The following is a 143,640-nucleotide window of genomic DNA, read 5'->3' as shown; positions in this document are numbered from 1 at the left end:
ATAACTCTAACAATTTTGGAACTAGTATTTTTTCAAACATCTTTTAATATTCAGGTCCTAAACCATCCAATCCTAGAGTTTTCCCATTTTTTAATTTCTTAATTACTTCTATTATCTCTACCTTTTCAATGGGTTTTTCCAGTAATTCATTATCTTCTTCCTTTAATATTTGTCCCCAATTTTCTTCTACATATTTTTCTATTTGATCTAATGGGTTTTTTTCCTGCTTGATATAAATGTTTATAAAATTCTTCAAAAAATTATATTTTTTCTTTCATCAATCTACACATATTCCCAGCTTTATCCTTCACTATATTTATCATACTTTCCATTTTCTTTTTCTGTGTGGACCTGGCCAGCATTTTTGAGTTTCTATTACTATATTTGAAATATTCCCTTCTTAAATAAATCAAATTTTCTTGTACTTTATTTCTATCTTTGGCAATTCCTCCCTTTTTGCCTTTAATTCCATATAAATCTGCTTCTTTTTATTAACTATATATTACTTCTCCAATTCTTCTATATCTGTTTCTAATTTCTTTTTTCTTTCTTCTTGTCTTTTTCGAAGGTCATGTCATTCGTTTATACATATTCCTCTTGTTACTGCCTTCACCGTATCCCATAGCAAACCTTTTGTCACATCTTTATTATTTATATCCCATATTTCTTGCCATTCCTTTCCAATTTATCTACTACATCTTTATAATTCAATATCTTGGTATTTAACCTCCACCTCTTTATCTGTTCATAATCTTTCTTAATAATAATTTCTGCACTCACCAAAGCATGGTCATTTATTTTTATACTTGATATTTCACTCTCTAAAACTTTATATATCATATTTTTTGAAACAAAAATGTAATCTATTCTAGTATATGTTTTATGTACAGCAGAATAATATGTATATTTCATCCCCTTTTACTAATCTCCAGACATCTTTAAATTCCCTTTTTTTCATCATTTTATTTAAGTTTGTTATATTTCTATGTTTATCCTTTACTGAGGGGTTAGATTTGTATTTAATCTTGTCCATTTGCATGTTAAAGTCTCCTGCTATGATTACATATTGTTTTTGTATTTTTTCCACTTTCTTTAACACTCTCTCATAAAAACTCTTCCTGTTTTTCATTTGGTGCATATACATTCACAAATACATAATTATCCTCACCTAGTTCTCCCTGTATTATTATATATCTTCCTTCATAACCGTTTATTACCTTATTTATTACAAAATTACATTTTTTTGCAATTATTATTGCTACACCCTTTGATTTAGAACTTCCAAATGCTTTCTCATGATTCTTTGCCCAGTTCAGTTTCAGTTCATTTTCCCCCTCTTTCTGTTGGTACGTCTCTTGAATAAGGATAACTTCTGCTGCGACCCTTCGTAATAAAGCTTCAATCATTCTTCGTTTAATCACTGAGCCAAGACCTTTGGTGTTTAAAGTTGAAATTTTCAGTTTATCTAACATAGTACCATTTATTTATTTCTCCAGTGGCTCCAATTTGTGCAACCCATATCCCTTCCCTCCTGTTTCCCCTCCCCTCCCTCCCCATGTCACATTCACCTCTCCGCTTCTTCTTGCTAGAGCGCATTACTCTAGCCCCAGTCACCGAAGCTACCCCTCTGGAGAGGGGTGACGAAGACATCCCAAGGCCCAAAGAAACTTCCCACCCCCCAAGTGCTCATAAAAACAATAAACTTTACTTTAAACTTGATTGCTTAAATTCTCCTTTCCTCTATGGAAATCCGCTTCCTCCACATACTCCCAGTAGTTCTTCTCCTCCGAGCTTTCCAACCTGAACGCCTTCTCCATTTCCTTCAGATTTTTTTTGACTCTCCAATTGTTCTTTCTTCTTCTTTATATATCCCAAGATTTTTCAACAATTGTAGTCCTTGTTCCACTGATTCAATCGTCTATCTTTTCGTTGCTTTTTGAAATTTCAGAAGTACAGGATGTCCCCCATGTATAATAATTTCCCGCTCTCATCAACGCAATAGTACATGGTTTCATCAACATCCTCCACATTTTTGTTTGCAAGCAGTAGTCATTATATATTTCTACTCTGGCCTCATCAAATTTTTATTTTTCTGGATTCTTCCTCATCATATTCATCAATCCTTCCTTTTAGTTGTAATTTGTTACTCTTACTATTACATCTCATGGTGTTATCTTGTTCATCCCTGGTCCGATGCGGTGTACCTTTTCCAAATCTGATTCAGTCCAATTGAGAGATGAGGAGATTTTTTGTAACCATTTCAAAATTTCTGTTTTCAAATCATATTTTGTGTCTCTTTTCCCAGACTCTGGTATATTTTTGATAACAAAATTGGTTCTTCTTTGATAATCCTGTAGATATATGAGTCTTTTATCTATTTCCAAAAGCTTGTCTCTATTAGTTTGAATCACCCTTTGGTGTCTTCCTTGTGTGACTTTGCATTCTTTACTGTCTAATTTTAATGGTTGCACATCTTCTTGTATTTGTTTTATATTTCTTTGTATTTCCATAAATTTTTCATCTGAATTTTTCCTTTCAAGTTGAATTACAAATTGGAATTGCTTTGTCATAGCCTCTCTTTCATTCTGAATTTCTGTAAAAAAACAACTTGCTTTTCCACTTCTCTTGCTTGGACTATTTCATTTTTCTGTCTTTCCAGAAGATGGTTCATCTCCTTAAATCTCATATCATTTTCCTGTTTCATAATTTGTGTGAGTTTATTCATCATTTGTTCACAGTCCATCATTCTTGCTTTTACTCCTGTTCCTGAATCTGCACCTCCTTGTTCTTTTTTTTCCTCACCCTTTTCTTCTCCTTGATTCACTGGGAGTGTATTTGAAGGAGTAGCCATTTTTAGGGGAACTTCTTAACATTTCTGTTTGTTCAGTTTGTTCTAATCTAGACAGTCTTCCAAAAGCTCTGTCTGAATGGTTATCTTTCTCAGTCTGTCTTACACCTCTCTTCCAAAGTTTCCCCCCTAATATTTTTGACTTTTTTGACATTTATTTGGCATTTATTCGGTCTTCTCCACCTCCCAGTTTCCTCCTTCTCCCTCTCCATCTTAACTTTAAGGCAGCTAACAGCTAGCAGGGGGTCCCCTCCCCTTTTAAATAGTTAACAGTAAACAGTGCTTTTTTCTCTTCTCATTCAAGCTACTGTTCATTTATAATTTATGGGTTAATTGCACCTGATTTGAGGCAATTACAAGGCTGAACTTCTTATCTCAAAATTCTTTTTAATAACCTCTAGCTGCCTCTTTTGTCTTTTTAATGGCGGACAGGTTTCCTCCGTGATTTTCCGTCCCACACAAAAACGAAACTAAAATGTTCTGAATCTTCCTGAGATAATAATAGGGTTTTTTTAAAACCTTCTTGTGTTCTTTGTATCTTCTTATTATGGATCCACCTCAGAGAATCAACATTTCTTTCTTTGGGAGCTTTTTTTTAACTTCAGTCATCCATTTCCGAGCATTGGGAAGATTCAAGAAGACCTACCCAGCCATTGCTCAGGCCCTGCCCCAGCATATATGATATTCTCACCCCTCTCCAGAAGGAATTTCCTTAAGATATGTCTTGCATATACCATACATGTTTGTTGCTGTTGTTCTGTGCCTTTAGGTCGATTCTGACTTACGGCAACCCAAAGGTGAATCTTTCAGAGGGTTTTCATTGTAAGTTTCTTCAGAGGGGTTTGTCACTGCTATCCTCTGAGACTGAGAAAATATGACTTGCCCAAGGTCACCCAGTGGGTTTTTCTGGTCGAGGCAGGACTCGAACTCATTATCCCAGTGTCCTATTCCAGTGCTCAAACTACTACACCACTTTGGCCCTCTATAATACAATACAAGACAATATATTATATCATGGAAAGACAAGAACATTTATCAAATGTTCAAAACATCACAGAGGTCTATTTGCCCTGTGCTATTTGTTTTAATAGGAAGAGCAAAGATGTCTGCCACAGGCCATATTTGAATAGTGGATTCTGATTTGGCATATATATATATATATATATATATATATACATATATATATATATATATATATATATATAAACATGAAATGTCAGTCCAGTGGAAAGAGAGAAGAGAGAGAGAAAGAGTGAACCAAGTTTTACTGGGCAATCTTAAGTCTGAGGCCAGAGGCCAGAAAAATGGTCTTGCCATTGAGAGGAAGTGATCTGATTAGTGGTAATCCCTTGAGTATTTCTAGTACCTTTATTCACTAGGGACCAAAATCTAGGGGAGTTCTTCTCCACGAGGGCCTGACCTAAGTCCAACCAAGACTGTCATGTCAATTCTATTTTTTTTGCCCTGAGTAAGTTTTTATACTCCCTTCGATGATGAATATAACACATATAATTCTCCGAGGAATCTTCCTCTCTTAGCTTCTTATAGATCTTTCTAAGATGTGCTTCTGAAAGGCACATTGTCTGTCAAACCAAATATGATTATACTTGTTGGTAGAGCATGTGGGATTAGTGCTTCCCAAAAAAGGCCGGATTTCTTGGACTATTTTGTCCAAGATTTCCAAGGGGTCTTCGTTTGACATAAGGAGGTCTCTTAACATAAGCATCTCTGGAGACATTAGGAAGCTATTCACATTTTCATTAATTTTCCCATTCCACCTAAGCCTTTTGAACCCTAGGGGGATCATTTTTTCGGAGGATCCTGGCATTTTATTTCTAGGAGAGATGGGAGTAAACGGTGGCGTCAAAAGTAATTGAATTGGCATATGGTCACTCTCAGTCCTAACCAAAACTTTAAAGATAAGAAACCATAAGCGTGCTGCTTGAGAAAGAATAAAATAATCGATCACACTCTTCCCTCTTGGTTCTATATAAGTATATGAGCTGGCCTCAGGGTAACTATCATTCCCATTACAAAGGAAGGGATGAAACTTGAAAATGATAGAAAAAAGGGATTTCCCCGAATCATTGATCCACTTATCCTTAGAAATCCTAATGGTTATATGGGAAAAGTCCTCAGGACTTAAACCAAGTTTCTCGGCTATCTTGTTATTATTGGTACCCAGTCTTGCATTCATATCGCCAGCCACCAAGATTAATGGGTTAGCATATGCATCAAACAAAGCTGTGATAGTTAGTTCTAAATCCGACCATTTAAACTCATGTTCATACACTGAATTCTGCGGAGGGCAATATATATTAATCAGAAAGAGTTTCACTCCACTAGACCAGTCTATTCGAAGGGTGAGAATATTTTCACAGACCCCAAAGTCCATCTGAGAAATTGTTGGATTTGAGTCCACGGCAATCAAGGTTGCCAAGCCGCCGTGAGGACGACCTCTACACTTTGATTTAGAAGCAGGGAGGGAATAAGCAACAGAATTGTTGGGAGAATTGTCATCTTTATTGCTGTGATTCTACCAAGTAGAGAGAAGTTTAAATTGTTCCATCTAATCAAGTTCTCTTTTATTCCTTTCCAGCTCTTCATGTAGTTGTTATCGAATAATTTTAAGCTGTCTTTTGCTATCCAGATTCCTAAATATTTAATTTTGTTCTCTATGTTATATCTTGATTTCTCATTTAGAAGGGTCTCCTCTTTTTTGGTATATTTTTAGTTATCGTGACAGTTTCCCCTTTATTTACTTTTAGACCAGAGTAATAAACAAATTCTTCTAATTCATGGGTTAACTCATCAATGTGTTGGTTAGGATCCTCTATAATTGCTGCCAAATCATCGGCAAAAGCCCTTATTTTTATTTCTTGGCCCTTAATTTTAATAGTAATAATATACATATAATAATATTTATTCATTTGTAACCCGCTTTTCCAACAATATGATCAAAGCGGCATACAACCATGGCGTAAAACATAGCAATAAAATGCCTTTTATTTTGGGGTTCAATTTAATGGAAGTTATCAATACTTCTATCACAATTGTAAATAGGAACAGAGACATCGGGCACCTCTGTCTGGTCCCCTTTTTTATAAGAAACTCATTTGATCTCTCCCGATTGATAACTAATTGTGCCTTCTGATGAGTATCTTTGTTCAACCGCTCCTATAAAGTTTGTGCCTATGTCCATTTTTGTTAAGTACTTGTAGTAGGAAATCCCATTCCACTCGATCAAAGGCTTTCTCCATATCAATAGCCAATATTGCTCCTTTTCTCCCCATTATTTACAGTAAAAAATTCTAAACTGTTCAAGACTGTTTTTATGTTGTTTCTAATATAACGTCCGGAAAAGAATCCGTTCTGCTCTTTCCCAAATACTGATGGTAAAATGTCTTTTAATCTATTTGCCCAAATGGATGCATATATTTTGTAATCATTCTTTAACAGACTATAGTTTATAGTTTTCCATAAGAGTATCATCTTTACCCTCTTTGGGTATAACATTTGCCATTTCCCAAGTCTGAGGGATACCTTCTGACACTATTGAGTTATATAAATTGTATAAAGGATCCAACAATTCTTGTGGAAAGGTTATATAAAACTCCATTATGAATCCATCGACTCCTGGAGATTTCCCTTTTTTCAGTCTAGATATTGCTGTGCTAATTTCTTGCTTAATGATCTTTGAATTTAACAATTCTTTATTTGCCACAGATATTTTTTAAATTTCTCTCCTCTCAAGGTATTTCTTTATTTTCTCTCAAGCTGTAGCAGAATTTTCTTTAGAGTCATATAATTCGCTATAGTAATTTAAAAAAATTTCTAGAAGTTCCTCTTGTCTTGTAATTATCTTGTTTCCCAATTTAATTTTACTTATTACCTTATTTTTGTTTTCTTTCTTTAATTTTTTTACCAGCCATTTCCCTACCTTATTTGCATTTTCAAAATAGTTTTGTTTTGTTCGTTTCAGATCCCTTACGATTTCTTCATTTATCCTATCTTGATTTTGTTTTTGTAAGATTTTTACTTCGTTACATAGCTTTGAGTTTTTGGAAATATTTCTTAACAGTTCTTCTATATCTTTAATTTCTTCTAATAGTTTTTTCTCTTTTTCCATTTTGTCCCTTTTAATCTCACTAGCTTTTTTCATACAAAGGCCTCTGAACAGTGCCTTGCTCACATCCCAAATAATTTTTGTTTTCACATCTGAGGTATTATTTTCTTGAAAGTAAAATTTAATCTCTTTCCTCAATTTTTCTAGAAATTCCTTGTTTTATAAAAGATTGTTTTGTAGTCTCCAGGAGGCATTCCCTTTAGGCCCTGCCAAGATTGTCAAATCTATTAATTTGTGGTCTGAAAAAGTTTTGGAGTCAATTTCCATGCTAATAGTTTTAGTTTCTAACCCCTTAGAGACCAAAAAGAGGTCAATCCTTGACCAGGATTTGTGGGGTTCTGAAAAAAAAGTAAAGCCTGGTTTATTATCATATTTGTAAGACCACATGTCCACTAATTCGTCTTCCTGCATCTATTCTATACAGCTTTTGGGGAGTTTCACCTGGTCTTTCCTAATTTTCTTTGCTGCTTTCTTTGGGTTAATAACCCTATTAAAGTCTCCAACCACTAATAAATTCCCCTTGTCAATTAGCATCAATTCTTCATTCAACTTTTTGAAAAAAGGTTCTTTTCCTTCAACAGTCGGATTTTATCTCACACACTTGTGCCCAGGCATTAGGCATCCTGTACCCAATCTGGGCTTCTTCTGTATCCAATCTGGACTTCTCCTATACCTTGCAAAGAAAAGAAAAAACTGTTCCGTGCAAAGGATGGTGTGATAATCTCCACTGTTTGCTCAACTGCAGGAAGGGCCTGACTTGGCCAGCATTGGCATGGATTGGAGGCCAAGAAGGAGAAATGAATCATGGCAGAGTGACACCATGACATCAAAGTTGGGAGGCAGAGATAGAGGGCTTTTAATCATCAGCTAGTCCCGAGACTAACTTTCCTGAAGGCAGCACTAGGGCCTTTCACCATCTTTTAGTACAGTGTAGGCTTCTCTTGGTCACATTACGATGGGGAAGGAATTATGTTTCCATAGGTATTAAATTGAAGTTTTGTGTCTTCTTATTTCAAGAGTGGGGTGACAAGGGAGAGAGAGGACAGGAAAGGAAGGAAGGAAGGAAGGAAGGAAGGAAGGAAGGAAGGAAGGAAGGAAGGAATTGAGGCAGACAGCCAGGCAGGCTATAAGATTTATTTCTTCCACTCTGCTATTTTAATTTTTTATGTTATATCATCAAGGTTATCAGATAAAGAATGTCAAATGCTAAGAATATCATCAAAAAGCTTATTCAGTGAAATAAACCAAAGCACCAGTTCTATCAAAAAGGATCCAATATCACAGTGTCTCCTTCTATAGTTATTGGCTCTCTCAACCTCAATTACCTGGGGAATTTGGCAAAAAAAAATTTCTCAACTTTAGGATAAAAGGGAAAGAATATGGTATTAGTCTTAACACATGGGAGCCATGTTAATATATATTTCTATTTGTATTAAAAATGTCCTGATGTGACAATGGTTTGTTAAAGTAAAAAAAAAAGTGGTTCCTTTTGAAGGCCAGGAAGTCTAGGCTGGAAAAACAAGATGTTCAAGGACAACTGGCCGAGGCAAAATGTAAACATGATATGTTTGTTGTTTGTACTGTGATTGGTTCCTATGTAGGAAGAGCCTGAACTACATTGTGGGAATATGTTCCTGAAGAGAGAACAAAGGGCTGTTTGAGAAGTAGGCGTTGAGCATGGACTCTGAAAGAGAAGGATGTGATATACAGTACTTGTAGCTATTAGTTTTGTAAATAGTAAGTAAGACAAAATAAACCCTCATTTGAGTGACGTTGCTGAAGTCTGTTTCATTAATTAAGCAGCTGTTTCACTAGGCATTGTTCCTGAAAGATTTTCCTGTGCTGGAGTTGGCTTTGATCCTGAATTCCAGAGAAGACTGCATCTGATCCAGTTGGTACCAGTTTGGGACTATGAAGGCAAGATACATCACCCATCCCAAAGATTTTTCTAACAAGCCAGACATTATTCTTCAGCCAACGGACCCAATCCATCTGAGGAAGTAGACTCAAGTCTATGAAACCTCATGTTACGAGCTTCTTTTTTTCAGTTAGTCTCAAAGGTGCACAACTTACAAGATCTCTTTGCATCCCGATTTTCCATAAAACATGACTAGTCCTTTGATTTGTATATGGTTATAAATTTTGAAGTCAATAAACAATTTTATAGAATCATAGAATCAAAGAGTTGGAAGAGACCATTAGCATTCCCTAACAGAGAATCATTTCCTTTTACATGTGGATATATTAAATGAGATTATTATGCATAAGAAATAAGATGGAATGAATATCAATGCTTTTTCTTTACTAACTGTTCTTTTACATTTAGATCAGGCCTGAATAGAATCATGTAGCATTTGGGGAAGAAGATGCAAGCCAGTAAAGCAAAACTAGATAACAAGATGGAGAAGACTTCTACAGCCACCATATTTATCCCTTTGGTGCTCAGGTAACTTGGGACAAAGGAAACCCAAACACTGCAAAAGACCAACATGCTGAAGGTGATCAGCTTGGCTTCATTGAAACTGTCAGGCAGCTTCCTGGCTAAGAAAGCAACTGTGAAGCTGATGAAAGCCAAGAGCCACATGTAACTCAGGACAAGGTAGAACATAGTCTCAGAGCCTTCATTGCACTGCAAGATGGTCTCAGCCGGCTGGGAGTGCATGTCAGCCTCTGGAAATGGCGGTGCGGTTATTAACCAAACAGCACAGATCAGAGTTTGAATAACAGAACAGACGAAGATCACTGATGTTGCCAGCTTCTTCCCAATCCATTTCCTCATCTTGTTCCCTGGCTTTGTGGCAATGAAGGCCAGCACCACAGTGATAGTTTTGGCCAACATGCAAGAAATAGCTATAGAAAAGACAACCCCAAAGACTGTTTGCCGGAGAAGGCAAGAAACCTTCCCTGGAGTACCAAGGAAAAGAAAGGAGCAAAGAAAGCAGAGCAACAGAGAGACAAGCAGAATACAGGTAATGGTCCAGTTGTTGGCTTTGACAATGGGAGTTTCTTGGTAATGGATGAAAGTCCCCATTACCATAATCGTGATTAGTGAAAAGAAGACTGCAAAGGAAGCCAAAACTGCTCCCAGGGGTTCTGTATAGGATAAATAAATGTCTCTTTTAGGAAGGCATTGGACTTGCTTCTCATTTGGATAGTGATCTTCTGGACACTTTTCACATTCACTTGCATCTGAAATACATGAAAAAGCTCTCAGTGTTTCCCAATCCACTGCAAATATTCTTCAAATTTCATTTAGAAATCAATCTCCCTTAGATCTGAATTAACCAAATTTTGTTCTTTCTTCCATGAAAATATTTGATATGTTGGCTATAAATAATTCTTTTTTGTTTCTAAATAAGTTATCATTTCATTTGCATGTGTATTTCAAACAATCTTTTCCAAACATACATAATTTAATTACGTATTTGAACACAGAAAGGTACTGAAACTAGAATCAGCTACTTCCTTATGCTCTATACCAGTGATGCCCAATGTGGGCAGGGGTCTTGGGGTGGTGAAACGGTACATGGAGAACTGAGGGAAAGGGAAGTGACAGGGCAGCCTTCAACTGGGGACAATGGGTGAGGTCTCTAATGGCCATGAGGCCATGTGCACCATCATTTGTAACAAGGGAACATGAGCATCCGCGCATTTTGGTTTCTTCAGGGGGAGACCCAGAACTGATCCATCGTGGATACCGAGGGCCAACTATATCTCACTGGTTACAAATTCCCCTGACTCAGGTTGAGCCCTATTACTATCCTCATATTACAAATCTTTAGAACAGTGGGCAATGGCTGCAAACATAAAACTGAAAGGGGATGCATTCTCACTATTTTGGGAATTAATAAGTTTCTGTCAGCTCTCATTGAGACTCTTTGTAACACACTGTGCAAAATCCATGCTACATTGTGAATCTTAGCAGCTTACACATAGGAATACCATAAAGAGCCATGTCAGAGGAAGTTGAACTAGCTCTACTCAAAATGTGTATTTTCAGCAATCCAAAGTTGTAGAGAGATCTCCAAAACAAAATCTAGAGGTACAAGAAGAAAACCTGGGACCTTCAGTGATTTTTTTTTCTTGTCTGGAGTTCCTCTTAATCATAACTGGAGTTTCCCTTCTCCCCTTCCTCCAAAAGGCAGATAAGAAAGGTCACAATAACTCACAAGAGAACATCCCCTCAGTATGTACCAAACACATTATTTACTGATGTGTGCCTAGAAATCATTTCTTACTTATGAGAACCCCAAGGCAAGCTCATCATGGGGTTTTCTTGGCAACATTTGTTGAGAAGAGTTTCAGCCCAAAAGTCTTCCCTCATGCCCTGAATAATTTGAGAGCTTTCTTCCAGAGGCAGACCCTTCGGACCAATCACACAGCTACTTCTTGCTTTGCTTAATTCTGCAGAGGCTCTCCTAAACAATGATGCACTTGCAAAGTCTGGTTTCCTAAGCATAAACTGAACCCCTATTTTCCTTCTTCTATCATAAAATATACCAAGATTTGCTGCTGGAACCTGACGAAGACACACTGCAACCTCTTGAGCTGGGCTCAACTCCCCCAAGGGGAGGTGGGAGGCTGCCACTTTCATGGCCAGATCAGGTCCCCAACCTGGCCATTGGAGGATGCAAAAGGGAGCTGCAAAAGAAGGTTCCTTTTTGCACCCTCCAAGGGGCACCGTAACTGTGGTGGCATGGCTATACGGTCCCCCTCCGATGCTGTGTCATGTGCACGCAGCGTCTGAGCTGCGCCATGATATTGCACACTGTCTGCAGTGGCACGTGGCATCATGGCACCCTGGGGGTGGGGTCAGGGCATGCGTCATCAGAATGATGTGCCCTGACTCAAACCACACCGGTCTGTATAGGGCCTATCTGTTGGCTTTTTTCCTCTTAAGACTCATGCCCAAGAAACAGTCTTTTCTAGAATCTTTTTATGTCTGTGGCTTGTAAGAAAGGAAGTTGTTAGGGTTGAGAATACTCCTCTATGTGTAGCAGATTAAGTATTCCCCATATGACACAATATTCTTTTTCTTACCAATGTGGTCTGAAATCCTCTCATCAGCACATTGAACACAGTCATAGCAACAGACATAATTCCCCGGCTGAACAAGCCTGCTGTATCCTGGCTGGCAGTTCTCAACACATTTTGAAAAAGGAGGCATCTAATGTGAAGCACAAAGATGAGTATTCAGAATGGTGAAAAATTCACTCTTCCTATATGAGATGAGGTGGTTCACTATCCTTCCATTTCTTTAGAGATGGAGAAAAACCTTTAGATTTTTTATGTAATCATATGAGACTTTTAAACCATTATTTAATTGAGAAGGAAGTGGCATCGGCGACACTGATAGCACAGCGCCACTTTCCTCCTGTAGCTGCCCCATCCCCCAGATGTTCCTTATCATTCAAGGGGGAAAACCTGTGAATGAGCTTCCAATTGTGCAATGCCATGTGTGCGAAAAGCCATTCCCAGGGCATTTGTGCAATTCGCACTCACATGATGTTACTGTCCCCTCTTCCCCCCTTGCTATTTTATTAAAAATAATCCTTTGGTTTTCACACAAATCCAGATCTCTGAAGCCTCAAGGTGGTGGGTTTTTTTAAATTAAAAATTAAAACATTAAATCAGAGCTGCAGAACTGCAGAATTGCACAACAAAAGTTGAAAAGCTCAAAAATTCCAAAGGCATGATGGGAAGGGAGGGAGGGGGGAGGAAAGGGACAGGACAGGAAGAGAGTGCAATGGGGGCAGCAGCCCTAAGATAATCAATGTGAAGATGGCTGCCCTCAAAGCGCTAAGTTTCCATTTCAATTTTTTACTGTGAGAAAAAGGCTGGTGTGATAAAGCCCTTGGTTGGATAATCATTCTTTGGACCGGCGAATGCCAAAATGGCACCCTGGGGCTGCCCCAGGGGTTAGGGTATCCAGCATGAGGACGCTGCACCCTGACTCCGCCCACAGGACAGCACTTTCTGCGGGTCTGTAGAGGGTCACGGGTATCTTACAAAAATACCTTCTAAATCAAAGATGCTATGATTTTAGGACGCAAACACTTTGGAATGACTATTAATCCCCATGTGCCAAAGCTAACCTTTGAGTGTCAAAAGTGATCTCTTGTTTTTCTCTAGTTTTGGTTTGCAATTGAATCTCTTTTCCAGACATATAAAGGAAAATCTACCTTCTCAAACTTGTGATTCCACACAACAGCACTGCCATTCATTGTGAACCTTTTGCCTGCAGAAGCCTGGGGATCAATTCCTCCAACTTGGACTTTTTGGAAAGATTGATTAGAGAAAGTGACCAAGTTGATAACATCAAATCCAGAGGCCAGATCCCCATTCTCATCAAAAAAGACTTCTTCCCCAGCACTATTGTTAAAGTGGATGTATCTCAGAAATGAGCGTAGCTAAATTGGAGCAGGAAAAAAAAGATTATTATGTGGTTTAGCCAAAATAAAGCTGCTTTGGTTCACTTTGGAGGTATGCTGTTTAAATGATGCATGCGTCCTAAGAGGCTGAGAGCTAAGCCAAACCATGCTCCAGTCTGTTTAAAAGATGGTGGGTGGGTATGCATGCATACACAAGCACACATGATGAAAACTACAGCCAGTATATATAGTGTGACTATGAGACTGGGATGTGAATCCCAGTTCAGTCATGGAAAACAGTGGGGGACCTTGGGCAAGCCACAATCTCTCAGCATCATAGCAAAGCAAAGGCAAACCCATCCCACATAGAAATCATGTCAAGAAAACTCTGTAATACATTTGCCTTAGAGTTTCCATATGTTGAAAAGGACCTGAATAATAACATAACAGTAATTAAAGTGATAGAATTATTGGCCTGTTACAGACTTCCAAAATAAAGCTGCTTCGGGTCTCTTTGGAGGTATGTTATTTAAATGATGCCTGGGTCCTAAGAGTCTGGAGGTCGTGCCAAAGCCACACTGCATTCCTAAGCACTGGAGTGCAGCTTTGGTGCAGCTTCCGGATTCTTAGGACCCATGCATCATTTAAATAGCATACCTCCAAAGAGACCCGAGGCAGCTTTATTTTAGCAGTCTGTAACAGGTCATAAATAAAGTTATTGTGACGGGTGTTTTTTGTCTCTCTGCTTAAGTGACTCACCTTAGCTGACAGGTAATGAGAAATTTACCTAAGTAGTTATTTTACCCAGGACATACCTGCCAGGGCTGAATATTCAGAAGTCTCCAACTGTTCCCAGTATCCATTGCTTTCCATTTGGTGCTCAATGAATTGGCAGCATGAAGAGCATGGGCTACAGCGTAGACAGCATTGTAAACACTGTAGCTCTGACCAGTCATCCCCATTTCAAATAGAAATCCAGGAAGGTTTCCAACTTTCTCTTTCCCAGTGCAATTGTTTGCATTTGGGTAATTCAGGTTATACAGTGGGAGAGAACAAATAAAGGAACTGCACCAAAACTCCTTTAGGAGATAAATCTTGGACTGAATTGGATTTAGGTTCTGCAGAAACTCCTGAAATCCTGGCACCACATTGGTGTGGAGGGCAAAGGACAAGGTGCCATTGAAGGATCTTTCTGTGAACCTTCTCCCTGAGAAAATAGTTGTTACATCCCACTGAGCAGTTGTGATCCAAACTCTCTCCATCGGTTGCTTCTGAAGAAACTCATAGCTTTCTAGAACTATCCGTAAACCCTCCATAGATTGAGTATCCCCATAAACCAAAATCACATTAATGTTCTTTGAGAGAAGAGCAGCAGCAATGGCATTTAGCCTTTTCTGAAGGAATGCGTTTGATAAGTAATTTGTCACTGTGGGAACGGATTGCGTCAAAGCAATGCAAATATCCTTCTGGACAAGACTTGCACTGAGGATTCGATGAAATCTCTCTCCACTTTCTCCCTCTGGAATGAGGAGAACAATCCAATTCCATTCAAAATACTCAAACAGTTGAGTAATCCCAAAATACTGACAGATTTCATCTGGCACCATCCGGAAAAGAGAAGGAAACTGGATTTTCTCACTGAAGATGGGGTCAAAAGACCCATAACTCAGCTAGAAGTGGGGAGGAAAGCACATTTATTTAAAAAATAAAAGTAAGTGCAATTCTTCCTTTAGTTATGGAAACATGATCCTTTTAGTTTCAGGAACAGAGACATAAATAGAAGAGAGGGTTATTTAACAGCACGCCAGAATTAGAGCAGAGCAATCTGCAACTAAAGGCGCACTCACCTGGCAGTGTAGTAAAATACACACATTTTTAGTTAATGTGAAAAGTAAGTATTCCCTTGCAAACACATTGTTCCCCTTTTCACACAATGTTCAGCGCATTGACCATGGTGCCAGAATAATATGTTCTACACATTTTAACATTTGATTAATCTTGTTTGTCTTTTGCAGAATGCAGTCTGTCCTCCACATTTGCCATTCTCTCTTTTTCCTACAGGGAGGTTCTCTCTGGTTAAAAAAAAATGGGTTTTTGTTGTTAGTGGATTTCCCACTTTCCCAGGGACCTGTGCTCCTAACCCCAGTGAATGTGGAGGGCCCACTATGTTGCACAATTCACTTATAGTGATGTTGCTATTGTTTGGCTTTACATATGGTAATTTATACATTTGCTTCTGTATTCCTTCATATTAGCCATGTGTTATAATTCCTTTCTCACAGTCCTTTGGAGCCTTTTGGAGCTAGCCTTTACAAACAAAGGCCCAAAGTCTGTTGTTAGTCCTGACAAAAAAATGCCCATTGAATTTGTTGGCTTTCTCTACATGTCGATTGAACTTTCAATAACTGATTGAATGGTCTACTCTAGTGGAAACTAACTAATATGATGGCAGCCAAACAGTTTCTCTCTTTTCGGAAGCTGAAATTAGGTGGAAAATTTGAATAGAAATATAACTGTTGAAATGACACTGAAGCCTGAACCTAGGAGCAACTTTATTTACTCCAGAAAAGACCATGTTTTTGATCATGTATTCTGTCTAAGAATCTTTTTCCTTTTCATTTTTAAAAGCACTAAGCATGTTTTCTGTCTGCAAATCCTATTTTCTAAGCATGAAAGCCATGTGTAATTCTGAAGTCTATCCCTACAGTAAATTATGTGAAATATGCATAGTACTTGAAACATGAACAGAAAACCTTATATTCTCATAGAATGGGACTATATTTACAGACATAGAGGGAACAAGAAGGTTTACAAGCCCACCTTACTTTCCAGTTTTTCCCTACTTTGGTCTGGACTGGACTGCAAGATCGTTTCGGTCCTTCACAGAATTTATTGTTCATTTCTCTGCATAGTTTTCCAAATGCAAATATTTTTGGAGCATTTATAAAATCTAAGCCACTTTGGCCACACTCTAAAGCATATTTGTGCACATTGAAAAAATACATGCTTTTTTCCATAGTCATTCACCCAATGTACACAGTTTTGGAACAATGTTCTGCTGCCCCAAACTTGGAAATATCTAAAATTCTGCACATGGCTTCTTTTCAGGAATGTATAGAGTTCTGCCAATTACAAATGAATTAATAAGTCCATCTATCTTGGTCCAGGCCTCGGAGGTGGAGAAGAACTGCTGGACCTGATCCCATTCCCCACCACCACTCCCTTCTCCTTTTGTGTCGTGTCTTCTTAGATTGTAAGCCTGAGGGCAGGGAACTAAAAGATTGTATGTACAGTGCTGTGTAAATTTACAGCGCTATATAAATAATAATAATAATAATAATAATAATAATAATAATAATAATAATATGTACTTTTCTCCTATCCCTTGTGGTGGCAGAAGCATGCATCACATGAACATGTGGTTTTCCTTGAGGACTCTGTGGCTTATCCTCCCTGTCTCTTTGCTTACTTAAGGGAATTCTCTAGGATCCTGACTTTTATCCTCTTTTGACCCAGACATTCTCCCCCATCATCCATCCTACTACAGTTAGAAAAAATGTTTTCCAAATCTTCTCCAAAATCAGGAGGGAAGTGGGCAGAGTGGTGCAGGTCTATTTCAGCATGGAATCGTTGCACTGAGATTCACAGGGAGAGGTTTTTATGAAAGCATGTAGCGATATATCTTACATTTACTCTTCTAGAGCATGGAACTCAGATGCCAGGCCCAAACAGAAATCAAGACAGTGAAAAGCCAGTGTGGAGAAATTACTAAAACAAATTCACACCAGTGGCAAAGTCACACCTGAACTGTTAACTGAGTAGACACACAGTACTGACAAGACCATTTCAAATTTATAAATTAGGAGAAGGATATAGCAGTAGAAGCAATGGAAGAAAAAAATCTGTACTAAGGCATGAAGTATGACCATACTTACCTGTGGAAGTTTATAGATATTTAAGATATTGGCAATCTGGAGAGACGTTTGAGAGGTGTGACCACCGATGATGGCTATGAGATTCCTTTCCCAGATGCATTTGTAATTGGGAACAGTCTTTCGTCCCATTGAGAGGAAAGCCAATGTGGAAAAACTGGCTTTCAGTGAACTAAATGCATCATCCAAGATTTCTGTTTGCAGTGTGATGTTGGGCAGCAGCTTGTCATTCTTGTTGATCTCATGAATGGCAAAAACAAAGGCAAAGACAAGCTGGTAGTTCTTAGTCAAGATCCTGCATTCAGAATTAATTTTACAAGTTTATATCAAAGGTAGAAATGCAGTTTATTTACTTAACATACCAGGGGATACCTTGAGATTAAAACATAGGCAGAATATAAGAGTAGCAGATGGACATGTAGCTTGTGATATCCTCTTTCAAAAGTTTAATCCATCAATTGTATCCTGATGCAGAGATATACATTTAGAATACAACTAAATTTTTTAAAAATTGGAGAAAGAAATGTGGTTTGGTGCCAACATGATATCAATTCTTACTGTTTCTCTTAAAAGAAACATGGCTCCTAGTGTCTCTGCCACATCAGTCCTTCAAGAATATAATTGTCTATGGAGCAATCATTTCTGTTTAGTCATCTTTGAGCACCTGGGAGTAATTAATCTGCTGCAAATATACCAGTAAAAATCAGTCTATATTCTTTCAACTCCAACATGCAGTTTGTAACTATGTAGCATTTTCATTGATTTCCCCCTTCACTTGAAAATTTTGACTCAGTTCTTTTCTTTTGTTCCATTACACAGAATGAAGGTGTGCCCTTTTCTGCATCTAGTTATTTAACATGTTTCCATATGGTCTCTTTTTCTCTCTGAGGAGGTTTAAACTCCACTATTCTGCTGCGATTCTAGCTATCTACTGGCCTGAAATGGTTGGACTTGGTAACATGGCTTGATTTTATAGAATCAGGCAATTGGTTCACATTTGCACACATTCTTACACTTCTATTTATTTTGCCTGCACTTCACTAGACAGTAATGTACACTTCATGGCTGGCACCTAAATACAGGACATGAACCCCTTTAAAAGCACTGTGTTTGGCTTAAGGAAAAACTCTAACCACAGTTACACATCCGCAGTGTCCCACTTGATGTTCCATTTTATCAATTCCGGAACCTGGAGTCACCCTGTGAAATACTACCATATCTAAAATAGCTATCCATCTCAGTGGTGTCACTAGTGGGGTGCGGGGTGTGTGTGTGTACAATGCCAGGTGACACACTAAAAGGGGAGTGAAACCACTGCTTCTCAAACATCTGTATTTTGGCACAAATGGGCTGGGGCATTCATCTACTTCACTTTAAAATGCTTTAAGAGATGGTGGGAGTGGGGTGAAGCTCAGTGGGAGGGAAAAGGAGGGACCCCAGATTTTTTTTTAAAATTAACATGTTAATTTGCAAATTTTTAATTTTTTTAAAAAATTATTTTTTTCAAAATTTTGATTCTTTTACGTATTTCTTTAAATACATCATATTTTAACCAAATTTTCACTATGTCTATGTAAATACATTTAGATTGTGCATACGATACTGTAATTTGAAGGTATAATTTTAATTTTGCTAGTCATTTATGTCACAACCAACTGCATGACATTACAATTTATGAGTAAGGTTAATGTAAAAAAGCATGACTGAGGAATCTGTATAGTGTGGAAAGGGAGGAGGGGAATGTGGTGGTGACACCAACCCTATTGATGCCACTGATCCATCTGTGTCAATTCTAAAGGAATTTAAACCAGACCCTCTTAAATCATACTAAATTGACTCAAAGACACACTTCTGCCCTCTTCTTCTTGCTTACCAAGCTTTGTAGGATGTTCCCCGTGCTTCCCTAAAGTCATTTAATGGCATTTCTGCTAATGCAAAGGACACAAATTCCCCAATGAGAAGATGTCCTTTGGAATTAACAGTATTTTGTTGAATGTGGCATTGCCAGCTGCACATGGAGCCCAAACCTTTGTTCAAAATATCAGGCAGGAGAAAGATGAAGAGTAATGAAACCTCTGTCAAACCCATTATAGTTTGTGCACAGAACCAATGATGCACAAACATTCATACCTGCATCTCTTGCTCTGATTTCATGCAATACCCAATGATAAACAACCAACCCCACCCAAGCAGCAGCTTTTTCTGATCCAAAGACTCCACATTAAGCATTGGCAGTAAGTGATGAGCTGTCCAAGTTTCTTTCTTGGCCTCATGCAGATGTTCCCTTGAAAGGATCCTTTATATATGACAATTTAAATAAATCCAGATTATTTGGCTCTTAATTCTCCAAGCTCTTCTTGGTGCTGGAATTCCACAGGCAGACAGAATCACAAGTTTGGAAATTATAGGTTAGATAATTATCATTCTCAAAGCTTTTGAGTTCATGTAGCACCAGAGAAAACAAGTTTGATACCATCTGTGCTTGAAGGAGTAGTAAAGATCACACCATACATTCTGGAATCCTAGTGCATGATGGGTGATCTGACAATCTGAGCAGAAAGAAGGAAAAATGTGTGGGAAAGGATTACTAAGACAGCGTAGATTCACTATACCCTTTACACTCTCGGAAATCCCTAATGTTGGTATCAACCAGTGCAGGTGCCTGGTGACAGCTGGGTGGCCACCACACACCCAAGTGCCCCCACCTAGGGCTGGGTGGGGAGACGACTGGCCTCCATTCATATCCTTCATCAGGCCCTGAGGGGCTGCAGCCTCAGCCCATCCCACCAGGCTATCTGGCAATATCCTGGGGTCCCATTTTCCTTGGGTATGGTTACCCCATGACGTAAAGCTTGACAGCCTCATTTCCGGCTCTGGTGGTGGGTGGCACCAAGGCCAGCTGGGCGACTGACCACTTGGTGTCCTTGCCAGGAAAGGGGACCTCCTGCCATAAGGAATCTAGCAGGCCTGCCTCTGGACTTGCTGCATGTGGGGAAGCCACTGGGAATATGGGTTTGCCCTGACTGGGGTAAGAGAGTAAAGGCATACCCTACCCCAATGCTGCATGTCCCCTCCCTGCCCCAACACGGCTGCCTATTTGGGCTCCCAAGGCCACCAGATTCAGGATTCAGATTCAGGTTGGCCAAGGTAACGGGACGAATGTATGCATGCATAAGCACACTAACCCTTCCTTCCCCCTCACTGGGCCAAGAGCACCAGGGAAGGAGATATGGGTGTGCACTCCTCTCTCTTTTTCTGCTGCCTTGTCTCCATTGAGACCATGGCAACAGATAAATGGTAGTCACATTCAAAGCCAGACCCAGTCACCAGTCACCCTCAGCATATATGATATTCTCACCCCTCTCAAGAAGGAATCATTTCCTTAAGATATGTCTTGCATATACAGTACCATACATGTTTGTTGCTGTTGTTCTGGGCCTTCAGGTCAAATCTGACATATGGCAACCTGAAAGTGAACCTTTCAGATGGTTTTCATTTCAAGTTTTTTCCCAAGGGGTTTGCCACTGCTATCCTCTGATGCTGAGAAAATGTGACTTGCCCAAGGACACACAGTGGGTTTCTATGGTCGAGGCAAGATTCGAACTCTGTTACCCCAGTGTCCTATTCCAATGCTCAAACTGCTACACCACTCTGGCCCTCCATAATACAATACAAGACAGTATATTATATCATAGAAAGACAAGAGCATTTATCAAAAGTTCAAAACATCACAGAGATCTATTTGCCTTTTGATTTTGCATTAATGAGAAGACCTAAGATGTCTGCCACAGGACATATTGGAATAGTGGATTGTGATTTGGCATATATAAACATGAAATGTCAGTCCAGTGGAAAGAGAGAAGAGAAAGAGAAAGAGTAAATAGAGTTTTACTGCGGAGTCTTAATTCTGAGCATGGGCTTAAAATCAGTGGCAAAGTGGAAATGCCAACAAGGCATGATCAGCTGGGCAGGGAGATTTCAAAACCCATGTGTCCAGAAGCAATGGAGAGTGACCACACTTTCCTGTGCAGTAGTAGAATGGACTTTTGTGGTTAACTTATGCTTTATTAGAGTAAGTGGAGAGACAAGCAGGAAAGAGAGGAGTGGAGAGGGAGAGAGAAGAAGTGTGTGACAGAGAGAATGAAGCCTGACTACGCATAGTTACTTAATGATGGAGTGTTTGTATCTTCTCAGAGATGGCTGGAGTATAGGATCCTGCAGTTCAATGTCAAACTGGAACAAAAAGTATCTTTTCAAGAGCCATGACATCATAAAAACATTTTGTTGCAGGTAACTTTCATGAAGAGCCACTTTGATCTGAGCAACAGACTATGACTCCAGTGCTAAAGGTTCAATTCTTGCATGGCCATGGAAACCCATTGAGTAAACGTGAGCAGGTCACACACTCTCAGCCTCAGAAGATGGCAATGCCATACCACCTCCAAAGAAACCTGCTAAGAAAAACCCATGATATTGTACGACACCTTTCAACTTTCATTCCTTTCAACTTTTATTGGTTTACAACAAAATGCTAAAGTGAAATGATTAGTGGGATCCTATTTGTGGCTTATGAATTCATAACATGGACTTACATGTCTGCTTGTCTTTTCTATGAAAAACTGCCAGATACTATTGCAATTCAGAAGAGAGAAAGACAAGGAGCAGTGTAAGGAGGTCTTTATATTCCAATATCAAAAATACACAATATTGGCTGATATACCTAAATATTGCAGTGATTTGGTTGACTGACTTGGAATACTGAGTTGCAAGTCACCACTGATCTAGGAAAACTATTTAGACTAGTTATTCCTTTACTCATCCTGACATACTTCAATTATCTGATTTGAATTGTTTTCATCATGAAATGAGAAGGAGAGACATGTATATGTACTTAGTAAAGCTAGGATGTAATTCTACTTCATTAATTTGAAGAAAAAGAATGAAAGAACAAGAGAGACCCAGGCCTAGTCCCTATCAAAGGAGATTATCACACTGCCATATCTCCCGAGACGCGGGATGTAAACTTCAACAGTCGGATTTTATCACAAACACTTCTGTCCAGGCAGTAGGCATCCTGTTCCCAATCTGGGCTTCTCCTGTACCTTGCAAAGAAAAGAAAAAATGCTTCTGTGCAAAGGATGGTGTGATAATCTCCACTGTTTGCTCAACTGCAGGAAGGGCCTGACTTTGCCAGCCTTGGCATGGATTGGAGGCCAAGAAAGAGAAATACATCGTGGCAGAGTTTGGAGGCAGAGATAGAGGGCTTTTAATCATCAGCTAGTCCCAAGACTAAATTTCTTGAAGGCAGCACTAGGGCCTTCCACCATCAGTGTAGGCTTCTCTTGGTCACATTAAGATGGGAAAGGAATTATGTTTCCATAGGTATTAAACTGAAGCTTTGTGTCTTCTTATCTCAAGAGTGGGGTGACAAGGGAGACAGAGGAAAGGGAAGGAAGCAAGCAATTGAGGCAGGCAGGCAGGCAGGCTATAAAATTTATTTCCTCCACTCTATTGTTTTAAGTTTTAAAGTTATGATATCATTAAGATTATCAGGGTAAAGAATGTCAAATGCTAGGGATATCATCAAAAAGCTTATTCAGTGAAATAAACCAAAGCACCAGTTCTATCAAAAAGGATCCAATATCACAGTGTCTCCTTCTATAGTTATTGGCTCTCTCAACATAAATTACCTGGGGAATTTGGCAAAATATTTTTTCTCAACTTCAGAGTAAAAGGGAAAGAATATGGTAGTAGTCATAACACATGGGAGCCAGCCATTGTTCTTCAGCCAACGGACCCAATCCATCTGAGGAAGTAGACTCAAATCTATGAAAGCTCATGTTACCAGCTTCTTTTTTTTCAATTAGTCTCAAAGGCTACAACTTACATGATCTCTTTGCATCTTGATTTTCCATAAAACATGACTACTCCTTTGATTTGTATATGGTTATGAATTTTGAAGTCAATAAACAATTTTATAGAATCATAGAATCAAAGAGTTGGAAGAGACCATTAGCATTCCCTAACAGAGAATCATTTCCTTTTACATGTGGATATATTAAATGAGATTATTATGAATAAATAATAAGATGGAATAAATATCAATGTGTCTTTTTTACTAACTGTTCTTTTACATTTAGCTCAGGTCTCAACAGAATGATATAGCATTTGGGGAAGAAGATACAAGCCAGTAAAACAAAACTAGAGACCAAGATGGAGAAGACTTCCACAGCCACCATATTTGTACCTTTGGTGCTCAGGTAACTTGGGACAAAGGAAACCCAAACACTGCAAAAGACCAACATGCTGAAGGTGATCAGCTTGGCTTCATTGAAACTGTCAGGCAGCTTCCTGGCTAAGAAAGCAACTGTGAAGCTGATGAAAGCCAAGAGCCACATGTAACTCAGGACAAGGTAGAACATAGTCTCAGAGCCTTCATTGCACTGCAAGATGGTCTCAGCCGGCTGGGAGTGCATGTCAGCCTCTGGAAATGGCGGTGCGGTTATTAACCAAACAGCACAGATCAGAGTTTGAATAACAGAACAGACAAAGATCACTGATGTTGCCAGCTTCTTCCCAATCCATTTCCTCATCTTGTTCCCTGGCTTTGTGGCAATGAAGGCCAGAACCACAGTGATTGTTTTGGCCAACATGCAAGAAATAGCTATAGAAAAGACAACCCCAAAGACTGTTTGCCGGAGAAGGCAAGAAACCTTCCCTGGAGTACCAAGGAAAAGAAAGGAGCAAAGAAAGCAGAGCAACAGAGAGACAAGCAGAATACAGGTAATGGTCCAGTTGTTGGCTTTGACAATGGGAGTTTCTTGGTACTGAATGAAAGTTCGTATTACTATAATTGTGATTAGTGAAAAGAAGATTGCAAAGGAAGCCAAAACTGCTCCTAGAGGTTCTGTGTAGGACAAATAAATGTCTCTTTTAGGAAGGCATTGGTCTTGCTTCTCATTTGGATAGTGATAGTCTGGGCATTTTGCACATTCGCTTGCATCTGAAATACATGAAAAAGCTCTCAATGTTTCCCAAACCACTGCAAATATTCTTTAAATTTCATTTAAAAATCAATTTTGCTTAAATCTGAATTAACCAAATTTTGTTCTTTCTTCCATGAGAATATTTGATGTGTTTGCTACAAATAATTCCTTTTTGTTTCTAAATAAGGCCCAGTACATACCGGGCCCAAAGGATGCTCTTGTCATGTGCTAGAGGCGCCCCTCCCACATGTCCCTCGCCCCTCACACGTGACGAACTCATCCTCACTGTGTGGTGCTGAAAACATAACACGCCCATCGATGATGTCACTGCTTTGCAGCATCTAAATGGAGCAGCACAACAGCAACGTGATTGTGCCGCCACAAGCTATTTGCCACGGCACAAAAAGGAGCCGCTTTTTATCGGTACTTTTTTCACCATGCAATTTGGTTGCTGTGGCGCTGCTGCACAGAAACAAGAGGTGGCTCCAGGCCGCGTCTTCCTAGCGCTCTGTACTGCGCCTAAGTTATCATTTCATTTGCATGTGTATTTCAGGCATTTTCCCCCCAAACATACAGCGTTCAACTGCATATTTGAGCACAGAAAGGTCCTGACACTACAAGTGGCTTTCTTCCTCATGCTCTATACCAGTGATTCCCAAGGTGGGTAGGGGGTCTTGGGGTGGTGGAAAGATCCAGGGGGAAGGGAGGAAAAGGGAGGTGGCAGGGCAGCCTTCAATCAAAGTACAAGCATGAAAGAAAAACAAGGGGAACCAGGGGACTTTAGGGCCATAGTGGGGAAGAGGAGTTCCAGCACTTGGTGGAATGGGAGAAGCTGTGGCAAAAAAAAATTTTCACATTTGGGACTCTGCCTAAGCATTGGGAGTTGTGGTAGGACTAGGATGGCAAGGGAGAGTTGCACTGCTGCTCCTTCTCTCTCTCATCAAACCATCTGAAAGAGAAGAAGCAGTAGAAGAAACAATGTCTGTGTATGGAGCGGACCACTTCAAGTTGTGATTGATTCTTCAAAAGACTGCCTTTGCCTCTCTCAGAGTGGGAGGTTTTCTTTGCTGGGAAGAAAAGTGGGAATCTGGTTGTGCCCCTCTCCCTCCTGGTGAAGAAGGATTGAGAGTCCTTCCTAGCCAGAGGAGAAGCTTCCTTGTTTGCACTTGGGATCAGTGCACCTGGGATCAGTGGCTGAGCAGCTGGTCAAGCAGTGAACATGAACCCCTTTACCTACGCTGGCTTTTGCTGCAAGACCAGTATGAGCAAAAGGTTTCTCAGGGTCTGCTCAGGACAAAGGAACTTGAGCATCCACGGATTTTGGTTTCTGCAGGGAGGGTCCCAAAACTGATCCCTCACAGATTCTGAGGGACAACCATATCTCACTGATCACAAATTCCACTTACTTAGGTTGAGCCCTGTTAATATCCTCATATTACAAACCTTTTGTATAAAAGAACAGGCTGTAAAGGAAGAAAACCTGGGAACTTCACTGATTTTTTTTTCCTGTCTGGAGATCCTCTTAATCATAACTGGGGTTTTCCCTTCTCTCCTTCTTACGATTAACAGATAAGAAGGGTCACAATAATTCACAAGAGAACATCCTCTCAATGTATACCAAACCCATTATTTGCTGTTGTTTTGTGTGCCTAGAAATCATTTCTGACTTATGAGAACCCCAAGGCAAGCTGGTCATGGGGTATTCTTGGCAACATTTGTTGAGAAGAGATTCTGCCAAAAACTAATTTGAGAGCTTTCTTCTGGAGGCAGATCTTTCAGATCAATCTTTCTTAGAGGACCTTCATTTGAAGTTCACAGAAACGTTGAAGCCCCTTTCTAGTGGAACACACAGATACTTTTTTCTACAATTAATTCTGCAGAGGCTCTCCTAAACAATGATGTACTTGCAAAGTCTGGTTTCCTAAGCATAAATTGAACCCCTATTTTCATTCTTCCAACATAAAAAAATATATATCAACATTTGCTGATAGAACCTGAGGAAGACACACTGGAAGCTCCTGAGCTGGAAAACATAATAACTATCTGTTGTTGGTTTTTTCCCTTGAGACTCATGCCCAAGAATCAATCTTTTCTAGAATCTTTTTTCCCCCGTGGCATGTAAGAAAGGAAGCAGTTGGGGTTTAGAATACTCCTCTATGTAAAGCAGATTAGGTATTCCCCATATGACACAATATTCTTTTTCTTACCAATGTGGTCTGAAATCATCCCATCAGCACATTGAACACAGTCATAGCAACAGACATAATTCCCCGGCTGAACAAGCCTGCTGTATCCTGGTTGGCATTTCTCAACACATCTTGAAAAAGGAGGCATCTAATGTGAGCACAAAGATGAGAATTCAGAATGGTAAAAAATTCATTCTTCCTATCTGAGATCATGTGGTTCACTATCTTTCCATTTTTTTAGAGATGGAGAAGAACCTTTAGATTTTTTATGATATTACATGAGACTTTTAAACCATGATTTAATTGAGAAGGAAGTGGTATCGGCGACACTGATAGCACAATGCCATTTCCCTCCTGTAGCTGCCCCATTCCCCAGCTGTTCCTTCTCATTCAAGAGGAAAAACCCGTGAATCAGCTTCCAATTGCATGATGCCATGGGTGCGACAAGCCATTCCCGGGGCATTTGTGCAATTCGCACTCACATGATGCTACTGTCCCCTCTTCCTCCCTTTCCTCACTATTTTTTTTTAAACCTTTGGTTTTCATGCAATTCCAGAGCTCTGAAACGTCAAGATTAAAACACTAAATCAGAGCGGCAGAGGTCCGAAACTGTACAAAAAAAAAAATGGAAAAGCACCCAAAAAAAAGGCCTGCTGGAAAGAGGGAGGATGGAGGGAAGAGAGAGGGCAGGAAGGGAGTGCAATGGGGCTGCAGCCCTCAGTTGCCCAAAAGATCATCAATGTCATGATGGCTGCAAAGCTTTAGGTTGCCATTTCATTTTTGAAAATGTAATTGCAGTGAGAAACAGACTGATAAAGCCCTTGGTTGGATAATGATTGTGATTACATTGGATAGGGAAGAAATGAAGAGTCTGTTCTGAAAAATTCAATGGCTGTGAGGAAACTGCATGACTTATAGTGGAAATTTCTACTGCCATATGCAAACACTGATGGGATTTCTTCTCAAAATATGTTCACTCTCTCACTGAAAGTCATGGAGTAAAATTGTCCCGCTGCATTTTGAAAGTGAACAGTCTGACAATTGGATACCTTTTCTATATGTGAAAAAGGTACCTTACAAAATACCTTCCAACTCAAAGATTCTATGATTTTAGGACACAAACTATTTGGAATGACTGTTAATCTCTGTATGCCAAAGATAACCTTTGAGTGTCAAAAGTGATCTCTTGTTTTTCTCTAGTTTTGGTTTGCAAATAATCTCTTTTCCAGACAAATAAAGGAAAATCTACCTTCTTAAACTTGTGATTCCACACAACAGCACTGCCATTCATGGTGAACCTTTTGCCTGCAGAAGCCTGGGGATCAATTCCTCCGACTCTGACTTTTTGGAAAGATTGATTAGAGAAAGTGACCAAGTTGATGACATCAAATCCAGAGGCAAGATCCCCATTCTCATCGAAAAAGACTTCTTCCCCAGCACTATTGTTAAAGCGGATGTATCTCAAAAATGAGCATAGCTGAATTGAAGGGGGCAAATTACCTGGGTCAACTAGTGGGAAGGGGCATTTGGTATTAAATATGTATCTATCATCTATCTATCTATCCTACTACCTTTGTTCTTGTTCAGGATCCCTCATTTCTTGCCACCTGAAGGAAAATAAATTCAACTGAAACCATTTAGATCTATTTGTGCAGTAAAAGTAAAACTGGTTAAATATCATTTCCTATTAAAATCAAGGAGTAAATTAAGACAGCAGAAGAGTATTTAAACAGAATGAAAGGGGGGGGGGAGTACAACTTCTGCCATGAAAAGGCTTTGGACTTTTTCACATGAGGACACCTGGAAAGTTATACTAGTCACAATGCAGCAGCATCCAGGGCATTAGGGACAATTTTGCAATAGCTTTGCACATGACGCTGCGCACAATCCAGTCAGAATCCAGACAGAAAAAGACGTGAATCGGGGAATAAGCATTTTTGCAAAACTCCCATATTTGCATGTTCAGTTCATTTACGAATTCGCTCTCTTCATGTAATTACAGCAGACTGAAAACCAAGTCCCCGATTCTCCCTGTGCCCAGATTTCCCAGGGGTCCTTACTGTGCCCAGGCAGCCTTGTTCTTTAAGGGATACACACACATAGAGCTCTTTCCCTTGCGTGGCTGCTCTCCTCCTTCTGCAGAAGGGAACAGCTGGTGAGAGAAGGCAGAGGATTTTTGGAACTCCTTTTGTACAGGAGAGAAAAATGGGGGACATGTCCTGGAAAAGGAGTGCATCTGGGAGTTTCAGCCCTCACTGAAACCAGGCAGGTTTATGATGCAGCCACTTCCTCTTTCCTCTCTTGTTACTCCTGATTCCTATTCCTACTCCTGTAAAAATCTCTTATTCCTTTACACCTTACTCTTTACTGCTACTCCTACCCCCAGCCTTGGACATAGAGAAAGATAGGGATATTTAGGAAAAGATCCTGAAAAGAGCTGTTCTAAGAAATAAGAACTTGAATATATACAAAGTCTCTCCTTCCCTTCCATTGCCTTCCATTCTCATACACGGTTCCTGACCATGCTCTATGACATGTCTGGTTTAGAGTTTCAGGGCATACCTGCCAGGGTTGAATACTCATGTATTTCCAACTGTTTTCAGGCCCCGTTGCTTTCCGTTTGGTTCTCAGTGAATCTGCTTCATGGAGAGCATGGACTAAAGCATAGACAGCATTATAGATGCTATAGCTTTGGCTGGACATCTCAATTTCAAACACAGATCCAGAAAGGTTCCTCAGTTTCTCTTCCCCAGTGCAGTCCTTCAAATTTGGGTAATTCATGTTATACATTGGGAGAGAACACAGAAATATACTGCACCAAAACTCCTTTAGGAGATAAATCTGGTACTGAATTGGATTTAGGTTCTCCAGAAACTCCTGAAATCCTGGCACCACATTGGTGTGGAGGGCAAAAGACAAGGTGCCATTGAAGGATCTTTCTGTAAACTGACTATCAGTGAAAACAGTTGTGACATCCCACTGAGCAGTTGTGATCCAAACTCTTTCCATAGGTTGCTTCTGAAAAAACTCAAGGCTTTCTAGAATTATCCGTAAAATCTCCATAGATTGAGGGTCCCCATAAACCAAAATCACACTAATGTTCTTTGAGAGAAGAGCATTGCAAATGGCATCTAGGGTTTTCTGAAGGAATGGGTCTGATAGGTAACTTGTCAGTCTGGGAACAAACTGTGTGAAAGCAATGCAAATATCCTTCTGGAGAAGACTTGCACTGAGGGTTCGATGAAATCTCTCTCCACTTTCATCCTCTGGAATGAGGAGACCAATCCAATTCCAGCCAAAATACTCAAACATCTGAATAATCCCAAAATACTGAAAGATTTCATCTGGCACCATCCGGAAGAAAGAGGAAAACTGTGTTTTATCACTGAAGATAGGATCAAAAGAACCATAACTCAGCTAGAAGTGGGGAGGAAACACGTTTTTTAAAAAATAAGAAATGCAGTTCTTCTTTCATTAGGGAAACATGTCCCTTTTAATTTCAGGAATAGAGACATGAATGAAAAGAGAAGTTTATTCAACAGCATGAGGTCCAGATGTCAGAATCTGAACAGAGCAATCTGCAACTAAAGCATCATTCAGCTGACAGGAGAGGAAAGTACCCATATTTTTACTAACTCCAAAAGATAGGTCTTACCTTCCAAAGACATTATCCCCTTTTCCCCACAATGTTCAGCTTCTTGAGAATGATGTCAGAATGATATATTTTATACGCCCCTTTTTAATTTTATTTATTTATTTATATTTATATTGTCTTTTGCAAAATATGACTTTTACAACTCATAGACCATATTGTTGCTACAGTATAGCTTCACATATTTTACGCGTTTGCTCCCCTATTCCTCCAAAGTAGCAGTGTGTTGCATTTCCTCCACTGTCCTTTGGAGCCCTTTGGTCTAGCTTTTATAGACAAAGACCCAAAATCTGTTCTTAGTCCTAACAAGGAAAGGCCCATTGAATCAGTGGGATTTCCTGACATGTTGACTCACGGTTTAACAACTGATGGAATGGGTCTTCTCTAGTTGAGACTTACTAATAAGATGCCAGACAAAAGGCTTCTCTCTTTTCAGAAGCTAAAATTGAGGTGAAAATATGTCAATAGAAGTATAAAATGTTGAAATGAGACTAAAGCCTGCACCTGAGAACAAATTTCTTTACTCCACAAAAGACAATGTACTTGTGCAGGAGATCATGTATTCTGTCCAATATTTTTTTCCTTTTCCTTTTCTTTTCCTTCTCCTTTTCAGCAGCATTAAACACATTTTCTGCCGGCAAATCAGATTTTCTAAGCAGGAAATCATGTGTGATTTTGAAATGCATAAACTCTATATATGAATAGTACATGAAATACTAACAGAAACTCTCATATCCTCATATAATGGGAATATATTTACTGATATAGAGGTTTTAAAAAGAAGGCTTACAATCCTACTCTATTTTCCAGCTTTGGCCTGTATTAGAAAGCAAGATCCTTTTGGCCCTTCACAGAATTTATTGTACATTTCCCTGGATAGTTTTCCAAATGAAAATATTTTGGAGCATTTCAAATATACAGTATAAGCATGTTTCACCACTCTCTAAAGCAAACCTCTGCACAACCCAAAAATACATGCTTTTTCCCATAGTCATTTACCTAATGTACTCATTTTTGGAACACTGTTCTGCTGCCCTAAACTTGGAAATATCTAGAACACTGAATATGGCTTCTTTTCAGAAATGTATGGAGTTCTGCCAGGTTTGAAATTGATAAGACACACACACACACACACACACACACACACACACACACCCCATAATGAATTGAAATGTACCTTTATCTCATTCCTTGTGATGACAGCATTATAAATCAGATGAACATTTAGGTCTCCTTGTGGACTGTGTGGTTTATGAGATTATCACATGGAAAAATGTGCCCATGATAGACCTCAGCTACGCTTATCCAGCCAATTTTCAAAAACAGAAGTCTGCCATTTTTGAAGAGCCATGGGATAAGCATGACTGGGGTCCAGGATGCAGACAGTTGCACTCACCCAGCCACCGGTGAGTGCGATAAAACCCAGGTTCGTCTTTAAAGTCTTGAGCATATTGCAGAAGCATTTCTCTATGCAATAATCTCTTTAGTCTTTCTGTCTGTTTGCCCAGCTAAGGGAGATTTCTATGCTCCTGACTTTTATACATGAAGAAAAAAAATCCTGACAAATAAAAGAGGGGAGTTATGATGAACTGGGTAACCAAGGAGAACATCAAATGCAGTAGAGTTGTGGCTGTTCAGCAGTCATCGTTCCCTCTTTTGACCCAGACATTCTTCTCCATCATCCATCCTACTTCAGTTAGGACAATGTTTGCAAAATCCTCTCCCAAATCAGGGGTCCTTGGTAGAGTGGTGCGGATCTATATCTGTCAGACTCATTGTACTAAAGGATCCACAGAAAACAGCTACTATGCAGATATGAAGAGTTATTTCCAACATTTAGTCTACTAGGACATAGAACACAGATGCCAGGGCCAAACAGGGATAAAGACAATTGGGAGATAGTATGGTGCAGGTACTAAAACAGATTCACATCACTTGAAACTGAGAAGACACAAAGTACTGACAGGACCATTTCAAAGTTGCAAATTATGAGGAAGATATAGAAGTAGATGAGATGGAGGAACAACACATCTCTGGGCTTTTGAATTCTGTACCAAGGGATGAAGAATGAATACACGTACCTGTGGAATTTTGTAGATATTTAAAACATTGGCAATCTGGAGGGATGTTTGGGAGGTGAGACCACCAATGATGGCTATGAGCTTCTTCTTCCAGTTACATTTGTAATTGGGGACATACTTTTCTCCTACTGAGAGAAGATCCATGGTGGCCTCACTGGCTTTCAGGGAATTAAATGCATTGTCATAAATTTGTATTTGCAGTGTCTGGTTCGGCAGCAACTTGTCATTCATACTGATCTCATGAATGGCAAAATGAAAAGCTAGAATGTGCTGGTAGTTCTTAGGCAAGATCCTGCATTGAGAATGTCAATTAATTAAATGTATAGGTTTATATCAAAGATAGAAATGCACTTTATTTACTTAATATACTAGGGGAGACCTTGAGATTTAAATATAGGCATTGTATGAGAGTAGCAGATGGGCATAAAGCTTGTGCTATTCTCTTTCAAAATAGATTCAGAAGTTGAATTCATCAGTTGTATCCTAGTGCAAAGGCATACATTTATAGTACAACCTGAGGTGAGGAATTGGGAGATAGAAATTTTTTTTGATATCAAAATGGCAAGAATTCTTATTCTTTGTTTAAAGAAAATGGTCCCTGTCACACAAGTCTTTCAAGAATACAATTCTGTGGTTGGTCATTTTTGTTTTGCATCCTTGAGCATTTGGGAGTGATTAATCTACCAGAAATATTAAGAAATAAATCTTAATCTACATTTTTCCCCATTCTGGCATACAGTTCATAGCTACATAGCATTTTCATGGATTCCCCTTTCCCCCGGAAAACATAAAATTTTAGTCTTATTTTCTTTTCATTTCATTTCACAGAATGATTGTGTGCTCTATTACGCATATAATTATTAAACATGCTTCCATGCACTCTATTTTTTACTTCATACCAGGTTTAAACATCACTTGTCTGCTGTGCTCCTAGCTATCTACTGGTCTGAGATTGTTGGAGGTCTCAACTTGGCCATCTATCAGAATTTAAATTAGACTTCCTTGAATCAAACCTAACCAAACCAATTCAAAGTCATTCTTTTGCACTCTTCTTCTTGCTTACCGAGCTTGGGAGGCTGATCTCTGTGCTTTTCTAAAGTCATTTAATGGCATTTCTGCTAATGCAATGGACACAAATTCCCCAATGAGAAGACTTCTAGAATTAGGAGAATTCCATAGACTTGGCTGCTGTCGGGTACACATGGAGCCCCAACCTTTCTTCAAAATGTTAGACAGGAGTAAGATGAGGAGTAATGACAACTCTGTCAGTGCCATTATAGTTTGGACTCAGCTCCAACTACGCACCCACATTCATCCCTATGCTCACCTGTCTGGTTTTCAGAAAACCACCCCCACCCAAACAGCAATGTTTTCTGGTCCCAAAACTCCAAATGCAGCATTTGCACTAAAGGATGAGCTCTCCAAACAATGTTAAATAGAATTCCTTGCTAGCCTCAAGCAGATGTTCCCTTGAAAAGACCATTTATATATTGGAGAAAATATAAATGAATTAATTATCCTATTATTATTATTATTATTATTATTATTATTATTATTATTATTGGTTTTTACACAAGCCGCCAGCATCACAAGTCTTTTAATGATAGAGTAGATAATAATCATTCCCAAAGCTGTCAGGCTCATGCAGAACCAGCAAAAACAAGTTTGATACCATCTGTGCTTGAAGGAGTTGTAAAGGGCAAATATTACACTAGGGAATCAGAGTCCATGATGGATGCCGGTGTTCTGAGTTTCTCAACAGAAAGAAGGAGAAATGTGTGTGAAATGTTTGATGATGCTGATGCTGATGATGTTGATGGGTGAAATCTTGTTGGTGGCATATGTGCACATAACATGGACTTACACATGTGTATGTATTTTCTTGGAAGCTCTGCCAGACACTATTCTCCTACCAGAGGAGAGAAAGACAAGGAGCAATGCAAATAAGCCTTTATATTCCAATACCAAAAATGCATAATATTGGCTGTTATACCTAAAAATCGCAGCAATTTGGTTGACTGACTTGGAATGCTTAGTTGCAAGGCACCACTGAGCTAGGGAAATTATTTAGTCTAGTTGTTCCGTTACTCATCCTGATGTACTTCAATGATTTGTTTTGAACATAAAATGAGAAGGAGAGACATGCGTATGCACTGAGTAAAGCCAGGATGCAATTCCAACTGATAAATATACAGAGAAATATCTCTTTGCATTAATTTTAAGCAAAAGATTGAAAGAAAAGAAACCCAGTCTTAGTCCCCATCAAAGTTTGCTCAGCTGCAAGAAGGGCCTGACTTTACAAGCCTTGGCATAGTCTGGAGGCCTGTACATCATGGTACAGTGACACCATGAAAACAGATAGGGGGCTTTTAAGCATCAGTTTGATAAGTTCACTTGAAGACACACAACAACTACAACTTTCGTTGGTATTAAAATGGAACACTATCGGTGGTGGCATATGTGCACATAACATGGACTTAAACGTGTGTATGTCTTTTCTTGGAAGCTCTGCCAGATACTATTCTCCAGCCAGAGGAGAGAAAGACAAGGAACAGTGCAAGGAAGCCTTTATATTCCAATACCAAAAATGCATAATATTGGCTGATATACCTATAATCTGTTCAGCTGCAGAGTGGAGTGGGGTAACTTTAATCCATGCCTTTCTGTGACAGAGCATGAAAATGTAGAGAACAAATCCCATGAATATTTGGAAATGGTGCAGAGAATTTCCATTACACACCATGGAGTATTCTCCCACCATTGAATTTTCCATAACAGAATCTTCACTTCTCCACTGTTGTTGCTGTGGGCCTTCAAGTCATTTCTGACTTCAGGAGAACCTATTATGGGGTTTTCTTGGCAAATGTCTTCGGAGGGGGTGCTGTTGCCATCCTCTGAGGCAGAGAGAGTATGGCATTTATCACACGGGGATTTTGGGGGATTTTGAGGCTCAGATCCGGGGTGACTGTGGGTCCACAAAGCGAATTCATTGGTGCTTCCACAGTGATTCCAAAGTGACCCCTCATTTTGGTAAAATTGGGGGGAAAGTGAATTCACAGAATTCGCTTACAAGCTCACTTCAATTTCACTTCAAATTGGTCTGGTGTGGAAGATCACTCCGATGTCGCCCCCCCCCCTTGGCCCCGTGCATCCTGCTCCTTCATCCCCCTCCTCGTCCTTCATGCCATCTTGTCCTCTCTGCCACCCTGCCACCTATCCCATCATCCCGTGACTGCTCCTGCATCCAAATCCTGGCCTCAGTGACCCCCTGTGAGCTATCCCATCATCCCCTGACTGCTCCTGCATCCAAATCCTGGCCCCAGTGATCCCCTGTTACATATCCCATCATCCCCTGACTGCTCCTGCATCCAAATCCTGGCCCCAGTGACCCCCTGTGACATATCCCATCATCCCCTGACTGCTCCTTCAGCCCGATCCTGGCCCCAGTGACCCCCCCTGCGTCCTATCCCATCATCCCCTGACTGCTCCTGCATCCGAACCCTGGCCCCAGTGACCCCCGGTGACCTATCCCATCATCCCCTGCCTGCTCCTGCATCCAAATCCTGGCTCCAGTGATCCCCTGAGACCTATCCCATCATCCCCTGAGTGCTCCTTCAGTCCGATGAAAGACGGAAGCTAAGGAGGGGGCAGGGAAGGAGGACAGCATCCAGAGCCCCACTGAGCATGCACAAGGGTCCCAGTTCGAATCGTTGAATCTGCTTGGTATGCACCAGTGTGGTAATACAATTTGCACTCACTCCACTTTGCATGAATCCACATCACATGACTTGGCTTGGATTCGATTCCCCCTCAGTTCGGAAGGGCAATGGAAGGGCAACCAGATATGATAAAACATTCACGTTATGATGTGAATTCGCATAGCTGAACTAGGAGTCACCCTGGATCTGACCTGCAAAAAGCCCCATGTGATATACTCCTGTGACTTGTCCAAGGTCATCACTATCTACTATCCCCACTTCTCTAAATACAGGTTTCATTGGGTATTATTTCCCTTGATCTATAGGATTTATTCCAAGCACAAATTGCCTGGGGTTGATTGAAAAAAGGCAGTTGGGAAGGGATGGGAAAACCCATAAAAGAGAAAAGAATTCTTGACCTGAGTGGGATGGTCTTAATGAACTACCTAAGGAGTAGGGCTGCAAGGATCTGGATGGTTTTTGGAAGTCTTAGAAATGCACAGTTAAAGAAAAAACACACAGGAGTGTAAGAGGAATTTCCTAGTGTCTGTTTCAAGCTCTAGGAGAAGCAAGGGTGTACCTATGTATGTGGGGACATGCCTTTTTCTGCTGCCTGCCCAGCCTGAAATCATAGAATCAAAGTAATACAATACTTTAATGTAATCCTTCTTGGTGTATTAGGAATTCATTTATACTCAGATACTCCAAAATACAATGGACTTTATCACACCAACAAAAAATATGAGAGCATAGCAGGATGCTCCTGTCAATATCGTATGATAACACCATGAGTATCACACAACATCATGCAACATCATGATTGTCCCACGATTATCCCATAAATAAAGAGGAATTCTAGCACCACTTTTTATTCACAAACAGTCCCATGAATAAAAAGCAGTGTTAGAATTCTTCTTTATTCACAAAATAATTACAAGATAATCATGACATCACATGACATTGTGTGATAAGCATGGTGTTGTTGGGCAATATTGATAGGAGCAACCCACTATGTTCCCATCTTTTTTGCCAGTATGATAAAGGCCAATGTCTTTGTAACATAAACACCCCCACAAAGTCCAAGGCAATCACTGATAAGTCCATTGCCTTAGTCCATTTTGGCTAACTACTGAATGCTTTACTCAAGGCATCAGGACAGCTGCAAATCGTCTCACCTCTGTCCCTTCCATCTCTTGCCCTTCCATGTCTCCCACTTCCTCTAAGTTCAGCATGCCAAGGAAAGCTTGAGGTTTGTTCACACATTGGGTAAATAAAAAGTGGGTATTGCAGCATTCCTTTTTCCATTGCAGTCCTCTTCCTCACAGCTGTTGCTGAGGAGAGAGAATTTCTTCAGCAGATTCCCCACTCATGGACTACCCCTGCTACAATGGATGCAGTTATTCTGTCAATAATATGTTTTATTCAGACGTGTTTCTGTATTTTAACTGGTAGTTTGATGAGGTAGAACTTGTGGTTACTTTCTTGTTTAATTTTTTTGAACTTGTATTGACTTTATTGAGGTGTTTTCATTTTTTTTTCCTTATACTGTATTTATATTAAACTGTTGCCCTCTGCGGTTGCCTTTGGTTCCAGGACCCCTGCCCCGAATCGATGGATGTGCAAGTCTCATTTTAAACAATGGTGTATTAAAATGGTGTCCCTTAAATAAAATGAGAAGATCAAGGTTTAATTTTTTAAATTCCTTTTTAAATATTTTCAAGCTGTAGATGGTTGAATCCATGGATACAGAATTAATGGGTACAGGGCTGATTGTATATTATATTCAATGCTTGTTAGCCTTATTCAGCACTCGTTTCAAAAAATATGAGAAACTAAAGGAGGAAAGAATATTATAACAGTTTTGAATTAGACACAATAGAAAACCCAATAGTTCTGGGAGAACGGTGTACTTAGACTGCAGTTCCCATCATTTGTCAATATAAGTGATACGGGATAGAACTGACAGAGGCTGCAGTCCAGCAACATCTAGAACAGTGGTGGCAAACCTATGGCACGAGTGCCAGAGGTGGCACTCAGAGCCCTCTTCGTGGGCATGTGCGCTATCAGAGTTTGTCAGAGTTCATTACTAGAAAGCCAGAGGTGTGCGGCACTTTGCGATAAATAAGTGGGTTTGGGGTTGCAGTTTGGGCACTCAGTCTCTAAAAGGCTTGCCATCACTGATCTAGAGGGACACACCGTGCCCACTCTTGCAATAAACTAAGAAATAAAACAACAACATAGTGAGAATATAATGATACCTCGGGGGATAATTCCTGAGGATACATCTTCCTTTCTCATCTATACCCACTCTTTTTCCTTACCAGTTGCTCCCTGGTGTTCAGCTCAGGCCTCAGTAAAATAATATAGAGTTTGGGAAGAAAGATGCAGCCCAACAATCCAGCGCTAGAGGCTAAGATGGAGAAGATCTCCACAGCCACCATGTATTTCCCCTTTGTGCTCAGGTACGTGGGAACAAAGGACACCCAAACACTGCAAAAGACCAACATGCTGAAAGCGATGAGCTTAGCTTCATTAAAAGTATCAGGCAGCTTCCGGGCAAAGAAAGCCACAGTGAAACTGATAATGGCCAACAACCCTATGTAGCTTAATACAATATAAAACATGAAGTCAGAGCCTTCATTGCATTGCACTATAATCTGATCCATCTGGGACTGCATGTCATATTCTGGGAAAGGGGGAGAAACTGCTAACCATGCAACGCAGATGCCAATTTGAATTAGAGAAGAGAAAACAATCACCAGCACTTCTAGTCTCTTTCCCAAGCAATTTTTGATCTGGTTTCCTGGCTCGGTGACCATAAAGGCCAAAACAACAGTGATCGTTTTTGCTAATACACAAGCAACAGCAATAGAAAATATAATGCCAAAAACTATTTGTCTCAGAAGGCAGGTCATCTTTCCTGGCCTTCCAATGAATAAGAAGGAGGAGAGGAAACAGACAAGTAGAGAACAGAGTAGAATGCATGTGACACTCCAATTGTTGGCTTTCACAATAGGTGTACTGTGATACTGAATTAAAATCAAAAACAGCACAACAGTCATTATGGAAAAGGAAAGTGCCAAGGAAACCAGAGCTGCCCCCAATTCCTCCTTGTAAGATAGGTAGATTGTTTCTTTAGGGATACATTGGTCCTGGCTCTTGTTTGGATACTGATCTTCTGGGCACTTCTCACATTGGTCAGCATCTGAAAGTCAGAGGCAAGGTCTCAGTACTCCGTGAATGCAGTTGACATCCATTCTTTGTATTGTTGCAGTGCCTCAAAAGTACTCATCTTAAAAATAAAAAAACTACCTACTGCTGAATTTCCAGAATAGCTGTTCTGTCATCATATCCCTTCATGGAGATCATTGCACTGGTCCAATCTCATCATATTTGCTGATGAAATAAATGCACATTTAACTTTAAACATAGGGTTTACTGCATTCGCCAGTGGCTGGCCAAATGCCGCTCAAATATGGCCCTTATGCAAGCTGCGTTTATCACATGGCTTTTCAAGCTCAGGATTTTGAAAGGCCATGGAATAAACCCAAATTGCACATGGGCTGTGTACGGGCTGTATTTCCCCAGCCATCGGTGAATGCGATAAGCCTGTGTTTAAAGTTAAATGCACCCCTATCCGTCGACAAAAACAGGATTAGACAAGTATGGTAATCTCCTGTCTTAATAAGTGTATTCACATTTATGTTCATTATTATTATTATTAAAGTGTATTTATAAAGTGCTGTAAAATTTACACAGTGCTGTACATAGTATGTCCATAGAACGGATAGCAATTAAAATTCACCTGGTTTTTACACTTTTGCCAGAAACTGTTCACTTACCAGTATTTATTGAAATCCTCCCTGCTGGGCACTGAACACAGTCATAGCAACAGACTTGCTTCCCCGGCTGAAGGAACATGTTCTGGCCAGGAAGACAGCTCTCCACACAGGTGGATTTGGGCACCATCTAACAAAGAATAGCACTTGAAGTGGGAAATGTTGAATGAAGCTTCAAAGATAACATTTCTACAGATCCAGCTGATCGGATAATACTGCTCTACAACAGTACCCACCCAATTCACTTCAATTCACCAAAGGAAATAGGGACCACAGTATCTACTTAGCTTCATTCATCAACAACAAAAAGAGCTTTTTTCTACACTCTTCTTCTACATGCAGATGGCTGTTCCACTAAATAATCACTCTCCATTTTCCAAAGTGTATCTTAAAAACTCTTTTCTATAGGAAAAGGTTTTCACAGAACAACAATCCATACCACATGAAGATATAATATTAAAATATGTAAGGTAAGATTCACATATTGGAAAGCAAGGGAAGATACGGCAAAGACATGGAATCCTGTAAACTGATGAAAATCTTTAAAATATCTAAATGAATATGTCGAATATTTAAATTTTAAAACACTTATTTTTATTGATCAATGGATATTAATATATACATAGAATCTCTTTTTGCCGAATTGTTATTCTTTCCTGGCTTATAAAATTTCCCAAAGGTTTGCCTGGACATTTACTCCCAAACTGCTAGTGTTCAAAAAGTAACAGATTACTAATGTTTAGGCTCAACTACATATTTGTCTTCTGGGAGAAAAAAACCTACACATGTTGATATAAACTAATACAAAATGGACCCATCACAATACTAACATGAGTTGTTAAATCTTTTACAAAATGCTTTACCATCTCTAATATATATGAATTACAAAGAGCAGTAACATATATTTTTCAAGAAGGAAATACCAAGAGTAAATCCTTAGTAAGGACAAGCCACCTCTTGGATAATCAGAATAATGAGCAAAATAACTATTCACTTTTTAAAAAGTAGCATTCTAAGCTCAACTTTACAGTATATGTTTGTACAATTTTCACTTAATGAGCATATTGATATTTACTATATTATAAATTTTAATATATGGTTATTATTTCTAATATCAATATAATATTAATATATTGTTTATAAGTATGTGATCATGAGGGGAGAAATCATTCTTACCTGATTAAACTTGTGATTCCACATGATCACATTTCCAGGAAAGTTGAACTGTGGTTCTCCAGCATCTTTGGAATCCATTGTTGCAAGTTGTATTCTCTGGAAAGATTCATTGGGGAATGTGACCAAGTTGATGAGATTGTATCCAGTTGCCAGATCTGCATTACCATCAAAATATATCTCTTCACCAGCACTATTATTAAAGTGAACATTTTTCAAGAAGGAATGAAGCTAAAGAAAGGAGAACATGTTGACAAAACTGTCAAATGGTGAGAAAATGGATAAATGTGTAGCCTCCCCCCTCTTTCACAACATGAATAATAATAAAAAATTATTTCTATCCCGCTTTTCTGTTAGGAAACAATCAAAGTAGCTTACAAATAAAACCAGTACGATATACAATACATGGTATTATATATCACATTGGTTAGCATGACCTCTAAATAAGAACATTTTAAATGAGACAAAGGAGATTATCACACCCGAACATCCCTGATGGATAGTTACATGTTTAACCAGCAATGACAGATCTTAATGCACTGTCCCAGGGTCAGGCTGTAGGCAACCTGTATACAGCTCATATACAACCTGGGATTATCCTGCAGCTTTTCAAGAACAGGATTTTCCCATTCTTGAAAAGCTACGGGACAAGCCCAGGTTGCATACAGGCTGTCTATGGCCTAACCACGGGACAGTACGATAAGATCCATCATTGACGGTTAAACATGGTTCTATCCTGTCAGAAATGTTCGCATGCAATAATCTCCTAAAACATGTTTTGCAAAAGGATCTTGTAGCACCTTTGAATAACCAAAAGAAAGAAACTGGTTGCATGCTACTCGTTTCCTTCTTTCACTTCGTCTCCAAGGTGCTACAAGATCAGAGTCAACCCAGCCTTGCAGGCTTCAAAAGTTGCTAAAGTGAGTACCCAGCTTGTTGAGGCAATTAGCTTACAGCTGGAAACTGCTTAGAGACTGTTTAGTGCAGTATGAAGTGGTATATAAATGACGCTGCTATTGCTATCCATTTGATTACTTGTTTTCTTAACTAATCTGGCTATGTCTTTGAATAAAACATGTTTTGTGACTGACTGATTGTATCCCAAAGGATGGAAGCCTTGTCTATTTTGATATCATAATTTAAATTGCTCATTCTCTTTGTTAGTTTGTTTAAGCTTGTTTATATTTCCTCATTTTTTGTAATGTGGGATATTTTTGTCATTATTATTAATAATGGTCTCCCATTTTGTTGCTTGAGCAGGGACTACCTGCCAGGGCTGAACTTTCCAGGGGCTCCAGCCATTGAATATAACTCTCCTGTGGGACACCCATGAATACATAGTATGGAGAGCATGTGCTACAGCATAAACAGCATTGTAGATAGTATAGCCCTGGCCAGACAGGCCCATTTCAAAAACAGTTCCAGGGAGGCTTTCCAGCTTCTCCTTGCCAGTACAGTTTCCTTTATTTGGTAGATAGAAGTTCATTGCTGGAAATGAACAAAGAAATGCACTAGCCCAGAACAGATGGATGTAATCAATATTGGACCGGAATGGATTTATGCTCTCAGCAAACTCTTGAAATCCTGGAACCACATTTGCATGCAGCTGGAATAATAAGGTGCCATTGAAAGACTTAGTGGTGAATTTCCTCCCAACTGCTAAAGCTGTGAAATCCCATTCAGCTGTTGTGATCCACACTCTCTCTATAGGAGCCATATGACTGTCTTCCTTAGAATTTAAGACTAACTGTAAACCCTCCAAAGATTGGCTGTCTCCATAAACAAGAATCACATTGATTTCACTCAGTGAGAGTGCTGTTTGAATTGGTTGCAGTTTTTCTTGTGCTATTATGTATGACTGTGTTGCTGTCATTCTCGGGATCACCAGTGTCCAAGCAAGGCAAATATGACTCTGCAAGAGCTTTGGCCTCATGGTTCGAAGAAAGCGTTCTCCACTCTCATCATCTGCCACAATGAGGCCAATCCAGTTCCACCCAAAATGCTTGAGAAGCTGAAGAATCCCAGCATACTGAGAAGCTTCATTTGGGACCATCCGGTAGAAAGAAGGAAACCTCCTTTTGTCCTTCAACACTGGATCAAAGGCACCATAGCTGAGCTGAAGAGAAAGACATTATATTATTTAAACTGAGAAAACAGTATCATTTGCAAACACAGACTGATTTATCTCAAATATTTATTATTTCATTTAGTAATTTATTCCAGAAATGTGAAATTGTCATTGCTAACAGATCAACATTATTCTTTCTGTGAAATTAATCATAACATTCCTCATTCAATTTTGTAGGTATTTCAGATATTAGTTATCTGGATAGAGTTTAGAGTAGTGAGTCCTGCAGCCATAAACTTATCTGCCCTGACACATTCCTATGAACAGACGAATCAGAATGTCAATGCAACTTTGCCATGAATTAAAACATTGTCGTGGGTCCCAGTGAATCCTAGTGTGATATTGGGTAGAAATTCAAGGGTAGAAAAAAATTCCCAGTATTGGTTAACATATGCCACTGCAGTCCTCCTGCCTCCATTGCCTCTGTCACCTCCATTTCCAAATCCCTGGACCATCAGTATGACAATTTCTTTCCTCCCTTGACTTTTTCTCTACTTCCTCACTTCTTTCCCATACCTATCTTAAACAGAGCTGGGAATGTTTATTTTTATAATCCATTCCCTTCCCAGATGTTTAAAAAAAATCATAATGGTACCTATCAGATAAATTCTATTCAGATACATAACTATATTAGTCTGGAATATCAGTATACAAAGAAATCTTGTAGTATCTTTCAGACTAACTCAGTGAAAGATTTTAAAGCATAAGCTTTTGTAGGCTTATGTACCCACAGTGTAGAAATAAAGCAGTTAGACACCACTTTAAGTGCTATAACTCCATCCTATGAAATCCTGGGATTGGTAGTTTTACAAGGTCTTTAACCTTCTCTGCCAAACAGTGCTTGTGCTTCACAAAATTACAAATCCCAGGATTCTGTAAGTTGAAGCCATGGCAGTAAATGTAGTGCCAAAATGCATTATTTCTACACTGTAGATTCAACCTTGGTATACTTCCTCAGACTGGGTCCATGAAAGCTTATGCTACAACATCATTCAACCAGTTAGTCTCAATGTTGCTACATGATCCATTTGCAGATCCATTTTATGTTTCTCATGAAACTTAACAGGCAATCCTCACTCATAAATGCGGGAAGGACTTTTTATAACACTTCTTGTGGTTACATAATATTTGACAGTGCTCCAGAGATGTTGGGAGAGACTGAATATTCCATATTTTCCTTGTCGTAGACCTTAAGCCATATCTGGACTCCAGCTATTTGTCTAAAAGCATACCTGAGGAATTTTGTAGATATTGAAGATGTTGTTCATCTGGACCGAATTTGGCGAGGTGAGTCCTCCAATGGCTGCCATTAATTTATCCACTTGCCCACAGTTGTAATTCACTGGATTCCCTTGTCCCACAAACAGAAGCTTCATGGTGGTAGCGCAGCTTCGGAATGAATTAAAAGCATTGTCATTGATTTTGAATCTTAGTGTGATGTTGGGCAGCAGTTCAGCATTCTTGTTGATTTCTTGTACGGCAAAAATAAAAGCCAGGATGTACTGGTAGTTTTTAGGGATCATGCTGTAATACCATGTTGATAAAAAAAAAACATTTTTGATTTGCCGGTCTAAATAACAGAAACATTGCTACTCATATAGCAAAAGAAACTCAGAACAAAATTCAAGTACAGTCCTGCATATATTCATATCTCTCATTCATCAGTGAAACACGTGTGAATTTCCCCTCTTCCCCTTTTTCCTTATTTCATTTGTCTGTTCATTTATACATAGAATCATAGAGTTGGAAGGGACCACAAGGGCCATCCAGTCCAATCCCATGGCATACAGGAATACATAATCAAAACACGCCAGACAGATGGCCATCCAGCCTCTGTTTAAAAACCTCCAAAGAAGATTTCACCACTTACTAGGAAGCATGTTCCACTGCCAAAGAGCACTTACCATCAGGATGTCTTTGGGTGGAATCTCTTCTTCTGCAGCTTGAATCCATTGTTCCATGCCCTATTCTCTGGAGAGCAGCACAAAACAAGCTTGCACCTCAATAGGACCCCTTCAAATATTAAAACATGGCTTTCATATCCACTCTTAACCTTCTCTTCTCCAGATTAAACATACCCAGCTCCCTAAGCTTTTCCTCAGAGGGCATGGGTTCCAGACCTTGCATTTTTTTGGTCACTCTCCTCACAACACAAGCTTGTCACAATGCTTCTTGAATTTTAGTGACCGGACTTTGGCAGTTCCCCTCGTAGGATGAGTTCAGTCCTGTTCTTTGCCACAGTCTTTTAAAACTATTCCCTTGCCGTTACTATTTTACAGACATAGTGTTGAAAAGTGCATTTCACATTCTCACCAGTCTAACACTCTTACTCTGATCCATTTGCTATATCTGAGGAAGGATATGGCTCCTTTTTTCTGACATTTCCCAATGAATAATATCTACCTACATCTACAGACCAGAACTTTATTGTCTTTAAAAAACTTTATGCCTTATGTTTCTATCCTTTGTTAACTTACGCAAGGACGTTACAGTTTATACACTTCTTTACCCAGTTGCTCATCTGTCTGCTAGCAAAAGCTAAGGACATGACTCATTATTAGGAAGGTTTTTCACCAAGTTGGCAAAACATCATCACCAATGGGAACTTACTAAGCATCTGTTCCTGAGGACTCTGGGTGTTTCTGAAACTCTGGCAGAATGATGTGATGAAGTGTAATTGATACAAATTCAGCAATGAACATATCTTTTGAAGGATGAGCTTGAACTCTTGTCCCCTCACTGCAATTGAAGGAGTTTGAACACTTGCTGGAAGAATAATGCAGTGACAACTGCAATGAAAACAGCCAGAATGCAATGATGTCTGCAGCCAAGCACCAGCTGCACATCTTTCTGTTAGCCTTCAGGGACCCCCAAGTCTTGACAGAAGAAAGGGGGGAAACCTGCGTTGACTGTCTGCTTCAAATTAACCTTATAGACTTACTGTTTGGACAGTGGTCTTTATAGAATAAATCCAGAATATAAGAGCAGGAAAGAACTGTTTCAACATTACTTTTGAAGACTGTCTATTCACAGGGATTCAAAGAGCTGCAGTACTAATCACAGTCATTTTTATAATTACAAGGCAAAATGTTTGTTTTCTTGAAATCCTACTGGATTCTGGTCAGGTCTGAACAGTAAAGACATCAACACTAGCAAGTCTTGTTGTGTAACTTTTTCAAGGCAGTGAGAAGAAAGAGAATGCTTCCCTCTCTTGGTTCTGGATATCAGAGGTTTCCTTTGACTGAGTCACATATTATTCTGTTTATATCCCTGGATCACTTTCTACTCTGATTAGCAAATGGGATATAAATCCTCAGATCCTACATATGATCATGAAAAGCCTTGTCACTGTACTCATGGTAGATCCTAGAAAGGGAAATGGCTGACAGTGAGATCAGAAGAAAGATGGAGGGAGACAATCCTTGGCTGAAGAAAAGGAAGGTGTTTCAATTGTGAGAACAGGCCAAGCCAGCCTAGGGTCTGTGTATCTCTCCCTCTTGGTATGACTCACTCACTTCATATTGCAAACATCTGGAGAAGAAGTGGACTTCATTTGGCCTTCTCCTGTCTCACATTTAACATTCTCAATAATGTGGCAGCTCTATGCTGCAAAAACCAGTATGGAAAAGTGGTTTCAGTGTATGACCAGGACTCTGGAGATCAGAGTTTCATTACTTGGTTGGCCATGGAAACCCACTGAGTGGCCTTGGGTGAGACACACACTTTCAGCTCCAGGAAAACCTGTGATAGGTTCACCTTAGGCTTGTCATAAGTCAGAAACACTTGAAAGCACACAACAACAACAACAACAACAACAACAGATACTTTGCAAGTCCCCCTACTGATCTTGGTCCTGTTCCTACAAATGCTTGTCTTAGCAAAGAAAGGTAGTTCACTGGGCAAGCTGGAGACAAACCACGTCCCAATCCACTTGCAGTGCGTTGAAGACAGCTGTGTGGTAGCAACAGCTGGGTAGGGCTTGCAGACTGAGGCACACAAGCATGCCTTTTCTTCCAAATGGAGTTTAAGGATGCCTTCCTGTTGTGGAAGCTTATCAAAAGTCCCATGAGGCTTATGCTAAAAGTTATCTTCTTGACATGCAACCCTTAATCCTTTGAAAAGGAGATGCTTGCAAATAAATCTGAAGTTTAATGCATGTAGAATATGATACTTTGTAGACCCCACTGACCTAGCGGTCATTTTTACCCTCTTATTTCATTCTTCATTCTTACTCTTTACTTCCTAATTAAAAAGTAGGTATTTAATAATTGTATACCACCCTTAGATCATTTGATATAGCCTGAAGCACAAATATATTAATAATACATCTCCAAGAATCCCTATTTTCCATTGCCTTGCCCAAATCATGCAAGCCCCTGCCCATAAACCCCTAATTGAGTCTATCTATCTGGTTTGTGGTCTTCCTCTCTTTCTTCTACCCTCAATCTTTCCTAGCACTGTTGTTTTTTCTAGTGATCTGTGCTTTCTCATTATGTGGCCAAAGTACAACAGTCTCAGCTTGATCATACTTGCTTCCATGAAGATTCCTGGTCTGATCTGTTCAAGAACCTATTTGTTTGTTTTCTTGGCTGTCCATGGTATCCTAAGTACTCATCTCCAGCACCACATTTCAGATAAGTTGATTTTCTTTCTGTCTGCTTCCTTCACTGTCCAGTTCTCACATCCATACAGGGTACTTGGGAATACAATGGCCTGAACAATTCTGAATTTAGAGCTCAGTTATATGTCTTTGCTCTTCAGTAGCTTATCCAGTTCTTTCATAGCTGCCATGCCCATTCCTAGTGTTCTTCTTCTTTCTTGACTGCAGTCTCCATTCTGGACAATGTCTGATCGTAGATATGGGAATTCTTTATTTCAGTTTCCTCGTTGTCTAGATTGAATTTGTGTATTTCTTCCGTGGTCATTCTTTTTGTTTTCTTTATGTTCAGCATCAAACCTGCCTTTACACTTTCGTCTTTGAACTTCCTTATTAACTGTTCCAATTGCTGGATGTTTTCTGCTGATATTATGATGTCATCCCCATGTCTTAGGTTGTTAATGTTGCTTGCTCCTCTCTTCACTCCTCCTTTCTCCGATTCTGATTCTGCTTTTCTTATGATGTTTTCAGCATATAAGTTAAACAAGTGAGGTGATAGGATGCAGCCTTGCCTGACTCCTTTTCCTATTGGGAACCACTCTGTTTCCACAAATTCTGTTCTGACGGTGGCCTCCTGTCCTTGGTCCACATTCCTCATCAGGGTTATCAGATGTAGTGGCACACCCATGTCTTTGACTGCATTCCATAGTGATTAGCTTGGCTTTATTAAAAGTATTAGGCAACCTCCAATCGCCTGCAGACCTAAGTAGCCCAGGACAGCATAAAACATGAGTTCTTAATCTTCACTCCACTACATTATGATCTGGCCTATTTGAGAGTGTACATCAAATTCTGGGGAAAGAGGTGAAGAAATTAACCGAGCTACACAAATGCCAACTTGAATAAGAGAAGAAAGAATCATGACCAGCACTGCCTCCCTCCAAGTCATTTCCTCATCGTATTCCCTTTTAATATATACATTTCATTTTTATTTAAACACAAACAACAGAACAAACACAATCTTTTAAAACTGTCCCCTTGCCATGACTTTTTCAGTGTTGAAAATAATATTTTGTTGCTTATACTACTTGTTGCTTTTCTATCATTTCTATCTCTTTGGAGTGAAAACCTTGAAACCGATATGAGACTAGCATAAGACCTTGAAAATTCCCTTTATTCTAATGAAACTAGAAAGCTTTCTTCATTATAAAAATAAAGCAACTAGCTTTACTCAAGTATTACAATTATTACTAATCTGTTACTTTTTCTGGAAATGAGAGTGTACATTATTCAGATCCCCATACCTACAAGTTGTTATTTTGTGTGCATCACATTCTCACCAACCTAACTCTCTTTCTCTGATCCATTTTCCTTGATATATCTAAGGAAATGTGAAGTCATAGGCTGTCATGGCCGGCATCCATAATTTGTGTAAGGTTTTGGGTTGTGTGGCCGTGTTCTGGAAGAATTTATTCCTGGCGTTTCACCTGCATCTTTGAATGGTGGCATGGAAGTGAGTGGGGTATATGTATACTGCATGACCCTTGCTTGGGAGGAAGTGATTTACATGTTAAACTGCGTGTTGGTCTGTTGTTGAATGGCAAGGCCTCAGGTGGGAGGATATGTGCGTCTATTTAATCTGCTATCCATTCTCTGCGAGGAAACCCCCCTGACAACTAGATGATATTCATTTGCATGTGTTGAGTCTTTATTTTGGTATTTTTCAGGACTGGTAGCCAAACTCTATTTACTTTCAGGATTTCTTCTTTCCTGTTGAAGTTGTCCAGGTGTTTGTGGATTCCAATGGCCTCCCTGTGCATTCTGACCTAGTAGTTATTGGCATGGTCCAGAATGTCAGTGTTTTCAAATAGCATTTTATGCCCAGGTCAGTTTATCACATGTTCTGCTACTGCTGATTTTTCACATACCATGCAGCTGTGGACAAGTCTAAATAGGAACCATCAAACACAGTATTCAAACACAAATCAAGGAACATGAGAGACACTGCAGATTGGGCCAGCCAGAAAATTCAGCGGGAGCAGAAGATGTTATAAACGACCCTGGGCATAAAATGCTATTTGAAACACTGAAATTCTGGACCATGTCAACAACTACTAGGTCAGAATGCACAGGGAGGCCATTGAAATAAGTTGGAGTGGTTATGGATGGTGGCATTGTCTCACCAACTTTATTTTCAAACCAGGTTATTTGCTTTAGCTTTGGATGTATGCTTTGTCTGGGTCCAAGTGGAGAAATATAGTGTTCTCTTAAGGGATTCAGATTCGCAAATTTAGGAGACTGGAGTACCAGCTTGGTGATCAAGAGAAGGACTGGCTATTGTTCCCAACTCTGCTCCCTTTTGTTGCATTTCCCACCTCCAAGGATTTCCTATTAGGCTCCTCATCTGAACTCAATAAATAATCAGGTATAGATACTGTCAAGAGGGGCAGGTATCTTTCTTCCCTCCCAACAAGCCCAACCCAATTGTTTTAATTCAGTGAGAATTTACAGAGATTTCAGAAAGACAGTGCTGCAGCTGATTTGCTGATGAGAGGCCATTAGTTTCATTGTACAATATGAAGACCAAGAGAATCTGGCAGAGAAACTGATCCCTAAAAGCAGTCATTTATTTTGTGAAAGTAATGAAAGTAAACATGCCCAATATACAACTTTTCAAAATAGTAACTTTTTTTTTTTACTGGAAAGAAGAAGAACCACTTACTAAGCATTTGTTCCAGAGAGGTCTATGTGTTCTCTAAAGTCTGGCACAATGAAAGCACCAAGCACAATGGATACAAATTCAGCAATGAAAATGCCATTTGAATCATGGTCTGACTTGTGCCGAATTGTACTCCTGCAGACACACATAGATGCACTGAAATGCTTGCTGGAAAAATAATGCAGCAATGATGGCAACAAGAAAAGCCAGACTGTTAACATTTGGGCCCAGCACCAGTCAGACATCTTCAGGTTCACCTGTAGCCACCACCAATCTTCACCCAAAAAAACCTCTTGACAGACAAAACTGCACCTTCCTCAGATGAACTTCCCCCAAAAGGGTTATAGCAAGTTGTTTGGACCAGAGTCCTTATAAATGGAGAGCAACACACGTGAATAGTAATAAGTTCTATTGTTATTTTGCTCATGAAAGTCAGTGCTTATCCCTGTGGCTTTCAGGGACAGTAGTACTGATCACAGTAATTTCAATAATTATGGGGCAAGTAATCTTCTTTCTTGTTGCCCTCATCTCTCACAACCAAGAAAAAAATATGTATCTTTTCTCACTATTATGGACGGCCTGTTCCTCCTTAGGAAATTGATGTGGAAACCTGGTTTGGGGGCGGGGGGGGGGGGGGGGAGGGAGAGGAATCTCCATGAAAGTTGATCTAATTTTCTTCACTGATTAGGACTGGCAATGGGAAGAAAGGATATGGAGAATATAAAGTCTATATCCTAATCCGTTAGTATACATTGGTCACTATCTTCTACTGAGTCAGACCTAAGTGTATCTATATCACAGGGACTATTCCAATTGTTCCACTTAATAGCAAGAGTAATATAAGGGCAGAAATCACACATGCTGTTGATCCTGAGAAAAGTTCTGGTGTACTTGCTTGAAGTCCCCGAAGTTTCACCCCTTCAGAAAGAAGTAGAGACAGAACAGGGATGATAATAGTAGGGATGTGGTAAAAATCGTTACTGTTCATAAAACATATGGGAGCATTCTTTCTCAGTACTTTCAGTGTTCATGTCTTTTTGAACTCCTAAAATGCCAGCAGCTCACTCCAGGTGTGAGAATGTGGAGATGTTTCATTTGCTGGAAGTAATGGGACCACTTCAGGTACTGGGGGCACTTTGATGGGAAATTCAATGTTCAGGACATTTTTGTTCCTTAAATACTTTATGTAAACAGTGCTTTGGGCATTCAGGCAGGCTATTGGGTTAAGCAGTTAACGCATCAGTTTGTGTCACTCATTCTGCTTCCTCTCTTTCTTCCTCCCTCCATCTTTCCCAGAATTACTGTTTTTTCAAATGAGTTGTGCCTTCTTCTGATGTGACCAAAGTACAACAGCCTCAGTTTAGCCATCTTGGCTTCCAGGGAGATTTTCTGCTCAGTCTCTTCTAGGACTCATTTGTTTGTCTTTTTGGCTATCCATAGAATGCTTAGCACTCTTTTCCAGTACCACATCTGAAATAATTTAATTTTCTTCCTATCTTCTTTCTTAACTGTCCAACTCTCATACCCATACATGGTAATAGAGAATACAATGGCTTGTACCATTCTAACTTTCATGCTCAATTGTATATCTTTGCTTATTATTATTATTATTATTATTAACCTTTATTTATAAAGCACTGTAAATTTACACAGCGCTGTACATACAGTCTTTTTAATTAGACGGTTCCCTGCCCTCAGGCTTACAATCTAAAAAGACATGACACAAAAGGAGAAGGGAGTGGTGGTGGGGAAGGGAATGAGGTCCAGCAGTTCTTCTCTACCTCCAAGGCCTGGACCAAGGGAGATGGACTGGAGGGAGGACTTGGATTCTTGGAGCTAGCCTGCCTCTCTCTCCCTCAAGATGGTGGCTGAAGGGAGGGCTTGTGTTCTTCCAGGCAGATCTTTAGGATCTTTCCTAATTCTTTCTTTTATTTTCTATTTACTATTTCTATTTCCTCATTGTCCCAATTGAATTTGTGTAGATTCTTCATGGTCATTATTTTTGTTTTCTTTACGTTCAGCAGTAAGCTTGCCTTTGCACTTTCTTCCTTGATCTTCTTTAGTAGTTGTTCTCAGTCTGTGATGTTTTCTGCTAGTAGTATGGTGCCATCTGCGTATCTTAGATTGTTGATATTCCTTCCTGCTATCTTCACGCCTCCTTCTTCTGAGTCTAAACCTGCTTTTTGTACAATATGTTCTCCATACAAGTTGAGCAGGTAGGGTGATAAGATGCAGCCTTGCCTGACCCCTTTCCCAGTTGGGAACCATTATGTTTCTCCATGTTCTGTTCTAACAGTAGCCTCTTGTCCTAAGTACAGATTCACCATCAGTAATATCAGATGTGATGGTACTCCCATGTCTTTAAGAGTGTTCCATAGCCTTTCATGATATATGTAGTCAAAGGCTTTGCTATAGCCTATAAAGCATATGCTGATCTTCTTTTGGACTTCCTTGGTGCACTCCATTATCCATCATTTGTTTGCACTATTGTCCCTAGTGCCTCTTCTTTTTCTGAACCCCTCTTTGGATCTCTGGGATTTCTCTCTCCTTGTATGGTTTGAGTCTACCTTGCAGAATTTTGAGCATAATTTTGTTTGCAAGGGAGATTAGAGTTATGGTTGCCACAGTCTTTTGAGTCTTGTTTTTTGTGTCCCTCCCCCTCCCATTTGCTATTCCAAAGCAGGCTAATGTCAGGGGGCAGGTATTTTTATCTTTGTTATATTTGCATACTTATGGGAAAATAATAAAAATAAAATAATTTTAATTGCTGTAATCCTTTTTGCCATAATTATGCAAAAACAGGGAAATTAAAAATAAATCAATAAACCAACAGACAGGGAGTTAGCAGTGCAGTTCTGACAAAGAACTGAGGTGAGATAAGATTTTTCCCCCAAATGGTATGTTCCTGTTTCCTTTCATGAGGCGATTGCCATGAGACATGAGGCTGGTGTGATAATGTCCTTAGTTATTGAGCAGAACATTTACTATACTCTCAAATAAAATGTGTTTGGACAAAGATGACTGATCCAGTCCCAACAAGGTCTCACAGAAGATCCACTCAGTTATTTCATTTCTAAAAACTGTTCCCTCCCTCCTCCTTTACATTTTAGTGGAATGTGATGTGTAACCCCACCACCACTATTCTGTTCTGAGGAAAAGGGGAAGAAGAGAGAAGGAAAGCCTGTGGAGTCTTGCTGCAGCTAACAATGAACTTATAAATAGATTTCTGAGAGCTGCCCTCCCAAATTTATTTCAAAGCTGTACATATGATAAGGAAGACAGCATTGCTGACATAGGATGGAATATATCACATTGGAGGAAGAACAAGTAAATGCACCCCAATGTTATGAGTGATGTTAATAATCCCTATATTATTGCTCCCAGAATAGTGTGATGATCAAGCTGGCATCTGGGTTTGTGAAAAGTGTAGATCCTTTATATTCTGGTTGTGGAAGTTATTATTATTACTAGTCCAAATGCAGTAGATCCTTCAAGGTATTTTATTTAGGATGATTATTCAGGTTTAGTGGGTGGCTGTTTTAAGAGCTTATGACAACTTCTCCCCTTTCTTGTCTTGTTGTACGTTTATTTTTTCCAGCATCGGAATTGGCATTGGCATTGGGAGGCTGGTGAAGGAAGGCTGAAGAAAGTTGGACACAGTGTGTCTACAGTAAAGAAGACAATAAAGTTTGACCAGGGAAAGAATGGGCTTCTGCTCTATTCTAGGTGATGCTACTGTAGTTGTGTACAACAAGCAAGGTAAACAGCTGCCTCCATTATCACCTATTGAGCACGTGCAAAGAGAAAAGCAGAAGGAAAGAGGGAAAGCAGATTAACCTGCCTGACTAGCTACTCTGGCACACTGAAAAAGGCACAGATCTGAGTCTTGTCACCAAAATGGAAATCATAAAATGAGTGGTGGGCACTAAAAGAAAAAAAATCATTTTGGGATTCATTTTGAAAGAAGCTATCAAGTGATCTCTAGAAGATTACCTGGCCCAGTTGCTTCATTTCTCTTGTGCATAATGGAAGTTTTGAATAAAAGGTTTGCTGAAACATGATGAAATCCTCTTCTTTTGGGAGGGATAGGAACCTGTATACATATATTTATATTATTTGAATACACATCCCACTACTTTTTTGTTAGCTGCGCTATTACATTTTCCTTTGCAAGTACAATGTATCAGAACCAACATAGTGTAGTTGTTTGAGCATTGGTTTATGGAGAACAGGTTTAGAATCCTGGCTTGGCCATAGAAACCGAATGGGTGACCCTGAGCAAGTCACTCACTCTTAGGCTCAAAGATGGGAATTCACCACCACCACTAAAGAAGTGTGCCAAGAAAACTCCATGAAAGGGTCACCTTAGGATTGTCATAAGCCAGAAACAACTTGAAGGAACAACAACAGCAACAAAGTACAATGACCACTTCAAACGGAGTACGTGTGGTTTTCGTGGATTATGCATTGCTCATGGCAACACCATTGTAATGCGTTGTTCTTGTTGTTGTGTGCCATAATCAAACAAAAGAAGCATTTGCGGGATGGGGGTTTTCCTTAAGCAAAAGCTATAATGTAATGAACTCTCTACCATCCCCTCCTCCAGTTTTGGTGGTGAGGAGAGAAAAATTTAAAATATTCAGCTCTCTTTAGATCTCCAAAATCTTGCATTTAACAGTGTGGACCATAAAATGCCATTTGCTTTTACAATACCGTAGAACAAAAATGTGTTCTTCTTTGGAATAAGAAAGGAAAATTTGTTCCTCTCTCACTAAATATGACCTTGGCATGTTTTACTTTTACTTTTTCCAACCAGCCTTTCCATGAAGTGTTCAAGCCCTGATACGTTGATTCATTTGATATAAATAAGAAAAGGTCCTGAAACAGAGATCGACTCACTTTGGGTGGGTGCATTCTGGTGCAGTTCTTCTTCCTCTGCCACAAACTCCAAATCTGTGTCACGTGTGAAATATGGCAGCACTTCATTTCTTTCCTTATTTCCTTCCCTTGTCTTCCCTATCTGTCTGAAGCAGACCTTGGAAAATTACTTTCCCGAAACAATATATTCCCTACTCTTACCATATTGTTTTAAAAATGTCTGTCAGCCAAAACATTAAGAAAGAAAAACCTTTCTATGGAGAAAAAAATGGTGTACAACTCAAAACATGCCTGCCAAAATGCCTCTCGGGATGCCTTTCCAAAGTAGCAGCTGAAAAGGACTATAAGCCTTTATTCACTGCAGTAATCAAATCAGGAGCAATGCTCACAACTATAAACTTTATTTTGATGTTTACTGTAACTTTCATAATCTGGAGACTACCTACGTAAATATGTCTGCATTACTTATAGCATGTTAGTTCTAAGCTGTACTCTTATGAGTGGAATATTCTCCTTCTTCCCTCACCTCTTTGCTTTCCCTCTCACACATTTTTCGGATGGATCTGAGGAAGGAGGAATCTTTGTTACCAGTAAACTCCCTTTTTATAAGGATTTACTCTAATTTATTTTTTGTTGTTTTTATTTTTGATAATCATTTACCCCAGCCTGAACCACACTAATAGACTGCTTTTGATCATTCCCAAGCTAAACAAAAGCTTTATCTTTTGAGAAAAATAAAGATCCCTCTCTGCTACCAAGTCCACCTTCAAACATTCCTTGGAAATGTGGAAAGAATTTAGAAGGGGGAGAGATATAATATTGACCTCTTGATATCTTTAGTGTGATGAGACATCATAAATACTTAAAAACAATAGAAAGAGGGAATAGAGAAATAGAGTAGGTCCTTAAAACACTAGTTTCCTTTATGAAACTAATAATTATTATCAGACCCATTTTAGAAATTATAAATCAACAAGAAGAAAAAGAGCAACAATATCACCATCATCATCATCAACAAGAACTTACTAAGAAACTGTTCCTGAGGACTCTGGGTGTTTCTGAAAATCTGGCACAATGAAGTTTCCAAGTTGAATGGATACAAATTCACCAATGAAAACAGCTTTTGATGAATCATATGGATGAGCTTGAATGCTTGTCACCTCACTATGCTTGAAAGAGCCCAAACAGTTGCTGCAAGAATAACATGGTGATAGCAGCAACAAAAACAACCAGAATGCTAAGAACTCTGCAGCCAAGCACCAGCTGGACATCTTTATGCTAACCTTCAGAGACCAGAGAAAAAAGAGAAAAGTTTGTCTTCTCAGATCTGTCTGCCTTAGATTAAACTGGACTTCAGCAGGTTGTTTGGACAGCAGTCTTTATAGACTAAATCCACAGCATAGTAAGAGGGAAGAACTATTTCCACATTACTTCCGAAGACTGACTACCCATGGGGATTCAAAGAGTGGCAGTACTCAACACAGTCATTTTAATAATTATGGGGCAAATCATTTGTTTTCTTGAAATCCTCAGGTCCCAGGACAATCTAAGAAAATATGTTTCTTTTTCCCCCACGACTGATGATAGTCTGTTATTGGTCAGGTAAACAGCATAGAAAGCAACATTTGCAAGTTTGGTGTAACTTTCTCAATTCGCGAGAACTGGCACAGGGCCAGTAAGAAGAAAAAGAAGGAGAAGGGTATCCACTTTTCTTTCCTCTCTCTCAGTTCTGGATATCAGAGGTTTCCTTTGAGTGAGTCACATATTAGTATATCTATATCCTCAGATCCATCTCACTTTCTACTCTGACTACATTTAGTTTGTGCTTGTGATATTGTAATTTAAAACTATAATTTGAATGTTGCTAATTCCCTATGCCACAATTACTGCCATTACATTTGGTGATATACAGGAATTATGATTTACAAGTAACATCAGTACAAAAACGCTTACTATGAATTTAGTATGGTGTGGTATGTAGGCCAATTGGTGGCTGACACCTTGGCCGTGTTCCCACTACAAAAAAAATGTTTTTCTGATTGGTTTAAATGACCCTCATTCCCATTTGAAACTGGTTCCTGTTGCAATATTGATTGATTGATTGAGTCCTGTCGTGATAAAGCGAAGCAAACACACACACATAAAAATGATTTTTCCAGACACTATTTTCTAAGCAGTTCTTTTGTCGTTCAACAAGTGAGGACGACAGATTGAAATCACATCATTCTGGAGGGGAGGGAATAATGGCAGAGGGGTGTTTACCATCCCTCCTCAGTTTCTGGGAGATTTCACACACAACCCAGTGCTGCCTTTTTGTTTGTGGTGTGACCTTTCGGAGCTTGTTTTTTTAAAAAAAAAGTAAGAGAAGAATCAATTCATTGATTTTGCAACTACTTGCAAAAGCAAGAAGCTAGAAGAACAAATAAATTCCTTAATAAATTTATTTTAAAAAACTTACAGCATGCCATGCTTTGCCTTTCTCTACCTCCTCCTTGCAATGCACTGCACAGCCCCTTCCTCATCCTCCTCTCACCCATGCCTTCCCTTCCTCCCCCTTATGGCGTCTTCATCTCCTCCCCCCCCCCCATGCCATGCTATGCCATGTCATACATGGGTGCGCTTTACGCAGCTTTCAGCATACGCTGAAAGCCGTGCAGGGGGAAGAGGTAGCACATCCCATAGGGATGATTGGGGTGTGCACCCATGGCATGCATGTGCTGCTATGCCACCAGATGCATGAGCCCCATTAATTTAAATGGGGCTCAAGCATAGGTGGTATTTGCTTTACGTGGGGGAGTCCGGAACGGATCACCTGCGTAAAGTAAGGGTGCACTGTATATATCTATCTTTCTCCCTATCCCCGACCACATAAGATACAAACGTCAACTCTGGTTCAGCTATTGTATTTGACTTGTACTGCATTATATTATATTGTATGTTTTGTAATTTAAGGATAATTTTTATGAGGTTTTAATGTTGTAAATTTGTATGCTCTGTATGTATTTTATCTGCTGTGATCCCGCCTCGATCCATTGGGAGAGGCGGGAAATAGAAATAAATTATTATTATTATGCCATGCCATGCTCCCCCTTGCAACATCCTCATCTTCCCCCCCCCCCATGTCATGCCTTCCCTTGCCTTGCTCCCCCTCATGCCATCCTCTTCCTCCTCTTCTCTACATGCCACGCCATGCCTTGTCTTCCTTCCCTCACCCTGTCCTCCTGCTCTGCACCCCCCAGGCTTGTCAAAGTGCCTGCCAGTGCCCTCCCCCCACACAGAGTCGGGGCTCGTGTTTACATCACTGATTGACATGCATTTTGAAGAGGCACAACTAGTGGGAATGACAACCGTGCCAAAAAAGAAGTGATTACATAGGGCTAATGAAAAGAAAAACTTTCATAGTGGGAACGAGGGACCTTTTGGAATTGATTACCAACACGGAGAGAAAGCAAATTGTAAACCCAGTTTAAATTCTAAGTAGGAATGCACCCCATAAGTTACTGCCCTGGAATGTCAGCTTAGATAAAGTTTCTCTTGGTGCAAGTCTCAATTGAATCCTAGGTAAATTTCTTCCTTTCTCATGGAACCTGAAATTCTTGTGACTGGAAGGACTGGCAATTGCATTTGAAGTATTATGCATGCCTGATTCTAGATCTGATTATGCAGTAATTCTTTTTAAACTCATTTTTTACACTCTTGTTCCATAAAAAGCCTCTTGAACACATCTCCTTAAAAAAAGACACACCCACACAATGTCTCCATATCCAGAACTAATTGTGAGTAAAGCTATTTGTGAGGTTGTCTACTGTGTCATGAGAGCTGAATGATGATTGGCTAAGTTGCCCATGACATCATATAGCATCTTTCATTCTTTATCCAAATTTCATGGTTGCTCCAAGGTTGTTCTCTTTATTCTTTCATCTAGCTATTTCAGATGTTACTAGTCTCACATTATTTTAGCCTCTTGGTAAATTTGCCAAAAGATACTTCTATGACACAGGTTGCCAACCGTCATTGAAAGAACATATGCATTTTGCATTGTACCTTCAGATGTTTTAAACACATTTTAAAGCTTCTGTTTCCAAATTAGATGGCACTTTGATCAAAACTCTGGTCATTCATAGAATGTGAGTGGACAAATTCTACATAAGAGATAGTTGTCACTTTCAAAATCTCTGTATCCTGTCTTTTGTTGCTGCTGCTGCTGTTGTGTGCCTTCTGGTCGTTTCTGACTTATGGCAATGCTCAGACGAGCCTTATCATGGGGTTTACTTGGCATGTTTCTTCTGAGGGGGTTTGCCATTGTCGTACTCTGAGGCTGAGGGAGTGTGACTTGTCTAATAGGCAGTAGGTTTCATGGCTCAGTGGGAATTCAAACCCTGATCTTATTTGTTTCTTTGGGTAATACATGTCCTGCCTCTAGTCATTGTTTTATTCTTCCTATTCTATATACCTATTCTTAGTGTTTATTCTATTGAATAACCAGAGGACAGAGGACAACCAAACAAGGCATTTGAACATGGTGGCTGCTGCCAGTCTCTGGGACAGCCTGGAAAAGGAGACGACACTGATTCTTGGAATCCTTTTGCTTGCAGCCCAATGTCCTTTGATATATGCAAAGTATGAATATTTCAATAATAACAATTAATAAGAGACCAACTACACCTTGTGATAGATGTGTGGGATGTGTAAAGTATTTGACAAGCATCTGTAATGAGATAATAATCAAACATACTAAGAAATATTTTAAGATTTCCTTTGAGCTGAAGGAACTGTAATGGACTATACCAAGAGTGGAGAAACACACCATAACCACCACAGTATATCACAGAAGAACATGTGATATGAGATAGAACTAAGAGGGACTGGAATCCAACAATGTCTAGAGCAGTGGTTCCCAAACTTTAGTCCTGCAGACATTTTGGACTTTAACTCCTAGAGGCCCAAGCCAGCTTGGTCAACAGTCAGGAATTCTGGCAGCTGATATTTCAAACATATGGAGGAAAACAGTATAGGATCCACTGGATTAGAGGGACACACCATGCCTACTTTTGATGCACAGTACAAAACAAAACAACTACATAGTCAGAATGTAATTATACCTCAGGGGATAATTCCTGAGGATATGTCTTCCTTTCTCATCTATACCCACCCTTTTTACTTACCAGTTGCTCCCTGGTGTTCAGCTCAGGCCTCAGTAAAATAATATAGAGTTTGGGAAGAAAGATGCAGCCCAACAATCCAGTGCTAGAGGCTAAGATGGAGAAGATCTCCACAGCCACCATGTATTTCCCCTTTGTGCTCAGGTACGTGGGAACAAAGGACACCCAAACACTGCAAAAGACCAACATGCTGAAAGTGATGAGCTTAGCTTCATTAAAAGTGTCAGGCAGCTTCCGGGCAAAGAAAGCCACAGTGAAACTGATAATGGCCAACAACCCTATGTAGCTTAATACAATGTAGAACATGAAGTCAGAACCTTCGTTACATTGCACTATAATCTGATCCACCTGGGACTGCATGTCATATTCTGGGAAAGGGGGAGAAACTGCTAACCATGCAACGCAGATGCCGATTTGAATTAGAGAAGAGAAAACAATCACCAGCACTTCTAGTCTCTTTCCCAAGCAATTTTTGATCTGGTTTCCTGGCTTGGTGACCGTAAAGGCCAAAACGACAGTGATCGTTTTTGCTAATACACAAGCAACAGCAATAGAAAATATAATGCCAAAAACTATTTGCCTCAGAAGGCAGGTCATCTTTCCTGGCCTTCCAATGAATAAGAAGGAGGAGAGGAAACAGACAAGTAAAGAACAGAGTAGAATACATGTGACAGTCCAGTTGTTGGCTTTGACAATTGGTGTATTGTGATAGTGAATGAAGATCAACAACAGCAGAACAGTCATCACAGAAAAGGAAAATGCCACAAATGCCAGAACTGCTCCCAGTGGCTCCTTGTAAGATAGGTAGATTATTTCTTTAGGGATACATTGGTCCTGGTTCTTGTTTGGATACTGATCTTCTGAGCACTTCTCACATTGGTTAGCATCTGAAAGTCAGAGGCAAGGTCTCAGTACTCCTTGCATGCAGTTGACATCCATTGTTTCTATTATTGCAGTCCCCCAAAAGCTTTTCCCATGCTTGAAAAGCCATGGAATAAACCCGAATTGCATATGGGCTGTATATGGGCTGCATTTGCCCAGCCACGGGTGAATGCGATAAGCCCGTGCTTAGAGTAAGTGCACCCCTATCCGTTGACAAAAACAGGATTAGACAAGTATGATAATATCCTGTCTTAATAAGTGTTCATTTATGTTCATTATTATTATTAAAGTGTATTTATAAAGCGCTGTAAAATTTACACAGTGCTGTACATAGTATGTCCATAGAAAGAACAGCAATTAAAATTCACCTGGTTTTTACACTTTTGCCAGAAACTGTTCACTTACCAGTATTTATTGAAATCCTCCCTGCTGGGCACTGAACACAGTCATAGCAACAGACTTGCTTCCCCGGCTGAAGGAACATGTTCTGGCCAGGAAGACAGCTCTCCACACAGGTGGATTTGGGCACCATCTAACAAAGAATAGCACTTGAAGTGGGAAATGTTGAATGAAGCTTCAAAGATAACATTTCTACAGATCCAGCTGATCAGATAACACTTTTCAACAACAATATCAACACTATCAATTCACTTCATTTGGCCAAAGAAAATAAGGACAATAGCATCTACTTAGCTTCATTCAAGCACCCATCATGATAACAGCAAAAGGAGCTTTTTCCTCCTACACGGTTGTTTGGGTCCGATGAATGCACCTCTACATACTCTCCACTTCCCTGAGTATTTCTGACAAAATATTTTCTACAGGAGCAGGCTTTCAAAAGAAGAAGCCATACCATATGCAAGATTCAGCATTAAAAAATAATAATAATTAATGTGTCAGAAAGACAGGGTATCAGAGTAATAACCAAAATAACCTGTTCCTTTTGAAATGCAACATTCCAAGCTTTGCTTGATAGTATATACAGGGCACTCAACCCTACCACAGGCTTGCCATCCATGGATTTGAGCATCTGTGGATGGCAACCTCCATTGACTTCAATGACCGCGTGTCCATACGCCACCATTGAATAGCATAGGACCTGAAGTCCCTTGGTTTTTGCCATCCAAAAAGGGATCCAGAACAGACACCCCTCAATAAGAAATACCCACTGTAATATGATTTTCAGTTAATAAGCATGTTGATATTTACATTGCAGGCGCATCGTACTTATGCTGAAAGCCATGCAACAGGGTTGCAGCGGCACATACACCACACTGCATGCCATGCATGAGCCCCATTATTTTCAATGGGGCTCAATCATACACACTATTTGCCTTACACGGAGTGGTCCAGAACAGATCCCTCGCTTAAGTCAAGGGGGCACTGTTCTATATTATGATTTTTGACATTTGTTTAATATTTGTAATGCCAATATAGTAGAATCATAGAATTGGAAGAGACCACACGGGCCATCCAGTCCAACCCCCTGCCATGCAGGAAATCCAAATCAAATCATCCCCGACAGTTGGCCATCTAGCCTCTGCTTAAAGACCTCCAAGGAAGGAGACTCCACTACACTCCGAGGGAGTATGTTCCACTGTCGAACAGCCCTTACTGTCAGGAAGTTCTTCCTAATGTTGAGCTGGAATCTCTTTTCCTGCAGCTTGCATCCATTGCTCTGGGTCCTGTTCTCTGGAGCAGCAGAAAACAAGCTTGCTCCCTCCTCAATATGACTTGCTTTCAAATATTTAAACAGGGCTATCATATCACCTCTTAACCTTCTCTTCTCCAGGCTAATCATCCCCAGCTCCTTGAGTCATTCCTCATAGGGCATGGTTTCCAGACCCTTCACCATTTTAGTTGCCCTCCTTTGGATACACTCTAGTTTCTCAACATCCTTTTTAAATTGTGGTGCCCAGAACTGGACACAATATTTCAGGTGGTTCCTGACCAAAGCAGAATACAGTGGCACTATTATTTCTCTTGATCTAGACACTATACTTTTATTGATGCAGCCTAAAATTGCATTGACTTTTTTAGCTGCCGCATCACACTGTTCACTCATGTTCAACTTGTGGTCCACTTGGACTCCCAGATCCCTTTCAGATGTAGTTTCATTCAGCCAGGTGTCCCCCATCCTATATCTGTGCATTTCATTTTTCTGCCCTAAGTGCAGTACCTTACATTTCTCCGTGTTGATTTTCATTTTGTTAGCTTTGGCCCAGCTTTCAAGTCTATTCAGGTCATTTTGAATTTTGATCCTGTCCTCTGGAGTATTAGCTATTCCTCCTAATTTGATGTCATCTGCAAATTTGATAAGTATGTTCCCAATTCTGTCCTCCAGGTCATTGATAAAGATGTTGAATAACACTGGCCCCAGGGCAGAGCCCTGTGGGACCCCACTGGTCACTTCTCTCCAGGATGAAAAGGTGCCATTGTTGGGCACCCTTTGGGTTCAGCCAGTCAATCAATTACAAATCCATGTAACAGTGACCTTGTCTAGCCCACGTTTTACAAGCTTGTCTGCAAGAATAGTATAAATATATTGTTTACAAGTCTGTGATTATGAAGGGGGGAATCATTCCTACCTTATTGAACTTGTGATTCCACACAATAATATTTCCAGGAAAGTTGAATTTTTGTTCTCCAGCATCTTTGGAGTCTATTGTTGCAAGTAGAATTCTCCGGAAAGATTCATTGGAGTATGTGACCAAGTTGATCAGATCATATCCTGTTGTCAGATCTGCATTACCATCAAAAAATATCTCTTCACCAGCACTATTATTAAAGTGAACATTTTTCAAGAAGGAAAGAAGCTGAAAGAAAGGAGAACAAGTTTACAACTCTGTAAAATGATGAAAAAAGGGATACATATGTAGCCCCTTTCCCCCACCCAACCACTCAAAATAAAGACTGTTTCTGAATGTTTCTTGGTCTCTAGTGGCATCATCCATTTCCAGATTCCTGAAATCAACTTATGCGTAGACCAGGTTTTCAGCTCTGCAGCATGACAAATCAACAAACTGAGCTTGGAGCCTGCAGCATGCAGTGAGAGTGATCCCCAAATCAGTAGTTTCAGCTGTTTTCTAGTGTTGTTAGCTGGCCTTCTGCAATGCATTCTGCATCAGGCTACCTTTGTACCAAGTCCAGAAACATATGGCAGCCACTGATTCAGGTACATCCAGGAGTGATCACTTTACACCAATCTTAAAATTACTCACTGGTTGCCAATTAGTTTCTGGGCAAAATACAAAGTGTTGGTTATTACTTTTATAGCCCTATGTGGTTTGGGTCCAGGTTACCTACAGGATTGCTTTCTACTCTCACTTGGACTTCTGTAATGCGCTCTACATGGGGCAACCCTTGTACCATACCCGGAAGCTGCAATTAGTGCAGAATATGGCAGCCCGACTGGTCACTAATACACCTAGGGCCAGTCACATAACACCAGTGCTCAAAGAGCTGCACTGGCTGCCTATTCGCTTCCGGGCGCAATACAAGGTGTTGGTCGTTACCTATAAAGCCCTAAATGGCTTGGGCCCAGGGTATCTGACGGACCGCCTCTCCCCATATAATCCGCCCCGCACTCTCAGATCATCTGGGCAGCAACTTTTAAGAGTTCCGGAGGCTAGGTTAGTTTCTACTTCCAAGAGGGCCTTTACGATCTCGGCCCCCAGCCTCTGGAACTCGCTGCCCACAGAGCTCCGCGCAGCCACCTCCCTACCCCAATTTAAGAAGGGGTTGAAAACCTATTTATTCGAGCAGGCCTACCCCTGAATACTTCCCCCCAGATTGTTTATTCACCCCCCTCCCTCTGCCAGCACTGCAGACAAGCATGAGGTTGTAATGTTTTTAATATGTTTAGGTTTTTACTTGTGATATGGCTTTTGTATATTGTATTTGTTTTGGTGTTTATTGTATTGTATAATTTTGTTGTGCACCGCCCTGATTTGAAGAAGGGCGGTATAAAAATAAAACTTTATTATTATTATTATTATTATTATTATTATTACTGTACAATCAGCCCTGTACACCCAGGTCCTCTGGGAAGTACAGGGCTCCAACCAGCCAGGACTAGACTGATGACAGTTTCCCAGAGGACCTTTTCATCTGCTTCCCCCAGATTCTGGAATGACCTGCCAGAAGAAATGTGGCAGCTGCAAATGCCGACAGCATTTAAGACAACATTAAAGGCACATCTTTTCCAGCAGACCTACCCAGTCAATTTTAAATGATGACCTTTAAACTGTATATTTTAAAGAATGTATTATATGAGTATATTTTAATTGTTTTATACTATTGTGTTTTAACTGTTGCTTTTATATGTTTTCTTTTTTAAAATTGTGTTTTGTATTTTAACATATTGTACCCTACCTCAAACTTCGAGGACAGGAAGGACAGAATTAAAATGGATGATGATGATGATGATGATGATGATGATCTGCCCATCAATTTATGACAGACACTCCCCAAATGAAGAGTGCATGTAGATCCTCACTGTTCAAAGGGGCTGCTCTGCTCTGTGCTTCCTAGCCTAGATTGGGGCTTTTTAAAAAAAAAAAAAAAACCCTTTCCCAAGTGGTGTGTGAGCAGCTGCTGTTGCTTTTACAACACTGCTTTGAGCACTATCACTTTTTCAGGGTGCCACTGCTGACCATTCAGGTCCTCCAAATTTGGATGCAACTGCTGCCATTTCAAGTCTCTGCTGCTGCCTCAGTTGCCTTGGTTGCCATTACCTCGGTCAAGTCTCATCTCTAGTTTCTTGTCTTTGTTAAGCTGTTCTTATTTATTGATTTTTTTTCTTTTGATTATATTTCATTATTTGTTAATATTTAGAATATTTTCATTGTAATCATTTATAATGTTCTCCCATTTGATGCTTGACCCGTGACTACCTGCCAAGGCTGGGCTTTCCAGGGGCTCCAGCCATTGAAGAAAGCTTTCTGTTTGGATGCCCATGAATACATAGTATGGAGAGCATGTGCTACAGCATAAACAGCATTATAGATATTATAGCTCTGGCCAGAAAGCCCCATTTCAAAAACAGTTCCAGGAAGGCTTCCCAGCTTCTCCTTGCCAGTACAGTTTCCTTTTTTCGGTAGATAGAGGTTAAACTGCGGGAATGAACAAAGAAATGCACTAGCCCAGAATGGATGGGTGAAATAAATATTAGAGAGCAGTGGATTTATGCTCTCAGCAAACTCTTGAAATCCTGGAACCACATTTGTATGCAGCTGGAATAATAAGGTGCCATTGAAAGACTTAGTGGTGAATTTCCTCCCAACTGCTAAAGCTGTGAAATCCCATTCAGCTGTTGTGATCCACACTCTCTCTATAGGATCCATATAATCATCTTCTTTAGAATTTAAAACTAATTGTAAACCTTCCAAAGACTGGCTGTCTCCATAGACAAGAATCACATTGGTTTCACTCAGTGAGAGTGATGATTGAATTGGTCCAAGTTTTTCTTGAGCTATTATGTCTGATGAAAGTGCTGTCACTCTTGGGATCACCATTGTCCAAGCAAGGCAAATATGACTCTGCAAGAGCTTTGGCCTCATGGTTCGAAGAAAGCGTTCTCCACTCTCATCATCTGCCACAATGAGGCCAATCCATTTCCACCCAAAATGCTTGAGAAGCTGAAGAATCCCAGCATACTGAGAAGCTTCATTTGGGACCATCCGGTAGAAAGAAGGAAACCCCCTTTTGTCCTTCAACACTGGATCAAAGGCACCATAGCTGAGCTGAAGAGAAAGACATTATATTATTTAAACTGAGAAAACAGTATCATTTGCAAACACAGACTGGTTTATCTCAAATACTTATCATCTCATTTAATAGGTTATTCCAGAAATGTGACATTAGGATGGTTAACAGATCAGTTTTAATTTACTTCACCTGGCCAGGACTAGTCTAGCAACTGTCACCCAGAGGACCTTTTTGGTAAGCCAGTCTAGACTGTGGAATAACCTGCCAGTAGAGATTAGACAGCTAAAAATATTGTCTGAATCTAAAACCGTATTAAAGACCTATCTCTTTTGACAGGCCCTCCCAGTCAATTTTGAACTGTGAATTTTAAACTGGCCTATTTTAATTTTATGTCTGGAGCATTTTAATGGATAATGACTATCCTAATACTTTGTTTACTTGTTTTAATTATGTGTCTAAATGGTTTCATGTTTTTAGTTCTAGCCATAACTAAGCATTTCCCTATGGTTCATTTCATGGACCCTTTTGTACAAAACTTACTTAGAATCATAACTGGAAGGGACCAGAAGGGTTGTCTATTCCTACCCACTGCCATGTCCAACATACTAGTCAAACACATTGTTAAAGTATTCCTGAGAAATAGTCATCCAACCACTGAAGGCTTCCAAAGAAGAGGAATCCATTACCCTCCAAGGCATTCTATTCCACTGTGGAACAGCTCTTACTGTCACAATGTTCTTCCTAATGTTTAGGTGGAATCTCCTTCCTTTCAGTTTGAAGCCATTGGTTCATGTTCTAGTCTCCAGAGTAACTGAAAATAAGCTTGCTCTATCTTCAACAAGGCAACCCTTCAAATATTTAAAAATTACTACTATATCACTTCCCAATCTTCTCTTTTCCAGGCTAAATACATTGCCAAGTCCCTACACTGTTATCATTTGTTGCCATTTTCCATGAGAAATCTGGCATGATTTGTTTTCTTCTCAGAGAATGTTTATTTGTTCATGCAGAACTGGTTAAATACTTGTAAGCATATCTACTATAAATATTCCACACACATTAAACATAATCTAAGATTTGATTTTAGAAGAAATAAAGTGGTAGCTAAAGTATGCCAGTAACAGGAAAAAATCCATTATGTATTTGTGAATCCATCCAATCAGAAAACAGCAAATTCTGTGTGTAAGGTGTATTGAATGTTGATGCAACTGTCATCTGTCATTCTCAACTGTCAGTCCTTCAGAGAGAGAGTGAGTGTCAGTTATGACAGTTGGTGTTAGAGTAACTGCCTCTCTGTTTTGTTGTTATGGTTCTTTGGTTGGCAAAGTAATTTATTTATTAAAGTAACTTATTTATTAAAGCCCTCATGTAGAGTGAAGGCTTGAAGTGCTCTTGTCATTATTTCTCAAGCCGGGAGCTTCAGGTCGTTTGCAGTGGTGAAGGATTATTTTCCTTCTTGGCCTGAAAACCTTTGCAGACATCTCTGATTCCTTCTCCCTGGCGTCCTGTCGACGTGGTTCAACTCTGTAGGTGGCTGTGGTGGACACAGCGCGTCTTTCCACGCCCTAACAAGTCATACTACCTCCATCTACAAGGCTCTGGCCTATTAGGAAGAGAATTTCTTTCCTCAATCTCTTTTTTCCATTTTTTCACTTTTTTCTCATCTCTATCTTAAGCAGAGCTTGGAATGTTTCTTTGTATAATCCATTCCACTTCTAGAGTTTGTTTTTAAGCATTATGGTATCTGTCAAACCAATTTTATGTTTCTCATGAAACTCAACAGGCAATCCACACTCAGAAATGTGGGAAGGACTTTCTATATCACTTCTGGTGGTTACATAGTAGCTTGACAGTGGTCCAAACAGAAGTGTTGGGAGAGATGGAATATTTCATGTTTCCGTTGTCCTTGGACCTTAAGCCATCTCTGGGGTCCATCTATTTTTCTACAAACATACCTGGGGAATTTTGTAGATATTGAAGATGTTGTTCATCTGGACAGAATTTGGCGAGGTGAGTCCTCCAATGGCTGCCATTAAGTTATTCACCTGCCCACACTTGAAATTCACTGGATTCCCTCGTCTCAAAAACAAAAGCTTAATGGCAGCTGCACAGCTTCGAAATGAATTAAAAGCATTGTCATAGATCTTGAATCTTAGTGTGGTGTTGGGCAGCAGTTCATCATTCTTGTTGATTTCTTGTATGGCAAAAATGAAAGCCAGGATATACTGGTAGTTTTTAGGGATCATACTGCAATGCCATGATGATACAAATTAATGTGCTTACAGCAAAGAATCAAGTGTGTTGCCACTTATATTAAGATTTACCAGACTACATAACAGAGACATTACTACTCTTATAGTAAAAGAAATTCAGAACAAAATTCCAGTGCAGTCCTGCATCCACCTTAAAATTTCTCACCTATCAATGAAACATAAGTGATTTCTTTCCCCTTCCCTTTTTCTTCCATCCTTATTTCTTTTGCACGTTCATTTATACAGACATTGGAAATGCCCTTTGTAAGATCAATTCATTTCTGTTACTTCATATAGTGTTTTAAAAGTACATTCGTCCCTGGCACATGATCCCCTTGAATATGGAAAAACCTCAAATAACAAAAAAAACCCTATGTTTTTACCTGAGAGAACGCCTCTCTAGAAATCTCTAGGTCTGCCAAATGTTGACCACAGAATTGCGCTGGAGGAGCTACAAATGCCTAGTGGAGTGTTCTCTCTAGGAATCTCTAGGTCCTTCAGTGTGGTTAAAGTTGACCATTGAGTTGTTAGGACCTAGATATTCCTTGAAATAACATATTAATAAAATCCGTGAACCATCCAATCCGCAAATGTCAAGGCCACAAATGTGGAGGGATGAGTGGATAACCGTTGCCATTACTTCTTGCAGTGTTGAAAATATAATTGCTGATTACACTAATTGTAGCTTTGCTATTTTTTTATTTTAACTTTGCATCACATACAAATATATAGAACGATACAATTTTGTACATAAAGAAATGGAAATATGCATATATACACACACACACACACACATACTTGTATGTATATTTGTAAACCAAATACATCTGCTATTGGGGCATGGTAACTTCTTTTCATGGATATTTGACATTACTTTCTGTCATCATCCATTGTTCACTTCTTTGCGCATGGTAAAGTCATTTTCTTATTAGATTTCCTTCAGTTAGTAGGGAGAATAAGGGTTTTTTTTTATTATTCCCAAAGTTTATTTATTTTTTCCCATTTTTAAAAACATTTTGATCTGTTTTCTCATGCATCATCATAGTTATTCTGTCCATCTCCTTCAAATCGATTACCTTGCACAACCATTCGTCCATTAAATTGTTGTTCCCTCCTTTCCAATACTTAGCAAACGCTAGATGTGCTGCTGTTACTAAATACAATATAACATTTAATTCATCTTGACATATTTTCTCTTTAAGGTCAGCTGTAATATTCAGTAGGTATAGTTGGGGTTTCAATCCTAGTTCCAATTGAAAAGTATTCTGGATTTTCTTGTGTGCTTTTTCCCAAAAACTTCTTGCAATTGTGCAGTCCCACCACATGTGGAACAATGTTGCTTCATTTTCCCCCTATTTCCAACTATTACTTTCCTTTGAATTTTGAATTTTAGCTAGTTTTAATGTCGACACATGCCATCTATATAGTAATTTGTAGTAATCTTCAATTAGATTGGCACTTTTGGTAAATTTTATGTCTTTTTTCCATGTTCTTTCCCAGTTTTCTAATGGAATCGGCTCTTTAATATCCTGCATCCATTTAATCATGGTTTCTTTCACTAATTCACCTTCGAATGCAATATCCAGTAAAATTTTATACACCCTTGATATCATATATTTTTGTCTCCTAAATAATACTTTGCTATTATTTCCATCTTTTGAGAGCAAAAGCTTTGGAATTTTGGAAATGGCTTCATTTAATTCTCATTTCAAGAAAATTAGAATTTATATGAGAATAACAGAAGACCTGGGAAATTTCCAGTTAAATGTAACTAGAAACTTTTTTCATTATAAAAATAAACTACAGCTTTACTCAATTATTACATTTTGGAAATGACTTCATTACACTCTCATTTCAACAAAAAGTAACAGATTACTAATATCTACATCATTAAGATCTCAGTACCTACAAGTTGTGGTCTTATACATATCACGTTCTCACTGATTGTGGCTTGTACATTTAGTACATTTTGTTTTGAAGTTCGACTTTTTATATTATCGTAATCCTCAAAGTACATATAGATTACTTATAACATGTTAGCTCCAAATTCTGCTCTCTGTGGTATATTCCCCTTCTTCTCCTCTCTTTGCCTTCCCTTTCACACATCTCAGTTTTTTCTGATGGATATGGGGAGGGTGATTCTTTGTTATCAGTAACTCCCCTTGTCTAAGGATTTTCTCCAATGTTTTTTGATAATCCTCTACCCCAACCTGAACCATGACCATAGACTATTTTTGAACATTCCCAAGCTGAAGTTGATTCTTTTGAGGAGGATAAAGATCCTTCTCTGCCCCAAGTCCACCTTCAAATGTTCCTTGGGAGCCTGAAAAGAGTTCAGAACAAGAAGAAAAACAGGTGTAATGTTGACCTCCTGGTATCTTTTGAGCGATACGAATTCATAAATGCTTGAAGAACAACACAAAGAAGGAACAGATAAATAAGTTGGTCTTTGAAATAATCATTTACTTTTTGAAATTAATGATGACTATCAGGACCATTTCAGAACTTTTAAATCAACAAGAGGAAAAGAACAACATCAACAACAACAACAACAACAACTACAACTACAACAACAACTTACTAATTAAATGTTCCTGAGGACTCTGGGTGCTTCTGATAATCTGGCTCAATGACATTATGAAGTGTAATGGATACAAATTCACCAATGAAAATATCTTTTGAAGGTTCATATGGATGAGCTTGAACTCTTGTCCCCTCACTCCGCTTGAATGAACTCAAACACTTGCTGGAAGAATAATGCAGTGACAGCAGCAGCAAAAACAACCAGAATGATAAGATGTCTGAAGCCAAGCACCAGCTAGACATCTTTCTTCTAACCTTCAGGGACCACTAGGTCTTGGCAGAAGAAAGAGAAAAGCTTTTATTGACAGATCTGTCTGCCTCAGATTAATCTGTAGACTGACTGTTTGGACAGTGCTCTTCACAGACTAAATCCAGAACATAATAGCAGAAAAGAACTGTTTCAATGTTACTTTTGAAGACTGACTACCCACAGGGATTCAAAGAACAGCGGTACTGATCACAGTCATTTTAATAATTACAGAGCTAATTGTTTTCTGGAAATCCTTAGGTCTCAGGACAATCTAAGAAAATGTGTTTCTTTTTTTCCTACTACTGATGATAGACTGTTTCTGGTCAGGTAAACAGAACAGAAGTCAACACTAGCAATTCTGGTGTAACTTTTACAATTCATAAGAACTGACATAGGGCTAGTGAGAAGAAAGAGGTTTTTTTTTGGGGGGGGGGGTGCAATATCCAGTCTGCTTGCCTCCCTTGGTTCTGGACACCAGAGGTTTATAGCAAAGGGTTTATAAATGGTCATGAAAAGCCTTCTCAGTGTACTCATGGTAGACCCTAGAAAGGGAAATGGCTGGCAGTGAGATCAGAGGAAAGATGGAGGGAGACACTCCTTGGATGAAGGAAAAGAAGGTGTTTCAGGTATGAGAACAGCCCAAGCCAGCCAGGAGCAGCATCTGCCAGCTATACTTGGTATGTCTCACCCAGTTCAAGGCAACATTGTAAACAGCTGGAGCAGAAGTGGAAGTAGACTTCATTTGGCCTTCTAATTCAGTTCTAACTTTCTCAATATTGTGACAGCTATATGCTGCAAAAGCCAGGATGGTATAGTGGTTTGAGCGTAGTATTTGAACTCGGAAGATTGAGGTTTGTTTACTTGCTCGGCCATGAAAACCCACTGAGTGGCCTTGAGTGAGTCACTTGAAGGCACACAACAAAGGCAAATACATTGCACGCCCCCCTACTGCTCTTGGTCCTGTTCCTATGAGTGCTTATCATAGCAGAGAAAGGTAGTTCACTGGGCAAACTGGAAACAAAACATGTCCCAATCCACCTGCAGTGAGCTGAAGGAGGCTGTATGGGAGCAACAACTGGGTTGGCTTGCAGTTTGAGACACACAAGCATGCCTTTACTTCAAAATGGAGTTTAAGCATGCCATTCTTCTGTACAAAGTCAGAAAAAGTTTCATGGTGGTCCTGCTCAAACTTATCTTCTTATCATGTAATTATTAATCCTTTGATAGATTTGAGGTTTAATGCATGCACAATATGAGAGTTTGTAGGCCACACTGACTTGGGTGTCATTTTTACCCTCTTTTTTCATTCTTCATTCTTACCCTTTTCTTTCTATTTAAAAATTAGTTATTTAATAATTGTATACCACCCTTAGACCATTTGCTATCGGGTGGAGTACAAATACATTAATAATACACCAGCTACGCTATGTGGTAGATTGGTGGGTGGTAGAAAGAAAGAAAGAAAGAAAGAAAGAAAGAAAGAAAGAAAGATTGTATTTGACAAGTTGCTCTTAACGGATACTAATCAAACAAATATTTTAAAATTTCATTTGAGCTGTGGGAAATGTAATGGACCATACCAAGAGCGGAGGAACAGACCATAACTACCACATCACATCACAGAATTCGATGACAATATCATGTCCTATCTCAAGTATAACTATACTTTTTTTCTCACTAGCTGCTCCTTGGTGTTCAGATCAGGCCTCATTATGATAATGTAGAATTTTGGAAGAAAGATGCAAGTTAACAAGCCAGCACCAGAGGCCAAAATGGAGAAGACCTCCACAGCTACCATATATTTCCCCTTCATGCTCAGATGTGTAGGGACAAAGGACACCCAAACACTGCAAAAGACCAACATGCTAAAAGTGATCAGCTTGGCTTCATTAAAAGTATTAGGCAACTTCCGAGCAAAGAAAGCCACAGTGAAGCTAATAATGGCCTGCAGACCCAAGTAGCCTAGGACAGCATAAAACATGAGTTCTGAACCTTCGTTGCACTGCACTATGATCTGCCCTATTTGAGAGTGTACATCAAACTCTGGGAAAGGAGGAGAAGAAATCAGCCAAGCTACACAGATGTCAAATTGAATAAGACAAGAAAGAATCATAATCAGCACTGCAAGTCTCTTTCCAAGCCATTTACTCATCTTATTCCCCGGTTTGGTGGCCAAGAAGACTAAAACCACAGTGATGGTTTTAGCTAGAACAGAAGCCACAGCTATGGAGAAAACAATGCCAAAAACTGTTTGCCTGAGAAAACAGGTCACAGTCCCAGGCCTTCCAATGAATAAGAAAGAGCAGAGGAAGCAGAGCAGCAGAGAAGAGAGCAGGATACAGGTAATGTTCCAGTTATTGGCTTTGACAATGGGAGTATTGCAGTTGTGAATGAAGGTCCCCATTATAACAACTGTGATCACACAAAGAAAAAGAGCTAGAGCAGTCAGAACTGCTCCTAAAGGCTCCTGGAAAGATAGGTAGCTTATTTCTTTAGGAATACATTGGTGCTGGTTCATATTTGGAAACTGATCATCTGGGCATTTATCACATTGTTCAGCATCTGAAAGAAAGACAGAGGAGTTTATCACACCGGAGGAATTTCTCTTAATTTTGCATGAAAAGAAAGTGTGGCCAGAACGTATTCTCATGAATTCGCTAATTTAGTGAAATTATATGATTGCGAATTGCGTATGAACTGGCTTCCCATTGCCCGAAAATAGCATGCCATTGCCCAAATTTGCGTATGGTAGTCTATCACGCAATAACCTCATGATTGTGTTCAGATTGCCATTGGATTATAGTTCCAATTTCCCTTGTCTGATGAACTCCAGAGTCTCAAAGTTTTCATTTGTTTAGCTGCCATCCATTAATCATTTGATTTCAAGCAAAATGCAGAAATAATGGAATAAAGCATCAGTACTAATTGTGATTCCTAATTATTTGTTGCATTGTAATGTTTATAGGGATTGTTACCTGGAGTATAAGGAAGATTTCCTGGTTATGATGAAAAATAAAACATCTTTTTTCAAAGAATACATATCTTGAAAGTTTTAATTAAATTCCCTGTTGGTTGTGATTGTTTGAAGTTTGTACATCAATTTATTCATGTCTTCAATTTATACAGTACCTCACTTTTCTCCAACCACAAGACCCAGGGGAGCTTACAATATATTTAAAATTGCCATGGGCAAACATAGCACAATACTTCACCAATATTGTGCCATATGAGTTTTGAAAAATCAATGAAAGTCCTGCTTAAATAAAAAGAACTTTATGGTGGTGGGATGTGACCAGAGACTGCCCATCGTAACATCATTGGTGTTTGCCCCGACAGCATCACCAGAAACTATATCTAGTCCTCAGATTTTCACCCTGAAATCTCAGAAGCACAAATGCTTCTGATCTGGCAATCAGATATTCATCCTCTGTTAGCCTAACTTTTTTCAGTTTAGAAATGCCTTCATGATTTTCTGTGCAAAGAAAATAGATTAATTGAGCACAACTGAACTTTAAATGGTCTTCACCTACCCCATTGGATGGAAATTCTCCCTATGGGACACTCAACACAGTCATAGCAACAAACCTCCTTCTCTGGGTGAAGTAAAATGTTCTGTCCAGGGTGGCAGCTCTCAACACAGGTTGAACTGGGGGGCATCTAAGAGTAACCATGAAGAAAGTCATTACAGATGAAATGTCGGCTGCATCTGCACTGCAGAAATAATGCAGTTGGGCACCACTTTAGCTGCCATGGCTGATTTCTATCGAATCCTGGGATTTATAATTTGTTGTGGCTAAATCTCTCACATTATTACAAATCCCAGAATTCCATTGCATTGAGCTGGTCAAACTGCATTATTTATGCAGTGCAGATGCAGCCTTAGATGAAGTCAAAGCACATGACAAATAATCTGAAGCAATTCTGTAATACTCAATATTAGTTGGCTCAGAGGTCCTGCTTCTGATTGTTGCAGCCCTCCTCATTGGTGAGAGGAGGCTGGAAACATTTGGAAACTGAATATCTTTCACCTGATGTGGCTGCTTGCTCTTAAGGTGGGTTGGGGAAAATTTACAATCATGACAATGGTGCTACAATTGTGACTATGTAAGATTAATTAATATGGAGCAGTACAGGGTCTTTAACTTTAGGTTGTGAATCGCTAACTACAATACAGAAGTCAGGTGGTAATAATAATAATAATAAGAAGAAGAAGAAGAAGAATACAATTATTATTACTACTACTAATTCTACATTGGTAGTTATGTCACTGACCTGTTTAAATTTGGGGTTCCAGATAAGAGAACTTCCATTTATGGTGAAGGCTTCCTCTGGGGAAGCCCTGGGGTCCATCCACCCAACATGCACTCTCTGGAAGGATCCATTGAGAAATGTAACCAGGTTGATGATATCGTATCCACCTGCAAAGTCTCCATTCTCACCAAAAGATATTTCTTCCCCAGCACTATTGTTAAAGTGGATGCGTTTGAGAAAAGAGTGAAGCTACGTTGAAAGTGAACCAAAAAAACAAAACAAAAAACATAGTAGGTTTAAAAAATGGTGAAAGTAATCAGTAAAAATCTAGTTCACTGTTTACTAAAATGTCAGTTGTATTCCTGTCCTAGAGAACCTTACTGAGCTCTTCTTCTTCTTTTAGGCATATGGAAAATTGGGGAGTTGACAACAAATATACCCATCTTCTGTAATGCTCTAACCAACTAGTAACACAGAATTGTACCCATTTTGCAGTGAAAGCAGCCAGTTGTGTGTGGGGGGGGGGGGGATTCTGATGAAAATAGTAAAATAATAGGGTTTCTTTTTCTTTCAAATTGGATATAGTTTGTATATATTTGGTAAATTTTTGTAAGGTTTGTCTGTGTCAGCAAGAGTGAGGTCCACTGCCTAGCAGACTGGTCCAAATTTGCAAAGCAATGAAAGCAAGATGTAGAGAGAAAAAACAAAGTTTTCTGCAGCAGAAACTGGTACACACTTTTGGAAAGTTCCAAAATGAGACATTGAGGCATTTCAGAGCCCAAGTTTTATACTGCTTCCACAAGATGTTTTTTTACATATACAGTCAGAAATAAATTAACATTTAGATTAAAGCCACATCCTCTAGGCCTATAAATTCTACCTTCTATAAATATTATTAAGCTGTTCCAGAATGTCCTTCTTTGTTCAGAGAGTGTGCATTCCTAGCTAACAGGAACTCCAGTCTTGTTTATTTCAGAGAGCTTGTATTTTATCTCAAACAAGAATTAAATACCAGTGTTTTGGTATTTATGAGGGATTCTGGAACCAAAATCCAACGGATACCAAGGACCCAATGTATTTGGCACATTTTTGTTGGCCCCATAAATGTATCACTGTTTGTTTGTTTTTATTTGGGATGTTATTGTACTTTCCTGTAAGGCCAACATTGCTGCCCTGGATATGCTTGGGGGGATGGAGTTTGTAACAAATGCTCTGGATTTTGCAGGAAAACCCAGAGCACTGTAGCAACACTGGGCAACTGTGTACACATGTGTCCCTGCTGTGTCACCCACTTCAGCTGCTCCTAGCATGAGATGCTCCCTCTGAGGTCACAATGAGGCACCTAGCTATTTGATCAAACCTAGATACCTTGTTTCTGAGCTCAGAGGGAGTAACATGTGCCAGCAGTGGCAGAGCCTAGTGACAAAGCAGGGACGCATGTGTAGACAGTAACTGGACATCACTACAGAGTGTGGTGGTAACAAGGAGAATCTGGGAGGCTCTAGAGCTAGAATACTCCAGGAGCAGCTCTGAATCTTGTACAGATGTGATCAAATAGCTAGGTGCCTCACTGTAACATCAGAGGGAGCACAACTCATGCTAGGAGCAGCAGAAGTGGGTGACACATGTGTACACAGCTGCCCAATGTTACTACAGTGCTCTGGGTTTTCCTGCAAAATCCAGAGCAAAAGATAAGTGTATAAAAAGTGCTTTAAGGGAAGGATAAAGAAGATTAGATGTGGAACCGGTCGAACATCATGAAGTCAGTCTGCCCTCAACTTGGGGATTTGGCCCTGCATCATGAAGATAGGTTACCATGAGGATGCTGTGAGACTGTTTTATTTGGACCATAAAGACAAGCCCTGAGGCTGCTGCTACACTGCAGAATTAGTGCAGTTTGACACCACTTTAACTGCCATGGCTCCATCCTATGGAATCCTGGGATTTGTAGTTTGTTGTAGCACCAGAGTTCTCTGACAGAGAAGGCTAAATATGTCACAAAACTACAAAAGCCAGAATTTCATAGCACTGAGCATGGCAGTTAAAGCTGTGTAAAACTGCATTAATTCTGCAGTGCAGATGCAGTCCCAGTCTGCTTCAGCCATCTGATGAAGTACGCTGTAGCTACAAAAGCTTATGCTACAAACATTTTTCTTCCAATTAGTCCCAAAGGTACTAGAAGAGTCCTTTGTCTAATCCATATTTTTTCATCATGTTTTATGCTTTTACAGTAATACCTCTGACTACCTGCCATGGCTGAAGGTTCTGAAGGCTCCACTTCTTTCCCTCCTTCATTGTTTTCTGCTTGGATCTCAATAAAAGCATGGCATGGAGACTATGTGCCACAGCATAAACACCATTGTAGATATTATAGCTCTGGCCAGACAGTCCCATTTCAAAGAGATGTCCAGGAAGGGTCCCCAACCTTTCCTCTCCATTACAGTTTTTATCTCCCACATACAGGTTATACTTGTGGAGTGAACATTGAAAAGTTACGGCCCAGAACACATTGAGATAATAAAATGTAGATTGGAAAGGGTTTGTTGCCTCAAGAAATTCTTCAAATCCTGGCACCACGTTTGTGTGGATTCTAAATGATAAGGTGCCATTGAAAGTCTTGTGGGTGAATTTTGCATTGGTATTTACCACTGTGAAATCCCATCCAGCAGTTATGATCCATACCCACTCAGTTGGGAGATTGCGCCCAATTTCCATAGCGTATAAAGCCATTCGTAAGCCTTCCAGAGACTGGATGTCCCCAGACACAAGAGTCACATTTATTTCATTAGACAGCAGGGCAGAATAAACTGGCCACAGCTTTTCTCTAATTGTCTCATGTGCCAGAATGGTTGTCACTAATGGGATCACCATTGTCCAAGCTATGCAAATGTGGCTTTGCAAGAATTTTGGTCTTAAGGTTCGGAGAAAGGTTTCCCCACTGTCATCATCTGAAACAATAAGGCCTATCCAGTTCCATCCAAAATGCTTGAGTAGCTGGACAATCCCAACATACTGAAGCTCTCCATTAGGAACCATGTGGTAGAAAGAAGGGAATCGAATTTTATCCCTCAGCACTGGATCAGATGCACCATAGCTGAGCTAATGGGAAAGATACAGTAAGATGTAATAAGAGGAAAGATACAATCTTCCAGAAACTTAAAGATGTAGTTGGAACTCACTCTCAGTAGTAATTCAGAGCAACACCAATGATAATCAAGGCTGGGATAGGCACTCCAACAACATAAGGAAGGGGGCATCGTTCCCATCTGTCCTTCAAACCATGGAGTTTATCACACCGAAAATAAAAGTGACTTGCCTCTCCTGGGTTAGACTCCATTGTGGGATGCAGTTGGGCATTATCACAGGGAAAATGTCATCAATGCCGCCGCCTGACTGCATTCCACCTAAAACTCACCTACAAGCCACACTCAGCTGGCTGATTTGCAAAGTCAGCAAGTTCCTTTTTGTGCCGCAGAAAGGCAAGATTGGGGCTGCAAGTTGTAGTTGCCACAGCCCTGATCCAGCAGTAAAATTGGCAGCTGCAGGCCACCCCTTAGGGGTGGTCTGTCAAGCCCCTTAGTCCTCTGCTTACCTTGCTGGTCCTTTTATTTTTTTTAACCCCCCAGAAGCCTCGCCTCGTTTCCCTTTCTCCTCTCCCTTTGCAAATTGGCCAGCTGAATACAACTTGTAGCTGGGTTTTAGCTGGGATGCAATCGGGCGGCGGCATCCGTGGCATTTTCCCTGCAATAATATCCAACTGCATTCCACAACTGATTCTAACCCAAGAGAGGTAAGTCACTTTTATTTCGGGTGTGATAAACGACCATCTGTATTCAGTTCAGTTCAGTAATTTATTTCAGCCAACAAGCCATCAACATCAAAATATATATAAAAAATATAAAACATATAGAGCATTTAAAATATTTAAAACATTAAAAACATTAAAATACACGGACTTTTAAAGATAAAATCATGGAATATATATTCATAACCTGCGCAAAGGATAGAAATTTATATTTATTTTTATACTGAAAAGCTCTAAAAAAAAAAAATGTATAATACAAGGCCTTAGGCACAGAGCCTAGATAAGTGCAAGTTGCAAAAGGCCAAGCTGTTCAATTATGTTGACTCATAGTCTTGCGTGTTTTAACAGCCGAACAAAGAAACTTAGCCACTGTTTCCGTTTTACTTTTCTCAGCATCGTTCAGCAGGTATTCCATATACCAACTGTTCGATCTGCCTGGAGACTTGAGCAGGAGGGGAGAGATTAATCTTGCCCTCTCGTCTTTATAGAAGGTACAAAAGAATAAGACATGTTCTAACGACTCAATAGAACCATCACCACAGGGACAAACCCGTTCATGGTGGGGGATTCCCTTGAACCGACCCTCTAGAAGTGCTGAAGGAATTACATTAGATCTGGCTTTAGAGAACACAGCTCGGTACTTTGGAATAGTCAGGTTTTGCAGATAAAATGCCTCCTTCTCTGAGTTAAACTGTAGCCCTAGGCTAATGGGAGAGCAGGTGGTACAAGCAGAAGATAAAGAATATTGAGTATCAATATCTTTTATGCGGCGTATCATAATCTGCTGGGCTCTCGAAAGGTCTTGTGACATTAAAAAACTACTTGAGAAACCCAATCTCAGCAATTTCTCCTGGATATTTTTAGACCATAAGGTGGTATAATTGTCTTTCCATATAAGATGCCAGAGACCTGAGTCAGGGCCCGCATAAAAGAGTTTCAGCCAGTACTTTAAGGTCCACATCCAAGCAGAGCATTCCACAGAGTGGCAGCCCGCTTCAAGTCGTAAAACAGCTGAAGGGACGCAATTAGGTACTCCAAATAATTTGCGAAGATAAACGGAAAAGACCTGTTCTAATTTTACAGAGAAACCTTGGATCCAGATGGGTATTCCAAATAACAATTGTGGTATAACCTTGGCCTGAAACACCTTCAAGGCTGCAGGTAAAAATTGGCCTCCTTTAGTATAAAAGAATCGGATTAGGGCTTTGGCACTATTATTTGCTGATTGAACAGCTATTGAACTCTGGGATGTCCAGCCAAGAGATGCTTGAAAAGTTATTCCTAAATACCTAAAAGTGTTAACTTGTTCTAACCTATGTCCATTTAGAATCCACCTGGATCGAGTCTTTTTTCTTGAGAAAACCATAATTTTTGTTTTGCTATAATTGATGATCAGGCCGTTATCTTCACAATAACTTCCAAAAACTCTCAAGATATGTTTCAAGTCTATTTCCGAAAAGGAAAGGAGAACTGCATCATCTGCATACAAAAGTAAAGGAATACTAACAGAGGCTAGTTTAGGAGAGTGGCGTGCTTCCGCGGAAATGGAAGCAGAGAGATCATTAAGATAAAGGTTAAATAATAAGGGTGCCAAAATGCAACCTTGACGCACACCTTTTTGAGTGGGGATAGATTTCGTAAAATTACCCTGAGTGCCACATCTCACCTGTATAGTTGTATCTCTATATAGATTCATAATTAACCAAAGTAGTCTCCTATCAATAGAAGAGGCAAAAAGTTTTATCCACAGCCTTTCTCTCGGAATAGAATCGAATGCAGATTTCAAATCAATAAATGCCACGTATAGTCCTTTGCTTTGGGAAGTAGAATATTTCTCAGCCAGGTGGTTTAAAACCAAACAGTGGTCGAGAGTTGTTTTGCCTTTCCTAAAACCAATTTGTTCGTTACCTATAATATTCTCACTATCTATCCATTCTGCGAGGCGGTTATTGAGGAATCGGCCGTAAAGTTTGCCCACAACTGAGAGTAAGCTTATGGGTCGATAATTAGATGGATCGTTTCTAGATCCCTTCTTATAAATAGGGATTATAACTGCGTTTGACCAACTTGGAGGAATTTGGGGCGTTTGATTAATAAGAGTGAAGAGGGAAGCAAGAAGAGGAGCCCACCAAGAAATATTAACTTTCAGAAGCTCCGGCAGAATTAAGTCGGGCCCTGGGGCTTTTCCAGATTTAATCTGGGTGATCAGAGATTTTAGTTCTTCTTGGGATACGGGGGGGCCATTGTGGAATATCCGAGCAATCAAGGGAAAGTCGATTGAACAAGTTGGAAGCATCAGAGGTTTGTTCCCTGAAGTCACTATAAAGTGTGGCAAAGTAATCTTCCCAAACATTAATGGGAATGTTACAGGGGGGGGCACCACCAGTGTTTCCTAACATCCCCGTTACTGTGGCCCAGAAAAGTTTAGTATTTTTTTGTAAGGAGAAGTTTATTAATGATGACCACTGTTTTTGAATAGCCTCCCTCTTTTTCCTTGCTAGAAGTAGTTTATACTGTTTTCTGGTGGTAAAATACGATTGGGGCAAAAACTGGCAATTGTCTCTCCTGTATTGGATATACATATTTCTCAAGTGAGTTCTAGCTTCAGCGCAAGTCTTATCAAACCAAGGGGCCATTCTTCTACCTTTAAAGTTACTTGGTTTCTTCTCTATAGGAGTCAACAGGGGGGTCAAGGTCCTAAGGAGCTGGGAGTAGTTCTCTATAGCATGTTGCACTTCTTGTGATACAGTAATTTGGTTTTTAAAACCCAGGCATAAAGGTGAATTGAGAAGAACTGAAGTCTTTTCGTGGAGGGTTTCGGTCCACCATAGCCTATTCTGTCTAATTACCATAACTGAATCAGTAAAGGATGGTTGCATCTGAGAATGTATATTCAGGGGAATCCTAAACAAAAAGGAAAGAGGAAGATGATCACCATCTAATCTTGTTCCTACTGAAAAGCTAACTACCTGATTTACAAAAGTGTCAGAAACCAGTACATAATCGATGGTCGAGCTGCCTTTTGCTGAGATATAAGTATACTCACCCCAAGGATCAAATAATAAATTCCCATTAAGCATTCTTAAGGCAAGGCGCTCAACCATCTGCATAAAACATATACCTGCTGAATTAATACCCCGGTCCTTAAACTGTCTTTCTGTATTCAAAATGCAATCCTCTAACTCTTCTAATCCCCAAGCAGGAGAAGAGAAGAGAGCCTCGTTGTTATGGCCTATTCTGGCATTGAAGTCTCCCAATAACACCACTACCGCTGAGGGGAACTGTCCCTCTAGTTTGACTATGTAATTTTCTAATATTTCCCACACCTTTTTACTGCGGTCTTGGTGGAGCTTGGGAGGAATATAAACATTTATCATCAACAAGCCCAAAATACCAAAATCAATTAGGCAGGCCATGGCAAATGTTTCACAAAATGGCAAACACTTGGTAGTAGCTTTGAGTGATGTAGAAATCAAGATGGCGAGACCCGCACTAGGTCTGCCTTTGCCAGGAGATGGAATAGCAGGTAAGTCGAAGATGGTATAGCCGTTGCAAACTATTCCGGACGTGCACCATGTCTCTTGGAGGAGGATCACATCAAACTTGTTGATGTAATCTATCACACCAGGGTCCTTAATCTTAGAGTTCCAACCGGCCACATTCCAGGATAAGCACTTAAGAAGAGAAGGTTCTAAGGAGGAGGCACTTGGGTTACTAAAAACTGGAAACGGCACATCATCACGGGGGTGTTGAGCTTTAGGGGATACAAACCCGCTCATGGAACTCCATATTGGAAGGGAAGATACATTATCCTTTGGGGATTGTCATGGGACAAGGTTATGAGAAATTGAGGGAGCATCAGCTTTATGTTGGACTAATGGGTCAAGAGTGGACTGCCAGGTTTCCAGCATAGAATTGCCAATCGCCTGCAGGTTCTGAGGTTGTGCCTGAAGATCTTTCTCCAGAACAAGATTTCCAACAGAGCGCTGGCTAACTTCTGTTTGTAAAAGGGGAAAGTCTAGCTTCTTATTTATTTGTGTAAGCTGATCACTGTTTACTTCAAATATACTATAAGAGCAGTTTGAAGAGGGTTGTTTGTTTTCTGTTAAATTATTCTCAACGTGATCACAGTTAAGATCTATTGGTGGTGAAATGAGATCAATGAGCGGTCCTGCTGTCACCGTGGTCTCTTGTAAGATTTTCTTAAGATTTTCTAGCTTGTCTAGAATGTCCATTTGTTCATTCCTAGACCGCAAACTAGAAGCACTGATGATCTCAATATCACCGAGATTAGTCTCGTCTACTGTTGGAGGGTGGTACTGGGTTCCTCTGTTATATTTTTGGATGGTCTTATAGGGGAGAGGAAGACTAATAGCTTCTGATGGCCTTTTGGCGGAAGGTCTATTACTTGCTATGGTATAACTAAGCAGCGGTTTAACTGTATCAATTGAGAACACTCTAGAGGGAAAAATTTGAAAAGATGCTAAATAAGGTCTTATTTTCAGGATCATAGCTGGAATAGTAGACTCTTTAAATGATAAAACAAGTCGTTTTTGATTTTGAACTGTAGGAAGCCATTCAATGGTATCAAGGTCTATCATTTTGTGGTGACAGTGGAGCAACTGCCCTAAAGAGATTTTGATTGCTCTCATCGAGTTCCATCGTCCTTGATTAATTCTATTCAGAGAGATAGAAAATGAAATCTTCTGGGTTTCTAAAATACGTGACTGTTTACTTATAGTTTTCCCAGTAGCTCTATTATTAAAGTCAGCACTTACGTTATCACCTCGTACATTATCAGAGGGCTTAGACCTTTTGGCATTATTGTCCTTATGATGAAGTTTACCTGTGTCATTGCTGTTCCTGTTGCCAGCTTGCCCCTTATCTAAGGCAGTAATTAATGTCTTATCCTTTCCCGTTGGGGCTGCCCTATGAATGCTGGGGGCAGTAGCCTGTTTAAAAGCTGAAGTTTGAAAATCTTTTTTTAGCAGATCTAGATTGTGTTTAATCTCGGATAGTTGATCGAATAATGCAATAACTGTTTGGGCCGTAAGCAAGCATTGCCTGGCCATGAATTCCGTTGTACTTTCCCAGGGGAGACTTTTCAGGTTTTTCTTAGATATCTTGTTTTGGGATTTATTTCCTATGGTATGAGGGGAGCTGGCTAACTGAACTGGAGATTGCAAATGGGAATCATTGATATTTCCAGATTGATTTCTGTTTAAATCATCATCAGGTGTAAGCAATAAAGATAATGGTTCTGACAGCTGTTGCCTTTCGGGTTCAAGTTGAGAATTCCAGTCTATCAATTCTACTGATTCAGGGGATGATGGAGAGGGCACAGTAGAGGCTTTCGCATTGTTAATTGTTCTCCTTTGTATTTTATTAAAGAAGTCTTCCATTTTTGGTTGTTTAGCTGCTTTTGGTGGAGAAGGAGAAAAGGAACCTGGGCTATTTCCACTACAAATCTTTCTCTTACTCATGGTGCTCTCGTCGATTTGCCACCGCCGCCGCTGTTGCTGCTGCTCCGCTGCTGGCTCCAGGAAGAGGAGAGGAGGCGTTGGGGCTTTTATAGCCCTGGCCCTGCTTGGCCTTGCCTGGCTCAGCGTTTGCGCCGCCGCTGTTGCTGCTGCTCCGCTGCTGGCTCCAGGGAGAGGAGAGGAGGCGTTGGGGCTTTTATAGCCCTGGCCCTGCTTGGCCTTGCCTGGCTCGGCGTTTGCGCCGCCGCTGTTGCTGCTGCTCCGCTGCTGGCTCCAGGGAGAGGAGAGGAGGCGTTGGGGCTTTTATAGCCCTGGCCCTGCTTGGCCTTGCCTGGCTCGGCGTTTGCGCCGCCGCTGTTGCTGCTGCTCCGCTGCTGGCCCCAGGAAGAGGAGAGGAGGCGTTGGGGCTTTTATAGCCCTGGCCCTGCTTGGCCTTGCCTGGCTCGGCGTTTGCGCCGCCGCTGTTGCTGCTGCTCCGCTGCTGGCTCTCCATCTGTATTCCTTAATTCACAAACATAAGCCAACTCTCTCAAAATACCCATTTTGGTCCTTTGCTGTGGGAATAAGAATTGTGTTGGCTAACAGGGTTCTGGCAAAAAGTGGGCTGGAGTGCAGCTGGAATCTATCCAGACCTGCCTCCTCTTCTCATAATAGTACTGCCACCAAGCCCTTTTTTGGATAGTTAATCCCTCTCAGGTTCCTGAGAGTGTAAGGGCTCAATACCTCTCCCTCTTGCTTATGCCTATTGGGAGCACAGAAGAATTATTATAGGGTTCCTGATAATCTGTGTGACCAGAGCTTCCCCTTCACTCTTCCTTAAGAAATAAATCAGAATAAATATGGAACACTTTATTTAAAATTAGAAAATTACATTGTAAAAGGTAGCTGTAGTTATAACAAGAAAGCTAGCAGGTTTTGCAAGTATTTTCCCCTGGTTGCTAACAAGAAAAAAAATTCAACCAAACACAGGTTAAACAGCTGCACATATATAAAAAAACCCACAATATTCTCCAACTCTACCTATTGCCAACCCTGTTTTTCAATACCTTTTTCAAAAAAACTAGAAACCTAACCCATCCAACTAGATGGTCCCTGGCTTCCATTAATCTTTACTTGGGATTCATTGCTTCACTAAGACCTGTACAATTAGGGGCTGTGCAGATCATCCATTAAGGCCAGCCTGAGGGTGGCATCGAGGTGTGACACAGTGCCAAAGGATCGCAGAAAAGCCGTGCGCTGGCAGCTATGGCACCCTTTCCAGGGTGCAAAAAAGGCTTTTTGCTGATTTTTTTTATTGTGCTGCTGAAAGACAAGATCAGGGCTGTGGATTGTAGTTGTTGCAGCTCTGATCCAACGCCTTTCTCCTCTCCCATTGGCTAACATTGCCTGGACAAAGAAAAGCCCTCCCTTCAGCCACCATCTTGAGGGGGAGAGAGGCAGGCTAGCACCAAGAGGTCTGCCTGGAAGAAGACAAGCCCTCCTTTCATCCTCCATCTTGAAGGAGAGAGAGGCAGGCTAGCACCACCAGGCCTGCCTAGAAGAAGAAAAGACCTCCCTTCAGCCACCATCTTGAGGGAGAGAGATTGTATTGTATTGTATTGTATTGCATTTTTGTACTGTACACCGCTATGATCATTGCGGAATAGCGGTCTATAAATAAAATGTATTATTATTATTATTAACAGTACCCAAGTGGGTATCAGGGGCAATTGGGTCCACACCGCCAATTGGCTAGCATGAACCATCTTCCCTGGGTTTACCCTTCCAATAACCTAGACCCTGAGACCTTGCAGGATCATTACAGTAGGTAATAATATAAAAGAAATATATATTATAAGTATTTTTTAAAAAAAATAATCATGGGCAATACTGGTAGTAATAGCAATTCTTAGCTGCTAATAGATTCAAAGTAGGAAAAAAGGGGAAATGATTTTCTGAGTATCTACCCAGTCTCTCCTGAAAATTTTGAAAAACCTGCCCTCTTTCAATGCTTCCCTCATTTCTTTTAAACTTCACAGACATTGAAAGGTTAAAACAGTCAAAACACTACTAAGTAGGGTCAACCTTGACAAGTAGTATAGATATATTTCTGTGGGTGTATCTTACTAATGCTTGCAATGGCAAGCCCCCTCTGAAATAAACCCCATGAATAGGGTTGGCTTAGGGTCGCCATAAGTTGGAAACAACTTGAAGGTACACAACAACAACAACAATTTCAGATACATATATCTATCTTTTTAGATACACATACCTGAGGAATTTTGTATGTAGATAAGATGTTGGCCATCTGAACTGAGTTCTCAGATGTGAGTCCCCCAATGACAGACATTAAATTATCTACCCTTCCACAGTGGTAATTTACGCTATTTCCTTGTCCTAGGAACAGAAGACTGATGGTGGTCCAACAGGTTCAGCATGAATTAAAAGCATTGTCAGAGATCCTAAATCCTAGTGTGACATTTGGTAGCAATGCAACATCCCTGTTGATTTCACGAATAGCAAAAATGAAGGCCAGGATATGCTGGTAGTTATTAGAGATCAAACTGAAATAAAATGACAGTCAAAATCAGAGATCTGAACCCATGCATTAAAGTTAATCTTGTTAAATTACATTCTTGAAAAAACAGACAGAAGGTAAAGGTCCTTCCCTCAAAAGGAAACTTAGTGTAAAGTATAGGATGAAAAACACAAAGGGGAAGCAGTCACAAACAAAACCAAATTTAAAAACTAAGTGTGTGGTCTGCAGTGTTCAATGTTACAAAGCTTCCCATTTATTTCAATCATTTGCCCTTGCGTTTTTATGTTTTTTCTATTTCTTTTAATGTCACTCATTCTTTTTGAGTGAATGACTAGGTGAGAAAAGCTTGCATGAAATGTTGCCCTGCTGATGCCTTTTGTCTACCTGACATTGTAAGGCTTAAAAAGAACAGAAAGGAAGAGTGACTAGAAAACAAGCTGGTCCTTAAAAACAGTTAACCTACTTCTTAAAATTAAGGATGATAATCAGGCCACTTCAGAGTATGAACAACAATGGCAACTTACTAAGAGGTTGTTCCTGAGGACACTGGATGTTTCTCAAAATCTGGAAGAATGAAGTTCCCAAGTGAAATGGATACAAATTCACCAATGAAAATCTCTTTTGAAGGATCATATGGATGAGTTGGAGCTGTTATTGTCTCACTACACATGGAGGAGACCAAATGCTTTCTGGAAGAATAATGCAATGCTAGCAGCAAGAAAACCAGCCAGAAAGTGAATATCTCGCCAGCCTGGAACCAGATGAACATTTTCAGCTTAACTTTTGGGCACCATCAAGTCTTCACATAAGACACAGAAAAATTGGAATGACAAAGCTATGCCTTTCTCCAGTTAACCTCCTAGACTAAAATGGAGCAAGTTGTTTTGACAAGAGTATTTCTAGACTAATGCGGGACATCATACCACCAATGGGCTGCAAGGGTATAATTCGAGAGTTGATTGCTCTGTGGGATTTCCATGAGCTGCGCACAGTAATTTTAATAATTACAAGACAGATATCTCTTTTGTTGAAACTGTGTTTTTCTTATCTTACTATTGAGAATAGCCTGCTTCTGGTCAAGCAAACAGAATAGAAAACAATACTGAGAGAGTAGCCTGTAGCAGAGTTAGTCTAACTTTCTGAATTCATTAAGATTGGCACAGGATCAGTGAGATGGTAGAAAATGGAAGATATCCCATATATTTCCCTCTCCTTCTCATGAACATCAGAAGTTGCCTTCAGCTGAGTCACACAGAATATTGTGTCGAGTTCTGGGCACCAAAATTCAAGAATTCATGGGGGCAACCTGGAGCGTGTCCAGAGGAGGTTGGCCAAAATGAGGAAAAGCCTGGAAACCATGTCCTATTAGGAGTGGCTTAGGGAACTGGGTATGTTTAGCCTGGAGAAGGGAAGGTTAAAGGGTGACATGATAGCCATGTTTAAATATTTGAAGAGATGTCATATTGAGGATGGAGCAACTTTGTTTTCTGCTGCTCTAGAGATTAGAATATAGTGCAATGAATTCAGGATACAGGAAAAGAGATTCCACCTAAACATTAGTTGTAGTCGTTGCCAACACCAGAATCCTTGTATTGTAATGTTCTACATTTCTCTTTTCAACAAGGATGACCAAATACATTTCTTCCCACAAGAAAAAAACATGGAGAGAAATCTTAGCAGTACAAGCAGGGATCAGAAAAGAAAGAGGCATTAGGGACCACACTGCAAACATATGATGGATAATGGAGCACACAATGGAATTCGAGGAAAAAAATCACCATGTATTTTATAGCTAATAGCAAAACATTTGATTGTATAAATCACAAAAACCTGTGGATGTCTCAAAAGGATGTGGGAGTGCCACTACATCTGATAGTCCTGTGAGATATCTGAAATCAAGTCAAGGGGCTACTGTCAGAACATAATTTTGAAGCAACGGATTGGTTCTCACTTGGCAATGCAGTCAGGCAAGGATGCATTCTATCACCATACTTGTTCAACATCATAAGTATAGCAGACTTAGATTCAGAAGAAGGAGGAGTGAAAATATGAGGAAGGAACTTCATCATTCTAAAATATGCACATGACACCATATCACTAGCAGAAAATATTGTAAATCTAGAACAACTACTACAGAAGGTTAAAAATGTAAGCACAAAGAGCAAAAGGTAGTATGTATGAAGGAGAGGAGAATATAGGAGAATAGGATAGGATAGGATAGGAGGTTAGAAGGAATTTGAAAGTGAAATTGAAATGAGAGATGAAAGAGAAAGGAAAATGGTGAATGTTTAAGAAGTCTTAGGCCCAAGAGAGATGGGCCGAAAGGGGCGTGGTGGTGACAATACTAGGGTTCTGGACCACACAGCACCCACACAGTCCAGAACCCTAGTATGTAATGGCAGTGGCCTGATGGCAGCATTCCATCCACACAGCCGCCGCCATTTTCACATAATGACCGCATAAAATCTGCACATTGCGGAGCATCTGTTACATCAAGAGTGCGCCATTGGTGCACTTGCGATGTAACCTTGGTGCTAATAAAACAACATGGAAAAATGAGTTCTTTTTACACCAGAGGGACTTTGTGCGGTCTAGCAGCTGCGGCATCCCTCTGGAGTAAAAACAGGCGCGTGCAGACCACCGTTTTTGGGCAGTCTGTACTGTGCCTCAGATGGTGTACGAAGAGACATAGATGGATCAAGAGAAGATGGGAAAGAAGTATTTTATAATTTTTAATATATTATATGCATGACTGATTGTAGTTATTGTATAATGGTTTTATATATTTGTAGTATTTTTTTTAATAAAGATATTTTAAAAAAGATGTAAGTGCAAAGCCAGACCTAAGGCAGAACATAAAGAATACAAAAATAATGGCCATGGTAGAAATACATAAGTTTACTCTAGACATGGAAGAAATTGAAATAGTTAAAGAGTTCCCATACCTAGGATCAAACATTGATAAAATGGAGTTTGCAGCCAGTCTCCACCCTTTTGTAGCAGCTTTCTGAACCAAGCAAAGCAGCAACAAAAAACATTACATTGAGTAACTGAATAAATTTGGAAACACCAGTAATAATAATGTTTACTTTTCCAAGCTCAGGAATGAGTATCAAAGGCCCGGTACAGATTAGAAGAAAGGGGCAGCCAGCTCTTTGCCATGGCAACTGCATGGCTATGACAACGATCTGCCCCAAAAAGTAGATCTGAAATAGATCTCCTTCCCGTGATGACGCCAAGGCACCATTTGTGCCCTGGGGCATTGCGGTGATGTGTCTTGTGCACCGCGGCATTAGGATGCGTTGCACAAGACACATCACGGATGCGTGTGCCATATGGGTGGCACTGTGTCTAGATGGTGCTGCCCATATGTATTAGGGTTTGGGAGCGTGCAGTTGCTGCATGCTCCCAAACCCTAACATCACGCTACTTCTCACCCATCTGTATCAGGCCGAAGTAATTGGGGGTACAGTCCAGTGCCTGGGAGCCCATGGGGGGGGGGGGGGAGAGAAATTAAGCAGCTGACTTACAGAATTATTGAGTTATTGAATAAAGCATAGTGCATTTCCATATCTGAAACTCTGAATGATATGAGATCCTTGGATAACAGAAGAAAGATAGACAACAGCTTTCCTACCCCACCAAAGCCACTTTCTACACCAGAGTAGATGGTAGCAAAAATGTTAGGAAGCAAAAATAACAGATGACTTTTGAAACACTAGAAAAAATCTTTACTTTCCCCCAAGCTCAACATTGATTTTGGATCAGTGCTCTGAGTTTTTAAAAACACTATTTTAGTGTAAAAATATTTGATTTAAGTGTTTTGTGTGAAAGAACTGAATAAAAACTAGGACCTTTTGTTCATTTTTCCAATTCATAGCCATTGCAAATACATTAATGGTGTTTTTTTCCAGATGGGAAATTCATTTGTTGGCTTCTGAGCCCACCACTGACAATGAATGTATGAAATTCACCTAAAATGGGTTCCAAATAGACTTGATTTGTATGGGTCAGGGACCTAGATAAGACCTCAATCAGACGAGCAAAAGGTCACTGCAGGACCATGGCAATTGAATACGCCTGGTTCCAATCTGGGCTATAGCCATGGTCCTGAAACGGACTGACAAAAAGGAGTGTTTGGGGGGGGGGGGGGCAGGCTTGTCTCAGCTTCCACCATGTGCATCATGTAAAAGTGCATCATGTAAAAGTCATGCCCCCAATGCAGCCTAACGGCAGCCCTTTTAACCGATCTGTTTGAAGCCTAAATTAACTACTTAATAAAAGCTCTGTATCTCACAGTGGACATTATCACATTGCTTTTAAAGCGCTTTATCCCTAGTGGGATAAAGATGCATTTCATTTTAAAACCAGGTGTTATCACACTCGCTGGTGACCAGGTGAATGCAACAGTATGCAGCCCGGATCCTAGCCACATTTATGCAGTGGCTTCTCAAATATGAGATTTGCCATTGTTGCAAAGCCACTGTATAAGTGCGACTGGGATCTGGGCTGCCTACGAGTTGTATTCGCCTGGCCGCCAGTGAATGCAATAAAGTCTGGTTTTAAAATTAAATGTGCCTTTATCCCATCAGGAATAAGGCGCTTTAAAAGCAATTTTGCACTAATCTCCAGTGTTTTCACAGTTTATTTGTGGAAAGAAATCTTTGTGATTACCTGCCATGGCTGAAGTTTGCACAGGTTCCATTTCTTTCCCTTTTTCATTGCTTTCTGTTTGGCTCTCAGTAAAAGCATGGCATGGAGACCATGTGCCACAACATACACACCATTGTAGATATTGTAGCTCTGGCCAGACAGTCCCATTTCAAAGACAGGTCCAGGGAGGCTCCCCAGAGTCTCCTCTCCAGTACAATTTTTTTCATCTGCCCAATACAGCTTATACTTGTAGAGTGAACATTGGAAAGCCAGGCACCAAAATTCAGAGAGATAGTAAAAGGTCAACTGGAAAGGGTTTACTGTTTCAATAAATTATTGAAATCCTGGCACCACATTTGTGTGGAGTCTAAATGACAAGGTGCCACTGAAAGCATTGTGGGTGAATTTTCCCTCAATGTTTATAGCTGTGAAATCTCACTGAGCAGTTATAATCCACACCCTCCCAAGTGAGATCATCTGTGAAATTTCAGCTGACTCCAAAATAATTCATAAACCCGCCAGAAACTGAACATCACCAGACACAAGGGTGACATTTATCTGATTATAAAACAAGTCAGTATATATTAGCCCCAGTGATTCAAACCAGAAACATTTAGGGAAATGGCTGCCTCCATATCTACCCATTTTATTCTGAAAATTTAAACCTTTGGTAACAGACCCTGTACATCCTTGTTTCTGTGAAATATCATACATACTGAGAAGTTAAAATTGTCGGGGCATAAAATTGTTGTCATGGGACAGTTGACAATGACAGTTGACAGTTGCATCAACCTTCCAATTATGCACTGTTTAAATACTCACACATATAACTGTCACTAGAGCTGTAAATAACTTGCACAACAGCTTCACCTAGTGGCTACATCATTGTCATTTTATCAGACCTGTTTCAACATGGTCCTGACAAAAAATAGCTAATACAGAACTAATTAGGGTTGGCTTCAAAGACATTGCATAGCCTCAGATCCCCGACTTACCTCTTCTGAAATGGGTGAAAATTCAGAAATTAAGCTGATTTTATCGCATGGATTTTTCTATCAAAATGGATTCCTGTTGCTTCCAGTGTTGAATTTGGCTCCTGTAAGTTGCTTCAATGGCCATTTTTTTCAAATCAAAAGCTAAACTCTGGAGCTTATCACATTGCTTGTAAAACCGGCTTACTTCTAGCTGGCTTAAATCTTAAATAAGGCAGCATCCTGATGATATCAGATGGATTTGGCCACCCATTCTGCCACCCAGGTGCATCCCGTGTCCATCCCCGCTTCCAGGAGGGCTCCGGCTGGCTAAACCCTGATTCTAGCCAGAACTTTCTCGGGTTGCATCCAGCCAGTGGCATCAGCAGCAAAAATCCATGTGATGATATCAGGATACATCGTGAATTAGAATTAAATTCAGCAGCAGTAATTTGCTTTTTTTAGCTGTGCGCTAATCTCCAAAGACACAATCATGTCAATTCTCACTTCCAAACAGTCAAACCTATGTCGTGTTGTTGCGCAGTACTACCATGCTGCCTCATTTTAAAAAAATTGTAACTATCAGTTAATGTTATTTGGAAAATATGACAGACCTAACTATAACCATCCTTCTTCCTTCTTAACTGGTCCCTGGTGTTCAGGTCAGACCTTACCACAATAATGTATAATTTAGGAAGAAAGATGCAGCCCAACAACCCACCACTAGAAGCCAAGATGGAGAAGATCTCCACAGCTACCATATATTTCCCCTTCATGCTTAGATATGTTGGCACAAAGGACACCCAAACAGTACAGAACACCAACATGCTGAAGGTGATCAGCTTGGCCTCATTAAAACTATCAGGCAATTTCCGGGCAAAGAAAGCTACCATAAAGCTAATGATGGCCAGTAGTCCCATGTAGCCCAGGACAACATAAAACATGAATCCTGAGCCTTCGTTGCATTGCATAATAATCTGATCTACCTGAGAGTCTACATCCAACTCTAAGAAAGGGGGAGATGTGGCCAACCACACAATACAGATACTGACTTGAATAAGAGAAGAGAAAATGATAACCAACACTGCAAGTCTCATCCCAACCCATTTCCTGATCCTATTGCCTGGCTTGGTAGCCATGAAAGCCAAAACCACAGTGATGGTTTTGGCTAATACACAAGCAACAGCAGTGGAGAAAACAATGGCAAAGACAGTTTGTCTGAGAAGGCAGACAATCTCCCCAGGCTTCCCAATGAATAAGAAGGAGCAGAGGAAGCAGAACAACAGAGAAGAGAGCAATGTACAGGTAATGCTCCAATTATTGGCTTTGACAATAGGTGTACTGTGATACTGAATGAAGCACCATAGGACCACAACAGTGATCACACAATGGAAAAGAGTCAGGGAAGCCAGAACTGATCCCAAGGACTCCTCATAAGATAAGTAGGATATGTCTTTAGGAACACATCGATCTTGATTCTTGTTTGGATATTGATCATCTGGACACCTCTTGCATTCTTTTGCATCTGAAAGAAATAATAAGTTTTGTTATTTTCACAATACAAAAAGCATCTCTATTTTTATTTACAGTACCTTAATTGTCTTCTTTCATGAGCATGTACTTTTGAACTTATGGAATAATAAATGTTTGTTAATTTCTCACTTTCTAAATTGGTGTGATTTTACTCTCTGTTGAGGTTAGCTTGGCATATTGGTAGAAATATTCCCCAATCAGATAGGCTTTTATTGCAGAGATGGGCTAAATGTGTCAAATATATATCTATGAAGTAACAACTCCTCCAGCAGAAGACAACTGATAGTTCTTATGGGGAGCAGAGCAGAGAAACCTGAGAAGGGAAGCTACTGGGCAACAGCAGTAATGGAGGTGACACTGGCAGAGGATCCCCGGAGACAACTCCAGTGACATTTAGGCTGACTCTTTTTAGTGGTGTACAGAAAATTGTAAGAATATTCAAAATATATATGGGAATAGGGTTTGGTTTGGTTTTTTTAAGATTCCCTCTATCCCACCTCCCACTGCCATAGGTTCCGAGGAAGAAAAGAAGGGACAGGCACATCTCCATCATGCCTAACCTCAGCAGCAGATGAAAGGCCCTCCATCCATCCCACTGCCTGGCCTCAGAAGGGAAGAAAAAGAGGCAGACACAGCTCCATCAGGGCTAGGCCCAGCAACAAATGAAAAGCCTCCCCTTCCATCCTAACTGCCACTACCCTGGCCTCAGAAAGAGAGAAGAACCAGCATCTGCTGAATGTATCTGAGTTCCAAAATGTCTGAACCTGGGCAAGTAGTGATCTCTCCATTATGAGAGAACCATGGAAAGGTCCTGTACATCAAGATCATATGATCCCACCACAACAGAAAACAAGTGCCAAAGTGTGACCAGCAGCATCGGGTGGGTGGAAAATACTGTTTGGGTCAGACCCATAGATGACATATATTCCATGAATTTTTCCACCAATCTTAACAGAGTGTGCTCAGCATCGATAAGGATGTCCCTCAGCACTACTAGGTGAAAGAACTCCAAAACTAATGCAGACACCACCCTTCATAGCTCAGGAATTGAGACTATTGAGTAGCCAGACTGGCAGTATACCAACAAAAACCCTACTCAGAGGAATAAAATCACAATAGATTACTACAGTTCCACCTTTACGACCTTTAGGCTTTGCTGCAGGCTTACTCCACATAGGTCCACTCCCTTTGACATCAACAGGAACTATCCCTTGTAGGACCACTAGGTTCTTTCCAAGTCCCCTAGATTTCTGCCCTCAGTTCTCAGGTCCTGGGATGCTCCTAACCAGGCAATCTTATATTGCTTCTCTTTTTTCCCTGTTCACACTTTTTCTGTTAGGAAATATCTTTATCAATTTGTGTGCAACAAAAAAAGTTTAGTTTAATTCAATTTAATTTAAAGATCTTCACTTACCCCATTGGACTGAAATCCTCCCTTTGGGGCACTCAACACAATCATAGCAACAGACTTGCTTTCCCAGTTGGACTAACATGCTCTGTCCAGGATAGCAGCTCTCAACACAGGTGGAACTGGGTGGCATCTAAGAGTAACCACAAGGAAAGTGTTGCTTAAACATTTTGGAGATCTTTCTTTCTTGTATGCAAGAACAAATAATTTCAAAACTTTTCTTCCTGTAAAGTGAAATGTATGAGAGTTTTTGCAAATTTTGAATATTTTTTTCAGATGGCAAAACTTTTCCCTCAAACAAAATCAAAAATATTTTTGAGGGGGGGGGGGGAGAACTGTGGCACAGAAAAGAAAGCACTTCAGATTAAACCTGTGTGGAAGACAACTTTTTTCTCAAGCCATTTCCCCCCCCAAAAAATCTCTTGTAAACCAAGAAATCTCATTGCAGATAACCATTTTCTTGATGGGATGATTCAGCTTTTTTCAATTAATAAAAATGAAAAGGTAATAAGTCATATATGGACTTAATCATACTCAGGGAATGATCTGGACTCTGTTCATCAGCACTAATATCAGTGTGAACCTTATGACATTGACAATGATACCAATAATAATAATAATGATAATAATTTTTGGCATCACTGCCATCATCATTGTCATCATCATTTCACTGACCTGTTGAAACTTGGGATGCCATATAACAGCACTTCTGTTTATGGTGAATGCCTGGGGGTCCATTTTCCCGACAGTAACCCGCTGGAAAGATTCATTATGGAATGTGACCAAATTGATGATATCATATCCACCTGCCAGGTTCCCATTCTCATCAAAAGAGATCTCTTCCCCAGCACTATTGTTAAAGTGAATGCTTCTGAGAATGGAGTGAAGCTACATGGAAAGATAATTTTAAAACACAGAGTAGGGTAAATATAATATATGTGATACTTTCTGCTACTTCCTTTTATCAATTTGATCTCTTTGGAATTTCCACACCATTGATCACCATGTCTATACTTCCAAGGTCACAGAATCATCCCAAAAGGATACTACTGAAGGATAAACACTGTCTTGTGCCATTTTTGATACTGGATTCCTTCCGTCTGGATATATTGAAGCCAGGATGATAAACCCTAACTGAAAAGGTTGGTGTCAGAGAACGAACAAGAACCCCAAATTGACAATCTCAGTCTAGATCAACTAGAGGCTGATGTAGAAACTGAAGAGAACTGGTGAATTCATTTAAGGAAAGTGGTTTGATTTTGATCCAAAATTCATTTGTTGTCTTTACCTTCTGTGGCCTGTGATGCAAAATTATGAAAGGAATGTATTGAAAGTGCATTCCAAGTGGACTTCTATTCCATGAGCCTAGGATAAAAATCTTTTCAACATGTAACAGTGTTTTTAAAAGTTTTATTATTTCAGCAGTAATATGAGGTTACCTGCCATGGATGAATTTTCCAAAGGTTCCATTTCTTTCCCTTTTCCACTTCTTTCCACTTGGATCTTAATAAAAGCATGGCATGGAGACTGTGTGCCACAGCATACACACCATTGTAGATATTATAGCTCTGGCCAGACATGCCCATTTCAAACACCGGTCCAGGGAGGCTCCCCAGCTTTTCCTCTCCTGTACAGTTTTTTCTGACTGCCCAATACGGGTTATACTTGGGGAGTAAACATTGGAAAGTCATGCCCCAGAATTTAGAGAGATAAAAAAAATCAGATTGGAAAGGGCTTATTGTCTCAAGAAATTCTGGAAATTCTGGCACCACATTTGTGTGGAGCCGAAATGACAAGGTGCCATTGAAAAACTTGTGGCTGAATTTTAGCTCAGTGTTTACAGCTGTGAAATCCCATTGAGCAGTTATGATCCACACCCTCTCAAGTGAGATCATCTCTGAAATTTCAGCCGAATGTATAATAATTCGTAAACCCTCCAGAGACTGGACATCACCAGATACAAGAGTCACATTTATTTCATTAGAAAACAGGGCAGAATAAACTGGTTGCAGTTTGGCTTCAATGATTTCATAGGGCATAATGGCTGTCACTAATGGGACGACCATTGTCCAAGCAATGCAAATGTGACTCTGCAAGAGATTTGGTCTCAGGGTTTGGAGGAAGGTTTCTCCACTGTCGTCATCTGAAACAATGAGTCCAATCCAGTTCCATCCAAAATGCCTGAGGAGCTGAACAATCCCAGCACACTGAGTTTCTTCATTTGGGACCATCCGGTAAAAAGAGGGCAACTGAATGTTATCCCGTATCACTGGATCAAAGGCACCATAGCTAAGCTAACAGAAAATATACAATAAGATATAATAACAGGAAGGGGCAGCCTGAAGATGTTGCTGGACTGCAGCTTTATGATAGTCAGCCCTTCTTTAAACTAACAAAAACATTTTTAAGATTTCACTCAGAATGCCTGTTATGAAATCTCTAACTGAAACTAAGTGAAACTGGACATCTTATGTAGGAAGGTATATTAATAATGAATTAATCTCTAAAACAATTGTTTTGAACCTTGCTTGAAACTGACTATATTCCTTCATATCTAAGGATAAACCAACTATCTCAAAATGTCTGTCTTTGTCTTTGGCAGATTGGCCTAAAGAAGCATGAGTCTGGTTTGTTGGTGGTTTTTCCTTCTCCCACTCATTTGGGTCTTATGGGGGCTTATCTGTAGCAATTTCTCAGATATGCATTATATCTCTTCCAAGAATTTATAAAAACGTAGGCTTGGTTTGTTGAGATAGTCCTACATTTTCTCCCTCTTAGAATTACAGTGCATTAGTGCAAAAGAGTATATTTTTCTAATGTGCTATGCCACTATAATTTCAAAAAAAGATTGAGGGGGGAAAGAGAACAATCTTAAAAAGAAAACCACTTGAGGATGGGAATAAAATCTTTCTACTAGTGCTGGGAATCACCAGAAAAGACAACAGAAATGCCATTTGGATAGGGGGTTTTATATTTTAAAAAATCCTAATAACTGCAGTAAGAAATACCATACCTCATGACATTTGCCTTATTTGTATGTCAATAGTAAAACAATGTACTGCAATAAATTAGACTAACAAACATTGTGATCAATATCAGTTCAATTTTAGATGTCATAGGAAAATCAAGTGCTTGCCAAGAATATATTTGTTGAACATGACAAACAAAATTACAAAAGAGATTGAGAAAAAACACTTTATACTATCTCTACTGCCAGGATTTTATTGGCTAAAAAATGGAAAGACTCAGATACTTCAACAATTGATGAATGGTTACTAAAACTGATGGACATGCAAGAGCTAGACAGGTTAACCAACTGGATAAACAGATATAGAAATGAACAAAAGGAATATGAATGGGACTTAATATTCTAATATTGCAAAAAGAAATGATCATAAATGGTCACAACAGAGATTATTAGATAGATAGATAGATAGATAGATAGATAGATAGATAGATAGATTGATAGATAGATAGATATTGTTGTTAAGATGAAGTAATTTAAAAACTACAATCTGAGAGATGAAAAGGAAAATATGGTTTTTGAATTTGAAGACATAGACGGGAACATTTAGAAATGTTTGTTGTCTGCATATTAGTTTACAAAAGGAAGTGTAATGGATAAAGATAATTAGGTAAAGAAGAAAAGATAACAGAATTTATACAAATGTAATATTAGCATATGATATTAAGTTTCGAGAACAAATCCTGTATAAATGTTTTAATTGTTTTAATTTATATATTAAAAGAAAAAAGAAAAAGAAAAGAAAATCAAGTGGTAATATCAGCCTTTCACTAGCAATACATGAAAAAGAGGAATAATAAGGTAAGGACCAGAAATATCATACTTTTAATTACTACTACTGTATATCCTCATTTCGAACAAACTTTCCAGGTGACAAAACATTAGAGCATTAAAGACAGAACTAAGTAGGGTTGGTTTTGATGAACAACATAGATGAGTGGATACATTTTTGGCGGTTCTATCTTCATCTGGTTTCTTGCGGTTGCCCCTGTCTGTTTAGGCACACATACCTGTGGAATTTTGTAGGTAGTTAAGATATTAGCCATCTGGATAGAGTTTTCAGATGTGAGACCTCCAATGACAGCCATTATGTTATCCACCTTAGCACAGTTGTAATTGGGTGGATTCCCTTTTCCTAAGAACAGAAAATCCATAGTGTTCCAACAGGCTTGGCGAGAATTGAAAAGGTTGTCATAGATCTTGAATCCAAAAGTGACGTTTGGCAGCAATTTGGCATTCTTGTTGATTTCACGAATGGCAAAAATGAAAGCCAGGACATGCTGGTAGTTTTTAGGGATCAGACTGCAATGAAATAATGGAAATGATTGTAGATTGAACCCATACATTAATATGATAATATTACTTATATTAAAATTCCTTGGGGGGGATACAAAGTGACATACCTTTTCTCCTAGGAAACATTAGCATAATTTGGCAGGGGGATTTTTCAGGGTACAGTATGGGAGGTACATTTTGATTTTCTATTGTTTGTCCCTCTTCTCCATCTAATTTATAGGTAGGCGACTGTGAGGAGCAAAAAAGGATGGCCAAGGCTGCAAAGAACAGGAGGGAGAGAGGGACAGGAAAAGGATGCTTATGGTACCCTGCCTTGTGGTACAGCACTTATACAAGACTGTCTGGGAGGGAAATGCAGATGATAGCGAGCTAGGTGTAAGGAGCAAGAAGAGAGTGAGTGACTAGAAACAAAGTGGTGGTGTCAGGGATAAAAGAGAGCGAAAATGACAAATGCTGTTTGGGAAAAGATAAAGGGCAAAAAACAAGGGCGGAAAGAGAGAAATAAAGTCTGACATACACGGAGAAGAGATGACTATGACATGCAGTCTCAAGATACTAAAAGGGAGATTAAGGAAGGGAACGGAAGAATCCAGAGACCAGATACGGATAGTAATAGCGATGAATATGACAGAAAATACACTACATTACAGTATTCATTCATATGGCTATCTATTCTCCATGGCTTTAGGCAATATTCTTCCTCCTGCTTTTGCCCCCCAATGACCATCATTACAACTGAATTTGCCACCTCATCTTCATACCCACAATGTTTTGAATTTCAGTTGACATTCTCATACATAAGCAGTTTATATAGGTCTGTCTCTGGATTCTAAACTCTACACCACACATCTGCAGAAGTAGGCTCAAGTCTGCAAAAGCTCATGGTACCAGCTTCATATTTTCAGTTAGTCTCAAAGATGCTACAAGATCCCTTTGCATACTCATTTTCTTTGGAGTGCACGGATGCAATTTTATCAGCACTGGTATATATTTCTTGTAGTTTTCTCCATGACTTGAAAATTTGTTCACTGATATTTTGTAGAAATGAATTTATTTTCAAAACAAATACTGCAAAGATTATCAATAATGGTCCTTCTGTCACTGTTTATCAAAGAAGACTCATAGGTACAACATTAATATTAAATAATTTTCCATTTGCAGTAACATATTTAGAAATGGTATAGAAAGAGAGAGCATCCTAATCTATTTTTGAACAACTGGAGAATCCATTTGGGGAGAAATTGACAGCTTAATCTACAGTTTTGAATGCCATACAAATGACTGAAAGTTTATAGTGATTTAGGTCCAAAACATATTACAGAAATAATCCAGTTTGAGACCACTTTAACTGCCCTGGCTTAATGCTAGGGGATTCTAGGAATTGTAGTTTTGTGAGACATATAGCCTTCTCTGTTAGGGAGTTCTGATGCTACAATAAACTACAGTTCCCAGGATTCCCTAGGACTGAGCCAGGGCAGTTAAAATGGTATCAAACTGAATTATTTCTGCAGTGTGTTTTGGAATCTGCCATTAACCGCTCTTTTCAAATCATATGTAAACAAGTGAATGGTATGAATGATTAAACATGTGAATCATGTCCTTTCCTCTGCCTATTGGATAAAGGGGTACATTGTGCAATTTCTTTCCTTTTATTTTCTTTTTTAATCTAAAACACGAAGAAGAAAACAATATCAAAATCATCATCACCATCCACTTACTAAGCAGTTGTTCCTGACTCATCTGGGCAGTTCTGAAAGTCTGGCACGATGAAATTGCCAAGTGTAATAGATACAAATTCACCAAGGAAAATCTCTTTTGAAAGATCATCTTTCCTACACATGGAGGCAGTCAAATGCTTGCTGGAAGAATGATATAGCAAGAGCAGCAACAACATCAGCTGGAAATCTAACAACTCTGGCAGCAAGCATGAGTTATCCATATTCTTTTACAACTGCTACCATCAGATCTTGGACAAAGAGACAGAAATTCTTGGAATGATAAAGCTGCTTGCCTCAAATTTGCCTCATAGACTGAAACAGAGCAGGTTGTTTTGACATACAGCAGGCTTTATGGGCTGAATGTAGAATATCATGACAGAAAGGAGCCATTTGGGTGTTACTTTTGCCGACAAGATACTTATGGGGCTTCCAAGAGCATCACTATTGATCACAGTCATCTTCATAATTACAAGGCAGATCACCTGCTTTGTTGCAGTCCTCAGGTCTCTGAGAAAGAAACAAAAATATTTTTTCTGTTCTTCCACTCTAACTTGTTCTGGTTTGGGAAATCATGATGCAAAGCTAGACTGGGGGAAACCTCTGGGAGAGCTAGTTTAACTTTCTGAATTTAGAATTTAGAAAGTGAGTGCAGGTTATGCAATCTATATCCATCTCCTGGTCATGAACATCAGATTTTCGCTTCAGCTGAGACAATAGCCCATCTCTACAGTGGGATCTATTCTAGCTTAAACTTTGACTATTAAAGCAGATATAAAGACTGAGGAGAGCCAGCATAGAGTAGTGGTCTGAGAGCTGAACTAGGACTCTCTGGGAGACCAGAGGTCAGATCTCCAGTCAGCTGCAGAAACCCCCTGGGTGACCCTGGGCAAGTTGTGCCCAAATCCTCTCCCTTAGGCTGTCCTCAGCCTCGGAGGATGGCAATGGCAAGCCCCTCCAAACAACCCTGGGATAGGTTAACCTTGGGGGGAGTTACGCTCTCTCAGCCATATAATAATATAAAAATATAATCTCTCAGCAATATCATATTTGTGCAAGAGCTTTAGTTTGCACCAACTTGGGAGCAGAGTCTGTTGTGGTTTTATTTCTTGGGAAAGAGGAAAAAATGACCCCTAACACACAGTTCCACTGATATCAAGGAAATCATGCATTCCTTTGTTATACTGATGACATGGGTATGTAAAGGTGCAGTCTACTGTGGCCATGAAATAGCAAATATTGTATGTGCATAAGCTGTCGAATTTTATTTTTAAAAAATCTAATGATGTTCCCAGGAGAACCCCCTTCATGGTTTTGGTGAACTCCAGGCTGGGGATCAGATATCAGTGCAAATAATTCTCTAACAAATTATCTGGCTGTAGCACTGTATCAGAGCATATGATTCAGAAGTTCCTAGGTTATGTCCCTAGCACAGGTCCACAGGTTTTTTGTTTTTTTTTTTGGGGGGGGGGGGGGATACTGTTTTTAAACCCCAGCTTGCTTCTTTGACAATTCTTTCCATTTTTTTCTTTGACCCATTATGGTGTCCTGTTAGACTAAGAACCTCGACAGACTGGCATCAAAGGCCGGCCTCAGGGCAGATTGGGAGAATAGTTCCACCACACAGTGGATAGCATCACAGCACTCTTCTGGCACTGCATCCAGGTGACGCAATGTACCAAAAAGCTGCAGCGGCAGTGGCTATGGTGCCCTTTCCATGGCACAAAAAGAGGTCTGTCTTTTTGTGCCGCAGAAAGGCCAGATTGGGGTCATAGCATATAGTTGCCACAGCCCCTATCTGGCACTGAAAGGGGCAGTTGCAAGCCACCCCTTAGGGGTGGTCTGTTCAGCCTCGATATGCCGTGTGCCCTATGCCAGGGACATAACCCAGGAACTTCTGAATCATATGCTCTGACATAGTGCTACAGCCAGATAGATTTGTTAGAGAATTCAGCAGAAACAAGTGTGCTTATTTTTTTAAATGTTTTACTTCCTCATCAGTTCACATGTGGAACTCTTGACATGTGGAACTCTGCATTGAGTGACAAAATGCATTTCCCTTCATTCCTCTTTCTCTATGATTTCAAATGAAAAGCTTCAAAATGAAAGGACTGTGCAGCACCTGAAGCATTTGGGGTGGATTGGCCACCCTCTATCTGACTACAATTTTGCATTGCATATTACCGTGCTTTTCACATTGTATGATTTCCTTCTGTGTAATTGATTTATTGTTTTTCATTTATTCATATGGTTTAGATGGCTTATTCATTGTATTTTCATTTTTAGTTTTCATTTTAGAAGCCATCTTGAATGATGTTTTAGAGGAGATTTAGGGTACACGCTAAATGTGTAAGGGAACTAATATTCATAATATACCCTCTGTATTTTTTAAACTTTATTTATCAATATTTTATGATAGTACAGTCTCAGTATTACAACAATTCAATGTCTTGCTATAAACAACCAAACCCTTTCCCATCCCTCTCCTAATTCATTGTACATAATAGAATTTTTTTAAAAAAACTCATACATCTGCAATTTCCATTCTACTACTTTACATCTTACTTATCTAATTATTGATCCAAAATTTAACTTGGTCATTCAGTGGTTTAAATTCACCACTACTTTGATACATAAGAGTCACAAATGGTTCCCAAGTGATACCAAGAATGTCTTCTCTTATATCTCCTTTTGCTAGCTTTAATGTATAGGTTAACTTCTCTGATAGGGCTGTAGTCCAGATCATGTTTAGCCAGTTCTTAATTGACAAATTCTTTAATTTCTTCCATGTGTTGACAATTTCTAATACTGCTGTGCATAACATATGTGATACAAGGCCTCTATTGTTGTGACTACTTTGATCTTGATGGGGAAAGATCAAAATAGCCACAACAGTGCAAACAGAAATGCAACCATTCTACCATCCACCACAATGTCACACCACCTGCTTTGGACTCTGAGGTTCCAAGACAATCAACATGTATGATCCTCATTTCCCATACCAGGAGCCTTATGCTACTAGACCTTTGCTAATTTGTGCATCTCCAAGGTCTTTCTCCCTGTGGCACCAAGAGCGTTAAACCAGTCTCTCATTATTTAAATGTGCTGTGATTTCTTCACTTGATCTGTTCTTGGTGAAGAGACAAGAGGGTCCTTATCTTTAAGACCAGACTTCATCGGCTTTGCACTTTCAGATGAGTGGAACCATTTGGACCTCTGCTGCATTCAGGTGAGCTGTTTTTGAAAAAACCTAGACTAAATATTAATTTGTCTTTAATATAAGGAAGATTTTTTTTATGTGCTTGGTAGATAAAAATGATTTTTTTTCCTTTTTTTAAAAAAGCAAAGGAAGGAGGCATAGAAGAAGACCCAGTCTGCTGACTTGCTTCCAAATATGTTGGCAAGGTGAGAGAAAATCAGCTATTGGTCAGCACTGTTCCTCATGTCCCTACATACCCAAGGACACAAGTCTTCATGGGACATATAAACTAACAGAATGAGAGTTATGCAATATTTCAGAGATATGGGGAGAAACACTACTCCCTTATAACATAACACAATGAGCTACTGCCTACTTATCAGCATCTTTTGAGTGTTTTCCAAAAGCTGACTGCCCTAAATTTTATGTGAACTGATTGGTTCTGTTGAAGAAAGATGGGTGCATTCAAGACAGTTAATAACTGCTCTGCTGGATCAGTCCAAAGATGCATCTAACACACTTTCTAATTTCCAACAGTGATCATCCAGATGAGTCCAGAAAGCTGACAAGCAATGCATAATGCAAGGATCTTGCACTATTGCTAGATCATAGCATCTGATAGTCAGGTACTGTATATATTGTTTCTGAACATGGATGTTTCATAACAGGGTTAATGTCCAGCAATGGACCAAACCTTTTACAATTTTTTGTTTCTCTGTGAATTAGACCTGAGGACATGTTGCAATTCATTTATCTAGATAGGCAAGACAACACTATCTGATGAGAGATAAAGTACAGTAGATGTGAGATATTGTCACAAGAGAAAATAGGGGTATGTAAGACATTCAAAAATGTCACACCATGGTCTATAGATGGAGAAAGATTATCTTGTACTGTACCTAACATAGTCATCAACTTAACAAGACTGCACTGAGCTCCTAGTCTTTCTCGCTCGGTATTGCAAGAGCGATAGGGCTTCCTACTTTGAGATGGGAACTAGTGGGCTTTGACCCCTCACCTCCACAACTCTAATAATGAGAAAAAGGGATTTTGCTACAGCTGTTTTGCTCAACTATAGTAACTTTTCGTAAGGATGGAAGAAATGCCCTGGATTCCCTACACCATATTGGCATGTTCACATTGGCTTATTCCAAAGTGCACTCATGACTACAGACATACATGGTTTCAAGAGCATATTCTCGTTCTGCCAAAGCTCTCCACAGACCTCTGAGTTTAGACAGACCTCTGAGTTTATTTTGCAATGAAATATCTACTACATCTACTAATAATCATAAAATCTTCTTGTTCACCCTAGTCGTAGCAATATACAGGTCTCTTGGTTAGAACTGGTGTGAATCCAGCCTAAATTCAGACCATATGGAAAAGCCGCAGAACCAATCAGCCATCTATGATTTTATCTTGGTGGGCTTATCCAACTCTCATGAATATGAGATGACCATCTTCGTGGGATTCACTTTTGTTTACGCAGCTGCTTTGGGATTCAACCTCCTCTTCATCTTCACTATAGGGACTTGCAGCAAGCTCCACACCCCAATGTATTTCTTGCTCATCAATTTGGCCCTAGCAAACATGCTCTGTATCTCAGTGACCATCCCCAATATGCTGCAGGCTACATTGGCTCACAGGAAGACCATCTCCTTTTTTGGCTGCATGGCACAGGTCTACTTTTTATTATGGGCTTTGGGGACAGAGCTCTTGCTCCTCTCATTTATGGCCTTTGATCGCTATGCTGCTATCTGCCACCCTTTGCAGTACACAGTTATTATGAGGAAGGAAGTGTGCATTGCAGTGGTGGCTGGAGTGTGGGTGGCTGGAATTATTAATTCTGCAGTCCATGTGGGACTTCTGCTGCGGCTTTCCTTCTGTGACTCTAACATCATCAACCATTTCTTCTGTGACTTGCCTCCACTGCTGGCACTCTCTTGCTCAGATGTTAGTCTCAATGAAATCATGTCTTACGCCTCGGATGCAGTCTTCTCCATGGGTAGCTGTATGCTGACATTAGCCTCATACTCATTCATTCTCACAACCATACTTAGAATACGATCTTCAGAGGGGAAAAAGAAAGCCTTTTCCACTTGTTCTTCCCACCTCCTGGTGGTCAGCTTTTACTTTTCCACCATAATCTACACATACATCAGGCCCACCTCAGTCTACTCTCAAGAAGAAGACAAAGTGATTGCTGTTCTTTATTCAGCGGTGACACCTCTGCTCAATCCTATCATATATTCCCTAAGAAATAAAGAAGTTAAGGAGGCACTGAAGAAACTCATAAGTAGATCCATGCTAAGAATCAATGTAAGGTAGTGGTTAGACTTTCCCTACTCAGTCACTGGGTCTGACCTATCTCTCAACCTGATTAAAAAAAAGGGGGGGTGGAGGTGTGTAAGTCAATATACATTGTATGGAGTTCTTTAGAATTTAAAAAAATCTAATATGTAATAATACGTATCTAGTTTCTAGATGGTTGTTGCTATTGTTATGCACATTTTGTCACCTCTTTTAAAGATCCAGCACCATCAAGCATAAATACAAGGATGGGGTATTTGGACAGAGCTTCAGTCAGAAATCACAGAGGTGTTCAGAAAGTTGAAAAGAGCCAAGCTGGAGCACAAAACTTCATATCGAATTATTTATGATAAAAATTATTTATCTTACTAATACTTTATTCTTTTTATTTCATTTTTCACATAGTTTAATCATGATGATGATCACCAATATCCTATATAAGCTATTTAATTATGAATGCATAATTAGATAACTTCTCCTGGACCTCAGCCCACCTTAAGACCCAGCAGCCAGATTGGGTAAAGTAGGTCCATTCAGCTTCTGACTAGTGTCCAAGGAGGAGGATGTTCCCAGCCACATCCAGCCAGCAAGCAAACTGGAACAACAACTTGCAACAGGAGTTTTGCTTCAAATGGTCGAAGTCCTGCTTCAAATTGTCTCACTCAGTGGTAGGAGAGAGTTGGAAATCTCCTCCACCTTGTATGTCAATTGTCATCTGAATTAACCTCCTTTGCTCAATCCAGCTGCTGGCAGTTGACAGAAAAACTGTGGGGATCATTTACAAAGTCTTACTGAATCCAAAGCAGCTATGAGTCAGTAATTCTAGATTACAAATTCATAACTGTAATAGTGAATTTTGGCTAATGTTTGTACATGTTATCTCTACTGCATCTATTTAATTCTGAATACTAGTACACAGGTAAGGAGATACAATATATAGATTAAGATGGTGGTAGTGGTGATGATAGGTAATATAATAGATTCTTCATTAATCATTTTTGGTTCTGCAATGCCTTCTCTGAACACACACTTTGTAAATCTCTATAAATAAACCAAACTTAATATTTATTAAAATGTGAGCCTGTAAGTTCTTGCATGGATGTGCAGTTTCTTATATGTCCTCCCTTCCATCTTAACACTAGTGGCCTTCTCTCTGGTAGCTTGGGTAGCCAACTCTCAATGATCAGTCACAGAAATCAATAGTTTCCAGAGTTCCTTCAGAAAGGGAAATGAAAAGTTTTCCTCAAAGAGCAAAAAGATACAGAGGAAAACAGACTGGACTGGATTGGACGAAGGAAACCCTGTAGCAGAAGTAACTGGTAGATCCAATGTCAATGGAGCAGGGGATCAAGGCAATCTTTCAGTAATAGTTGTGTGTCCAAATGGACTCCAAATTCTTGACTGAGACAAATGGGCATATACAATTGAATCAATGAACCAAGAATACATATTGCACTGAGACAGAGAGGCCAGGCACTGAAATATGGGACATGTGCAAAAGACCACAACTTTATTACATTAATTAAAATTCTTGTGACCCAATAGTAGGAAGGGAGGAGAATATTAAGGCCATCCCAATGCTGGTCAAAACAGGACAGGAATCAGTTAGAGGATCTGGTCAATGCCAGGTCAGGGTTGCTAAATTTTACCAACCCATGGAACTATAAGAACAGTCCACTAGAAGTGTGACAAAATTGCACATGACCCCCTCCATCATCTGTTCAATCCTCCCAGGGCTTGTCCTTATAAAATGTGTATAATGTTCAGCATTCCTGCCCCACTTTCCTGCATACCCATGAGCTGTGAAAAAGCAGCTGACAAATAAAGACAAAGTACATCACAGAGCAATAGTATATCTTCAAACCATGCATGCACAGATCCTGAGAAACCCCACATGAAGTTAATGAAATCCCAGGAAAGAGGGGGGGAACCATGCTATGACAATACATTAAAAAATCCTTCCCAGTCTCTAAAGGCAACCAGTCTATGCTTGGGGAATCACTTGGGGTACATGTAAGCTTGGGCGGGAGACACACTAAAGGTCTGGCTGAAAATGATTAAACAGGATTTGAAGAGGCCTATAGATAAACCCCTTGAAATCTTATCCAGTCTCACAAAGATTATGGGGTAATAATTGTTGTTGGCTGGAATCCCGTATGGGAGTTACATGTTTGTAAGTGCATGTACATATGCAGGAATTAGGGCAAGTTCACAATATCCATATCCAGTACAGAGCTGCTGTTACATTACTACATAACACAGCTGGCAAAGTAGCCACTACACAATGGGACCAATGCATAAAGGGTCTAATGCATGTCATGCAGCAATGCGCATTGGATGCTCTTGCCCCAATATCAAGGTGACCAGATGTCATAACCATAAACAAGGACAAGACACCGCAAAATGTAGGACATTCAAGAAAAATGTAGGGCATTACACAATAGAAGCTAAAAACAATAATATAAATGTAAATTCGTGCTTCTTCATCATGCTTAAAAGGGAGGACATTTTGAAATTCCTCCTGGACGGTAAGTTGAAGTGTAGGACATGTTCTGGAAAAAGATGGCATCTGGTCACCCTTCCCAATATGCCTCTTTGCAATTCATTAACAGGGTTGCTTGGCATTTCTGTTGCCTAGCTATGAGTACATGTAGTTACCCAACATAGATACTGATATATGCTTTTGGCCAATGTCATTAAGTTACATGATTCTGGTGGTAAATAACATTTTAGTAGCTTTGGGTATATTTCGCTCACTTGGATCATTTTGAAATAGAATTTCAACTTTTTCTTGTCCTTTGCTGCCACCAAGCAGCTATCCCTGTTAAATACATATATTTACATTATCATTTCTTAACATTGTCAGCCTATGCAAAATCTGTCCACACCTTTCTCTTGTCCCGCTTTAATCTGTGGCACTGATTTCTTTGTCTGATCCTCTCCATGTGGAACTCTGTTGTCCACAGAATTCTGTAGATTTCCAGAGGAACCAATTAGAGTTACAAAGAAGTCTCTCCACCTTTTCATTTAATGTCTATAGATGCTAATTATATCTTATTGTTCATTCCACCATGTAAGCATTAAATTGGCCTCTGGGGACCTCATCATTGTAACCAAAAAAGTTCAGTTGAGATTTGAAATTGTTTGGAAGCTAATAGTTACTAAGAAGAATAATCCTGCCTCATTAACTCCTAGCTAGCACTATATGCATATGCAACTAATTGTAGATGTTTCATTTTGAATGGGGCTTGAGCTTAAAATGATTGGATACTGAAGCAGAACTGAACTTTAAGTAGCCATTTTTTCATAAGATAACAATTAGTATTAAAGGATAGCCTGTTCATTTGCTCTATTCATCAGCTTGTTGTTGTGTGCCTTCAAGTTGTTTCTAACTTTTGGAGACCCTAAGATGAGCCTTAGGGTTTTCATGGCAAGTTCTTTCAGAGGGGGTTGCCATTGCCATCCTCTGAGGTTGAGAGAGTGTGACTTGCCCAAGGTCACCCAGTGGGTTTACATGACCAAGTCAGGATTTGAACCCTAATCTCCAGTGTCATAGTCCTTTGCTGAAACCATTCATATTAATGGTTAGCCTGTTCATACCCCATGGGCTTTAACTACCATCTGACGGGTTCTGATGTTATAGCATGCATCATGTCACATTTGGCTGTCTTTGGCTTGGCCACTCTGATGTCACAGAAGGATAAGACAGCCTTGGAAGAGGAGGTTTGCTATTAATGAGGAAATGTAATGAAGGCACTTACATCTGAATAGAGAGGTCCATGAAAAACAATTGTTAAATGAATAAAGGGTATTGTGGCATCTTAGAGACTATCAAGTTTTATTTCACATATGCTTTTGTGGAGTTCAAGCCACTTTGCAACAAGAAACAACAACTGGCTATAGTCCACAGATGTAGTCTGATTGACTGACTGACTGATTGACTGATTGATTGATTGATTGATTGATTGATTGATTGATACCCCATCTTTCTCCTTGCAAAGAACTCCAAGTGGCTTATGAGAAGTTTAAAACAAAATCCAGCAAAAATCTTATGTATGGATTTAAAAAAAATTAAACAGATAATTTTATTTTAAAAATACATAGGCACGTTACAAACCGCCATAAGGGACGTCCTCAGGACGTCCTAGGTTTAAAAAGGGGCATCACTTCTTGACGCCCCCAAGCCTAATATGTCCTGAGGATGTACAAGATAGTGGCGCCCCATCTACATGAGGGCCGCCATGATGGCATCACGAACGCGCCGCCTCCAAATGAGGCGGCGCGGATGTGCCGCCGTCGCGCCGCACGAGGGTGCTTAGTGCGCCCTTTCATCGAAGCAGGAAGGAGCTCCAAAACGGAGCTCCTTCCTGGTCTTGTGTCGCTGGGCGCAGCCTTTAGATGGCTGCGCCCAGCGACGCAAGGGAGAAAGGGGCCAAGCGGCCCCTTTCTCCTCCCCGCCGCCGTGGGGTGTCCTTGGGGCTTGAAGTCCCAATGACACCCCTTTCCAGGTCTCAGGGAAGGGGCCTTTTGCCGCTTCCCCTTGGCCTGGAAAGCAGCAGATCGGGGCCTCAGTGGCTGCCACTCTGGCCACTGAGGCCCCAATCCGGCGGGGAAAGGGGCGGGTGCAGGCTGCCACTTTTCGGCGGTCTGTAACGCGCCATAGTTAAAACAGTTTAAAACATATTTTAGACATAATAACAGATGAAACAGGGGGAACCACAACACACTACACTCAAACACTCTGCTGCCTCATTATTTAAACAGCAAAGGGTTGCCTAAATGGAAAAGTCTTTTTGACTGCTGGCACAAAGAGAACAGAGAGGAGGCCAACCAAACTGTCTAGGAGCAGCCACTGAGAAGGCTCTCTTCCATATCCTCACCAAACATACCTGTGATGCAGGTGGGACCAAGACAATGATCTCAGGTTTAAATATTAAAGTTTGGGCTGGCTTATGTAGGGAAATACAATCCTATAATTAGCTGGGATCACATGCTGGTGGCAGAAGAAGGTACCTATAGACAAAATCCATTTGCTCGGATCACCCCATTTCTCCAGTGCCTTATTTCACAGCTGCTTCACTCATAGCCTTTTCCCTCTTGCTGCCAATGGCTTTTCCCAATCATTTGTTTATCAAACCCCAGTACAATTAGCAATGGCTCCATCATACAGCTTTATGAAGGGAATAACCAATTAGTCTCTTAGGAATTTCTGGCCCCATGGACCTAAAAGGGTTTCAAAATCTCTTTCTTGTATCTGTGCTTAGCAGAGTGGTGCAAACAGCCAATGAAGCATCAGCAGAAATATTCTCTTTCCAGCAAAATGAAATTATATCTAAAGCAAGAAACTCTTCAGTGCTTGAATGTTGCTGAATTTCCAGTTTTTTAATCTGTGGACATTTTTCATCCATCTGAAAATCAACAGAAAAGTATCAGAAAACTAAGGTTAACAATAACTACAAGGTTGGTTGGTTGGTTGGTTGGTTGGTTGGTTGGTTGGTTGGTTGGTTGGTTGGTTCCTTCAAATAAGCAGGGTCAGGTTATTTGAAGGACCTTATGAACCAGTCCTTGCTTGGAGATCTACTAGGGAGGCCCCTAGTTTCCACTGGTGGAAACATGGAAAAGGGCCTTTTCAATGGCTGCCTCAGGCTCTTTTATGCCTCCTTGCCATAAAAGTTAGACTGGCACCCTCCATACTTTCTTTTTGCAGACAAGGAAAGACTTTTCTATTCCAATAGATATTTGATAAGTAATGCTATAACTTTGATAAGTAATGCTATAACCTGCTTTGAGTCCCAATTTGGAGGAAGAGGTGGAATATTAGAGGCGGGGAAAGAGAGAGAGGCGATAATGTTCAGGTGACTTTCATTAGAAAAATTCTAAATCTTGTGATGGGTTCTGTAATAAAAATGCAGACAAAGCACCAGAGGGATATATTAGTGGAAACTGCTTGCAAAAGTGTACATATGAGAGTGGGAAAACAGAGAAAATGTGTGCAAATTTCTGTGCTGCCCTTATTTAAATGTGAACATGCAGAAATGTAAACATAGAAAATGAATAGAGAAAACAAAAGAGAGTGATTTGTTCCTCATAACGCAAACCAACACTTACATCTGAGCGTAGAAATTCTAACATATGTATACTGTGAACTGATCCTATATTGCCTATATGATTCACCACATCTATGTGCTGATTCTAAATGAAGGGCTCGGCAATGTTAAAACTGCAGACCCTCAGTACAATGTTAGATGAATTGAACTCAATGGGGATTACTTCTGATTAGGCTTGATATGATGAAAATTGAAATAATCTGATAAACCTAAGACACTTCAATTAACTGTGACCTTCATTTCTTTCTTTAAAGGTCTTTTTATGTTCTCCACGAAGCCATCCCAATGATGCGATGAGAAAGTTCAATCAGACATGCTTGACTGAGATCATTCTTTTAGGCTTCTCCGTTTCCAGACCATGCAGAATCTTTTGTTTTGTTTAGTACTAATATTCTACTTGGTGGCACTCACTGGGAACAGCCTGATTTTGATCCTCACCATTACTGAGCCTATGCTTCACACACCAATGTATTTCTTTCTCCTGAACCTGTCCTTGCTGGAAATTGGCTACACCTCATCCATCATCCCTAAGACTCTAATGCACTTATTGTCAAAGGAACAAACCATTTCCTTTGCAAGTTGTGGGATTCAGATGTATTTCTTCATTCTCTTTGGCATCACGGAGTGTTGCCTTCTCTGTGTCATGGCATACGACCGCTATGTCGCCATATGCAAACCTCTGCAATATTCATACATCATGGGCCCCCGGGAATGTGGTCAACTGGCTGCCATCTCATGGGCCATTGGTATTTTGGTAGCTTTTGGGCAGTCCATTTCAATATTTACTCTTCCCTTTTGTGGACCTAACAGAATGAGCCATTTTTTCTGTGATATTCTGCCTGTTTTGAGACTGGCTACTGCCAATACTGTCAAGAATGAAGTGGCAGTTGCCACAGTAACAGTGTTCTTCATCCTTGTACCCTTTCTGCTCATCCTCTTGTCCTACATCCTTATCATCTCCACCATCCTCATGATGCCTGTGGCCAAGAACAGACGCAAAGCCTTCTCTACCTGTTCTTCTCATCTCATTGTTGTTTCACTTTTCTATGGGACTGTCACCTTCACCTATGTCCGACCCAAATCAATATACTCCTTGGACAGTGACAGGGTCCTTTCCCTCCTCTACACAGTAGTGACCCCAACATTTAACCCAATCATTTACACACTGAGAAATAAAGAGATGAAAGCTGCTTTTAAAAAGTCAGTAGTGCAGAAAACCATCTTCTGGAGATAAAACCATCATCTAGTTATTTCAGAGCATTATCACATCTTTTGTTTCATATTAAAATAATCCAGATTTAGTTGTTATGTATTTATAAATTTGGTTTCATCAATGGCAACAGAACAGGCAGCAGGAAAGATGGTGGCATCTCTGCAAAATTCCCAGATACTCCTGGATTTGTTTGAGTTTGTGACTGGTAACTATAAAACAAAGATAAATTATATCTGAATAGACTAAGGAAGCTGGCAAAATTGAAGCCTGGATAGTAGGGCAACAGAAGGGTAAAATTAAAGTGTAAGAGCAAGGAAAGATTCTTTACTCCTGACAGAAGAGGCTGGGGATGCTAGGCTGTGGAATAGCCATGGAGCAGTGAATCTACATAGCTGGCTTTGTTTGGCAGCTGAGAGTTGAAAGAGCAATCTTCTGAGGATCAAGAGATAAGGGAGGGAAAGTTGTGAAAAAGGATAAGCGGAAAGAGGAGAAGAGTTGATTGATTTTTAAGAATTTGTGACTAAGTTCCTGAACAAAATATCAAAAGAAAACACTGTCACCTTAGGGTCACCATAAGTTAGAAATTACTTGAAAGCACAAAACAGCAACAAAGCTTCTCCTGATTTATGATTCCCATGTTCCATGTATCTATGATATGTATTGTGCAGCTTTGGACTTCCCTTTCACCTCCGAGTAAGTCATCACCTGAATGTCCTTTCAGCTTCAGTCCATTTGCGTAATTAGCCACAGCACTACTTGTAGTTATCCTTTGCTCTTCCCCAGTAGCTTCTTGGGGGCCTTCTCTTATTTCATTTTGGAATGTCTCATCATAGGGTTTTCATGGTAAAAGATCTTGAAAAGGAGGTTTGCCGTGCCTCCTTCTGAACAGTACTAACAAGTGTTAGCTATGATGCTACTGCCATTGCCTCTGACAGATCCTCTGCCAACGTCACCTTGGTACGTTTAGTCTGGCTCCTCAGCAAAGACATGCCAGACATGGGAGTCCCTACTAACAGGATAACCTCTTGCATCATTGGAGCACGTAATCCGATCACCACAGAAAGGTAATGTCGTGGTAGGAATAGAGAGACATGCAGAGACAGAGACAGAGAGAGCACAGTGCAGGGACGTAGCCAAGGGGGGGGGATCTTGGGGTCCGCCCCCCCCTTCCGTTAGAAAAATGAATGGTGTGTGCTGCTGCACCGCCGCACCCAAGCCCCATTATAATGGTGGCACTTAGTCTGGACCCCCCCTTCCTAAAATCCTGGCTACGTCCTTGCACAGTGGCACACAATTGCTACATAATTTAGCTATCAAAGCTCTGTCTGAATAAAAAGATCTTCACCTGACTGTAGAAAGAGAGGAGTGAGAAGACCAACTGGACTTCCCATAGAAGGGGGAGGCCATGAAAAAGGCTGTCTCCTGTGTCCTTACCAAATGTTGCTATGAAGGGGAAGAGACTGAGAAAAAGTTCTTAAATCTCAAACTGGGTTGTCGTTTATGGAGATAAGGTCCTTCAGATAGTCTGTACAGCTTTAACGGTCAAAACCAGCACTTTGAAATGGAGCCTGGAAATGGACTGGCAGCCAGTGAAATTGTTTCAACAGGGGGATGCCTTCAACCAGTCCTGGTAGGAACATTGACCGGAAGGGTATAGATTTTCTACTGTAGCTCTGCATAACAGAGTATCATTGAGATGAGAAAGGAATAGGAAAAGAAGACCAAAATAAGCAAAGTGTTGTGACAGCTTCTTTACAAGGAAAGTTAAAGGTATCAGGTGAAGGCGGGAGTCAAGTTTTAAAAAAGTAGTTAGTGTAGTATAGTGTATTGAGTGCTGGACTATGATTTTGGAGAGCCATGGAAACCTTCTGGATGACACAGACTCACTCCCTTCTCTAATAATAGAGAAGCAGCGTATTCACAAAACCAAAAGAGACAGGCATGTTTCTAGTTCTCTTTTTCTTCCAAAAGACTCAACAATTGAAAAACTAGCTGGAATTAGAAAACAGCCATGGAAATAATAAACCTGCAACAATATACCTGCAACAGTTGCACAGGCACACTAAACTCACTAAAGCCTTGTCTCCTTATTTACAGGAGAAGAATCCCTGTTGCAATCTATCAGAATCGTATTACTAGACTTTGAATAACAGCTGTATGTCAGTACATATTCATGGTTATAGTACTACAGCTGAGGCACAATCATTTTTTGCTATTTGTTAATGGGACTTTATTGGGGTACATCCTCTCTAGATGCTAAGGAGCTTATCACACCATGTCATTACTCAGGGATGTACCGTTCAAAAACTGCTGCGACTGTACTCACTATTATAGCTGATTGGTTAACATTGTGCATCACACCCTTGTCACTTGCACTGTAATAGTGCGATTTGCACATTTTCTATCTGCCATTATCACTGCCCCACATGTCCCACCTTTTGCTTTAGGATTGGTTTGACTTTTTTAAAAAGCACCACTTTTTTAATAGCAGTAATAACACAGTTATAGCAAGATGTAATTATGGCACATCCATCACAAACCAACTCTCTCCACCTTTCTCCAAGCACAGGATTCAAGGAAACATCATTGTTGTTGTTGTTGTTGTTGTGTACCTTTAAATAGTTTTCAACTAATGGCAACCCTATCCCAGGATTTTCTTGGCAACATTTTTTCACAGTCAGGTTTGCCATTGCCTTCCTCTGAGGCTGAGAGAGTGTGCCATGTCCAAGGTCACCTAGTGGGTTTCTATTGCTGAGCAGAAATTTGAACCTTGATCTCCAGAATCATAGTCCAACACTCAAACTGTTACAACAGACTGGCTCTTTTCAAGTTGACTTACATACATTTTAACCCCTAGGAAGAAGCTTGACTTAAAAGTGCTCCAACAGATAGCCAAAAGCTATGGCTGCCCCAGGTCAATTCTTCACAGAATAGCAGCTGGCACTTGAAAAGACGATTCATTTACAAAAACCAGACACAGCCCTCTAGTCTTTCTTCATCTCACTCAAGCTCTTTTCGCAGGGCATTTGACCTACCATATTGGTGGAGTAATGATGATAACAATAATATTTTCTAATAATAATAATAATAATAATAATAATAATAATGGTTTTATTTGTTGTCACATATATTTTATTCAAATATCATAAATAGCCTTCAAGGAAGTTCTAGATTTAGTTCCTATACTGTTATTTCAGTACTTGTCCACCAGTGAAAGCAGGATGCTCTACACAGATTTCACAGGACGTCTCAGGTTCACCCATCCCAGAGCTGCTTTGATTCAACAAGAAGCCTGCCCACAGGATCCTTTGGATGGTCGCACCTTCAGAAGAAGCATCGCATCCCTGGAAGACAAATACCAACAAGCTAAGAGGGCTGGCTCATCAGCAACCATCCCAACCAGCTTCATCCCAACAGACATATCCACCGGCTTCTGTCAGTGACTTCATCCCCAAACGTCTGCCTGCCAACATCCACCGGCTTCAATCCACAAGTATCCACCAGTTCATCACATTCACTCTGTGTCTGGAAGGGAGCTTCCTCTACCTTCTGAACCCAGTCACGCCTGCACCCTCAGATCCGGTCTTCCGCCTAGAGCCTGGAGTGCACTCACAGACACACACGCATTCACCTCGACCACATTCTCTGCCTCACATTCACACACACATCCACCAGCTTAATCACATTCGCTTTGTATCCAGAAGGGCACTTCCACCACCTTCTGAACACGTGGCACCCACAGATTCGGACTTCCGCCTGAACCTGAAATGCGCCCACAGACACACACACATACGTACGCTAGCTACCAGACACTCTCCTTTCACTCCCAGGCACGCCCCAGCTTCAACCCACAAATATCCACCAAGCTTCCGTCAACAGGCTTCTGCCGGGTCTGTCGCCCGACACCAGCCAGTGTTAGGTCAAGGAACTACACTGGCTTCGGGTCCCTAGACCCAGCTCCTGCTTAGCAAGTCACGATGGACTTGCCTTCTCATGCTCATCTGCCAGTTGGCTTCCTCTGCCTGCCATCCACCCTGCTCTGTGGGCTGGACTGCTCTCAAGCCTGCCAAGCAATGCAAGTCCTCTCTAGCCATGGTCTCTGTGATGTCACAAAGACCCAGAAACTGAACACAAGCCTCAGGGATTGGCTGAGCAATCATTGCTAGTATGAGGAGCCATTAGTCTGGAAATGCTTTTGATACAGGGACAGGTAATGTGCACTCTCTCTCAGTGGCGTCCCTAAAGTTGGTGTCCCCCACTGTGGTGCGGCAACTCATGGTGACAGGCCCCATTGACCTCCTCCCATTCCACATCTTACTACTGTAATGCTTTTTTGCACTGATGTTACTCATAAATCTCAATTCCCATATACCACTGAAAGTAATGCTAATAGTTGTGACATAAACAACTAGCAAAATTAAAATTATACCTTCAGATTACAATATCAAATGTATTTACATATACATAGTAAAGATTTGGTTAAAATGTGATGTTTTTAAGGAATAAATTTTAATTTCTCCTCCCAGTGAGCTTCACCCAATTCTCACCATCTCTTCAAGCATTTTAAAGGAAAGCAGATGAATGCCATGGTCTGTTTCTGCCAAAAGGACATTGTAAAGGAGTCAACTACCTGGGGAGATGGTTAGATCTCCCTTCCAGTAATCTTTTTTTAATCGTAGGTAGGCACTAATGATGGCAATAATTTGATAGAAGACAGGCCATCCTTGTATATGTTCAGTTGATAGTTTTCTGCGTGACCTGCTCCTAAAATTCATTAATACAGAATCATTTATATGTTCCACATTTTGAAATTTGCAGAAGAATTCTGCAAGTACTGTCCTATTATAGCGCTTCTTAGTGTGGACCATTTTGTCCTGCTTTTCAGTCTCCCTGAAGTGGGAGTATCTGTTTTAGGCCCACCTGGGTTATGTGTTTGTTTGTTTTTTCAGATTTCAATTTCTCGTATCACATTTATGCAAATGGCACACAGATTTTTCCAGAGTTTTAAACCAATTGATGCCTCTTTGTGGAAATCCATGATGGACTGCTTGTGGACCATTTCTCTGTGGATGACCACCAACCTTCTTAAGATGAATATGGAAGATATGGAATCTTAGTGTTTCAACTAGACAGTCCAGTAGCCCCTCTATCATGCCCTCTACTGTGTTTGCAGAGTTGCACAGTGGTTCCTGTTTTGTTTGCCAGGACGCTCAGAGTCCTGTTGAATGGCCATTTGTCTCTGTGCCCCTTTATTGGAGCTACAGAAAAGGCATGTAATTTCCATCTTTTAGAAATCTGGAGGATCTATAGTTCTTGACCATCAAGACTGTTCCTCTGCTTTTCCAGTCTTTGGTTATATGCCTAGATTATCACAATAACCTACTGTGGGTTTGACATCTTGCGCAGTGTCATCCAGAAAACATATCCAGGGTAGCAAGGTACAATAATACCCAAAATCTACAAAACAGTAATAACTTTCCTGGGCCAACCAAATGCAAAACAAACAAAAAAAGCTTCAAAAGCTTGCAACATGTATTTTTTGCATTGGATTGTCCCAATAAAGGTATCATCGTTTTGTGGATTTTGAGTGTCATCTAGGTTGTTTTAAATCTCCCCAAATATTAACATGTTTCTTATCCCTTAGATCCTTTCACTAGCTACCAGTTTGGTCCAGGGCCCATGTCAAGCCTTTGGTCTTTCTATTCAGGACACTGCACTCCACTATCTGGCAGTTCAGCTAATATGGTATGCACCATCTTAGAATTTAAACTCTACAGGCAAAGGATTATTGTCTGTTGCAGAGCTGGACATGGACAGCTTGATCAAGTCTTTCATGATCTGACTCCACATCTGTTGAACAGTCTTAGTTTGAACATGTGACTCGAGAAGGATCTCACTCATTTCTGTAAGGGTTTGAAGACCTTCCTCTATGAGTCACAAAATTAAGCTTCTGCGTTGTGCCTGAGATTGCTGAGGGGGCTGGTGAGATGTTGAGAGTTTTATATATGTTTGCAGTGTTCTGTTTTATTGTCATTGTCTCTGATTGGTGGAAAGGGTATCATAAATAAATATCATTATTAGTTGTATTGTTTATATTATTATTGAAAATATTATAGAAAATATACAGTGCAAATCTACAGTGCTATAATAATAATAATAATAATAATAATAATAATAATAATAATATCATATCCATGAGGGATCTTTCCTCAGTTCTTTAACCATTCTGTAAATTTTTGCTTAATAAATGAGACAATTGATTTGTGATTTACAATACACTGATTCAAAGGGGTTTGTTTCACAATAACATTGCTGAATAACCTAATATCAGTCTTCTGAGTGCTTCCTGACAACTAGAACAGTTTTCAACTGACTAAATGAAGGCATTTCAATTTTGCTTCCATATCACTTCCATTGACCTCCCCACAAAAAGCCAGCATCTGTTTTGAAACTTGAAATACAGAATTATGGCCTGAGCACACACATCCAGTTTCAGCCCAATAATCCAAAGGTTTAGCACTACTAATAACACCTAAGATCTCATTGCATGAGAAAAGAAAGCCAAAGCAGATTAGCAGAGTTGTCCCTTTCTCATTGCCTCTCTGCATGCCGTCAAAGCACTTCCATTCTCTTCCCAAGATAGATCATAAAAGCATGTCTTTTGTCATGCTGGAAAAATCCATTTGGCAAAAGGCACACTTTTACAACCATCTCCCTCAGGAAGGAGAATGGAAGTGCTACAACAGCATGCAGAGAGGCAAGGAGAAAGCTGCAGCTCTGCTGATCCATTTTGGCTTTCTTTTCCCATGCAATGAGGCTGCTAATCAGAAGCAGAGGTTGGCAAGCACAATATGAGTAAGCTAAACTCCATTTAATTATGCCAGGTCAAAAAATACCTCGCCTAAGGAAAGTGACATTCTTTTTTAGATTCAACAAGATTGTCCATCCCTGTACTAGAATGAAAGGCATGTCTAAGGGCCCTTTCATACTCAACAGTTATAACACCATGATTCCACTTTAACTGCCATGGCAATGTTCTATGCAGGGGCTTGTAGTTTGGTGAGGCACCAGAGCTCCCTGAATGAGAATTCGAAATGCCCCCACTAAACTTCAAATCCCAGAATTCCATAGGAGGAAACCATGGTAGTTAAAGTGGAATCATAGTATTATAATTGTGTGGTATGAAAGCGCCTTAAGTAACTAAGCATGTTAAACAACAGATTTGTAAACAAAGAATTTAAGAATGGCTCTCCTCAAGGCATTTTTTACCTCCTTGTTTCTTAGGCTGTAAATTATGGGATTAAGCAGTGGAGTCAAAATTATGTAGAAAAGAGAGAATATCTTATTGGCATTGGACTGCACCTCTGTTTTTGGTAAGAGATAGACAATAATGATTGTGCCATAGAAAACAGACACCACTATGAGGTGAGAGGAGCAGGTGGAGAAGGCCTTTTGCCTCCCAACATTAGATGGGATTCTCAGAATAGCCAATATGATATAGCCATAGGAGGCCAATGTTAAAACAAAGGGTGGTAGAGAACATAGGCCTGCCAGAAAGGTTGTTATCAGCTCCATCATGTAGGTGTCACTGCATGATAACTTTAGCAATGGCCTGTAGTCACAAAAGAAATGGTCAATTGTGTTGGGACCACAGAAGGTTAACTGTTGCATTAAATATATTGTTAGGTTAACCACCATCAAACCATTTAGCCAAGATCCAGCTGCAAGCTGAAAGCAAACTTTGCTGTCCATAAGAGTCAGATAGAGCAATGGTTTGCATATAGCCACATACCGATCATAAGACATTGCTGCCAGGAGGTAACACTCAGTCACCGCCAGGAAGCCAAAAAAGTAATATTGTGTCATACAGCCAGCAATGGAAATGGTGGTGCTCTGATGGAGGAGGCCAGCAAGCATCTTGGGTACAATGCTGGAACTGTAACAGATCTCTAGGCAGGACAAGTTGCCAAGGAAAAAGTACATGGGAGTGTGAAGGCTGTGATCAAACACCACCAGCACAATGATGAGGATGTTCCCAACCATGGTCACCATGTAGATCACTAGGAAAAGTAGGAAGAAGAGAAATTCCAGGCCCTTCAGGTTGCCAAGTCCCAGCAGGAGGAATTCAGTGACAGATGTACTGTTCTTCAAGTTTTTTGTCATGTTCATGGTGGTATCCTGAACCTACAAAGTTCATAAAAACACATAGCTAATGACCATTAGTCCACCTTGGTCTATATTATGGCAGTAGGTGTCCAGTGCCTCAATCACGTACCATTCCCAGCCCTGCTACCTACAGACCAGCTGAGATCTTTTTTTATTCACCTGCTATCTGATATTTTAACTGGAGATTCGGGGGGGGGGGGGGGGCACATAGGTCCTGCAAGAGTTGCAGTTCTCTGTGAAATTGATGAGTTGGTCATGATAACTAGCAGCACTGCAATGAATTATGTCATACAAGCACGCAGACAGAAATATATTGGATCTAAGCCAGTGATTCCTTCCAAGTGTTTTGGATTTCAGCTGTTAGAATCTCACCCTCTTTGACCCCTGACTTCTCTCTATCAAACTTTCCATACCTTTCTTTCCAATAGCCCTCTAGGCTTCTTAAGGTCTTATTGGTCCTTGTATGTCTGTGTGCAGCCTTGCACATTTCTAAATAAAATACTTTATTTACTGAAAATTGGAGCTCTCTCTGGAGTTATTACCTGTATACACAGGTGAAAAGATCGCCACAGTTACTCTCCTCCTCTTGCAGACCTCCTTTTGAATCATAATTTCCTCAGATTTCAAGGAGACACTGGCATTGTGGATGGGGCACACCCACCCCCAATATTCCCCACCTTTTAGGGTAGCATAAGCATGGTGTAACTACATGAAGTAGCTACATCTTCCAAAAAAATCTTTCCTTTTAAACCATGCAGACTCCCAACAGAGGAATTTCAGATCTGCACCTCAGAAACATTGCCTGTCAGACTGCACCCTATACACACACACCAGATGAAGACTGGACATGTTATTGCTCATCGCCCCCCTCTCCAGCGTACCAGAAATCCCTGTGCTGGGGACCTGCATGGCTTAAAAGGTAACATTTGGGAGGCACGTCCAGTTGTTGCAATGGTGCAATGACCATAAAAGTAATATGTCAAGCTTACAATATCATGATTACTGAACAGGATATATTCATAGCATCATAGAAGTGAAAGAGACCAGAAGGGCCATCCAATCCAGCCCCCTGCCATGCCTCTGTTTAAAAACCTCCAAAGAGCACCTTGGATAGCTCCTTTAAAAAAATCAAACTAAAGAGTTTAGCACGCAGTTTAAAAAATGACTTATCGCTGCCGATTTAAATTCAAATTCAGAATACATCCAGATTTTATCGCATGCATTTTGCCACTGATGTCACCAGCCAGGTGAATCCTGCATAATCTCCAGCTAGAATCCAAGTTCAGCTGGCTAATTTGCAAAACTGGGAGCTTCTCAGTTTTGAAAAGAGGCTGGTGGAGCACGACTTCTAGCTGGAAGTTACCCAGGATTCACCCAGCTGGCAGCATCAGCGGCAAAATGCATGTGATAAAATCTGGATGTATCCTGAATTCAAATTGAAATCAGCAGCAGTAAGTCAATTTATTTAGCTGTGCACTAAACTCCCAAGAAATGGAGCGGTTTCACTATCCTATTGACTTCTGAGCTTGCAGCAGCTAGCTTCCCAACTAGGTTTTTTGGCATATCAAATCAAAATTTCTTGAGAACATTAGCTGTTTGTTCAGCAATGAATATGCTTAAGTCTTTACTTTGTAAAAGAAAATAGAGGTTGGTTGGTTTTTGATGTGTAGGGAAACCCTTAATATATGGGGAAACCCCAAAATTCTGCAATGTCCAGGTCTCTGGGAGTTAAGGTTGCCTGGTTTTCAAAATAGCAATAAGGGTCAGTCAAAACTCAAGACATGCAGGGTTGAGAGACAGGAGGTTTGTGATTGAATAAAGATTTTTTTTCCCTCTAAAAATTAACATATTGTTCACATTCACAGATTGCACGATGCATACATTTCTGTCTTTATGAAGGGGCCACATCCAAAAATTATGGAGGGTGGCCTCTTGTTCAGTTTATGTACAAAGGGGAAAGCTTTTCAACTCTCAAATAGGAATCCTCCCTTACAATCTGAGATATCTGCCAGTCCTATAAGGAACAAGCCTTCCAAACCCCATATAAGGAACATTCCTTACAGTAAATGATATCTGGTATCCCTACCTACTATGTATTCCTTGAAGAAATGTTATTATCCCATCTCATGACTGACTTTCCATCGCTACAACACACTGGTGCTTGAATAAGCAACAAAAAGATTTTTCTTGGTTGCGTTTTCCATTCTGATGCAACATAAGAGGGAAGAATGAATTAAAACAGCACCAGCCATGAAAAGCAGCCACCATCCTTAGGCAAAATAGAAAGAGGATGAGAAACATCACCTGTGACTAAATATTTTCAGAACTATCCAAATGTTTTATCATAATTTTGGAAGTACATGTACACCTCGGTAAGCAAAGTAGAAGCATTCCTGAGCTTCATGGCATTGTCTGATGCAGAAGCAAGCTGGGAACCAAGGTCTGAGTTTCTCTTCTCCTCCTTCACCATCCTTCTATTACTATTGCTATTTTAAAAAAAAACTTTCCAGCAAGACAGAGGATAAGAATGAAAAAAGGGATGAGAGTGTACAAAGAGAGTACATAGAGTATCTTTGTGAGCAAGAGGCTTTATTGAATGCCTGTATGTTCTTGCTTCTTTTTGCCACTGGGTTCCCTTAATATAATGATTTTATGGAACCACCAGTTATAACATCTTCTCCCAGTATACTCCTCCCTTTCTCATTTCAATCCACAACTTAAAGATGCTTTATCCCTCATACCATTTTAGCATTTTCCAGGGAGTTGGAAACCGCATTCTTGCTTACCATGTCTAGGACTTTGGTGCTAGCATTCTTCTTTTTTTCCAGTCTTCAATAAAGAAAAGAGATCTTTGCATTTCCATCTCCTTCTTCATGACCTCAGGAAAGAAAAATGGTTTATGCAGTAGCTCTTATCCAAAAAATAACTGCCTCTCGTGCTTTCTTAATTAGTCCTTTTTTCCACTGGGGAACATAAAAATACACATTGATGACAGTTCTATCATGTTTTTTGTCACATATGCTCCCCTCCCCCTCTCCTGAAAAAAACATGTCAATAGCTAATTTTAGCCACAGGTTTAGTCCTGTGGATTATTTGTAGGTTGCTGAACCTCAGGTGATCTATTAGCAACTCATCTGCATTGTGAAAATCTCTCAACACTAAGCATGAGAAGTCAGGTGAACAAAGAGGAAGGAATATGGAACAAATCAGAAGTCTGAACCCAAGAGAAACTAGGAAACAGGAGCAAGATGCCAGACATAGGTACTAACCAAGGATACAGGAATATGTCAGAATGCAGATGTCACCAAATTGCATATCCCAAGATTCCACCAGATGGAGCCATGACAGTCAAAGTGGTGTCAAACTGCTTTATTTCTACACTATGGAAGACCAACTTGTCACTCGAACAACTACACTACACAGTTATAGTGCAATGATTCTACTTTAACTGCCTCAGTTCTATCATGTGGTTCTAAGATGTCTGAGTAGGGGTATTTAGAATTCTCAGCCAGAGATCTCTAGCATCTCACCAAACTACGGCAGTTCAAATAGGATCACAATTCTACAGCTGTGTATGTGAAGGGCCCAAAGGTCACCTGAGCAGGGAACTCTTTTATACTCTTGCCTGTCCAGGGAGATCCAACAAACAGCCTAGGTGGGTGGGTGAAGTCAGTGAGGGCCTGAATACTGGTGTCACTAGGAGGGTCTGGGGGGTGCAAGCCACCAAATGTTCACTTTCACCACATGGAATTATGTTTAGTTAAATACAGTTAGGCTGTGCATATGATGTTGTGATTTCAATGTATAATTTTAACTTTGCTGGTTGTTTTATGTCACAACTATTACCATTATATTCAGTGATATATGGGAATTATGATTTATGGGTAACAGTAGTACAAAAAAACACTATGAAGGATTCTGCATGGTGTGGTATGGGAGAAGGTCAATGAGGAGGGTGGCACCATGAGTTACCACACCAGGTGATGCCAACCCTAGTGACACCACTGGGCCTGAGGACGTTTGATTGAGAAAGTGTGGTTGGTAATTCAGAGGCTTTTCACAGGGGCAACTGTTTACAGATCCCAACAGATCCATCCTGACACAGTCTCCCATTGTGGTCAACACCTCTTAAGAAAAGTCCAGTTGACAGGCCTGGCCAGCCCCCTTGGGAAAATCTTCAAAATGGCCAGTTGTTGTTGTGGATTTTCAAGTCAACTTATGAAGAGGGTTTTATTGGTAAGTTTCTTTATAGGGAGCTTGCCATTGCCATACTTTGAAGCTGAGAGAGTGTGACTTGCCCAGGATCACCCAGTGGGTTTCATGACCAAGCAGGGATTTGAACTCTGTTCCACAGAGTCATAGTCCAACACTCAAAGCACTGGCTCTCCAAAATGACCCGACTATTCCACAATTAGCTTGGTCCAGAGACAGAGAAGTTCCAGCCAAAACTTCTAATCTAGTTTGCCATGGGACAAGATATGGCCCATTGGGAGTCAGGTGATCCTCCCTCAATGTGGTTTTACAATACAATAAAAAAAACTGTGGTTTTACAATACACTGCGATTGCAAACTTACAACTCATCAAAAGAAACACAATGAACCAGGTATATATTGTTTTTTGTTTTTTAATCAACCATTTTAATTTTTTTTCATGTATCACTAATATAACAGTGAACAAGGAAATGACATAAAGAAAACTAAAACTTTAACAAATATGTGTTGATTCATTCAATGAACACTGACATATCTGAGCAAAAAATAAAACCTGTAGGTCAAAAATGCTTGTGCCAAACTGGGAGCAAGCACTCCATAATAAGCCCAGATTCCAACCCAAGGGATGAGTAACCAAACCTGCTGGTAAAGGAAAATGTTGTGATATAGTACTTCCTACATGCACATAATTTCTACAATTTAGAGACTGCTGTGTTAATCTGGATTAATTTTGAACAGCCACACAGTCACACATGTGATGCTTCACCTGTACAGGACATCAGAGCATTGGTGTGCTAAGTGATACATTGGCAAAGCATATCATGGAGACCCTCCCTACATTGCCCCTTCACCCCGTGCCCCCATGTTGAACTGTCTGGTTTGTGTATATTGTAATTACATCCATTGGAGTTCTTGCACATTCATTTTTTTGTTTTGCCACAGCCCCAGACTCTTGACAGAGCATTTATATACAGGGGCAAAGATGTGCATCCTCCACACTAAGCCAAAATATCCGGGGTTCTGTTTGCTCTGGTTTTCAGTCTGGTTTCAGTCTGGTTTCTGCCCGCTTTGGAGGTGTGTGTCTTCTAAATGCCCTGCCTTCAAAGTGGTTGGAAACTCCTTTATTTTGTCCATCTCTTTCACCTCGTGGTCTATTTCCTCAAATGCATGCATAACATCATTCACACAACTAGTCGTCAAAGTGCTACAAGATCCCTTTGCATGTTCATGCTTTCTCCAAGTTGTCAATTTTCACTTTTCCCATGACTCAAGATATGGATTTTTGTGCTGAAACAGAATGGAATAATTGTGTTGTTGTTGGTTATATCCCACTTTTACCTCAAACTTGGGACACAAAGCGGCTTACAAATTTTTAAAAAGACAATACAATTAAAAATATACAAAATTGACCATTAAAATAGAATTAAACTAGCACAGTATTGAAACACATCACTCATGAAAAGAATAAAATACAACAGTAACTCTTCTAGGGTTACTGACGCTTATGACTGATCATCCGCTGCAAGGCCTCTTTTACTTCTTTGTTTCTGAGGCTATAAATCAAGGGATTCAACATGGGAGTGATCACACCATACAGCATGCTCACCAGCCGGTCCTGGTCTGGATGGTGACTGGAAGAAGGCCTTATGTAAGTGAAGATGGTGGTCCCATAGAAGAGACACACCACTATAAGATGAGAGGTGCATGTGGAAAAAGCCTTGCGTTTTCCCTCAACAGAATGGATCCTAAAGATGGTGGAGATGATGTGAACATAGGAGACCAGTGTCACCAAAAAAGCTCCCACACCAAAAATGCCACCAAAGATCAGAACAACCATCTCAGCCATATAGGTGGAACTGCATGATAAGGCCAACACCGGTGGAATGTCACAGTAGTACTGATTGACTCTATTGGACTTACAGTAAGAAAGAGTGAAAGTCATCACTGTGTGTAGCAAGGAGTTGAGGAAGCCAGTGATCCAGGTGCCAGCAGCCATCTGAAGGCAGACCCTCTTGTTCATAATCACTGTGTATCGCAAGGGGTTGCAGACAGCCACATAACGGTCGTAGGCCATGACCGCCAAGAGGAAGACCTCCGTTCCTGCCAGGGCTACCAAGAAGTAGAGTTGCAGCACACAACCAGCAAAGGAAATGCTACTGCTCTCTGACAAGAGGTTTTCCAACATCTTGGGCACTGTTGCTGTAGGACAGAAGATGTCTAGCAAGGAAAGGTTACTGAGGAAGAAATACATGGGGTTATGCAGGTGAGAGTCCGTTCCTATGGCAAGAAGGATGGTGCCATTTCCCAGCAGGGTGACCAGGTAGATGAGCAGAAAAGCAGCAAAGAGGGAGAAGCGGACAGCTGGCAGATCAGAAAGTCCCATTAGGATAAATTCTGTCACTGTGGTACCATTCCTCATTTCTCTCCTCAGAGAAGAGTTTCCCTGAATGAGCTTGAGAACAGAAGAGAGATATTTAACCTGTCAAAAACTGCACAGTCATGGACAAAAAGCAGATTAGATCAATCTTTACATGTCACTATATCTACCTACCTCATTTATATGGCTGCTTAGCCATGTAAAAACAAAGTAAAAAGTAAAACGAACACATTAAAAATACAAATAAAAGCAAAAGGCAATTAAAATGTAGCATAAAATACACCATAAAACATCCCTTCTGGGAAGGACAGAAAGAGCAATCAATGCCTCATATTAAATCTTCATTTAAAACAGAGCTACAGATAACAGCTGGAATTCAGTATAGGACTTACATTCATATAAGTGGACTTGCATCTGCAGGAAATAGCCACATCCGTATTCAGCATGGGACTGCCATAACATTACTATGTAGGATAGCCAGAAAGGTGATTGTTTGACATTGAGAATAATGTGCAATAGATGCCAATGCACATTTGTACGATGGTTAGGGAGTGCCAATGTGCATTGGTACAGACTGATGTGCATTGGAATGCCAGCTAGGAAGTGCTAATGCACATTGATGGAGCCCAATGTGCACTGATCATTCTTGCTGGTACCCTGACATGCATGTTCACAATTCACTAGGAGAGTTCCATAGTGCCCCTCTTACATAGCCAAGTGTAAAGGTGCACAATATAGACTGCAATATAGAATCCCAACCCACATATTTAAAACACAGTTTTGTTTTAAAAGTCTGAATTAATCCCATAGACTTTGCCTATTATGAAATATAACAGAAAAATAGCACTAGCTGAGCCTCAGTGGGGAAGGCATTTCACAGGCAGTATGTTACCATCAAGAAGGTCCTTTCCTAAATAACCATCTCCCTCCCTCACCTGGCAAAGGTACATGGAGCAAGGCATTAGAGGAATTTAGTACTTGGAACTCCAGTAGGTACATATGGAAGAAGGACTCTTAAGGGCTTTATTAGGCTAAAACTAGAGATTTAAACTGGGTCTGCTAATAGGCTGGGAGCCCACACAACTATTATAAACACTGATGTAATATAGTCAAAGTGATCAGTTAATGTTCTTGTCAGTTTCTTTGCAACTGACTGCTATCGCCAGGCTCTTTTCAAAGGGCAGCCACACATGTAACATATTGTAATAGTCTAAATGGAAGTAATCAGAGAATGGGTAACTCTGACCAAGCTATCCCTATTCAAGGACGATCACATATCAGCATGACAGCCAGTGTGGTGTCATGATTTGTGTGCTGGACTGCGACTTCAGGAATCCAACATTTGAATCCTCACCCAGCCAAGGAAAGCAGTTGGTCCTTCCTCAACCTCAAAGGATTCATCTCCCTTCAAGAACACTGGCCTTTCTTTGCAGTACAAAAGCAGTGAATTTGAAAACAAAAACACACATAAGCAGTGTTCACCTTGCCCTCTTGAGGCCTCTTACAATACCATTAAGCAGCTTTGATGATGCCGAACAATAAAATGCTCTCTCAGCAAATGTTTCTGGCACTTTCCTGTAGTTTAGGCTTGTACAAACATTCTGCAAATATCACTTGCTATGGACAACAGAACAGATCCCACACAAGATCTTCAGATATCATAGATGAGGACTACTTTTTATTTTTAAAAAATCTAGGCGTTTAGGGAAGTCTGATCTAACCTATTTTTCTAGTAATTCTTCCCATAATAGGACATGTTCAGATATTATTGTCATTATTTGCCTTCAAACTGACTCCAACTTATCATAGGATTTTCTTGGCAAGATTTATTCCCAGGAAGTTTACCAATGTCTTCCTCTGAGGCTGAGAGAATGTAACTTGGCCAAGATCACCCTGTGGGTTTGCAGGGCTGAGCAGGGATTTGAACCCTGGTCTCCTGGAGTCCTAGTCCAACAGTCTAACTATTACACTACACTGGATCTCTCAGATATCATAACAAGCCAGAATTCTCAACAATTCCAGCTTATAATTGATAAGCCTATGTACCAGCACATGGTATCCAATCATTCCCCTTCCAGCAGCAGTTTGGTCTGTGGTTTAACAACATAACATCAAAATCTGACTGTAGCTAGTGGTCTTGACTTGTTTCTTTCCAAAGTTAAATAAGCCAAAAGCAAAGCATTGCTTCTTTCTTCGACTTGTGGATGGAGAATAAGCATGAATACCAGTTTCTTCTTTTTTTGAGTGTTACAATAAAACAATATGCAAAGAGATCTGAAGACAAAAGTTGGTGGCATGATTTGAGCCTACTTCCTCAGATGGATGGGGTACAGACAGTAAAACAAATGATCAAAAGTTCGTTTTTGGTTTAACTTCTCCAACTGCATGTGGAAACAATGCGGCTGCATCAGCCTGTAAAATGGTCATGAATGCGTTCAGGATTCTGGTGGCACCCTGGGTAGTTATGACTTATGTATTTTCCCCACAATCTTCCACTCTTGTCCTATATGTTTCTTTTTTTTTTCCTTTTTATTACTAAAATTATCTCAAATTATATTATAGTCAACACCATATAATTTCCTCTTGCCCTATATGTTTCTACTGCTGATGTCACTGAGTCATGATCGTTCAAGCCTTCTTAATTCCTAAAACAGTGGCAGCTTGCTCCAGCTTTAAGGAACTGGTCTAAGATGCTAGCCCAAAAATAAATTCTGCACCTTGAATAGCTCCTTTAGACTAAACTCAGGAGAGTCCAAGTGCTCACCCCTCACTGATGAGAAAGGTACCATCCAGCCCAAATGTGAGTGTTGCCATCATATTTCAGCTTAAAACTCAGCCTGCTAAATGGCCCCACAAACCTGATGTCTACCAATACTCACTGCTAATGACTGGCTCATGTCCATTTCCTCAAAGAATGATAATGAAGAATTCTTCTCCTGCATGTTGACATCAAGGAGGGGTCATTTGTTACTCTAGTAGCCCAGTCTTAGCTTTTAAGTTGGAATACAGAGAGCACAAGGGAATGGCTGGCCCAGGAGATAGCTCCAGCAAAACTAGTAAACAGCTTTCACATCAACCATCAAGGTGAACATCAATGTGTGATTTCCCAGCATAATCAGGTATTTCATGTATGGTCCTCTGAGTCATCTTCATTCAAGCCATGATTTCCCCATAGTTCTGCTACTGCTTGCATGAGGATGGAATAAACACAAAGAGAAGAGTAGCAGAAGTCTGGCTGAACTTTAATGAGGTACAGTTGGAATTCCCAGTGAGAGAGACACTGTGGTACAATAGTTAGGGTTTTAGACTGAGACTTGAGAGATCCAAGTTCTAGTCCTCGCTATGCCTAGAAGCTCACTGGGTCACCTTGGGCACATCATTTTCCCTCTGCTTGACCAACCTCACAGGACTGGTGTGAGCAGGAGGAAGAGGAAAGTCACATGCACTCCTGAGATGAAAGGGTGGATATACATGTAACTAGCAATAACTACTTGACCCACCTCATGGGATTGTTTTTTGGGAGAAGGGGAAGGAGAACCATGTGCACTCACTGAAAGAAAGTAGGCCCTTGGTATCAGCTGAAGTTTAGTTCCAGGATTCTTCATGGATGCCAATATCCATGAAAGCTCAAGTCCCATTCATTACAATGGCAGAGTAAAACAGTGTCCCTTATATAAAATGCCAAACTCAAGGTATTTTTTTTGGATTTTTAAAAAAATATTTTCAAACCGTGGATGGTTGATTCCATAGATAACCTGTGGATACAGAGGGCCAATTGTACATTTAACTAGGAGTAAGAAACTGTTCATACAGCCGCTCTGGACCTTTTGGTAGACTGGTCAGACTAGTTGCAATTCCCAGGAGCATGGGAGGTGTAATCCAAGAAAACAACTATATTCTGAAGTGTTAACCCTCTGTCTAGACCAGGCCTGCACAACATATGGCCCAGGGACTGCATGCGACCCACCAAAGGATTTTGGGCAGCCAAGGATGTGGAACAACTTCAAGATTCCTCCACCATTTGGCCTCCTCTTGAGAAGAGTGCTGTGCAGAGGAGGAAGAGGAGGAAGGGTGAATACTTGCCCTGCAAGGCTCCCCAGCCACCTGGCTTTTTCCTGAGGAGGAGGAGGATGGGTGGCGGAGGAGGAGGAGATAGACAGATGGAAGTTATCCCTGCAAGCTCTTCCACTCCTTGGCATTTTCATGAGAAGAAGGCTGGGTGGAGGGAGGAGCAAACGCTTGCCCCTCAAGGCTTCTCCACTGCCTGACTTTCTCCCAAGAATGGATGGGCAAACACTCATCCTTCAAGGCTCCTCCACTGCTCAGCTTTCTCCTGAGGAAGATGGGAGGAGGAGGAGGAGGAAGAGGAACAAACTCTCCCCCTGCAAGGCTCACCCTTTGCAGTGGCGTTCCTGCACCAGGTGTCATCTGAGGTGGGACTTCCAGGTTGGGGACTTCTGTGGGCGGGGCTTCTGGGGACAATGTTTTGTGCACAGGGGAGGAGCAGCATACATGCAGGAGAAAGAAGAGGTGCACGTGGGTGGAGGAGTGGCACGCAGAGGAGGAGCAGTGTGTACATAGGTAACCAGGAGGTACATGTGGGAGGGAAGGGAGAGGAATACATGGCATGTGGAGAAAGAAATGGTGGGCAGGGAAAGGAGTGGTATGTGGCGGTAGGGAGCAGTGCACACATGGTACCAGGAAATGCACACACACTGTGAAAGGTACACACACCCAGAACATGGGGAATGGGGGGGTGGGGGCTGACCAGGTGTCAGTCCCCTTCTGGGGTGTCACCCAGTGAGGTCTACACCTTCCTTACCTATCTGCAGCCCAAAGAAGTTTAACTTATTTTAATTTTGACCCCTACCTACTGCCAAGTTGTGCGGGTCTGATCTAGACCATAGATGTCAGCTATAGGCTCACTTGATGGAACAATCCTCCAGGGAAAACTATTTACTCCACACAGAAAATTAGATGTTGAGGTGAAAGGAAGCAGACTATTCTGTCTTACAGCACAAGAATTGTATGTGTAGGGTTCTTTCTGTCACAGAGAATTCCATCATGAGAGCTCCCACATGTGGTGTAAAATAATACTACTCCAAGTTTTGTATTTGTTATACACAACAAAATGCAAAACCCACAAAACATGGATAGTTTTATTGGCTAACCAGAATACACAAAATACATAATTGCAATTTTTTTTTAATTTCTATTGGTGTTTTCAAATGGTAAAAGATGCTTAAAATCATACAGGAGAAGATAAATTGATAATGTTAGAGACACAGGCTTACATTTTGTCTCAGATGTTACTTCTGTTGGCAGTTAAAATGGTCTGGAGAGATCTCAATGAAGGCTGAGACCATTCTCCTTCTTGGCCATGTGGGGACTAAGGGAAAATAGCAATAAAAGACAGGTACAACTGGCCCTCTATGTTGGAAGAGTTGAATTCCAGACACCCAAACAGAGAGATACCAAAATTGTGAGACCTCAGTTCCCATTATCATCTATGGACAGCAATATGCATTTGGCTGCATTGGCGTAGCTGCAAGCACATGCCACCATTGACAACAATGGGCCAGGGCCATCTGTGGATGCTTCAAACCACGGATGGCTAGTTCACTGATACAAAGGGCTGACTGTAATAACATTTCAATTCCACTAGCAACAGCAAAGGCACTTCCCTTGCAATCCATGCTGTCCCTGTCCAGTGAGAAACTAACTGCCCTTTCTTAGGCAGAAATAATTGAATTTCTCAAGAAGTCTCTGTACTGTTGTGTTGGAGGGGGTTAGTGCTGTGTAGGTAAAACATGCTCATTGTAGTCCAAATAGAAGACTTTTACCTTTATTGGTGGTAGAAATCTCAGCGTTATAAACCAGTCCATTAGGACAATATTATCTTCAAATCCAAGACACATATTCGGGGATAGCTAACTTGACCATGCAGCAAAACACAACATTGCATTTTGCTACATGGCCAATACAAGTACCCCCAAATATGTGTCATTTAATTTGTTATATTTACACCTTGCCTTTCCTCCATTGAGCTCAAGGCTGTGGACCCACAACCCCTAGCTATATCCCTCTAAGCCTAGGGTTGAGATCCACTCTCCTGAATGCTATAGAATTTTGCATTTCAGTTCAAAGTAGGCCAAAATTTAATGTTAATACTTTTAATATGCTCAAAATTTTGCACATGGCATGGGGAGCATTGAAACATTAAAGAAATGTACCAGATCTGTGGGGCAGCAGAGGCAGCTGCATTAAACAAGAAAAGAGAGGTAAATCCCAAGGTGCAGAAGTATCATTTTATTTAAAAATGACTTTAAAGGAAAGAGATGTAAGAGGGTACCATATCGTCTTAAACTGTACTATTTTAACTTTTTTAAAATCTTTTTTAAGTAAATAAAAAAATAAAGTATATGTTTTAAATTGTTTTGTTGTGGTACAGTTTAATTCTATTTTAATGTTGATGTTTGAATGATTTTAATTAGATTGCATTCACTGTAATTTGCAAGCAACTCTGAGTCCCAGTCCTGAGCAAAATATGGGAATAGTATGGCAATGCATATAATTTTTCAAAGAAAAATAAAAGTCAATTGCAAATTCTGAGGGAGATGAAAACAATGTAGGGAAAGAGGAAGAATGCTGATTATACAACATATTTATATCCTAAACACAGTCTCTGCAATCTTAATCAATGTATATAAATTATAATTTAAGAAAATCTCGTTTTATTTATGGTATAACAAAGGGGTATAACAAAGCAGGTGCAAAAGAAATCACAACAGCAATTTTCACATTTCCACTTTTATTTCTCCTCGCAAGCATTAATATTACTCATAGGCCTTATGACAAGCATAAAAAGGCATGATCACAGAGAATCATAGAATCATAGAATCATAGAATCATAGAATCGTAGAGTTGGAAGTGACCACTAGGGCCATCCAGTCCAACCCCCTGCCATGCAGGAAATCCAAATCAAAGCATCCCTGACAGATGGCCATCCAGCCTCTGTTTAAAGACCTCCAAGGAAGGAGACTCTATCACCTTCCGAGGAAGTGCATTCCACTGTCAAACAGCCCTTACTGTCAGGAAGTTCCTCCTAATGTTCAGGTGGAATCTCTTTTCCTGTAGCTTGCATCCATTGTTCCGGGTCCTGTTCTCTGGAGCAGCAGAAAACAAGCTTGCTCCCTCTTCAATATGACATCCTTTCAAATATTTAAACAGGGCTATCATATCACCTCTTAACCTTCTTTTCTCCAGGCTAAACATCCCCAGCTCCCTAAGTCGTTCCTCATAGGGCATGGTTTCCAGACCCTTCACCATTTTTGTCGCCCTCCTTTGGACACACTCCAGTTTCTCAATGTCCTTTCTGAATTGTGGCGCCCAGAACTGGACACAATATTCTAGGTGGGGCCTGACCAAAGCAGAATACAGTGGCACTATTACTTCTCTTGAGCTAGACACTATACTTCTATTGATGCAGCCTAAAATAGCATTGGCCTTTTTAGCTGCCGCATCACACTGTTCACTCATGTTCAACTTGTGGTCTACTTGGACTCCTAGATCCCTTTCACACGTAGTTTCATTCAGCCAGGTGTCACCCATCCTATATCTGTGCATTTTATTTTTCCGCCCTAAGTGCAATACCTTACATTTCTCTGTGTTGAATTTCATTTTGTTAGCTTTGGCCCAGCTTTCTAGTCTATTCAGGTCATTTTGAATCTTGATCCTGTCCTCTGGGGTATTAGCTATTCCCCCTAATTTGGTGTCATCTGCAAATTTGATAAGTATGCTCCCAATTCTGTCATCCAGGTCATTGATAAAGATGTTGAATAGCACTGGACCCAGGACAGAGCCCTGTGGGACCCCACTGGTCACTTCTCTCCAGGATGAAAAGGAGCCATTGTTGAGCACCCTTTGGGTTCGGCCGGTTAACCAATTACAGAAAAGGGTTTACAATAAAAATTTTGACAGTGACAGAGAACAGTTAAAAGACATAAGGGTCAAATGTTACATAAAAGAAGCAGAAGGTCAGTGCATGAAAAATTACAGTGTTTTTGTCATTCTGAACCATCAGCTTCTTCCAGAAATGTCCATTTCTTTGTTTCTAAGGTAAATTTTGTGGTGGATTTGCTTCAAATACATTATGAAGAATAATTCAGTGTTCAGAAGTTAGGTTGCTTTGTAATGAACAAGGTGGGACTGGTAGGCAAAGGGAACTTGTAGCACCTTTGAAACTATCTGAAAGAAAGAAGCTGTCAGCCTGAGCTTTCAAAGACTTGAGTCTATTTCTTCAGTTGCATAGGTTAGGATTAGGGAGACATAGTGTGGTGCAGTGGTTTAGGAGTTGAACTTGAACTCTAGCAACATGCTCTATAAGCTGCTCTGAAAGCCTTAGTGGCTGAAGATTGGGGTATAAATACTCTAAATAAATAAACCAGGTTCCAATTGCTACTCAGCCATGGAAATCCACTGAGGGACCTTGGCTAAGTCATACTCTCTCAACATCAGAGGAAGGCAATGGCAAACCCCCTCTGAACAATTCTTGCCAACAAACCCCATGATAGTCACCATAAGTCAGAAATGACTTGAAAGCAAACAACAATAATAAAGATCAGACAAGACTTTTTTGGACTAAAACTGTCAGAATCCCTCAACTAGGACAATTTTGGAAAAAGCTGTGAAATTCTTGGGGAAAGGAACTTTTCCTAGCTCTGTACAGGATAAATAGATAACTCTTTTACCCTTTCAGTGCTAATGTCATTAATGAATCATCAGCCGCTTCAAAGCCCCTTTCACTTCTTTGTTTCTAAGGCTATAAATCAAGGGGTTCAACATGGGAGTGATCACACCGTACAGCATGCTCACCAGCCGGTCCTGGTCTGGATGGTGACTAGAAGAAGGCCTGGCATAGGTGAAAATGGTAGTTCCATAGAAGAGGCACACCACTATAAGATGAGAAGTACAGGTGGAAAAAGCCTTGCGCTTCCCCTCAGCAGAACGGATCCTAAGGATGGCAGAGATGATACGAACATAGGAGACCAGTGTCACCAAAAAAGCTCCCACACCAAAAATGCCACCAAAGATCAGAACAACCATCTCAGCCATATAGGTGGAACTGCATGATAAGGCCAACACCGGTGGAATGTCACAGTAGTACTGATTGACTCTATTGGACTTACAGTAAGAAAGAGTGAAAGTCATCACTGTGTGTAGCAAGGAGTTGAGGAAGCCAGTGATCCAGGTGCCAGCAGCCATCTGAAGGCAGACCCTCTTGTTCATAATCACTGTGTATCGCAAGGGGTTGCAGACAGCCACATAACGGTCGTAGGCCATGACCGCCAAGAGGAAGACCTCCGTTCCTGCCAGGGCTACCAAGAAGTAGAGTTGCAGCACACAACCAGCAAAGGAAATGCTACTGCTCTCTGACAAGAGGTTTTCCAGCATCTTGGGCACTGTTGCTGTAGGACAGAAGATGTCTAGCAAGGAAAGGTTACTGAGGAAGAAATACATGGGGTTATGCAGGTGAGAGTCCGTTCCTATGGCAAGAAGGATGGTGCCATTTCCCAGCAGGGTGACCAGGTAGATGAGCAGAAAAGCAGCAAAAAGGGAGAAGCGGACAGCTGGCAGATCAGAAAGTCCTGTTAAGATGAATTCTGACACTAGAGTGCCATTCTGCATTTCTCTGCTCAGAAAGGAGCTTTCCTGAAAAAGTTTGATGGTACAGTATGAGAGATACATGAAGCCCATCAAGTGACACAAATATGCAAGGCTTCCCCAGATAAACACATGGAGGATATCTGTAACTAGCAATAGCCATGAAGAGTGGAGCATCCATATTCAGAGGAAATCTACCTCCAATAACCACCAGCCATGGGCAAATACTTTTGGCTGATTCTTAGCTTTATATTCTTTACTGGAGATTTTTAAGAGCCTCTTTATATCCAGTAGCAGAAAGCTCAAAATTTAATTTCTAATCTGATCAATTAAATGAAGTTTATGATCTTAAATCACTGAGACATGTTATATCAGAGCTGGGACATGTGTTACATATCAATAGTGCATGTGCATGCCAAGATTTCTGACCTCAGAAATCTCACAAAGCCTCACTTCAGAGGATTCACTATATTTTAAAATTATCTCTCCCCACTGATTGTATCTTTCTCCTCCCCACAACAGACACATTTTTGTCTACTCTTTGTTAAATCATGGCATTCCAGAAAATAAAGATTCCCTACCAGTTACTGTAAGAGTTGTCAGTCAAGATAATTGTATAGTGGCTGTTGTGTTGTGCTTTTAAGAGACAACAGAACACAAGAGCTCTGCTGCCTAAGTACCTTGTTTCTGGTTATAGCCATCCAAAGACGTCAAGAAATTTTGTACATATAACACATTAAAACAATAACCTTTTCCATTTCCTTTGTCCCTAGCACACTAGCTCTGAAGATAGTGGGACAGTTTGGCTGACATGGTGAACAGCTGTTGATACACCTGCCTTCTACCAAGCTTTCTAATCTCTCTTTAAGACCTACATTAAAGAATTTTGTTTTAGGTTCCATCTCCAAGATAGCTCATTCTGTACATACTCTATATACAAATACAGCCATTCCAAAAACCAAAACAATTCTGGTCCCAAACATTTCAGATAAGGGAGGCTCAACCTGCATTTTCCAAACTGTAAAATAACATGCATTACTCTTTTTGTCTATCCTGAATCTGTTGCCAAACAGTGTAATTTGGTATCCCTAGTTTCCAGCATAAAATAGACATCTTTCTTGGATTCAAGAGTTCCCTTTACCCTGATCCACAATCCTACATTCCTCAATAATGTTGGTAACATATCTCCTCACACTTTCCATGTTTGTGTAAAGGATCTGCCCCTTTTCTTTGGATTTTCAGGGTCTACTATTTGTCCTTGTCTCCAAAATAGAGGTACATACATGTTGTACACTTTTGTGAAGACACTGAGAGAGAGAACTGTTGGCCTCTCTTTGGCATAAATCAAACCATAAATTCCCTTGGTCACTTTGCCTGTCCCTTTTCTTTGGAGACTAAAATTTCATTTGGAGGTCCAGAATACTTCCTAGGAGTCAATGCCTTCATTTTGTCCTTCTCCCATTGCTCCAACCCTGGATCGCATAAAGCTACTACCCATCAACACTCACAGGTAATGTATCCATTTCCACAAACGGAAACAAAGCAATATTCTTTTCATAAAATCAAGGAGCTGTTTTCCTTTTCTTCAGGCTGCCTGCTCCTCTGCTATAAGTCTGAGTATCAGGAGCACGGGGGAATAGTAGCCTCCTGAGCAATGACTGAGAACACCATGACAAATGTGGTGGCAAAAAGTAATCGGTAATTCCCTACCACAGTCAGATGTGTTTCCATAAGCAGGCAAGTGAGTCCTCCCCAAGGGAGAAGAAACAGCCATCAAGAGAGAACCCATAGTACAGCCACCATCTTTACGACTGTCCTCTTCTCTCAGCAGCCATTCTGCGGTTGTGCCCAGGACAATTTTTCATTATCTCAAATTGACTCAAATAGACCCACAAAAGCCTATATAGCAGGATGGACAATTGTCAGGAATTGCTGGGGGCTACATTCTTGGAGACCCCAGCTGCTATCACACCACACTTGATTTTTTTTTCCCATTTGCTTTTTGCCCAAAATGATGCCCTCCAACCTTTCACAGATGAAAGCCAGGGCATGTGTGGCCAAGCAACTTGTATGGTAAAGGTGGCAGAAGTTATTAATGAGGAAGAACACACAAGCTCAGACAGGCTGAAGCAGTTTGCTTTTGCTGGAGTCTACAAGGAAGGGCAAGATTCTGTGCCCTCTTCTCCGGTCCCCTTTGCTGAGTTAATTGTGTGCAAGCTCCTTTTGCACTCTAAACTCAGGACTTTGTCCCACAAGGCTTGAAAAGTTGAATTTCAGCAGGATAGTAGCATCTGTGGCCGTATCTTATCATTCAGTGCGGTGCCTGTGTGTTTGTTTATAGTCCATCCACTGTTGGATGGGCAAAACCTGTTAATGCCTCCCAATCACACTGTTTTTCCATGTTCATGCACATGTGATAAGTTCCTCTCGAAACAGTTCCAACATGCAACAATCACACAGTGCAAGTGGGCATGATTCTCCTCCTCTCCCCACTCCCTCTCACTTTCCCCAAGCAGGCAATTTTTTTTCCTTGTCTTTTTTAAACTTAATGAATTTCTATGATTGTGCAATACAGATCAGATGGCATGCTGAGAAAAGCATAGGGCTGGGAGGCTGGCATGCAGAAGACAAAGGCTGGGACAAAAGCAACACTATGGTGATTTGCAGGAATGGTGTAATGATGCCTGTCCACAACCTGGTATGTGTAAGTTTCCTAGACCGATGCAATTGCAGCAATTGAACTAAGTCAGAGCAAAAGGGAGGAAGTGGGAGGAGGAAAGAGGAACTGGGACATTTTAAAAACAGCTTTAAAAGTTGGTACAGAGGATTGATCAAGACTCTTTCTATCAAATCAGGACAGTTCGAGGATGTGCAAAATTCCCTAAGGGAATGGGAAGCATTGCCATGGTTTGGGGGAACAGCTGTTTTAGGTCCAGGAGAAGCCTTTAAAAAAGAAGGAAGCCATTCAGAAACCAATTTTTAGGTTATGTGCAGTTCAAGAAAAATAATTGTATTGGAAGATAGCCAAAACAGCATTCTCAGAAGCCAAAGTTCACTGCCCTTGCCTCTTTCAGAGTTGGTCCTACTATTAGACAGGATGAGGCAGCCATCTTTAGCAGCAGATTCTGAGATGTAACAAAAAGGTATTGGAGGAAAGTGCACTACAGCATTCCCTCCAACTGTCCCAATTGGACTACATCCCAGAAATCACTGATATGAAAGAAGAGAAAAATTCATCCAAGACTTTGCAAACAAGTCTCTAAGGGCATTGTTAAGTATAATGAAGATAGTGGCGCCATCTCCAATTCCTCTGATAATAAACTTCCATCTCTAAGGCCCTAAGAAGAAATATTCACAGTAATTATGCCATTCAAATCCAGTGCTAGAACTTCCACAGGATCCATGTATAAAAAAATTTGAGTGATTTTTAATGTATTTCAATGATTTAAAAAAAATCAATGTGAATTCCATGCATAAGAAATTCAATGCCCATGGCCCAACCCTAGTGGTCACCTTGACCTAAATCCAACTGCAAGTCCCAACTAGAATAGGCTAATTGAATCAACAGCTCAATGGTAAGTCAACATTTCGGTAAATCCCATTTACATGGAATTGATTCAATGTATCTATTCTTTCCATTGGATTTAGGCCCATATTTCTATACTGTACCAAGTCAGACTGTAGCT

At 40.2% G+C, this 143,640-nt stretch overlaps 11 protein-coding genes across 11 annotated transcripts; 2 read left to right on the top strand and 9 right to left on the bottom strand.

Moving 5' to 3' along the window:
• Positions 1 to 9,261: 9,261 nt before the first annotated feature.
• LOC149303888 (vomeronasal type-2 receptor 26-like) lies at positions 9,262 to 17,424 on the bottom strand. Its single transcript, XM_089480845.1, has 5 exons — positions 17,281 to 17,424; positions 14,161 to 15,015; positions 13,157 to 13,384; positions 12,015 to 12,141; positions 9,262 to 10,163 (listed from the first exon to the last, which is right to left on the bottom strand). The coding sequence occupies exons 1-5, from the start codon at positions 17,407 to 17,409 to the stop codon at positions 9,262 to 9,264; spliced, it is 2,241 nt and encodes a 746-aa protein (XP_089336971.1). The 5' UTR covers positions 17,410 to 17,424.
• A 5,954-nt stretch (positions 17,425 to 23,378) lies between these two features.
• Positions 23,379 to 33,385, bottom strand: LOC149303887 (vomeronasal type-2 receptor 26-like). Its single transcript, XM_089480843.1, has 6 exons — positions 33,246 to 33,385; positions 32,183 to 32,474; positions 29,012 to 29,866; positions 27,699 to 27,926; positions 26,471 to 26,597; positions 23,379 to 24,280 (listed from the first exon to the last, which is right to left on the bottom strand). Exons 1-6 carry the CDS (start codon positions 33,383 to 33,385, stop codon positions 23,379 to 23,381), a joined length of 2,544 nt encoding a protein of 847 aa, XP_089336969.1.
• A 4,231-nt stretch (positions 33,386 to 37,616) lies between these two features.
• Positions 37,617 to 61,746, bottom strand: LOC149303886 (vomeronasal type-2 receptor 26-like). Its single transcript, XM_089480305.1, has 6 exons — positions 61,664 to 61,746; positions 44,253 to 44,544; positions 42,160 to 43,008; positions 40,896 to 41,123; positions 39,723 to 39,849; positions 37,617 to 39,085 (listed from the first exon to the last, which is right to left on the bottom strand). The coding sequence occupies exons 2-6, from the start codon at positions 44,541 to 44,543 to the stop codon at positions 38,175 to 38,177; spliced, it is 2,406 nt and encodes an 801-aa protein (XP_089336431.1). The 5' UTR covers position 44,544; positions 61,664 to 61,746; the 3' UTR covers positions 37,617 to 38,174.
• Positions 60,353 to 69,213, bottom strand: LOC149303885 (vomeronasal type-2 receptor 26-like). Its single transcript, XM_089480303.1, has 5 exons — positions 68,923 to 69,213; positions 66,154 to 67,002; positions 63,847 to 64,074; positions 61,664 to 61,790; positions 60,353 to 61,263 (listed from the first exon to the last, which is right to left on the bottom strand). Exons 1-5 carry the CDS (start codon positions 69,211 to 69,213, stop codon positions 60,353 to 60,355), a joined length of 2,406 nt encoding a protein of 801 aa, XP_089336429.1.
• Positions 69,214 to 73,712: 4,499 nt separating this feature from the next.
• On the bottom strand, positions 73,713 to 88,124 carry LOC149303884 (vomeronasal type-2 receptor 26-like). Its single transcript, XM_089480534.1, has 5 exons — positions 87,840 to 88,124; positions 78,551 to 79,402; positions 76,325 to 76,552; positions 75,583 to 75,709; positions 73,713 to 74,614 (listed from the first exon to the last, which is right to left on the bottom strand). Exons 1-5 carry the CDS (start codon positions 87,915 to 87,917, stop codon positions 73,713 to 73,715), a joined length of 2,187 nt encoding a protein of 728 aa, XP_089336660.1. The 5' UTR covers positions 87,918 to 88,124.
• A 6,220-nt stretch (positions 88,125 to 94,344) lies between these two features.
• LOC149303883 (vomeronasal type-2 receptor 26-like) lies at positions 94,345 to 100,991 on the bottom strand. Its single transcript, XM_089480487.1, has 5 exons — positions 100,707 to 100,991; positions 98,111 to 98,965; positions 97,347 to 97,559; positions 96,678 to 96,804; positions 94,345 to 95,255 (listed from the first exon to the last, which is right to left on the bottom strand). The coding sequence occupies exons 1-5, from the start codon at positions 100,848 to 100,850 to the stop codon at positions 94,345 to 94,347; spliced, it is 2,250 nt and encodes a 749-aa protein (XP_089336613.1). The 5' UTR covers positions 100,851 to 100,991.
• A 6,292-nt stretch (positions 100,992 to 107,283) lies between these two features.
• On the top strand, positions 107,284 to 108,234 carry LOC149303882 (olfactory receptor 13G1-like). The gene has a single exon (XM_089480840.1). The coding sequence runs from the start codon at positions 107,284 to 107,286 to the stop codon at positions 108,232 to 108,234; it is 951 nt and encodes a 316-aa protein (XP_089336966.1).
• A 6,382-nt stretch (positions 108,235 to 114,616) lies between these two features.
• LOC149303881 (olfactory receptor 10A4-like) lies at positions 114,617 to 115,557 on the top strand. The gene has a single exon (XM_089480260.1). The coding sequence runs from the start codon at positions 114,682 to 114,684 to the stop codon at positions 115,555 to 115,557; it is 876 nt and encodes a 291-aa protein (XP_089336386.1). The 5' UTR covers positions 114,617 to 114,681.
• Positions 115,558 to 122,745: 7,188 nt separating this feature from the next.
• LOC149303880 (olfactory receptor 5F1-like) lies at positions 122,746 to 123,705 on the bottom strand. Its single transcript, XM_089480839.1, has one exon. The coding sequence runs from the start codon at positions 123,703 to 123,705 to the stop codon at positions 122,746 to 122,748; it is 960 nt and encodes a 319-aa protein (XP_089336965.1).
• Positions 123,706 to 129,406: 5,701 nt separating this feature from the next.
• On the bottom strand, positions 129,407 to 130,333 carry LOC149303879 (olfactory receptor 5V1-like). The gene has a single exon (XM_089479657.1). The coding sequence runs from the start codon at positions 130,331 to 130,333 to the stop codon at positions 129,407 to 129,409; it is 927 nt and encodes a 308-aa protein (XP_089335783.1).
• Positions 130,334 to 139,060: 8,727 nt separating this feature from the next.
• On the bottom strand, positions 139,061 to 139,978 carry LOC149303878 (olfactory receptor 5V1-like). The gene has a single exon (XM_089481289.1). It carries the CDS (start codon positions 139,976 to 139,978, stop codon positions 139,061 to 139,063), a length of 918 nt encoding a protein of 305 aa, XP_089337415.1.
• Between the last annotated feature and the right edge of the window lie 3,662 nt (positions 139,979 to 143,640).

The sequence above is a fragment of the Sceloporus occidentalis genome, unplaced genomic scaffold, assembly GCF_023333645.1.
Source record: "Sceloporus occidentalis isolate IW3139 unplaced genomic scaffold, rSceOcc1.0.p SCAF_14, whole genome shotgun sequence".
In the NCBI taxonomy this organism is placed as follows: domain Eukaryota; kingdom Metazoa; phylum Chordata; class Lepidosauria; order Squamata; family Phrynosomatidae; genus Sceloporus; species Sceloporus occidentalis.
The sequence above is the reverse complement of the archived record's forward strand: the minus strand, read 5'-3'. Positions and strand labels throughout refer to the sequence as shown.

Excerpts from the sequence above, each read along its gene's own strand:
- LOC149303887 (XM_089480843.1), bottom strand. The coding sequence starts at position 33,385 with ATGTGTACCCGACAGCAGCCAAGTCTATGGAATTCTCCTAATTCTAGA. Across the intron at positions 29,867-32,182 it reads ATATCTACAAAATTCCACAG|CTGAGTTATGGTTCTTTTGA; the intron begins GTACGTGTATTC and ends CCCCACTTCTAG. Across the intron at positions 26,598-27,698 it reads GGAATCACAAGTTTAAGAAG|ATGCCTCCTTTTTCAAGATG; the intron begins GTAGATTTTCCT and ends TGCTCACATTAG.
- LOC149303881 (XM_089480260.1), top strand. The coding sequence starts at position 114,682 with ATGCAGAATCTTTTGTTTTGTTTAGTACTAATATTCTACTTGGTGGCA.
- LOC149303880 (XM_089480839.1), bottom strand. The coding sequence starts at position 123,705 with ATGAACATGACAAAAAACTTGAAGAACAGTACATCTGTCACTGAATTC.
- LOC149303888 (XM_089480845.1), bottom strand. The coding sequence starts at position 17,409 with ATGGGACGAAAGACTGTTCCCAATTACAAATGCATCTGGGAAAGGAAT. Across the intron at positions 15,016-17,280 it reads ATATCTATAAACTTCCACAG|CTGAGTTATGGGTCTTTTGA; the intron begins GTAAGTATGGTC and ends CCCCACTTCTAG. Across the intron at positions 12,142-13,156 it reads GGAATCACAAGTTTGAGAAG|ATGCCTCCTTTTTCAAAATG; the intron begins GTAGATTTTCCT and ends GCTTCACATTAG.
- LOC149303878 (XM_089481289.1), bottom strand. The coding sequence starts at position 139,978 with ATGCAGAATGGCACTCTAGTGTCAGAATTCATCTTAACAGGACTTTCT.
- LOC149303885 (XM_089480303.1), bottom strand. The coding sequence starts at position 69,213 with ATGATCCCTAAAAACTACCAGTATATCCTGGCTTTCATTTTTGCCATA. Across the intron at positions 64,075-66,153 it reads GGAAAGCCCAGCCTTGGCAG|CTTCTTTCCTTCTTGAAAAA; the intron begins GTAGTCACGGGT and ends CCTTTCTTTCAG. Across the intron at positions 61,264-61,663 it reads GAGGATTTCAATAAATACTG|ATGCTAACCAATGTGAGAAG; the intron begins GTAAGTGAACAG and ends TCTGACTTTCAG.
- LOC149303884 (XM_089480534.1), bottom strand. The coding sequence starts at position 87,917 with ATGTCTGTCATTGGGGGACTCACATCTGAGAACTCAGTTCAGATGGCC. Across the intron at positions 75,710-76,324 it reads GGAACCCCAAATTTAAACAG|ATGCCCCCCAGTTCAACCTG; the intron begins GTCAGTGACATA and ends GGTTACTCTTAG. Across the intron at positions 74,615-75,582 it reads GAGAATTTCCATCCAATGGG|ATGCTGAACAATGTGATAAA; the intron begins GTAGGTGAAGAC and ends TCTTTCTTTCAG.
- LOC149303883 (XM_089480487.1), bottom strand. The coding sequence starts at position 100,850 with ATGGATTTTCTGTTCTTAGGAAAAGGGAATCCACCCAATTACAACTGT. Across the intron at positions 96,805-97,346 it reads GGCATCCCAAGTTTCAACAG|ATGCCACCCAGTTCCACCTG; the intron begins GTCAGTGAAATG and ends GGTTACTCTTAG. Across the intron at positions 95,256-96,677 it reads GAGGATTTCAGTCCAATGGG|ATGCAAAAGAATGCAAGAGG; the intron begins GTAAGTGAAGAT and ends TATTTCTTTCAG.
- LOC149303879 (XM_089479657.1), bottom strand. The coding sequence starts at position 130,333 with ATGAGGAATGGTACCACAGTGACAGAATTTATCCTAATGGGACTTTCT.
- LOC149303886 (XM_089480305.1), bottom strand. The coding sequence starts at position 44,543 with ATGATCCCTAAAAACTACCAGTACATCCTGGCTTTTATTTTTGCCGTA. Across the intron at positions 41,124-42,159 it reads GGAAAGTTCAGCCCTGGCAG|CTTCATTCCTTCTTGAAAAA; the intron begins GTAGTCCCTGCT and ends TCCTTTCTTTAG. Across the intron at positions 39,086-39,722 it reads GAGGATTTCAATAAATACTG|ATGCTGACCAATGTGAGAAG; the intron begins GTAAGTGAACAG and ends TCTGACTTTCAG.
- LOC149303882 (XM_089480840.1), top strand. The coding sequence starts at position 107,284 with ATGGAAAAGCCGCAGAACCAATCAGCCATCTATGATTTTATCTTGGTG.